At 55.0% G+C, this 121,896-nt stretch overlaps 9 protein-coding genes across 14 annotated transcripts; 2 read left to right on the forward strand and 7 right to left on the reverse strand.

Annotated features, from left to right (window-relative positions):
• Positions 1-16,188: 16,188 nt before the first annotated feature.
• Positions 16,189-17,618, reverse strand: LOC309388125 (avidin-like). Its single transcript, XM_081945162.1, has 3 exons — positions 17,429-17,618; positions 17,033-17,153; positions 16,189-16,296 (listed from the first exon to the last, which is right to left on the reverse strand). Exons 1-3 carry the CDS (start codon positions 17,595-17,597, stop codon positions 16,263-16,265), a joined length of 324 nt encoding a protein of 107 aa, XP_081801288.1. The 5' UTR covers positions 17,598-17,618; the 3' UTR covers positions 16,189-16,262.
• A 4,130-nt stretch (positions 17,619-21,748) lies between these two features.
• Positions 21,749-30,566, reverse strand: GBA2 (glucosylceramidase beta 2; the record flags this gene model as incomplete). Its single annotated transcript, XM_081941625.1, has 17 exons — positions 21,749-22,264; positions 22,349-22,540; positions 22,613-22,728; positions 22,802-22,944; positions 24,121-24,227; positions 24,309-24,460; positions 24,901-25,008; positions 25,214-25,318; positions 25,408-25,583; positions 25,950-26,075; positions 26,493-26,646; positions 26,719-26,821; positions 27,183-27,422; positions 29,633-29,851; positions 29,959-30,074; positions 30,154-30,245; positions 30,337-30,566. The coding sequence occupies 17 exons, from the start codon at positions 30,564-30,566 to the stop codon at positions 22,043-22,045; spliced, it is 2,601 nt and encodes an 866-aa protein (XP_081797751.1). The 3' UTR covers positions 21,749-22,042.
• Positions 30,567-30,654: 88 nt separating this feature from the next.
• Positions 30,655-43,615, forward strand: RGP1 (RGP1 homolog, RAB6A GEF complex partner 1; the record flags this gene model as incomplete). Of its 3 annotated transcripts, XM_081941627.1 has the most annotated exons (8): positions 30,661-30,841; positions 37,975-38,111; positions 40,730-40,813; positions 40,983-41,132; positions 41,212-41,361; positions 41,641-41,768; positions 41,850-42,027; positions 42,141-42,499. In XM_081941627.1, the coding sequence occupies 8 exons, from the start codon at positions 30,687-30,689 to the stop codon at positions 42,362-42,364; spliced, it is 1,206 nt and encodes a 401-aa protein (XP_081797753.1). In that variant the 3' UTR covers positions 42,365-42,499. The 3 variants fall into 3 exon arrangements, with proteins under 3 accessions (XP_081797752.1, XP_081797753.1, XP_081797754.1); XM_081941626.1 differs by lacking the exon at positions 41,850-42,027 and having other exon boundaries at positions 30,655-30,841; positions 42,141-43,615; XM_081941628.1 differs by lacking the exon at positions 41,850-42,027 and having other exon boundaries at positions 30,687-30,841; positions 41,617-41,768; positions 42,141-43,615.
• Positions 43,616-44,229: 614 nt separating this feature from the next.
• Positions 44,230-54,529, reverse strand: LOC309385747 (uncharacterized protein; the record flags this gene model as incomplete). Its single annotated transcript, XM_081940451.1, has 5 exons — positions 44,230-49,145; positions 50,800-50,945; positions 50,977-52,819; positions 52,991-53,245; positions 54,501-54,529. The coding sequence occupies 5 exons, from the start codon at positions 54,527-54,529 to the stop codon at positions 48,917-48,919; spliced, it is 2,502 nt and encodes an 833-aa protein (XP_081796577.1). The 3' UTR covers positions 44,230-48,916.
• Positions 51,578-79,484, forward strand: NPR2 (natriuretic peptide receptor 2). 2 transcript variants are annotated; one of them, XM_081941332.1, is made up of 22 exons: positions 51,603-52,462; positions 66,342-66,544; positions 67,732-67,845; positions 72,071-72,206; positions 72,427-72,521; positions 72,676-72,802; positions 73,060-73,144; positions 73,356-73,476; positions 73,624-73,698; positions 73,785-73,862; positions 73,975-74,079; positions 74,176-74,247; positions 74,481-74,640; positions 74,729-74,890; positions 75,688-75,856; positions 76,294-76,440; positions 76,535-76,658; positions 77,749-77,817; positions 77,920-78,094; positions 78,184-78,282; positions 78,654-78,745; positions 78,850-79,484. In XM_081941332.1, exons 1-22 carry the CDS (start codon positions 51,700-51,702, stop codon positions 78,907-78,909), a joined length of 3,231 nt encoding a protein of 1,076 aa, XP_081797458.1. In that variant the 5' UTR covers positions 51,603-51,699; the 3' UTR covers positions 78,910-79,484. The 2 variants fall into 2 exon arrangements, with proteins under 2 accessions (XP_081797459.1, XP_081797458.1); XM_081941333.1 differs by lacking the exons at positions 76,535-76,658; positions 77,749-77,817; positions 77,920-78,094; ... (1 more) ...; positions 78,654-78,745; positions 78,850-79,484 and having other exon boundaries at positions 51,578-52,462; positions 75,522-75,856; positions 76,294-76,430.
• SPAG8 (sperm associated antigen 8) lies at positions 79,485-84,977 on the reverse strand. 2 transcript variants are annotated; one of them, XM_081941334.1, is made up of 7 exons: positions 84,855-84,977; positions 84,402-84,651; positions 84,032-84,206; positions 82,243-82,288; positions 80,092-80,209; positions 79,951-80,013; positions 79,485-79,708 (listed from the first exon to the last, which is right to left on the reverse strand). In XM_081941334.1, the coding sequence occupies exons 1-7, from the start codon at positions 84,866-84,868 to the stop codon at positions 79,586-79,588; spliced, it is 789 nt and encodes a 262-aa protein (XP_081797460.1). In that variant the 5' UTR covers positions 84,869-84,977; the 3' UTR covers positions 79,485-79,585. The 2 variants fall into 2 exon arrangements, with proteins under 2 accessions (XP_081797460.1, XP_081797461.1); XM_081941335.1 differs by lacking the exon at positions 80,092-80,209.
• A 22,707-nt stretch (positions 84,978-107,684) lies between these two features.
• On the reverse strand, positions 107,685-108,856 carry HINT2 (histidine triad nucleotide binding protein 2). The gene is made up of 5 exons (XM_081942324.1): positions 108,728-108,856; positions 108,436-108,570; positions 108,244-108,348; positions 107,997-108,069; positions 107,685-107,844 (listed from the first exon to the last, which is right to left on the reverse strand). The coding sequence occupies exons 1-5, from the start codon at positions 108,818-108,820 to the stop codon at positions 107,753-107,755; spliced, it is 498 nt and encodes a 165-aa protein (XP_081798450.1). The 5' UTR covers positions 108,821-108,856; the 3' UTR covers positions 107,685-107,752.
• Positions 108,857-108,927: 71 nt separating this feature from the next.
• TAF1C (TATA-box binding protein associated factor, RNA polymerase I subunit C) lies at positions 108,928-113,190 on the reverse strand. Of its 2 annotated transcripts, none has more exons than XM_081942320.1 (11): positions 113,040-113,190; positions 112,588-112,658; positions 112,180-112,415; positions 111,962-112,090; positions 111,751-111,868; positions 111,548-111,619; positions 111,161-111,296; positions 110,871-110,999; positions 110,497-110,674; positions 110,234-110,371; positions 108,928-109,967 (listed from the first exon to the last, which is right to left on the reverse strand). In XM_081942320.1, exons 1-11 carry the CDS (start codon positions 113,178-113,180, stop codon positions 108,979-108,981), a joined length of 2,337 nt encoding a protein of 778 aa, XP_081798446.1. In that variant the 5' UTR covers positions 113,181-113,190; the 3' UTR covers positions 108,928-108,978. The 2 variants fall into 2 exon arrangements, with proteins under 2 accessions (XP_081798446.1, XP_081798445.1); XM_081942319.1 differs by having other exon boundaries at positions 112,761-113,190.
• Positions 113,191-115,538: 2,348 nt separating this feature from the next.
• On the reverse strand, positions 115,539-120,966 carry FAM221B (family with sequence similarity 221 member B). Its single transcript, XM_081942323.1, has 7 exons — positions 120,899-120,966; positions 120,092-120,552; positions 119,650-119,793; positions 119,164-119,274; positions 117,386-117,589; positions 116,653-116,772; positions 115,539-116,000 (listed from the first exon to the last, which is right to left on the reverse strand). The coding sequence occupies exons 2-7, from the start codon at positions 120,543-120,545 to the stop codon at positions 115,801-115,803; spliced, it is 1,233 nt and encodes a 410-aa protein (XP_081798449.1). The 5' UTR covers positions 120,546-120,552; positions 120,899-120,966; the 3' UTR covers positions 115,539-115,800.
• Between the last annotated feature and the right edge of the window lie 930 nt (positions 120,967-121,896).

The raw sequence follows: 121,896 nt of genomic DNA on the forward strand, positions 1-121,896 counted from the left end.
ATATGGCAGGGGGGAAAAGCAAGAATAAAACGTAAATTGTTACAAGATGCTAAATCAAGAGGAGGGTGGGGCCTACCCGACTGGGAGTTATATTATCAGGCAGCTAGCCTGGTGTGGATCAAGGAATGGATAATGCTAAGAAATGTTAGGCTTTTGAATCTAGAGGGTCACGACCTGTTGTTGGGATGGCATGCATATTTATGGTATAAGGGAACTAAAGCACAGGGTTATTTCAGAAGACATTATATAAGAGAGGCTCTGTTATTAAATTGGGAGAAGGTTAAGAGGTTGCACTACTTGAAAATTCCAGTCTGGATATCAACCATTGAAGCTTTTTCATATTCAATAATATATATAAAAGAACAAACCGTTAGATATGTTGAATTATTGAATACAGAGAGTGAACTCAAATCTATACAACACCTTCGCTAACGCTAATAAACCTGGTAGGTGGTTAGCATATACTTTGAGAAGGAATATGAATGACAGAATAATTGATAAAATTGAGTTTCGAGGGAAGATGGTATATCAACAAGAGTTGATTAAAAAATCATTTGTGGACTATTACACTAAGCTATATGTACAGGATAATATACAGAACAAGTTAATAGATGATTTTTTGGAAGGAAAAAGGGTTGCTAAAATTTCTGTGCTTCAAAAAGCAAATTTGGAACGTCTTATAACTGCTGATGAGATCACTTTAGTTATATATCAACTTAAACTAGCTAAGGCTCCAGGGACTGATGGTTTGACTGCAATGTATTATAAAACTTTACAACTGGAAATGATTGAATATCTTACACAACTATTTTGTAATATACAACAAGGAGGTAAAATACCTCTCTCATGGAAAGCGGCTTTTATCTCATTGATACCTAAAGATAAAGAGGGCCCTAAGAAACCAGAGGATTACAGGCCGATATCTCTTCTGAACACAGATTATAAAATATTTGCTAAGGTACTAGCCAACAGATTGATGCCGGTTATTCAAGAGATTATTCATCATGATCAAGCAGGATTTATTGAAGGCAGACATATGAAGGAGAATGTAAGGCAACTCATAGATTTAATTGACTATCTTGATAAGAATAAGCAGATCTCTGCAGTGCTGGTTTTCTTGGATGCAGAGAAGGCCTTCGATCAAGTGAATTGGAACTTTCTAACCAAGACTTTGGAAAAGATGGATATGGGACCACGATTGCGGCAGGCGATTGGAGTAATTTATCAGCAACAAAATGCACAACTTATTATTAATGGAAATTTGTCAACAACTTTCAAGATACAAAAAGGCACAAGACAAGGTTGCCCATTATCCCCATTGTTATTTATTTTAACTTTGGAAGTCTTGTTGAACGCAATTCGGGACTCAAAATCCTTAGATGGCATAGCTATCAGGCAAAAGGAATACAGAACTAGAGCATTCGCCGATGATCTGGTTGTTACCCTTTCACATCCTTTGAAATCAATAATCCAGATGAAAAATATCATAGTAGAATTTGGCATGGTGTCTGGGTTTAGACTAAATCAAAACAAAACGAAAATGATGATTAAAAACATGACAGAGACTCAAAGAAAGAGACTTGTAAGTTTAGCAGGTTTTGAAATAGTTTCTAAAGTTAAATATTTAGGAATACAAATTTCAGAATCAAATACAAAACTTTTCTTAAATAACTATGAAGTGTTGTGGCAAAAGATACAGAAAGATCTTGAAGCATGGAAAAAGTTACAATTGTCTTTGCTTGGAAGGATCTCAGCAATTAAAATGAACATTTTACCTAGATTTAGCTTTCTATTCCAGATGATTCCGGTGCTTAAATCAGATAAAACCTTGTTAAATTGGCAAACAACATTAAATAAATTTGTTTGGAAGGAGAAAAAACCGAGAGTAAAGATGAAGATTATGCAAGATACACGTGAAAGAGGCGGCCTCAGACTCCCAAACCTTCGATTGTATATGAAGCTGCGGTACTAACGCATCTAGCAGATTGGTCTGGGAAAACAAAAATGGAATTGCTGAATATAGAAGGCCATGATCTTGTTCTGGGATGGCATGCATATCTTTTTTACGAAGACAGGGTGGATAAAGTGTTTAACAACCATGTTCTCCGAAGTGCCTTGATGAGAATATGGAAGAAGCACCGGCCCAATTGGGATTATAAAATACCGCTTTGATTGGATCTTGCAGACGCCATGGGGATTATGAATATTAAGTCACTCGGGGGTTGTTTATATAAAGATGTGCTTATCGCTGATGGGGGCGAATGGAAGTTAAAAACTTTGGAACAGCTGTTGGAAGAAGGAATTACTTTAAATTGGTTACATTACATACAGCTACAGAAGAGATGGGAAGAAGATCGCAGGGTCGGTTTTATGGATAAAGAAGTGGAACTGATTAAGCAGATAAAAGAGATTGGCCCAAAACAAGTTAAAAGAATATATAATGTACTGTTAGAAAGAGACTCAGAAAGTGAATTGGTTAAGGATTGTATGATTAAATGGGCTCAGAATTTTGGTGAAGTGGTTATGTTAGAAACGTGGGAAAAAATATGGGTTCAGAATGTTAAATTTACACAGTCACAGAATTTAAGGGAGAATTTTTACAAAATGTTTTACAGATGGTATTTAGATCCTAAAAAATTATCATGCATGTACCCAAATATTCAACCAAAATGTTGGAGATGCGGGTGTCTAGATGCTACCTTTTTTCATGTATGGTGGACTTGTAACAAGGTTAAAGCTTTTTGGATAAAAATATGGTGGGTTATGCAGAATGTGTTTAAGAAAAGAATACAATTCACTCCGCAAATGTTTTTATTGGGTATAGCTAAGGATTTTACCAAAGGGGAAACAAAATTGGCCTTGTATATGGTCACAGCAGCTAGGTTGTTGATTGCGCAACATTGGAAAAAAGATTTTTTACCGACAATTGATCAATGGATTCAGAAGGTGGCGGGGTTCGCCGAAATGGCAAAAATTTCAGCTTTCTTAAAAGCTCAGAAACAGGAGGATTACACACAGGAATGGGCAAAATGGATTGATTATATACAGAATAAATACCAGACTAGGAGTTATTATGTAGCCTTTAGGTAAGAATGTTTAGACTGATAGATGATCAGAGTAAATAATATATGGGATGTTTGGAATTGTTAGAGTGGTATACAGCGGAAGTCAGGGGGGTGGGTTTGTGTGGGAGGTGGGGGAGGGTTAGGGTGGAGGGCGGGGCAATATATATGTATGAATAAATTAGAAGATGGGATTAACGAAACATTGTTATTCTAGGAGAAATTTATATTAAGAGTTATAGATGTTAAATTAGCTTAGAAAATGGGATCAATGTGTTATTATTAATCTAAGAGAAATTTATATTGTGTCTGTTGGGAGGAGAGGGGTTACGAGTAATTTACTTTAAGACGGGGGGAGGGGAGGGGGCAAAGTATTTGGTATAATATTTGAATGTGAATTTTTGCGGGGGGGTTGGGGGGGTATAGCATTTGTATGAGATTTACATTGTATGGCGGGGGTGTGTGAAAAGGGGGAAAATCTGTTTGCACAAAACTCTTTTAATAATAATAAAAAAAAAGAATTGAAACAGGAAGGTATTGAAGTCGATTGGTATTCATATGTGCAAATACATTCTAGATACAATGAAGATTGAAAAAATGAGGGCTTTTATGAAAAATTACTGAATTAGATAAAATCTTAACAGGTAACGATGAAAAAGTAATCCAAAAATTTTATGCCTACCTATTAGAGGTGAAATTACATGAAGAACAAGTCAAAGAAGCTATGTTAGCTTGGGGGAAAACTTTGGGCATGGGATTGATTTAGAAAAATGGCAAAAACTGTGGACTCAAAACTATAAAATGACAATGTCAACTGCATATAAAGAGAATTTGTATAAGATGTTTTACAGGTGGCACTTATCCCCATCGAGAATAGCAAGAATGTCTAAGAATAAATCCGAAAAATGCTGGAAATGTCATCAGACACCGGGCACATTTTACCACATGTGGTGGACTTGTTCTGAAGCTAAAAGATACTGGACTAAAATACACATGTGATTGGAGAAAATGATACATAAACATATAGACTTAAAACCAGAACTCTTTTTATTGGGAATAATACCAGAAACACACAACAAGGACTTGAAATATTTGATTATAAATGTATTAACAGCTGCTAGAATTGTATTTGTCAAAAATTGGAAAAATGAGAAATTACCAACAGAGGAAGAAATCATTCGGAAAATAATGGACTGTGCTGAAATGAGCAAATTTACATATGAAATTAGAGAACTAGAGGATGAGCAATTTTATAGAGTATGGGATTTGTTTTACCAATGGTTAGATAAAAAACCTGGAAATGAAATTGCTTTTTTTATTTTATTTTTTATGCAATAATAGAAAGTTATACTTAATACTGTGAAAGTTTTTTCTCTATCTTTTATATATTCATTTTTTATTATGAAATAGAGTAATTACTTATACGATATATGAAGAACAATAATGCACATAATGTATAAGAGTGGGATGATTTAAACAGTTAGGTACAATTGTAGGTAGTGATTATTTTATAACATAAAGATGTCTGCTATACTAAATGGACTAATGATGATGTAATGAACAATGGATACACATATGAATTGAAATATTTAATGACTATATGGATTGATAATTAACAATGGAAAATTATATTTGGAGTTGTGGATGATTGAAAATATGGTTAACTGAAAGTATAAATGTGTAATATGAATTAATGGGAATCTTTTGATTTAATCCTTGTTCTTATTTCTTAGAGATAGGTGATAATATAATTCTATAAAGACTTACTGTTACCTAATAGATAATCATGGATTTAAGGAAATAAGGGCTGTCACCAATGAAAGAATACTAATGGTAATTTGAACACACAATGCTCAATGAAATATTTAGTTATGTTTAATGGATAACCAGTGATTTTATTCTTAACTGTAAAAACCACTGCACAAAAACTTGTAACCAAACGACATGCTTGATGAAATCAAGGAAAGTTGTTTTTTTTTCCTTGCTCTTGTTCTGTATGTGTTGTCCTTTTTAAAGAAAAATAAATAAATAATTCAAAAAAAAAAAAAAGAATCGCCTGAATCCATGGGATGGGTGGCAAATAAATTGGGTAAATAAATAAAAATTGCCCCCAACCATGGAACAAACAGGACCCTTCCCTTCTCTGTTCTGCTCCCCCCCCTAGCCCCACACAAGGGCAGTCCCCCCCCAGCGAGCCTCCTCTTCATGAGAGCTGGGCCCCTTCTGGCTTCTGAGGGCCGCTGGGCAGGTGAGCTGTGGTTGGGCCCATCCATCTCCTTGAGGAGGAGGGGGGGCTTCCCATGACCTTGGGGGAGATGATCACGCGTGCCCTTCTTTCGTCATTCTTTCATTGAAGTTTCTTGTAGCATAAAATAAGGAAAGGGGGTGCAGAATGAAAGCAGCAGCCAATCAAAAGAGCCATGACTTCTGACACTCTCCAGCGCTAGCAACAGTTACAGCCTCATCTTTCTGCATTACATTTTGTTACTGCAGGCCATTTCTATCCCTGTGCAATTATCCAGTTTTCAGACTAAGGTCTAAGTTGAAACCCCCATGGAGATGCGTCCAGCTGGATTTAGGGCGTGGCGCTTGTCCTCCTTGTCCGAGCGTCCTTTGTGCAACCAAGCTGGTCTCTATCCTTTTTCCTTCTCTGTGGTGTTGCTTTTGGAGGTCTTTGGTTTTTCAGACCATCCCTGTGCTGTTTTTCCTTCTAGGGTTTCCATCCATGGAATCCTTCCTAATCTCTCCGTTTGTTGAAGTCGGCTTTTTTAAAGTCTAAAATACTGGTCTGACTTGGTTCAGTCACCTTTGCAGAGGTGGGTTGCTCCCAGTTCAGCCTGGTTTGGCCAAACTGGTAGTGGAATTCAGAAAACTGAACTGGCAGCGACCCTGGCCTGCCACGCCCCCAAACCCGGCTCCCTCACCCCCCGCTGGGCCGCCACCATTCTAGTTGTTAGTGACTGCGCATGCCCAGTGCACTGTAAATTGTTCTGCGCATGCACAAAGAACAATTTACTTTGAACAGTACAATTCTAGTTTGAGATGACCATTTTCCATCAAAGTTCCCGTAACTTCCAGTCCCTCAACCATTTCATCCCTTTTGGTGAGAATGAAGCCCCTCCAGTTCCCTCCTCCACCTTTTCCTGGACAAAGTTGTCAGCCAGGCAAGTCAGGAGCCTGTTTGATCTTCCCTCTGCCTGCCGAGTTAGTTTCCCAATTGACTTCAGGGTAGTTAAAATCTCCCATTACTACAATGTTGTGTTTCCTGCACACCTCAACAAACTGATTGGCAAAGTCCACCTATTCCTTCTTCTTGGCTGAGTTCCAATGGCAATGCCATTTCTTTTTCTTTGAAATCCAAATACTTTCAAGAAGGCCCTCGTCCCTACCGCTGTGTACTTCTGTGGAAAGGTAGTAATTGTTTACATTCTTTCTTCTATCATTCATCCCAACATGAAAGAGGAGAAAGGGGGGGGGGGTTGTCTAGACTAGTGAGGAGCAGGAATACGGGGGGGGGGACATGGGAGCAGTCTTCCACTATTGGAGGTGCTGCCACAAAGAAGGGGGAGTCAAGCTATTCTCCAAGGCACCTAAAGGCAGGGCAAAAAGCAATGGATGAAAACTAATCAAGGAGAAAGCCAGCCTAGAATTAAGGAATTAAGAAAAAACTTCCTGGCAATGAGGACATTTAACCAGTGGAACGGGTTGTCCCTGGAAACTGTGAATTCTCCAACACTGGAACACTCTTTTTAAAAAGAGATTGGGCAGAGCCATTTGCCTGAAGTGATGCAGGGCAGTGCTTGCTAGCCTTTTTGTCGTGCCGAAAGCGCACGCACCTGCACCCATAATGCAATGCGTGCGTGACCACCCAGGCTTGCACGCCCCCCCCCACCCATCTTTGGCTTCCAGGTTTCTGCAAGAGGCTTTCCAGGCCCAAAATGGGGCCCTAAAATACATGCATGCACCCTGCCGCCCTCCGCACATGCATGCACGCACCCCTGCATGCTCCCTGCCCTGAGACCCGAAGACCAGCTGGCCCGCAGGAGGCACGGGCGACGGCTGCTGTGCCCGCAGAGAGGGCTCTGTGTGCCACCTGTGGCACGTGTACCATAGATTTGCCATCACAGAGATCAAATAGTTTCCTGTTTGAGCAAGTGGTTGGACTAGAAGACCTCCAAGATTCCTTCCAACTTTGTTATTCAGTTGATTAGGTAACCAGAATATGGAAAATAATCAGTCATCTTGATTGTTTTAGTAAGCCTCTCTGTCGCTTCTTAAATCTTTAAACACGGGTGGCAACAAAGCATCCTGGAAAAATTGCCTAATCTAGAAATCAATGACTGTTTTAACAGTAAAAGTAAGTCTTAGCTCCTGATAAAAGCAGTCTTCTGTTGAAAAGTAGTATTTCGCTCACAAAAAGTTAAATAAAAGTAAATCTGAGGTCCTGTAAATAGGATTCCTGTAAATAGGATGCTTTGTGAGCGATTGGTCAGCAGCCTTAAGGAAAAGTAAAGCTGAACTCCCTTAGTCTCCGGATACAAATTAAGTATTTTGCTCCCTCTTGTGGTTAGTGTTGAAATAACCCCCAGGAATAACGAAACAAGGCAAATATGTGATCGTTTCAACCAATGGTATCACGCCTTTGTCTAAAACTTTCTAAACGTTTATAAGACAGAAATAAACAAAAAAACCATTAAAAGGGGAAAAAACAAAAACCACAAAGAAGGATATCATCCAACTCACAGGAGTGGTGGCTCTCTTTCTCCTGCTTCTACATTCACCGCGCTGCCGTTCATCAACCTTCCTCCTCCTCCTCCCCCTCCCTCCTTAAGTCAAGCGGGAGAAAGATCCTTCTCATCGGAGCAGCTTAATGATTTACCGGCAGAATTCCGTGGCTGATTAATTGCATCACTGGGAGCGAAAGACACCCCACAGGAAGCAGCCACGAGCAGCCCCCACCCCACCTGCCCTGGGGACCATCTGTGCAGAGTCAGAACGGAACAGAAGGTCAATCTGGGCGAGGGTCCTCCTACCCACGGCTGCCAACGCTTACCCCGGGAGGAGTCCCCTCCTCATTGAACTCCAGCCCTGTGGAGGAATGCTTTAAGGATAACAAGATTCTCCAGATTTAGGGGAGACCCAAACGCCCAGAGCCCCTCTGTCTTGCTAGGGTTGAGTCCCTGCCAACCCTGTCCCCAGCCTCCGGGCAATGGAGAAGCACCTGAGCAACACCGCCTGTGGCATCCTAGGGCAGAGATGGCCAACCAAAACAAGCCAAGGGATCGCATCCTGCCCCATACATCCCTGCGACCAATCCGCTCGCACAGAGAGGGACTCCTCCAGGTGCCGTCCACTAAACAGTGTCGGGGGGCGACACCTAGGAGCAGAGCCTTCTCTGTGATGGGCCCAGCCCTGTGGAATGACCTCCCCCCTGACATCAGGATTACCTCCGATCTCCGCTCCTTCCGTGTAAAGCTCGACCCACCTTTTCCAATTAGCTGGCCTGGCTCAACCATAGTTTTATCCCATTGCTCCTGACAATCTTTTTAAATTTGTAATTTTAACTGAGGGTATTTTAATTGTTAATTTTAATTCTATTATTACTATTGTATGCTTTTAACGAGTGTTACCTCCTCCGGATACATGTATGTGTTTGTATTGCTCTTTTAAACTTAATTTTATAGGATATTGGGGTTTTAAATGTTGTACATTTTAAATTATTTACTTAGCAGTACAGTTCTGTATATCTTTTTATCCTCCTCTTATTTATGTATTTATAATAATAATAATAATAATAATAATAATAAATTTGAATTTATTAGCCGCTCCCTCTCCAGACAGGACTCGGGGCGGCGTACAATAAAACATATAAAACATAAAACATATGTGCAAACACATAAACATCCAAATACACACATATACAAAGACATACATGCACGGAGGAGGTAACAAATTACATCACATTTAGACAGCTAAAAATCACCATTAAAATACCCCACTAGTAATAACACAATTTAAAAATTTAAAAGGACTGTCAGGAGGAATGAGAAAAAATATTTACGGTTGAGCCAGGCCAGATAATTGAAAGAGGTGTGTCTTCAGCTGTACACGGAAGGAGCGGAGATCGGAAGTAATCCTGATGTCACGGGGGAGGTCATTCCACAGGGCTGGGCCCATCACAGAGAAGGCTCTGCTCCTGGGTGTCGCCCCCCGACACTGTTTAGCGGACGGCACCCGAAGAAGTCCCTCTCTGTGTGAGCGGATTGGTCGTAGGGATGTATGGGGCAGGATGCGATCCTGCATGTAACTAGGTCTTGTGCCATGAAGCGCTTTAAAGATCATAATCAAAACCTTGAAACGCACTCGGTAGACTACAGGAAGCCAGTGCAGCTCGCGCAGGAGAGGTGTTACAGGGGAGTATCTAGTCCTCCCCATAATCACCCGCGCGGCCGCGTTCTGGACCAACTGCAGTCTCCGAGTGCATCTCAAGGGAAGCCCCATGTAGAGAGCATTGCAGTAGTCCAGGCGAGACGTCACCAGCGCATGGGTGACTGTGCATAGGGCATCCCGGTCCAATAAGGGGCACAATTGGCGCATCAGGCGAACCTGATGGAACGCCCCCCTTGCCACGGCTGTTACATGGTCATCCATGGACAGCCGGGCATCCAGGAGGACGCCCAAATTGCGCACCCGTTCCATGGGGGCCAGTTGCTCGCCCCCAATGGCCAGAGATGGAAGCAACTGGTTGAACTGGGAGGCCGGAAGCCACAGCCACTCCGTCTTGGAAGGGTTGAGTTTTAGTCAGTTGCCATCCATCCAGACCCGTACGGCCTCCAAACACCGGGACATCATTTCAACGGCCTCGTTGGGGTGGTTCGGGGTGGAAATGTATAGCTGAGTATCATCAGCATACAGATGATATCCTACCCCGAAACCACGGATGATCTCGCCCAGCGGTTTCATGTATGTGTTGAACAGGAGAGGCGAGAGCACCGACCCCTGTGGTACCCCACATGTGAGGGGGCTCCGGGTCGATCTCTGCTCCCCTGCCAACACACGTTGCATCCGGCCAGAGAGGTAGGAGCCAAACCACCGTAAAACGGTGCCCCTGACTCCCAGCCCCTCTAGCTGGTGCAACAGGATACCATGGTCGATGGTATCGAACGCTGCCGAGAGATCTAATAGGACCAGGATAGAGGAACAACCCCTATCTCTGGCCCTCCAGAGATCATCAACCAACGCGACCAAGGCCGTCTCCGTGCTGTGCCCGGGTCGGAAGCCGGACTGGCGCGGGTCTAGATAATCATTCTCCTCCAGGTGACGTGGAAACTGTTGTGCCACCACACTCTCTACAACCTTCGCTAAAAAGGGAAGGTTGGAGACTGGACGATAATTGACTAGATCCGTTGGGTCCAGGGAAGGCTTCTTGAGCAGGGGCCTCACAACCGCCTCTTTCAAGGCGGCCGGCAGAAACCCCTCGCCCAACGAAGCGTTCACTAGGCCCAGGAGCCAGTCGCGCGTAACCTCCCAGGATGCCAGTACAAGCCAGGAGGGACACGGGTCCAATAAACATGTGGTAGGTCGCAGACGTCCACGCAACCTGTCCAAATCCTCGATGGCAACCGAGTCAAACTCCTCCCAGAATGGTCCCTCAAGACTCGCCTCGGGCGCCTCCACTGGACCACTGAAAGGGGCCCATCCCATCCGGATTTGAGCGACTTTGTCCTGTAGATATTTCCCAAACTCCTCTGCTCTGCCCTGTAAAGGGGCTCCCCGCGGTCTCTCAAACAAGAGAGAGCGAGTCACCCGAAACAGGGCGGCAGGGCGGTTATCTGCGGACGCAATAAGAGCCGCACAATGTTGACGTTTGGCCGCTCTTAATGCCACAAGGTACGTCCTCAAATAGGCTCGTGCCTGTGCTCGGTCAAATTCGGAACGGGAGGATCTCCAACGACTCTCTAGGCGTCTCTTGTGGCGTTTCATCACCCTTAGCTCCTCGGTAAACCAAGGGGCCAGGGTGGTTCGTCGCCGCAGGAGAGGCCGCAAAGGCGCCACCCGGTCTAGGGCCCCGGTAGTCGCACTATTCCATGCGTCTACCAGGTCCTCCACCCGGGGGCGGGTCAGGTCCACAGGAGGTGGCCCAAGCTCCGTCTGGAACCTATCTGGTTCCATCAGGCGCTTGGGGCGGAACCATCTAATACCTTCCGGTTCCGCCTCCCCGCAGCGGAGGGTAGCACCGGGGAAGTCAAGTCGGAGGAGTGAGTGATCTGACCATGACAGGGGAATAATAGTTGAATCCCCTATTCCCAGATCACTCGTCCACTGGCCAGAGACAAAGACAAGGTCCAGCGTGTGGCCTCCCTCGTGAGTAGGGCCCTGAATTAATTGGGTCAGGTCCATGGCTGTCATGGAAGCCATGAACTCCCGAACCCCCTCAGACGCTTCTCCCATCGACGGCAGGTTAAAATCCCCCATCACTAAAAGTTTGGGGGTCTCAACCGCCACCGATGAGATCAGCTCGAGGAGTTCAGGCAGGGCCGCTGATGTATAGCGAGGAGCCAGGTATACTATCAGCAGGCCCAACTGCCTCCCTGGGCCCCATCTCACGACAAGGGACTCACACCCGGATGTCTGCGGCACAGTGAACTCTCTCGGCTCCAAGTCTTCCCGGATAATCACTGCTACCCCACCACCCCTTCCCTGGGCCCGAGGCTGGTGAAATGCTCGATAACCTGGCGGGCACATTTCCACGAGGGGTAAGCCTCCCTCGTGGCCCAACCAGGTCTCAGTTATTCCTGCGAGGTCCGGCTCCCCCTCCAAAATTAGATCGTGGATGAGGGGGGCCTTATTGACAACGGACCTCGCATTGCATAACAGCAGTCTCAGGCCTTGGGTCTGTAGATCCTGACCACCTAGTATGCAGGGGTTGGTACAAATGACCGGGTATGACCAAAAACCCCGGTCTCCCAACCGACTACGCGCTCTTGATCTGTCCTCGCACCTGCCCCTCCCCACGACCGTTGGTATCAAAGAGCCCTGCACAGGAATGCTATCTTCCCTCTCCTCCCCCACTCGGCTCCCTCCTCCTTCGACCACACCTAGATGCCTGGCTCTACCATCCCTCCTGACCTGTTCCCCCCCCCATCCCTGGAACCCCTTACAATTTTTAAAAAACAATTAGTTAAAAAACCCCTCAATGTGCGCTTCCTCCACCTCTCTGGGTTAATGAACCCGTCCTCAAGGTGGGCCCTTGAAAGGGCAGGAGGCCATAACTGCGACAGGGGGGACTCTTGTAGCTGTAGCAGGTCTAGCCTCGTATATAACATATTGGACAGGGCCAAGTTCATCAAGTGGGAGTTGTCGATGTTAATATGCATTAGCAGCCGCAATTCCCACTAAGGGGATAGTACTGGCAAGGGGATAGGCTGATGAAGATAGTCCACATCTAGATGGAAATGATGGGCTGATGGAAATAAAATAGCCAGCTGGTGGATAAAAGGCTGCAGCTAAGGGGTAGTTCGTAATAGGCAGTAGGGCGGATAGCCCATAATAAGTAGGTGGTAAATGAGTGGGGGGGGGGGTAGTAGTGAGCACAGCAAAGTACCGGGTCTGACCTTCTGCATGGGCCTCTGATGTTCCAAAGCCTCCGTTCCATGGCCTGCCATAGTTATAAATAGTCCTCCGTCCATTTGGCCACCCATAGTCGTTGTTATTGGGCCCGGGGGGGCTGCATCCGCCTCCCTGCGGCCTCCCTGCAGCCCTTCTGCCGATCTTTCCACTCTCCACTTCCTCCGGCGCCTCAGGCCTCAGGCCTCACTCTCCTTCCCTTCTTCCCTCCGGCGCCTCGGGTCTCTCGGGCCTCCCTCGGGCCTCGCTCTCCTTCCCACAGCCCTCTCGCCGGTCTAGAATCACAATCGCCGGCCAGTTTGGAGCTCAGAGTCCCCTAGATCGCAATTCGGGGCGCTCGGCTCTCCTGGGTTGCCACCATCTCACTGAATGCCTCCAGTCAAACAGACCAGTCAAACAGATCCCCGCCGCCGTCCTCCAGCCTCCTCCAGCCTTCTCCGCCCCCTCCGCTCAGGCCTTTACCGCGTCCGCTGCTCCACTGGCGCTGGCGTTCCGCCGCTCCGCCGCTCCGCCGCTCCGGCTCAAAAACGCCAGCCGCCATGCCGGCTTAAAAACGCCAGCCACCATGCCGTGCCGACCGGCGTGCTATCCTCCTCCTGCCCGGCTGCCCGGCCGACCCAACGGGCCAGCTTGGAGCCGGGCAGGGTGCCAGTATGTTCGGCGCCAGAAATCCCGACCCTCGAGCTGGAAATGAGGGTCGGCAGCATCCCGCCCGTCAAAGAGCCCTCCGCATTTAGCGGAGCTCAGAGGCAGTCCTCCATTCCCTCCGGAAGCTTCTCCTCCTTCTCCACTTAATATTTTAATTGTTTAAATTCTATAGTCATTTATGATGTATTTTGATATGGACTGTACACCGCCCCGAGTCCCTTTCGGGAGAGGGGGCGGTCTATAAGCACTAAGAAATAAATAAAATAAATAAATGTATGTGTATATGTATTGTATGTATTTGTATATATGTATGGGTTTTTTATTGTACGCCGCCCCGAGTCCTTTTGGAGAGGGAGCGGCTAACAAATTAAATTTATTCTATTCTATTCTATTCTATTCAAGAGCCCCATGCTGTCCAGTCACTTAACCAGGAGCCTTGTGTGGGTGTGGAACAGCAGAGGTGAGAGACCCAGGCCCTGCATAAAAGGGGCCTAGGGCTGGATGAGGTGCCCCCCCCACTCCCACCCCCCAGGGTCAGTCCAGTAGGACAGCGTGGCTAATGGTATGAAAAAACCTCAGGGAGAAAAAACCTCATTAGCGTGGCTAATGGTATGAAAAAACCTCAGGCAGGGGGCTGGAACGATGCAGCCCCCTCGATTTGAGCTCTCTGTGTGCTTCGCTTGGTCTTGAGGGAAGCCAAATATCAAGCAGGGAGTCACTATTCAAATTGGGCATCCTCAGAAAAGCTGGAGCAATCAGACCACGAGGCAGAGCCCCCAAGCAGGTTGGGTGTGTAGAGAAGAGAGGCCCTAGAGGCTCCGTGAGGCTCCTGGCCCAGGAAGGAAGGAAGGAAGGAAGGAAGGAAGGAAGGAAGGAAGGAAGGAAGGAAGGAAGGAAGGAAGGAAGGAAGGAAGGAAGGAAGGAAGGAAGGAAGGAAGTCCTTTAATTAAAGCCAACTAGCTGCAGCCTGGTTTAGCCAGCAGTCCTGATCCATGGTTCTCTCTCTGCAGGGAAATAACAGTTGGCTCCCACTTCTTGTCCCTGTGCCGTCTGGTCATGTAAGACACCTGGAATTCTGGCTTTGGGTCAGGCGGATGAAGCTGGCTTGGCTCTCCAAACTTTGGACTAGGCTTTAACTTCTCTGTGTTCCTTTTGGAAGCAAAACTCAAGAGGCAGGCTTTCCTTCCAAGACGATCTGGTCTTATGTTCCTTTTCTCATCTGTTATTTAACTGTTCAGCTTTGAGAAACTTGCTATTATCTCATAGTCACTCTGAGTGTGTGTGAGAGTTTGAGATTTAAACAGTGCACTCAGCACAGACAAGCATGACCGAGCCCCCCCCCCTCTGTCCTGTCCTGTGTCCTGCTGCTCTTTTCTTGCTCCTCAGAAGGAGAGTCAACCTGGAAAGAGGGGTGAATTTCCTGGCTGAGGGATCCGTCAATGGAACTGCTTGCCTCCTGGAGCTGTAGAGGAAGCTCCATTGCAGGAGGACTTCAAGACTAGGTTGGACAACCACTTGTCCCTGCACATCACGGGTGACAGGTTGTGATGACTCGCCCCCCCCCCTCACAGCTTCCCCTGATACCCCTTGGAGGAGGGTGAACTGGTCCCAGGCAGGGCTGGAGGGGAGTTGGCCAAGGGAGTTGGCTGAAGGGCAGCCCTCAGGACAGGTGGGGAAAGCCGGCAGCTGTAGCCAGTCAGGGATGAGGAAGAGGGACTCTGCCTTCTTCACCTGATCCAAGGACATCGTGCTTTCTTTTCGGGCCTCCTGAGTCCTCTTGTGTTGGAGATTTGATATTGCCTGGTGGGTTTATCTCATTTGGGAAACTTTTTTTTTTTAGAAAAAAAACCCCTTTATTAGAAATTTAAAACATTAAAATACAAATACCTTTAAAAATAATTTTGCATAAGTTACGATCCTTTTTTACAATACTAACATAACCATTTGTCATTCAAATAGATTTTTGTACATTCCTAAGTTTGGGAAACTTTCAAGTGCCTTGTGGACTCCTTGGCCATTGCTCTGTGGACTAGCATTGGTCTGCTTTTGGCTGAATTGGGACCGTTCTTGGATTTTAGTGAAGGCAGATGCTGGTGAATATTAATAATCCACTGGTTCACTTATGCAGACGTTGAAGAGGGCCAGGTCCAAGAGCGAACCTTGTCGTGCCCCATTGCATGCCTGCCTTAAAGTTTCTCTTGGATCCAATCAGAGCAACCTGCTCAGCCTCAGTTCCACACTTCCAACCTCACCCAGGGTCATCCTTCTGCCTTCCCTTTCATCCCCCACCCTGAGGGTGCCGCTCTGTCTAAGCTTGTCCAATGGCAGAGATGGTTGGGGGCAAAGGGCTTAATCGGTGACCTCCCCCCCCCAGCAGCTTGTCCTGCACAGAGACCCACTGAGAACCAGCTCAGTTCACAAAGTAGCCAGGTGCCCCGGCCCTACCAGGACAGATCTATAACTCCTGGGGAGAGGGTGCTTCCCACTGCTGCCCTATGGATCAGCTGCAGGTTCCCAACCGTCTTCCAGGACAACAGCTGTGTGGTCATAGAGACAAGAGGGGTCCAAAGCAGGAGTGACCACAAGAACAACTTTCCTTAAGCCCCCACCTCCTGAAGGCTTCTCAAATCAAGCCTGTCTGCATAGAGGAAGCCCCCTCTCCGCAGGACCAAGCCAAGGCAAAATAAGGGGGGGAAGTACTAGAAAAGGGCCCTTGAACCCCAGAGTTGGCTTTGGGGGTCCTACCCAGGGTCTCCGGGAAGCCTGCAGACTGGCACCCTGGGAGCTTCTGAAAGACCACAGAGGCTGATGCTGCTCAGGAAAACATTTTATTGGAGAAGAGTGGCTGATGGGTGAGGTAGGAAGGCTCACCCTTCCCCCATCCCCCCAGGCAGAAACCACGGGAGCCTGGCTCTCTTCACCCTCTCACTTGGTGCGGTAGAAAGTGTCCGTGCCAACCCTACAATGAAGCAGGAGGGAGGAAAATGTCAAAATTCGTGGTGGCATGACTGCTGTCCCCCCAGACTGAGCAACCCACCCACCCACACCCACCCCATTCCCTCCTTCCACCCACTCAGGTGACCATGGAAAAGAGGGGGAAATGGATGTTGCTGCTTCTGGGGTCGGTAGGGTCCTCAGCCACCCATTGCAGGCCCCATCTGAGGAGGGGAACGGCCCAGACCCCAGGAAGGCTGGTTGAAATTTCCAATGTCTTTGGTGGGCCTCCTTTGAAGAGACTCTGGAGGGTCCCGAGAAGATGGCCTCTTTGGAGGTGCAGGCCGTGTGCCTGGGGAAGCACCCTGGTTGCCTCTTAGCCGCATACAAATATAGGGGCTGTGCTGGCTCCTTCTCTCCAACTTGAGTAGAGCAATTAATGCCAGCTCTCCACGTGTTGCCAGCTGTGGGCCCACCCAACTGTGATGCCACCCAAACCACACTTCAACAGCTTGTCACTGAACCACCTCAAAAGCTTGAGGGGCTTCTTTGTGGGGGAAGTGGCAGAAACGTGATGTGCTGCTGCCAGCCTCTCCTGCTGGAGCTGCTCGGGGAGCTGAAATGACCCCGAGAGACACAAACCATTGGTGCCCCCTTTAAAGAGCCACTTGGGGAGGGGGAAGGAAAGAGAGAAGAAGAAGGGGGGTCCCAGGGACCTTCCAGTTAGGGGGCAAAGCAGTTCAGCCCCTGCTTTTCCTTACCGGGTTGCCCCCCAGTCCTCTGCCACAGACCCCACCTCCACACGCAGCAGCCAGGTGGTCTTCAGCTGCTCCTCTCCATCCTCGTCCAGGAAACACTGGCCCACAAAGACAGCAGTGGACTCTGAGGGAGGAATCGGCCAGAGACTCACTAGTAGGAAACTGGGTTATAGCACTGGGTGTGTGTGTGTGTATGTTCCATAGATCAACCCACCCAAATGATTTACTCCATGCTGGTGGCACCTAGAGGAGTCTTTGGGCAGCTCCAGCTATTGGGGGGGGGGGGCATTCAGTGAAAAAAAATCTGGAAGAGGCAGATCTAAGGAATGGGAGATCCACTAGATTCCCTCCCCCCTCCCCATTCTATTTGCTTCCACCCCAAATAGCGAGTGGCTCTACCAGAGAAGTTCCAGTTGACAGTGAAGCCGAAGGTGGGCTGGGCCCGCTGGTCTGCCTGGTGCTGGACGCCGTGCAGAGGGGAAGCCCGGATGGTGGTGTCGGTGGCAGCCATGGCCGTCAGGTAGGAGCCGCTGAACACCCCGGAATTGTTGCTGTCGGAGATGACCATCCTGGAGCCCTGGTCACTCACCCAGTTGCCACTCAGGACGCACTAAAGGAGGGCAGGAAAGCCGATCACGGGGCTGGCCGAGCTCGGCTGTCCAACAGGTAGGGAGGCTGGCAGCGCTGACTCTTTTTTCTCCGGGGAGCTCCCACGTGCCCGATCCCCCGGGCTGCCCACGCCGGGAGGGGGTGGCAGAGGCGGCCCATCCCAAAGCCCCGTCGGCCGAGGCGCCTGTCAGACTGCGCCCGCATCGCTCTGCCCTTTGCCCAGCGAGCGAGAGCGGCAGCCCCGGCGGCAACCTGCCGAAGTGGCGGCAGAGGAGCAAGCGCTCGTCCGTCCGTCCGTCCGTCGGGGACTCGGAGCCCCTGGCGCTCAGCGCGGCGGGACTGGGTGCGGCCAACCCCGAGGAAGCGGCCCCCTCTGCGCAGAGCCTGGGAGCGGGAGCTTTAGACGAGGGAGGCCGGGACCCTCTGCCCACAACTCCGCATCTCACCTTCCGCACGGCGAAGCGCCCCGAGTTTTGAGCTTCTGCAGAGGTGCAGGAGCAGCCGATCAGGAGAGCGAGGAGCCCCAGCGCTGCTGTGCCTATCGCCATGGTGCCCTCCAGGACTCGAGACTTGCCAGCCCCGGCGGGACGGCCCCTTATAAAGCCCCGCTTGGGCTAGCGCTGGCTACACCCCACCCCCCATGCAGCTGCCGCCTCCCCACACCCCTCGCGGCAGGGAGGTGCAGGATCCCCCCCCCCAGGAGACGGGCGCTTCTGGGAAATGGCTGGCGAGTGCTGGCCGTGACTTTGGCAGGCGAGGGCGGGGGGGGGGGGGCAGACCGCGAAGGCCATCGCGGGGCTCCCCATTTTTTCTTGGTCTGCTCTTCTGCCCGGAAAATGTGTCTGTTTCTGGCGAAAACTGCCGCTCTGCGGGGCGAAGGGTCGGGCTGCTTCGCTCAGCGATTGATCTCCGGGGGAAGCGGACCCTTCGGTGCCCGTGGTAGCCCAATCCTGGCTCCCCTAACTAACATCGCCAAGTCACTCGGGGAGGGGGGTGCAGCAGGTGGCCTTACATGCAGACTAGCAACAAAGGAGGCTATAGGGGAGCCCCAGGGGGGCTTGGATGCTTTGCTGGGCGGCCATTCACACACTCCCTTTGCCCCCCCCCCCCCAGGCGTTGCTTCCATTTCCAGAAGGGGGGAGCCAAGGGCAGATTGCAAGATTCGGAAGAAGCCTATCTGTGTGACCTTACTTATTATCCTTCATCTCTTCCCACTAGGCCAGCCTGCAGAGCGACCATCCTTGAGATCTGCGGGGCGAACAGCAACGTTTTGGCTTTCTGGCCCAGAAGTTCCTGGCTGAGACGCCTCCTTGTCGCCACTGGGGGCGGGGGGGGGGGAGGCTTCGGCTTGCTCTGAAGGTCGGCTCCTCACAAGGGCACTTTAAGCAGCTCCTATGGTTTGGCAGGCGGGAGGAGCCTCTGAGGGGCTTTTCTTGAATGCATGTGGGGGGGGGGGGAAGAAAATTTATCACCACCTTCCCCATTTCTCTCCCTCCTCCTTCAGATTCAGGACATGGCAAAAGTTTCCAGACAGAGAAGCAACCCAAAGGGCTCCACTGCAGGAGAGTCTTTGCAGCCCAGGGTTGACATGAGGGGTCCTTGGGGGTCTTGGAGCTTGGTTGTTTCCTTGCAGACGTCTCATGACCCAACTAGGTAATTTCATCAGGGCTAGGAAGGAATGGGGTTTCTCTCTCTTTACATTGCAGGGTCTTGCCCTGTCAGTCTTGGTTATTTGGGGATGGTCTTGGAGGCTCTTTGGAAACACCTGCAAGGAAATCGCCAAGCCCAGAGACCCCCAAGCAACCGAAAGGGGCTGCGAGGAGAATTGTGTGAAGCAAAGTCCCGGCTTGTTCGCAGACAGCAGCCACATTGACTGTAAAGCATTAAGCTGATCAGGGGGGTGGAGGGGAATCCGTAATTCACTTTTATTATTCTTTACTTTTAGTATCAGGGAGATGATGGGAAGAAGGAACATTATGGAGCACCTGGAGAGGCATTCTGCAGGCTCCCCATGGACTCTGGCCACAGTCTTCTCCAGTGACATCAGTGCCTCGGCTGCCATTTAAGCAAGGCCTGACATCAAAGAGGGCCACTCCTGGGCTGGGACCCTGGGGGAAATTGCCATACGGGGGGGGGGGGGGGAGTGGTGGCCCAACTTTGCTTCACCTAAAGCAGGGGGGTCAAAGTCACGATGACATATCACAACTTCCCCCCTTCACTAAAACGGGTGGGTGTGGGCAGGGCATGTCACATCTGGCCTGCAGGCCACGAGTTTGACACCAAATCAACCAATGTGACTGAATTATGTTGGTGATGCAACAGAAGTTTCTTTCATTCCCCCCACAGCAATGCCCTCCCCCCACTTTCTCCCACCAACGGAGAGCCTCCAGGTGGTGGCCTTCCCCTTCTTTTCCTTCCTCTAAAGCACCTGAATGGCACGGCCCCCAATCCTCCTCCCCTTTGCTCCAAGCGGCCCTCCAAAGCCGTTTGGGGGGGGGGGAGAGAAGGGTCTTGGCTGCTGCTCGTGGTGCTTCTGCAGCCCCCCTTTTCCTCTTCCAGGCATTGGTTTCAGAAGGGGAGAGCCAATGTCTCCCCCTCCCCCTGGGCCTGCCAAGGGCTGCCTAGACAGCTGCAGGACACCCCTGGGACCCTTTTGCGCTCTGGACAGGGAACTTGTGCACCGCCACATTGAAGAGGCGCCTTTGAAGTGCTTGGAAAGCAGCCGCGGAGCGACCCTCCTGCACCAGGCTTTCTCTCCGGCTCAGTTCCTTTGCCAGAAACGCACTTGGCTCTGCCCAAGACCCCCCAGGCCCAGGCAATCCCTCCAGTTGACCAGGTAGCCACGGGGGCCGCCAGCAAGAACCTAATTTCCCTTAATTATTGAGGGCATCTCCTCTTGGGGGGGGGTGGAGGGCTCATCAGCACTGGAGCTCTTCCTCCTTCAGCGTGGAAAGCAGTAAGAGCACCCAGCCTTCCCCCCTCCCCCCAGGGCTCCTCAGCAGCAGCCACAGCTGCAGGTGGTCTTGGCAAGGCCCTTTCCATTGGCAGTGTAGAAATGGCTGCTGCCCCAGCAGTCTTCCCGTCCAGTGCTGGGATTCCTGGCTGGGTGCAGGTGAGGTGGCGTCTTGCATCAGAGGTGGCCTTTGGGCAACGGTGGGGTCTGTGTGTCACATTTGGCCGCTCCCCTTGGTTCACGCTGTTGCCAGAAGAGGGTGTTCCAGACCCCACAGAGGCTTTCCACACCGTGTGGCGCAGAATGAAGATTGGCTGCATGGGGTCTCAGCTCAGCCTCCAGAGGGTGCTGCTCACTGGGCCTTTTCCCTCTGCATGGGATGCTGTGCCCCAAGAGCCACTCTTTGGGGTACATGGACTCCCACAAGAGGTGACCTCCCCTCCCCTCTATGGGGAAGCAGAGGCTTTCTCTGACCTTCCAGGAGGGCGGGGCTGAAGGCGAGCGGCTGCCAGGAAGCCCTCAGGGTGCCCAACCTGCTGCCAAGCTTTCCAGGAGGCTTCCAGCAACTCCTCCCCTCCCAACTAGACCCCCTCTAGAGCCACTCACATGGCCCGGCCTCCCCAGGTCCCAGCTGCCCCATCTCAGCCACGTCTGAACTATAATGGGCAGGCCAGTCCAGGGCAGGGCAGAGGTGCCCATTTCACAGGGCAAGATTGAGATGGAGTCTCACCTTCTGCGTTCGTGTGAACAAAGACAGGGGAAAGATGGAAGTGCACGGGGCCACTGAAGCCCACCCTTCACACAGGACTGGCCAAACTTCAAAGGTTTTCAGAAGGCGGTTTGCAGGCCACTCCCCCCCCTTGCCAAAGCCCATCTGCCCAGCTAGACGCTGCCCCCTCCCAGAGGACGGAACACCCGTCCCCCCGTCCCCAGAGGTCCCGGGAGAGTTTGGACAGGCTGGCAGAGAGAGCCTGGCAGCACGGCTGCAGCAAAGCCCCCGCCCTGGAAGATGCAGAGAAGCCCCCCCCCCCCCCCCCCGCAACAGCCTGGTCTGCAGGAAGGAGATCCATCTCTGGCAGACCAGGGGCACCCAGGCAACGGCCCCCTCCTGCCTCTGTATGCCACGGCCATCATTAAGGGTTCTGCAAAGCCCTCTTTCCAAGTTCAATTTATTTATTTAAATTAAAATTATTCAGCCTCTAAAAATAACTTCAGATTATACAGAACGTGATTGTGTGCAAATCAAAGGGTGTGTGTGTGGTGGTGGTGGTGGGAGTGTTGAAGATTGAAGAATGCCAAGACCTCTAAGCTGCCCCCTTGCCCAACAGCTCCGCTCTGGCCTCTGTCGGGGGGAGGGGCTTCCTTCATTCCGGGTGCACCCGTGGGCCTGCTCCTGCTCAGGGGGGCCAGGCGGAAGCGACAGCCTGCCCGCCTCCCCTGGCGCACAGGCCCTAGGATTTGGCCGCAGGTGGGGCTGGGAAGGGCTGCCCTTGTGCCGCCCGCCGCTCCAAGGCCAGCTGCATGCTCCAGATGCTCAGGGGGCGCATGTAGGCCAGCGAACGGAAGACCCTCCTCTCACAGTAGGCCTCGGGGGTCTGGAATGCCATGCCCAGCCGCTCCCAGACCGTCCGGTAGCAGCCCTCGGCGGTGCAGAAGCCCTCCTGCACCAGGCCCTGTGCCAGGCGAGAGGAAACCCAGTCAGCCAGGCTGGCACCCCGCCCCTCCCCGCCTCCCCCGTTCCCCCCCCCGTCACCCACCTCCTGGATCATGGTGGCAGCCAGTGCGTAGACCACACCGACCCACACCTCGTCCGACTGCAGGCTGGAGGTGTCCGGCGACCCTGAGGGACGCATGCCGTTCACCGCCCCCATGGTCCCTCCCGAAAAGCCCATCACGTTCAGCTCAAAGATGGTCTTCAAGGCACTGAGCACGTGGCTGCGAGGGAAAACCTGTGGACCAGAGGGGGCTTGTGGAGCCCTCCCCCGCTCACAACTCCCAAGGCTCCTGGCCCCCCTCCTCACCTCGGACTGCCCCTCGCCCAGCCCACACGCCCGTAGGAACCACTGCCCGGCCAGCTGGTCTGCCATGATGCTGTCCGAAGACGGGCCACGGCCACTGTCGTAGTTGTAGTACTTCCCTGCGAGGGAGAAAGCAGGTGGCTGGAGGCTCTTTCCGGCCCTGCTGACCCGCCCGGCTCGGCCCAGACCTACCGTTCCAGAGCAGTCGCTCAAATGCTGCCGTGCCCTTAGCCAGGATGCCCGAGTACCTCTCCTGGGCCGGCCCGTCTGCCAAGGCCTCCGCCATTCTGCACATCACACAAACGGACGCCAGCCAAAGGCCGCCACAGTAGGCACTGGCCAAGCAAAGGAGAGGAGGGGGTTGCCCAAAGGGAGGGTGAGAGAGGTGACCAGGCAGTCGGAGCTGCCCTCTTCCCTGGCATCAGGAGGGCAGGCAGCTTGGCCCAGGAATATGCTGCTGCCAGCAGCGCTCCCTGGGCTGGTGAGGAGGGTTGGGCAGGGGGCCACGGAAGAAAGAGCGTGGAGGGGGGGAAGCCCCTCGGGAGCAGCTCAGCCAGGTTGCTGTTGCCGACTGCCGGGGGCGGAAGGTGGCTCAATCCCCAGAGCCCGTCTCCTTAAAAGGAGAGCTCCACCCTCTTCCGACCTTATCCGCCTCGCAGGGCTGGCATTGACTGGCAGCGGAATCCCACAAGGCTGAGCTTGCTTTACTCCCCCCTCCCCCTCCCCCCACCAGCCCAAGGACCCTGTGCCTAGTGGTACCTCCTTCATTCATCCAGCCCTTCTTACGCCTCCGGCTACTTCCCACCAACCCATCCCCTCCCTCCCCCATGCGACAGGCGCAGAGGCCATGGAAGGAGCCGTGGATCAAGGCCACGTGACTTGTTGCCGTGGTGGTCCCCCCTTTAGTTTTGCCAGCTCTGCAGAGCAGGGCACCCGCCTCTCTCCTCCTCCTCGGCCTCATCCAGGCAGGGCACCAGAATACCCAGCCCCCTCAGCGGGGCAGCCTTCCCCCCCATGGAAGTGTGATCTCAGGACACCCAGCCAGCAGAGTCCAGCAGGAGCCCCAGGGACGCTGTGCAGGGGGAGGCAGGCGGGGGTCTTTGCAACTGCCTCAGCCGGTGGAGGCAGCAGGGCCCCCAAGGGGCTCAGCTGCCAAGGGACCCTTCCTCGGGGGGGGGGGCACAGGGGGACGACGACTCAAGCAGGAATTAGCCTTGAATGGTTGGAGAGCCGCCAGAGAACCAGGACTGACTCCCCCGGGTGGTCTTTTCCCCTGGGCACTGTGGGGGGAGGGTCTCAGGATCGTTGTTCCAAAGCCCTCGAGAGAGACCACCACCTACTGCTACTGAGGGGGAATAAGAACAGGCAGCAAGAAACGGCTGCAGGGCCAAAGAGCCCCGGGCCCCAAAAAAGCCCCGTGAGGCTGGAGGGGTGCTCCCTCCAAGAGGCTTTTCTGGGTGGGGTCCTAGGATTGGGGGGGGGGGGTGCAGGGCTCCTGGCCCGTCACCCACCTGGCTCCGGTGGCCACCCAGGCGTCGTAGGTTTGGTCAGCAAAGCCCGAGTTCTCAATGAGGCCGTCTCCGTCGGTGTCGAACCGCAGTTCTGAGTCCACCACCGCCTGAGGGAGGCAAAATGGTCTGAGGAGGGGTCCGTGGGGCCCCCGTGGGGCTGGAAGCCCCTGCCCTCCCCTGCACTGCACCTGGCAGACGGGCCACATGTCCCGCAAGAAGGCCCCGTCCTGCATGAGGAAGTAATCCCGGTAGACCTGCAGGACGAACTTCAGGTTGAGGTCCTTCCAGGTGGCCGTGTCGTGGATCAGGTAGGCGTTGATCCGCTGCCAGGGCTCGTCATCTGCCCAAGAGAGCGGGAGACGGTGTGGCTTTCCTCCCCCCTCCCCCTCCCCCAGCACTCCAAGCAGGGGCCCCAGGGGATTCCCCCCAAAGGCCACGACCCCTCGACCTCTCAGCTGCTGACAGCCTCTCGGGGGCTTTTGCTTCCTGTCGCCCACGCAGGCAGAAAAAGCGGAGGCCGCACAATCTACACCCCCCCCCCCCAACAGCCCCGCTTCCCCCAAGAGCGGCCCCAGGGGAAGCTGCCTTGGGGGTGCATTCGGGCAAATTGGAGACATCCCGCCTTGCAGAGGGGCAGCCCTCAGGAAGGCCCACCCCCTCCCCATGCAGCCAGGCCCCAAGCCGAGCGTGGGCAGCTGATGCGGTCCGTGCCGAGGGTTCTCTGGGAGCCCCTCAGAGCACAGCGAGGCCTGACCTGCATCCAGACACGAGGGGCTTTACCTGGCTCTCCGATGTCGTGAGGAACGACGTTGCGCAGCTTCACTGGGGCCGTCTGTCCACTCATGAGGTACTGCCGAGGGCGAGCGTCCTCATTCAGCACCGCAGCAGCTGGGGTAGGGCAGGGAAGCGCCATCAGCAGCTGTCCAAATGGCCGCCAGCCAAGCGCAGGCCAGGCCCTCGGGAGCATTCGACACGGCTCAAGGAGGCGCGTTCCCTCCCGCCCCTACCAGGGGCATCCCTCGACCCAGACCGCCTGCAGTGATGGCCGAGGAAGGCCTCCCGACACTCGGAGCCCAAGGGGGAGGGCACCCACCCATGTCGTACTGCAGGCTGAGCTCCAGCTTGGGCCACAGCATGGCAAGCGCAAAGGAGGCGTAGAAGTGGACATCGTAAGTGTTGTACATCCGATACTCCTGGCCTGGAAGGAGGAAGCGGCAGCGGCTGCACATCACACTGGATTCCCCCTCCCCAGCATCCCCCCCCCCCGGGGCCCAAAGCGAAGCTCACCTTCCAGATAGGCAAACCTGCCGTACTCTTGCAAGACTGGGAGCAGCTGGGAGAGGCCCCGGGTATCCCGCAGGGCCTCCCTGTCCTCGGGCAGCAGCTCCAGCCAGAGGGTGCCTCCGTCGGCCAGGAAGTAGAGCTCATTGAAGAGGGCCGACTTGTACCAGGGGGGCAGGTCGCTGCGAGAGGCACACAGGGGTCCTTCAATGGGTCCTCCTCTGAGGGGTGGACTCAGTCTGCCCAGAGACCCCCGGCAGGCCTGCCCACCTGGCCAGGGGCCCAGGAAGAGTGGGGACACAGCCACCCCTTCAGCAGAAACAACGCAGAGCTGAGGGGGGAGGCAGCCCCCACCATGCTCACAGAGCCTGGACAACCGGGGACCAGGGGTGGGGGGCAACCAGGGGTGTGGGTGGAGGAGACAGCCTGGAAGCAGCCTAGTTTGGCCAGAGTGGACTATGGTGGCTCCTCAGCAGAGGGAGAGCAGGAAATCTCTGGCCCTGGGCCCCTTCCTGCCCCTCAGAAGCCCCCCACCCACAGGGCGCTACCTGTTTGCCAAAATGGGCCCCTGCCAGGTCTCAATCCTCTCCTCCCAGGCCTCGTAGCGGCTCAGCAGATGGTGGGAGAGGGCTGGGCAGGCGTTCCCGTCGCTGCCAAAGAAGCGGGTGTACCACCTGCGGGCACAGAGGAAGACGGATGCTCAGCCAGCCAGAGCCTCGGTTGGGAAGCAAAGCCAGCCCGGCCCAGAGGTGCTCTCCCGGCCGCACACAGACCTGGGGACGGGGGTGTGGGGGGGAGAGCCGTTTTCCCAAGCGGTGCCTGGGAAACTGGGACTGTTGTGGGGCTGCTGCCATGGCTTTTGCCCCGGCTCCACAGGCCGGACAGCAGAGACAGCCAAAGGGTTGGATAGGCCCACAGGTCGTAGGATGCCCCCCCTGCAGTCTGGTCCTGAGACAGCCCTGTTTTCTGGATCAGGTGAGGATCAGCTGCATGCTGGCAGAGCTGTGTGGGTCACCCAAGTGGGCCCAACCCCAAAGCACAGAGACACCCCCCCTGCCCCCGGGAGCCAGCCCTCCCCAGGAAGCACTCACCGGCGATGCTCCTTCTCCGCCGATCCAAAGCGAATGCGAGGCATGTCCCAGGCCAGGCCCAGCTCCAGCCTCCCGTGACCCTGACCGGCCACCACACACGTGGCACACACGGCTGCTGCACAGACCTCCCCCTTCTCCGTGGGGGGGCTCTGACCTGCAGGAAAGCCCGAGCGTCAGGGCCCTGGCCTCCTGCCTGCCTCCGCCCACCCTACAGCCCAGGACTCACCCTGAGGGGATGCCAACCGGCCATCCGCCAAGAGATCCTGCCAGACCTCCTGGCCGGTGCCAGCAGGGTTGAAGGCCGTGAGGTGGGTGACAGCAACACCTGCCTGGGGGGGGGGGGGAGAAGGGAAGGACAGAGGGGAATGAAGAGCCAATCCCCTCCCTCCCTAGAGACAGGGGCAAAGATAGGCGGGGAGGAGCAAGAGGGCAGGGCAGCCCCAGAACAGGCTGCGGGGAGGGGGCTGGGGTACTAGCGAGGGGGCCTTCTACAACGCAGAGGCACCAGAGGTGGGGAAGGCAGCCACCACCACCCCCCTCGGGGCCTTGGAAGCAGAGGTGTGGCAAAGAAGCCACAATGGGGCTCTCTACCAGCCTGCAAGAGGCAGCTCCGAAGGGCACACCAGGCTGCTGTCCCAGCTGCTCCCATGGACCATCCCTAAGCCTTGCGGGGCCTCCGGGGGGGCCTACCTTCTCCCGGGCAGAGATGGCCAGGGTGTAGGGGTTTGCAGGGGTCACGTGGTGCAGCATCACCCCACGGACGCAGCTGCCCCCCTTCTCCACGCTGAAGGGCTCGTTCCAGTGGCCACCCCGGTGGTCCTCCTTGGTCTCCGTGCCATTTTGAAAGGTGAACATGATGGAGACCTCCACCTCCTCTGCCCCCTCATTCTCCACCTCCCAGACGAAAGCGCCCACGGGGAGGCTGGAGTCCTAAGGACGCAAGACGGGCGGCTCGTCTGGGCTCAGTCCAGCCCCCTCCGCCCCCCCTTCCCTGCAGAAGCACCTGAGGGCCACCAGATTAAGAAGCGACACCCCCCCACACGCGCGCGCGCGCGCACACACACACACACACACACTATCCAGAAGGAAAACCTAGTCCTGGCTAGGCAGCCTTGACCATCCCGTGGAGAGCCAGTCCTCAAGCTGCAACCATCTGTTCAGTGGCCAAAGTTACAATGGCGTTGAAAGAAACGACCTGTAACTGGTAATTCTCGCCTGCAACGGTCCCAGCATTCCCACGGCCAGGTCACCCGGATTCCGGCACCCGGATTCACGTCTTTACAACGGCAGCAGCCTCCTGGGGCCACGTGGTGCCCTTCTGCGACTTTGCCAGCCAGCTCCAGACATGGGGGAGACCAGGTCCACTTAAGATTGGTATGATTCACTTAACAACAACTGCCGTGACTCACTTAACCACGATGGCAGAGAGATCGTAAAGTCGGATGAAACTCACTTAACCACCACCTTGGTCAGCAATGGAAATTCTGCTCTCGGCTGTGGTCGTAGGTTGAGGACTACATAGGCAGCTTTTCATCTCCTCCTTCCCGGACGGCCTCCCCCAGCCCCAGATTCTGGATGAGCCCACTCCCCTTCCTTCCATTCCATCGAGCCCCAGCCCCTCCAGTGTTCCCCCCTGCTGGCCCCCTGGCTCAGGGAGCCCAGAGACCGGTTCCTGCGGCATGCCGATCACCAGGCCCGGGATGAGGGGCCCCGCCCCAGAGACCTCGACCCATGGCAGCTTTTGCCAAAGGGATGGCTGGCTTCCCGGGGACAGAGGTACCTCACGGACAGGCCCCCGTTGTGCTTGTGGGTGGCCTCTGGGGAGCTACCAATGACAATGCTGCCTTCATCCTGGCCCCCCTGCCCACTCCCCGAGGCTTTGGTGGGCTGGCTGCGGGGGAAGGGAATGGGGGTGTCCCTTGTTGAGACCCTCTACCTTCTCCTCCTTGCCTGGAATCAGTTGGGGAGGGGGTGTGCAAAGGCCAAGCCCTAGGCCCGTTTGTGTGTGCGTGTTTGTGCATTTGGGGTCTCTCAGCTCTCCTTCACACCTACAAGCACCCCTAGGGGAGGTCATTCAACAGCATGGGGATCTTTTAATACGGCAATGAGACCCTCAATTTTGCATGCCTACCCGGGCATCTTCAGGGGCATCTCCAGCGCCCGGAGGCCGGGATGGTTGGGGTGGGGGGATTGGCAGGGATTCAACCCTAGCAAGACAAGGCGCTCTGGGCTTTTGGGTCTCCCCAGAATCTGTAGAGTTGTTACCCTTAACTCTTGATGGGAAAGCACCGGAGGTCCGGCTGCTGCTGGGGGAAGGAATGGCAGACGTGGTAAGCAGGACCTTTGTCCAGGACTATCTTCCACTCTGCTTGCACCCATTCCTGTACCGGGAGGCCACGCTCGGGCTTCTCCACGCCCCAGTTGCTTCCCTTTGGATTCCCGCAATATTCTGCGCATAAGACGACCCTCAAAACTCCCCCCAGAAATTTCAACCAGCCGAGAACATGGCAGTGCATGTAATTTGTGTTTTCCTGTGCAACATGGCTGCTGTGCTTTCCCAGGGCAATGCAAAACGCTAATGATCAGCTTCAAAGGCAGAGGGGCACAGCCGCTGGTTATCGGACTGCCTCTCCTGGAGGGTACATGGACGAAGAGCCAGGGCCAGCCTCCCTCCTGCCCAGGCAACGCCGCCCTTTCTGGCTGAGCCCTTCCCTCCCCGTGGCTTCCCTTGGCCCCCGACCTCCGGTGCCTGGGAAAGGGGTTGCGGGGGAGCCCAGCCATCCACTCTACTCCCTCCATCAGCTCCTTTGCAATTGCAACCTCCCCCCTGAAGTTACACTTGAGACATCACTCAGCCGTCAGGCAGATTTGCCATGCAGATTATGAATTGCATAGCCCAGGGAAGTTCTGCCTGAGCAACAGGATGAGGCAATTTGCCAGAGCAATTAATTGCAGCAGGTGTGTGGTTGGGAAGCCAAGGCGGGAGGGGAAGGAGGCAGCGGTGCCACAGCCGGCCCAAGGAAGAGAGCCCTGGCTAAGGGAGGCCCACCCTACCACACACATGAGAAGCCCCAAGCCCGAGGCTCCAGCCACTGCCGGCCCGGCCTTCCCCGCCCCCTCGGCTCCCCCGGGAGGCTCACCTGGTAGTCGTGCGGGATGACGGGCGTGATCTGCCGGCAGGTCAGCACCACCTCCTGCCCAGGCAGCTGGTAGACGGTCCAGGCCCGCGGGTAGAGCGCGTGGTAGAAGGCGTAGTGGCCGCAGAAGCCCCAGTTCCAGTCCTGCAGCCGGCTGGGCCGCTCGGGGGAGAGCACCTGCTGGTAGACCGTCCGGCCCTTCCGCCGCAGGCAGACCGTGAACTGGGCGGGGAGGGAGGGATGGAAGGAGGGAGGCCGCCGGTCAGGGCGCCGCACGGAGGCCGCACGGGGAAGCCCAGGACGCCCCTCTCCTCCCCCGCCTGACCCACCTGGTCCGCCGCCACGGCCCGGTGCTGGTACAAGCCCGGCGAGAGTTGCCACCTGCAGAAGTCCCCGCGCCAGCCACGCGTGACAGTGCCGCCGCCCAGGCCCCCCAGCGGGCAGCCTGCGGAGAACGGAGGGAGGGACGGTTGGACGGCGCCCACCGGCCCCGGCGCGGCCCCCGCCCCTCGGGCGGCCCCTACCGTAGATGGGGCGCAGCGGCTGCGGCTGCAGCAGGTCGATGAAGGGCAGCCGCTTCTCCACGCGCGTCTTCCGGTACCACCAGCCCAGGTACCTGCGGGGGGAGGGGAGGGTCAGCCGGGGGAGGGGAGGGGGGTCCCCGGTCTCCCTCAACCCCCCCTCTCGGCCGTGGAAGGGGCCCCCACCTGAAGGCCAGCCCCAGGTGCCGCAGGGCGTGGGCGGGGGAGACGTCGCCGGCCTGCAGGGGCTTCCTGCGCTCGCCGAAGCGGTGGGCCAGGCACAGCCGCCACCCGAACCGTGGCACCCCGCGCCCCGCCGCCCGGCCCTCGTAGCGGCTCATCAGCTCCGCCGCCGCCGCCTCCCCGTCCCCGCGCGCGCCCCGCCCGCAGCCCGCGCAACCCCCAAAGGCAGCCATGGCGGGAGCGGCAGGTGCGGAGCAGTGGACTCTCCGGCGGCGCCAAGCCGGAAAGCGGAGAGGGCGGGGGCAGGTCCGGCGGCCCCTCCCACTCTTCGCCCCGCCCCTGAGGGAGTGCGCATGCGTGTGTCCACGTGGCCGGCCCCGCCCTCCGCGGCCATGATCGAGGTCTCGGCGTCGCTTCTGCGGGGCGCCGTTTTCCTGGCCGGGGAGGCGCTGGAGTGCCTGGTGACGCTGCGCAACCCGCTCCCGCCCGACGCCACCTCCGCCTCCAGGTAGGCCCCGGGAGTGGGGGGGGCGCCCCTTCCTTCCCCCCGTCCCTCCCTCCCTCCGGCCGCTCCCGGCTCGGGCCTTTCCCCGCCCTTCCCTAGACTCCGCCCCCCCGGCCAACGAGGGGCCCCGGAGGTCCTCTAGTCCACCCCTGTCCCCAGGCAGCAGCCCCCACGCGCTTCCGGCCTCTTCCGGAAACCCTCCCGGGATGGAGAAGCCGCCCCTTCCGATGCCCCCCCCCTTTGGCCGATTGTCCCGGGTGCCAGAAAATCCCCCCCCTTCGCTCCAGCTGGCTCCTCCCCTGGGTGGGCTTCCCCCTCCCCCCGTCGTTCCTTCTCCTGCTCCCCCCCGGTCCTTTGGGGGAGAGGTCAGACCCCCCCTCCCGTCCTCCTCTGGGGAAGCCCCTGAAACACTGGGAGACCCCCTCCCTCCCCCCCGTCCTCCTCTTCAGTCCCCCAGATTCAGCCCCCCCTCCCTCCTCCTCTGGAGAAGCCCCTGAAACACTGGGAGACGCCTCCCCTCCCCCCCGTCCTCTTCAGTCCCCCAGATTCAGCCCCCCTCCCCTCCTCTGGAGAAGCCCCTGAAACACTGGGAGACCCCCTCCCTCCCCCCGTCCTCCTCTTCAGTCCCCCAGATGCAGCCCCCCGCCCCTCTGGAGAAGCCCCTGAAACACTGGGAGACCCCCTCCCTCCCCCCCGTCCTCCTCTTCAGTCCCCCAGATTCAGCCCCCCCTCCCTCCTCCTCTGGAGAAGCCCCTGAAACACTGGGAGACGCCTCCCCTCCCCCCCGTCCTCTTCAGTCCCCCAGATTCAGCCCCCCTCCCGTCCTCCTCTTCAGTCCCCCAGATGCAGCCCCCCGCCCCTCCTCTGGAGAAGCCCCTGAAACACTAGGAGACCCCCTCCCTCCCCCCCCGTCCTCCTCTTCAGTCCCCCAGATGCAGCCCTCCTGAGCCTCCTGGTTGCCCCCTCTGGGCTCCTCCCAGGGTCTCTGCGCCTTCCCTCCCTTGGGGTGACCAGAGGCCGATACTCCACACAAGGCTCTTCTAACCCTCCAGCGGTCTCTGATCCTCCTCCTATTCCCCTCCGTTAAGGCCGCCTTGGGGCTCTGCTGCAGCTGCTGCTGTGCTTGAGCCAGGTTTGCGGTGGGCGTCTCTTGCCTCAGGGCGACCTCTTCTCTCTCGGCTGAATTCCCCTTGGCTAGATGGGGCTCAGGGGTCAAGTCTGCCTGGACCCCTCTGGAGAGAGCCTCTGCGGGGGTGGGGTCGGGGGTGTTAGTTGAGGGCCGAAAGCCGCCAAAGCCTGGCCCTTGAGAGGCTGCCGGTAGCTGCCTCGTGGGTGGAATGATGGGCCCTCTTGGCTGCATTCAGAGAGTTAAAGAAGAAGGCAGAGGCCAGACAGGATCCCGTTTCATCTCCCTGTTTATTTCTATTCATTAGGTTCCTATGCCACCCGTCTCCCCTACTGCAGGTCGCTTATAAATGGTAGAAGCAAGTGAAATATGGCTAAAGGATTAAAAGGAACTGGCATTAAAATGTTATTAAAAACTGTGCTATAACCATTCCTACAAGAGGCGTTCGGGGTGGGAATGAGGACTTTTTACTGCCCCCCCACCCCCTCGGGGCCCCGGGCCAGCGGGTAAAGTTCCGATTCCCTCCCAGTGGTATCTCACCTCTGGGGCGAGGGTGGGCCAGGGCAGGAAAGGCACTCTCTCCTCCTCGACCTGCCTGCTTCTGTTCCTGAGCATAGGGGGTCCCTAGCGGGCCTCTTCCACTGCTGTGAGAGGTTTGGGCTGGTCCCCTCCTCGGATACCCTCCCTGGGCTTCAAAGGTAACGCCCAACACCCTGAATTTGATCCAGAAGCAAACCGGCAACCAGGGCAGCCCAAGGGCCCCCCCAGACTCTGGCCCACACTGCCTTCTGCACCAGCTGCAGCTTCCGAATAGGCTTCACGGGGAGCCCCACGCAGAGCGCATTGTTCGCTTGCTTGTTAAATTATGATCCCTAGACTGAGATGGGGGAGCATATAAATAGTTTAAATGAATTATACAAAGTGTTGGATGGGGTCATACTATCCCAAATAGTCCTGTCCCAGGACTCCTGGAGCAGACGGCCTCTGCGCAGCTTCCTCTGCCTCCTGCCTTGGTCACCTCCGCACTGCCCTGGAGGAGCCTCCAAAGAGGCTTTGCCTGCTGCACACGGTGCACTGGCATGGGCACTCAGGGATGTTCCTGGGCGGGCATGTGCTCTTCCTCTGTGCCGTGAGCTTCCTCGCCTGCCAGTTTGCCTCTGGGTGCAGTCCCAGGGCCTTCCTCTGCCAGCAGAGCATGTCTCAGCTAACCCTCTCAGAATCCATTTTTACTTAGGATCATCTGATTGCTTTGATTGGATCTTATATTGGTTGGTTTTATTGCACGCTGTGCAAAGATCCCTTGTGTGAAATGGGAAGCCATATAAATTTGATAGCTAAAAATAAATAAATTGCCTAGATGAGAGAATAGAAGGGAGGCTCTTCAAATTTGCAGGCAAGGCTTGGAATTGGGAGGGGGGGGAGCATAGTTGGTAACTAAAAAGGCAGGATCAGACCTGACGTAAACCTGGGAGGGGGGGGATTGCTAACACTTTAGAAGATAGACTCGAGAGGCCTCCGGAGGATCCTGACAGACCTGCGCATAGGGCCCCATCCCACAAGATGCAGTTCAGTGGTGGGAAAAGGAATGTCCTGCAGTTAGGCAGGAGAAACCAGGTGCACCGGGGCAAGGGAGGCGGTGCCTACTGGCTTCCTGCAGTGGTGAGAGGGATCTAGTGGGCAATTGCTTCCTGCAGCTGCCAAACACACCAGTGTAGTTCTAGGCGGCATCAGCACAGGGGCAGCAGCATCAGAATCCCTTTATACTGCGCTAAGCGAGATCACCCCGGGAATTCCCCATTCAGTTCTGGTCCCAGTAATAATACAGAAATGATGGTGAGACCCTGGAAACAGTACAGAGAAGAGCAACAAAGATAATCTTGGCTTGGTTTTAGCACAGTTTTTAATCATACTTTAAGGTCGGTTTGTTTTAATCTTTCAATTATTTTTCACTTGTTTCCATAATTTATAAGAGGCTAAATTACAATGAGCAGCTAAAGGAACGTTGGGTAGCTAAGGGTAGCTTAATGAAGGGAAGGCTTAGGAGAGACACCTGATAGCTGCCTCCCAATACGTGAAGGGGTGCCAGAGGGAAGAGGTCCATGGACGGAAGCTCCTCCGAGGGAAATGGAATCTGGAAATCCGGAGGAATTTCAGTGGGAAGGATTAATTAGTGGAATAGCTTGCCTCCTGGAATTATGGTTACTGGAGTTTTTTTTTTTTTTTTTATTAAAAGAGTTTTGTACAAACAAATTTTCCCCCTTTTCACCCCCCCTCCACACAATATAAATCTCATACAAATGCTATACCCCCCCAACCCCCCCGCAAAAATTCACATTCAGATATTATACCACTTTACCCCCTCCTCTCCCCCCATCTTAAAATAGATTACTCATAACCCCTCTCCTCCCAACAAAAACTATATAAATTACTCTTAAATTAATAATAACACATTGATCATTTTCTAAGCTAATTTAACATCTATAACTCTTAATATAAATTTCTCCTAGCCTAACAATGTTTCATTAGTCCCATCTTCTAATTTATTCATACATATATATTGCCCCACCCTCCACCCTAACCCTCCCCCACCTCCCACACAAACCCACCCCCCTGACTTCCGCTGTACCACTCTAACAATTCCAAACATCCCATATACTATTTACTCAGATCATCTATCGGTCTAAACATTCTTACCTAAAGGCTAGGTAATAACTCCTAGTCTGGTATTTATTCTGTATATAATCAATCCATTTTGCCCATTCCTGTGTGTAATCCTCCTGTTTCTGAGCTTTTAAGAAAGCTGAAATTTTTGCCATTTCAGCGAACCCCGCCACCTTCTGAATCCATTGATCAATTGTCGGCAAAAAATCTTTTTTCCAATGTTGCGCAATCAACAACCTAGCTGCTGTAACCATATACAAGGCCAATTTTGTTTCCCCTTTGGTAAAATCCTTAACTATACCCAATAAAAACATTTGTGGAGTGAATTGTATTCTTTTCTTAAATACATTCTGCATAACCCACCATATTTTTATCCAAAAAGCTTTAACCTTGTTACAAGTCCACCATACATGAAAAAAGGTAGCATCTAGACACCCGCATCTCCAACATTTTGGTTGAACATTTGGGTACATGCATGATAATTTTTTAGGATCTAAATACCATCTGTAAAACATTTTATAAAAATTCTCCCTTAAATTCTGTGACTGTGTAAATTTAACATTCTGAACCCATATTTTTTCCCACGTTTCCAACATAACCACTTCACCAAAATTCTGAGCCCATTTAATCATACAATCCTTAACCAATTCACTTTCTGAGTCTCTTTCTAACAGTACATTATATATTCTTTTAACTTGTTTTGGACCAGTCTCTTTTATCTGCTTAATCAGTTCCACTTCTTTATCCATAAAGCCGACCCTGCGATCTTCTTCCCATCTCTTCTGAAGCTGTATGTAATGTAACCAATTTAAAGTAATTCCTTCTTCCAACAGCTGTTCCAAAGTTTTTAACTTCCATTCGCCCCCATCAGCAATAAGCACATCTTTATATAAACACCCCCCGAGTGACTTAATATTCATAATCCCCATGGTGTCTGCAAGATCCAACCAAAGCGGTATTTTATAATCCCAATTGGGCCGGTGCTTCTTCCATATTCTCATCAAGGCACTACGGAGAACATGGTTGTTGAACACTTTATCCACCCTGTCTTCATAAAAAAGATATGCATGCCATCCCAGAACAAGATCATGGCCTTCTATATTGAGCAATTCCATTTTTGTTTTCCCGAACCAATCTGCTACATGCGTTAATACCGCAGCTTCATAATACAATCGAAGGTTTGGGAGTCTAAGGCCGCCTCTTTCACGTGTATCTTGCATAATCTTCATCTTTACTCTCGGTTTTTTCTCCTTCCAAACAAATTTATTTAATGTTGTTTGCCAATTTAACAAGGTTTTATCTGACTTGAGCACCGGAATCATCTGGAATAGAAAGATAAATCGAGGTAGAATGTTCATTTTAATTGCTGAGATCCTTCCAAGCAAAGACAATTGTAACTTTTTCCACGCTTCAAGATCTTTCTGTATCTTTTGCCACAACACTTCATAGTTATTTGAGAAAAGTTTTGTGTTTGATTCTGAAATTTGTATTCCTAAATATTTAACTTTAGAAACTATTTCAAAACCTGCTAAACTTACAAGTCTCTTTCTTTGAGTCTCTGTCATGTTTTTAACCATCATTTTCGTTTTGTTTTGATTTAGTCTAAACCCAGACACCATGCCAAATTCTACTATGATATTTTTCATCTGGATTATTGATTTCAAAGGATGTGAAAGGGTAACAACCAGATCATCGGCGAATGCTCTAGTTCTGTATTCCTTTTGCCTGATAGCTATGCCATCTAAGGATTTTGAGTCCCGAATTGCGTTCAACAAGACTTCCAAAGTTAAAATAAATAACAATGGGGATAATGGGCAACCTTGTCTTGTACCTTTTTGTATCTCGAAAGTTGTTGACAAATTTCCATTAATAATAATGTGTGCATTTTGTTGCTGATAAATTGCTCCAATCGCCTGCCAAAATCGTGGTCCCATATCCATCTTTTCCAAAGTCTTGGTTAGAAAGTTCCAATTCACTCGATCGAAGGCCTTCTCTGCATCCAAGAAAACCAGCACTGCAGAGATCTGCTTATTCTTATCAAGATAGTCAATTAAATCTATGAGTTGCCTTACATTCTCCTTCATATGTCTGCCTTCAATAAATCCTGCTTGATCATGATGAATAATCTCTTGAATAACCGGCATCAATCTGTTGGCTAGTACCTTAGCAAATATTTTATAATCTGTGTTCAGAAGAGATATCGGCCTGTAATCCTCTGGTTTCTTAGGGCCCTCTTTATCTTTAGGTATCAATGAGATAAAAGCCGCTTTCCATGAGGGAGGTATTTTACCTCCTTGTTACTGGAGTTTTCTAAAGAAAAGATTGGACAATCATTTCTCCTGGATGGTATAAGGACTTCTGCCTCAGGAAGGGGGTTAAACTAGAACAGGTATCGGTAACCTGCGGTTCTTTCGTCCCTCTATCTCTGTCGCTCCGTTATGGCAGAGGGATGAAAGAGCTGTCGTCCTGCCACGGTGCTGGTGATGGCCGGAGCCTTCATGTGGGAGGGAAGCGCCCCTGCACTTGCCTTTGCACGAAATGGGGTTCCGCCTTTGACACGGTACATTTGCTGTTGCTGCCTCCATGGCCCGCCCGCTGCCCTCTCTCTTGAGCGGCTGAGAGACAGTCCTCGGACGATCGGACAAGGAATAGGAATGACAACCGGCTGCAAAACCAAACGTTTTTCAGGAAGCAAAACCTTTGAAATAAATGTGTTGCCTGCTGATGAAGCAAGCAGAAGCCGGGCCAAAAGCCCCCCCCCCCTCCCCTTTCCGAGGGCTTCTTCTGCTTTCCTGAGCAGTTTGACTGGCATCCTGAGCTCAGACGGCAGCCAGGGCCTCTTTTCGGGGGTCCTGACTGACCCAGGGTTCAAGCTGCAGGGAAGGCAGGCTCCCAAGGGAGCCCGGGAGGAGCTCACCAGCGGAGCCACAGGCCCCAGACCCTCCTGGCTAGATGGGGCCACTGCAGCATCAGAGTTATAGCAGAGAATAAATCCACAAGGTTTGGGGGTATCGTCAGCGCAAAAGGTACCTGCTGATTATAGAGGGCTTTGTGAATTGAATGCCCCCCCCCCCCAATGCCCACTTCCCTCCTGGCACCCTGGGAGCCTCCAAAGCTGTCTCAGAAATCCAAAGGGGGGTTGCTGCAAGGGTAGAGCAGAGTATGGGCACTGTAGTCCCAGAGGAGGAGGAGAAGGAGGAGGAGATGTAGAAGGTGGCATTTCCTTTCAGAAAGGGCTCCTTGCCCTCGGGGGGGGGGGGGGTTCTTTTCACTGGACTCCAGCGGGTGACCCTCCGAGTGGCCTGGCCCTGGCATTCGCTTGCATTCCTCTCCTCTTCCTCTTTTCCAGTGAGATTCTGGCCTGGGCCAGTGCTCAGATCCACTGCCAGTTACACACCAGTGAGAGCCGGGTTGCTCTGCCACCTTCACAGGATACTAGCTATGATGCCCAGGCAGAAAACGAGACTGTCTTTGTGCCCAACAGAGGTGAGTTGCATCTCGGGGATGGAGCCTCCTGGGGAGCGGGGGTCCCTGCCGGGGCTGGTGCCCATTGCCTGACGTCAAGAGGGTCAGAGGGGGACCCCTGGGGCTGGGAGAGGGAACGATGCCCTTGCCGGTATTCCAAGACAGGTCTGGCGCCACTCTGAAGGCCACTCTGGTAGCGCAGCCCACAAGTGTGGGACGTGAGGCCCGGAAGCAGTGAGTGGACCCCTGTTTCCTTGGAGCCTCCCTGACAAAAGAGAGGGGGAGGGGGATCACCGCCTGTGCAGGGGCTCCGGGTGACAGCTCCTCACTAGGAGGCTGCAGGAGGGGTGGCTCTCTGGGGCTTTTGAGTGCCAAGAGACAAAGGGAGCAGCCCTCTTGCTCACGGCCTCCTTGGAGGCTTTGAAAGGACACGGAGTTTGCCCAACTTCACCTGCTAATTACTTTTGGAAATTGTTCATTAAGCTCCTCATAAGCTATTTAAAGGCTTTTGCACCTTCAGTTTTCCTTCAATCAATAAAGAAAAATACTTTAGGGGGGGCTGGGGGGAGGGGAGGGGTATAGTATCTGTATGGGATTTATACTGTATGGTGGGGGGCTTAAAGGGGGAAAATATGTTTGAATAAAACTTTTTCAATAAAAAAAAAATAAAGAAAAATGCTCATAAGGTTAAGAATGTAAAGAATGTGAAATAAAGAGCAAAATAAAGATTTTTAGGTTAGTAATAACCTTAATAAAGGTTATACACGGACTAAGGATCTAGAACAGTGGTTCTCAACCTGTGGGTCGGGATCCCTTTCACAGGGGTCGCCTGAAACCATCGGAAAACACATGTTTTCAATGGTCTTAGGAACAGAGAGAGAGCAATTTTATGGCTGGGGGTCACCACAACACGAGGAAGTGTATTAAAGGGTCTGGGGCATTGGGAGGGTTGAGAACCACTGATCTAGAAAAACTTGGAACATTGAAACTTCTACAGTTAAATTCTTCAAGTAATTTTAAAGAACAGTTTTTACTTGTGGGAAATTGATTGTTACAAGACAAAACAAAATAATGTCATCATTTTAAAGGAAGAGAAGTGTGATATTGTGGCAGTATTTGAATGAATGAAAGGTTAAAACAGTTAAAAGTAAAAGAGAGAAATATAAATATAATTTGATCAAGGTTACAAAAGAATAGAGGTAGTCCTCCACTTATGACCATTAGTTCCAGGGACTGGTCATAATTACAACAGTGCTGAAAAAAGAGACGTGGCCCTGTGGCCACAGGGGCTGAATTTGGGTGCTTGGCAACCCCCCCACCCCCCTCCCTCCCTTCTCCTGGCTGCCCCCAATCTCTGCCTTTTGGGCCTACCTGTAAGAGGCGGTGTGTGTGTGTGTGGCCCCAGACCCTCCCCCCCTTTACCCTGAGCCCCAGTTGCCCTGCGCCCCACAGGACCTGCCGCCTTCCTGTTGTGTCTCTTCCCCCCTCCCCCCCGCTGCTCTCAGGCTGCCTTTCGGGGGGGCACCTGAGGCAGGAGCTGGAGAAGGAGGAGCCCCTTCTCACGCTCCGTGGGATGCCCCGATCCCCCTGCTCCCTCCGGGCCACGCGATGGGGCTTCCCAAGGATTGGAAGAACCGGATCCCACATAGAGGACGGACTGAGGAGGCCTCAGGAGGAAAGCCTCATGGAGCCAGGCGCTCCCTCGCACAGGCCGGGGGTGCCTGAGAGCGGGAGAAGCCCCGCAGGGGGAGAGACGCGGACCCTAGAGGCTTTGGAGCGCAGGACAGTGGAGGCCGGTTGCTGGCTGTGGGTCTTGAGGGGGCATTTCTCGGGGACAGGACTGTGGGGCTGGAGGCAAAGCCTGGGGCAGCTGGGTGCTGAAGACGCCTGGCTTCTGCTTCGACACACGCCCCCCCCCTCGCAGCTTTGCCACCGAGTGCCCATCCACAGGGCAGCCCAAAGGGCAGAGGAAGGCAGGTGGGTGGGGGCAGCTACAGGTCGCACATGTGTGCTAGGCGGGGGTGGGGGGTGAGTCTTGCAGGGGCAGCTACGGCTTTGCATTGCAGCCCCCCTCCATTCCCCCCCCCCCAGGGTTGTGCACACAGCCTGTTGCCACCCCCCTCCCCCAGTCCTTACCTGGGATCCCACCCTCTTAACAGACCACAAGTCTTGCACAACCACAATGGGAAGAGCCAAGATTGCGGTTGTTGAGCAAAGTGGCCACGTGGCATCTTGCTTAATGACTGCTTTGTTCAACGACAGAGATCACAGTCCGATTTGGGCTCATATGTTAAGGTTACTTGTAGGCTGTTACTTCTGATAATCCTTCGTGGGCTTCTTGGTGGCCCCCAGACCCGAGGAAGAGGAGGAGGATGTCGTTTGTAAGGGGGGGGGGGTCAGAGGTCGATGTTAGTGGCCTTCAAGGGGGGGGTGACTAAATTGCTTTATGCTTGTGACGAAGATTGGAAGCCATTTCATTTTTTTTCCTATTCTTATTTTTTTCCTTGTATTTTTTTTCCTTTGAGTCCAGTTTGCATTAGATTTCACTATTAAAATGAAATTTCTTAAGAGTTACATTTTTTTAAAAAAAAGGAAGGGGAAGGCCTTGCTGAGGGCTAGTGACATGTGTTGCCTTGCAGGGGAGCGGGGTCAGTGCATCCTGTCAACACCCCCAAAGATCCTCTTCTGTGACTTGAGGCTGGATCCTGGCGAGTCCAAGAGTTGTGAGCGCTGCCCTCCCTTCCCCCGTGGGTTGCGCAGAGGGGTGAGGGGGTGGGCGGTGTCACCCAGGAGCTGCAGGAGGGGCTGAGAGCGGAACGGGACCCGTCGTGCTCTCCCCGCCTGCCCCCCTCTCAGCTGGCCTGGGTCAGCAGCCCCTCCCTCTGCCCCCAGACTCCTACTGCGAGATGCTGCCGGTGGACGGGCCGCCCTCCTTCCGTGGCCAGACAGTGAAGTACGTTTACAAGCTGACCATCGGCTGCCAGCGGGTGAACTCGGCCATCAAGCTGCTTCGTGTCCCCTTCCGAGTGATGGTGCTGCAGGGTAAGCCCCCCGGCCCCAGCCCCTGCCTGCCTGGGACTCCAGCTTCCCGGCCTCTGACTTGGTTTCCTTCTCTCCCCAGGGCTGAGAGACTACCCCTTCCCCCAGGACGAGGCCGTGGCCCCCTCCAACCCCTTCCTGGAGGAGGAAGAGGGCGGCCTGAAGAAGTCCTCCCGCCTGGCGGACCTGGCCACGGAGCTCCTGACGGTCGTGACTTCGCGGCGGAGTTTGCGTGAGTCTCCCCTCCATCTGGAAGATCCTCCCTTACAGCCCCCCTCCAAAACCCACCGTGGCCTCGGCAGTCGTGGACCCCTCCACCTGGGCCCCCCTCTCAGGGGCTCCTTTGGAAGGAGGCCTCCACCCCTCCTCCAACCGTCCACGCTGGGGGCCTCCCTCAGCCTCGGGAGGCAGCCCAGGCAGCTCCCCCCTCCCTATAAGCTCCTGCCGGGTCATTTGGGGGCCGTGCTGGGTCACAATCTCAGGGCAGCTCCCTCCGTCCGTCCGTCCTCAGACTTGTTCAACATCAGCAGTGCCCAGGGCCGAGTGGCCACCTTCTGCATCTTCAAGACCGTCTACAAGATTGGGGAGGATGTGGTGGGCACCTTCAGCTTCTCCGAGGGGGACGCGCCCTGCCTGCAGGTGAGGGGGCCCAGAAGCCTCCCGGGGGGCTGCCAGGGTGGGAGGGGGGCACCGTTGCTGACAGGCTGCTGTCCCCACCAGTACCTGGTGAGCCTGCAGACTGAGGAGCGGGTCCAGGAGGCCTTCCAACGCCACAGGGGCCAGGCTGCCTCCTACAGCACCCACGCCCGGCACCAGGAGTCCTGCCTGCACACGGCCCGCACCAGCTTCAGCCTGCCCATCCCGCTCAGCTCAGCCCCGGGATTCAGCACCAACGTTGGTGAGCCTGTGGGGTCAGAGCTCCCGAGGCAGCCCTCCCAGAGCCCCCCTTCCCCTCTGTCAGACCTGCCTGGCTCCCCTTGCCCTGAGCCCCTCCCTCCCTCTCTTCCACAGTGTCCCTCCAGTGGAGGCTCCACTTTGAGTTTGTCACTCTGCGGGACGTGGCCGAGTTGCCCCTGGCTCCCAAGGACCCGTCGGAAGCCGCCAGCTGGACAGGAGTGGAGCAGATGGATGTGGACACTTTCAGCTGGGACTTGCCCATCAAGGTGCTGCCCACCAGCCCCCTGCTGGCCACCTCCGTCTCCCAGCTGCCCAGCTGCAGCGCTCTCTCCATCTGAGCAGGAGAGGCTGGCGGGAGAGGAGCTGGGGGCCCTGGAAGACTCCTCAGGACACTGCCTGGAGCCCGAGGACTCTCACCTCCAGAGTGCCAGCCTGTGGGCAGGCCATGGATGGCAAGACCCGGCCCGTCCTGGCTGGAGCGTTTCCCCTCCCCAAGGAGACCCAGTGAAGCCCCCTCCCTCCCTCCCTCCCTCCGTGCCTTATGAAACAGCGCCAAGGCTGAAAGGGGGGGGTGGCTTTTTGGCTCTTTCGCCCTACCCAGAGGCCTGTTTTGTGCCTGTCACCAACTCCTGGCCCCTCTGTGTACCCATGGCGATGCCCCCACTGCCCAAGGATGCAGGGGAGTAGGCAGGAGGCCCGCCCTCTTTGCAGGCGTGCCTGGAGGAGGAGCCCTGCCCTTCCACCCCAAAGCCCCACTCCCGGAGCAGGAGCCCTGGGCAGTCCCTGGCCGCCCTCCTCTCCTGCCACCCACCTGGGAACTGGGACTGAGGAGCAGTGCTGGAGGGCGACCCCCCGCGATGCCCAGTAGTGCAGGGAAGGAGAGCTGCAGGGTAGACGTGGGGGAGGGGAAGAGTGCAGGGGACGGGATAGAAAGGGCCCATTCACTAGGGCAGGCCCCGGAGCCCCGTGGGGCTGTGGTGGGCTCCATTCCTCCCTTGGGGGCTTCAGCTGGTAGATGAGTCCCAGTTCCTGCTACTCTGGAGGCTTCTTTGGCATTTGGGGATGGGGTGGGGTGGGGGGTCTGCTTGGTTCATTGTGGGGGTCTCAAAGGAAAGCAGTTCAGTCAGGCCACTGCCCCTCCCGGACCCTTCCCCACTCGGCTGCTTCCAGGCTCCTGCAGCAACTCAGCCTCAGAGGTTACTAATAATGCCTCTCCATCCCCCCCACCCCCACCCATCTGAAAACAAAGGCCCACTGGGGGGGAGGCAAGGCCCCTCCCCACCCCCCGGATGGCCGTGTGGGCTGTGCTTCATTGAGTAGCCCTGGCAGGAGGGCCCTGGGGGACAGGTTTGGGGGGCCCCCTCTGCCTTGTGGTGAGCCCCGAGTGCTTCTCCCAGGACAGCTCCTGCTGCCCTTCACACCTCCTGCCCAGATCTCCTCTGGATCAGTAAAGAGTTTGGCTTTTCAATTACTCCACAGGCGCCGTTACGTCTTCATGTTACCTTTTTAGGAAAGAAACCTGAGTACAAGTGTGACTTTTGCTTGTGTATTTAATTGAACAATCACTCAATAAACGGAAGGGACCCCTGTGGAGTCGTGTCTTGCTGGCCTCTCGCCACCAGGCTCTGTGGAGGCGGCCGAAGGTGCCCAGTGCCTGTTTGGGGAATGAGGATGGTGGCATTTCTTGGCTTGCTTTGATTTCCACAGACGCCCACAAACTCTGACTTTTCCCTGCTTGCTTTTGGGGCAGGAAGAAGGGATGAGATGCCCTCCCTGCAAGAGGCTCCCCATAGGCGGCCCCTCTTCCTTTCCTTCCTTCCGTCTCTCAACCTCCCCGGGAGAGGAAAGGAGAGGCAGGGACACGAGTGGGCGGCAGCAGCAGCGCCACCACCTTCCTGGACAAGATGCTCCTCCTCCCCACGCTGGGCTTGGAGCAAGGAAGCAGGACCACTTCCGCTCTTCTGCCTCCCCCCTGCAGGGGCTGATGGGAGGTGTGGGGGGGGGGCTTGGGGGGGGGGCTTGGGCAGAGGAAGGAAAAAGGGAAAGGTGGAAGCCAGTGTGAAGGGAGGGGGTGCAGCTTCCCTTCCTCTACTGGGGAGCCGGTCCCGAGTGAGAGGGCTGTAGAGAGGGGAGGCCAAGAAGGACTGGATGAAGGGAGGGGAGGGGGAGTCGCTCCCTCAGAACAATGGGGAGGGGAGCCCAAACAAGCAGGAAGGCATCAGCAAACATCTGGGAAAGAGGCTGCCCTGCTCCAGAGGAGAAGAAGGGCGGAGGAGGGGAAGGAGAGTCAAACTTGCAAGGTCCTGCCAATCTTTTTTTCTTTTTAAGTACCTTTAATACGGAGCCTGGCCTAAGCCTTTGGGCTGACCCAGCTACCCCATGTGGCGGCAGTGAGCCCCTGAGAGATCCAAGAGGGCCAGGATGGTCATGGGCCCTTCAGAGATCATCCATAAAGGCCGCCAAGGCTTTCTCCATAACCCCAACCAAAAAGTATCCCGATCACCCACTGCATCTGGGGCTTCTGTGCCCGTTATCTCCTGTTGTCAGTCTGTTCTCTCAGCATCTGGAAGGGATGCCATTCAGAGGCAACCTTTTCAGTGCAGCTGGGGAGTCCCTCCTCTCCTTGGGGTGGCTGCATGTCAGGGAGTCTCCTCCCACTGCAGGCCAGAGCCAAGAGACATCAACGCTGGACCCTCACTCTCTTCCTGCAACGGCCCTTGACAGATGAGGTGGCCCTTCCATCTTCTCCATCTCCCGGCGAGGCTTCTGGCGGAGGAGAGATGGTGAGGGCTGCACAGAAAAGCCCCCCCCCCCCCGGCTTCCTCTCAGCAACCCTCTCTGGTCAGCCCTGATTTACTTCCTCCGGAATTCTTCTCTGGTGCTTACAACCTAAACCCAACCCCAGAATCCCACAGTCCTTCCCCGGCAATCCCTTGCAAGGAAAAGCCCGGAGGGGTTGGGAGGGGGGAGTTAAGGGGGCCGGCAAAGTGAGTGAGGGAAGAAGAGGTGGGGAGGTTAGGGGCTGGTTTCCGAACCTTCCGTTACCAGGCTAGGCAAGGCCTTCAGCAGCGTTTAGGGAAGAAGCCCCAGTGCCTGTAGCCTTGCCTTGCCTCTTGGTTACCTGGAAGAGGTTGCTTATGCAACTTAAGGAGGCCTGAGTCTTCTCACTGGCCTCCTCCTGGGACTTTGGCCAATGGCTGGTAGTTCTTCTCAGTCATTGCTTCCAGAAGAGGGAAAGGCTAAGCCACGTCCTCTCAGGCACCCCTTTTGCCTTCCCAGAAGTAGTCCAAGAGGGGGGGGGCAGGGGAGGAGGAATGACTTTTAAGGTGAATGGGGCCGTTTCAGATAAATGGGGAGGGAGGAATGCGGCCTTGCAACCTTCCAACTCACAGCGGCCCATTGTGTGTTTTTAATAAGGTCTTTCCCCTTGCAGCCCCTGAAACTCCAGGTGCAAATATTTCTCCTAGCTCAAAGGATTGTTCTCTGTAGATAGGAGGGCAGGGAGCGAGCAGAGGCCCCTGCAGCCTTTATCAGGCCCTCCCTGCAGAGAGAGAGAGAGGGGGGCACCCGGATTGATACAGGAGAAAATGAAGCCGAGGAAGGGGGGGCGGAAAGAGAGGAGACCCCTTCCAGTAGGAAAGGCCTTCAGCCAACACCGCAGGGAGCCTTGGCTGCTGGCTTGGGATCCTGCCTTTGGATTCCACAATAGAAAAAATGTCATTTATAATAAGAGGATGTTAAAGCATCTGCTCCAAGCTTTTTCTTTTTGATCTTTTTCACAGCTTCACAAACTTACCTTCTTTATGGAAAATTCATTAACTGATTCTATTTTTTTACTTTTTTGTTTGTTTTTATGCTGCCTATATAAGGCAACTGTTATGATAAATTTTGTTTCTTTAATTATTCATCAACCTTTGCCAGAGAAGCTTCTCTTTTGTGTCATTTACGGTAATATTGATAAAATATTATTTGCAACATAAATTATTATATTTTCTTCTTGTAATTGTAACAATATTTGTTCTGTTTTCTTTCTTCAGTTTATATGCTACCATTTCCCTGGCTTATTTGCAAACCCAAAATTATTTCATTTTCCATAGTTCATATTTACACCTCACATTTCCCTTCATGTTAACTTGGACAATTGCTACTGAAGTGAAATAATTTGTTGTGAAATAATTATCTTTACTGGGGATGTCTTTAATTTTTCTTTCATTTTTATCTCACCTAAAATTATTCGTGTTTTCTCTTGTTCTGGGGTATGTTTTTTGAGTTTGCTACAATAGAACATAACATAAATAGGGACAGAGTTCCACAAACATATTATTACTAAAATTTGATAAATGCAATTTAATATGAAATTGGATAAAATACAATTTAAAATGAAATTGGAATAAGATACAGTCTAAAATGAAATTGGAATAAAATACAGTAATTTGAGATATAAATAAAATATATGATAAAATTATATTTCAGTTTCACCCCTGCAATCTACCCCAATCAGTCCCACATAACACCAATCTCAACCGAACCATTTTGCTTAAGGACTGTGCTGTGTTAAATGCTATTTTCGGGTTCTGGCCGCACAGAAGGTAAATTGCTTTGATGTGGGGATCCCAATGGGTCCCTCGTTTGGTATATGGACCGAGGTACCTGTCTCTCACCCCCTTATACAAAAGCAACATTCCAATAGGATGTGAGCCAGGCCTTCTCCCTCTGCCGCTCCACAAATGCAGAGGCGTCCATTGTAGGGTAGAGAATGGAATCTCCCATCTCTGACTATTGTGTCAAGCTGTTTGAATCTCACTCGCGTAAATATCTCCCTAAGATGTTTTGGCAGTTGTAACTTCAAATAGCTATTTGAAAAGTATGTTTGTATTTGCTCAGCCATTTCAAGTTACCCACCTTACTAAGGATAGCTATATCATTTTGTATTTCTATATCCATAATTCTTGGGGAAGCTCTTTTTTTAAAAAAAAAACGTTCTCCTGTTACGCAAGATACAGGAAGGCCACAGCTTCTTACAAAATTTGTTAGTTTGATGATCCAGGAGATTTGTGATTGTGGTTTTATTTTCTCTATTAGACATACCTTGGGGAATTTATCAGTCTCCATTTTATTGACTTTGCGCCGGTAGTTACATGCTCTAATTTTGGATAGTACATGAATTGTATGAATTCCCAATTCATCTCTTAACTGCTGCAAAGATGCTTCTTAGATCGACACTCAACATACATCTCAAATGTTGGGACCATGTTTGTTCTACTGCTGTGGTTGAGTATAGAGGAAATAAATAATATAATATATAATGTAATGTAATATATTTATGTATTATATGGTATATTATTCTCCAAAGCACCTGAAGGCAGGACAAGAAGCAATGGATCCAACCTAGAAATAAAGAGAGGTTTCCTGGCAGTGAGAACAATTAACCAGTGGAACGGATCGCTTCCAGAGGTTGTGTGGGTGCTCTATCATTGGAGGTTTTCAAGAAGAAACTGGGCAGCCATTTGTCTAGAACGGCAGAGTCTTTCCTGCATTGAGCAGGGGTTCAAGCAGGGAGGGGTGGGCAGGGCAGCAGAGAGGCGGGGAGGGCAAAGAGCAGGGGAACAGGAGCAAGGGAGCCCAGATTAGGATAGACAAGAAAAGGGGCTACTTAAACCAAATCCAATCAATCAGAATAGAGGTGGAAGGGACCTTGGAGGTCTTATAGTCCACCTTCTGCTCAAGAAGGAGACCCTATACCATTTCAGACAAATGACTGTCCAGTCTCTTAAAAATCTCCAGTGATGAAGCACCTACAACTTCTGATGGCCAACTGTTCCATTGCTTAATTGTCCTCACTGGACACCTAATTGTTCTCCTTACAAATAGTTTCAAGTTGCTTCTCTCCTTGATGAGTTTCCATCCATTTGTTTCTTGTTCTGCCTACAAATAAGTTGACCCCCTCCTCTTTGTGGCAACCTCTCAAATACTGGAAGACTGCTATCATGTCCCCACTAGTCTTTCTTTTCTCTAGACTAGCCAAACCCAAATCCTGCAGCCCTTCTTCGTGTTTTAATCTCCAGGCCTTTAATCATCTTAGTTGCTCTTCTCTGCACTTTTTCCAAAATCTCAATATTTTTTCTGTAATGTGGTGACCAAAACTAGATGCAGTATTCCAGGTGTGGCCTTAGGAAGGATTTCTAAAGCGGTACTAATACTTCACGGGATGTTGATTCTGTGCCTCTGTTTATACAACCGAGTATTGTATTAGCTTTTTTGGTTGCTACTGCACACTGCCGGATCATATTTGCAAATTTGATGAGTTCCCCTTTTATTCCCTCATCTGAGTCATTTATGAAGATATTGAAGAGTACTGGGCCTAAGACGGAACCTTGTCCCACTGCTTACTTCCCTCCATGTGGATGTAGTACCATTAAGGACTACTCATTGAGTACGGTTTGTCAGCCAGTTAGAAATCCATCTGTTGGTGATACTCTCTATTCCACATTTTTTTAGCTTACCAAGAAGTAGGTTGTCAAATGCCTTGCTGAAGTCAAACTATACTATGTCCAGAGCATTTCACTGATCTACTAATTTAGTCACTTTATCAAAGAATGAAATAAGATCAGTTTGTCGTGATCTGTTTTTAACAAACCTCTGCTGGCTACTAGTTATAACTTTATTTCCTTCTCGATGTTCACAGATTGTTTTCTGATGATCTTTTCCAGTATCTTCCCAGGTATTGATCCATTACATTTCAGGATACTGAAGAAAGTAGCAGAGATGGTTGCATAGCCACTCTCCCTGATCCCAAGGACTCCTAGAGGCCCCAGAACCTGGAGGAGAGCCAATGCCATCCCCATGTTCAAAAGGGTGAGGATTAGAATGCAGCATTGTCTGCTTGACATCTATACCGAGCATGGTCCTGCCACTGACCATCGAGCAGTCTGGTTGTAAGCAAAGTTCCATGTTTGCAGAAGTGGGGATGTGTAGATTGCAAAGAACTCAGGCCTGGCTGGCCTTCTCTTGTTTAAAAGCGTTTCTAGACCAGTAGGCAGCCCTGGGGTGTGTCTGCTTTCAACAGAGCAGTTCCCCTCGGAATGGTGGAGACTCTGCTGAGCTCCGGCCGTCTCAAGTCTAAAAGGAAGGAGAGAACTTGGGGTGAGTTCAGTAGGAGAAGCTGAGCCAAATGATGAAGAGTTCAAGGGCCTGGATATGGTCGGCCTGCAGGTGAGATGATTCTCTCTTGGCCCAGAGAGCAGGACCAGACCCTCAACTTCAAACCTAAGGAAGGAGGTTCAGGCTAAACACCAGGAGGAGGAGGAGCTTATTTATTTATTAGCATTTATAGAAGATATTTATGAGGCTCCCTGACTCCAGGTGACCGAGGAAGAGTAGAAATGAACACAAGAAAGGAAAACCAGTCACTCAGCAAAGGGGGTGCTTAATTCAGAAGGAAAATTGCACATTCTCTACCACCACTATATCCTGCCACAGCTGCTCCCTGTCCTAGCCCAAAGCTTGGGGAGAAAAACGGAACTTAAGGGCTTCTCTAGAGAAGAGGGGGGTTGGAACCATTTGAGAGTGGCAGGAAAAGCCCCTTCCTGGATCCCAGCAATGGCCGCTTTATGGATGGGACCGGTAGCGTCCCAGTCCCACCTAACGACCCAGGCAGTCCCTTCTGTAGGAGCCAGGCGGGGCCTGTGCCAGGGCTCTAGAAAGGGCAATCGGCGCCTGAACCCTTCTGACCGTATTGGAAGACAGCAGCAGAGGCTGCCACCCGAGGCAGTGCACCCTGCTTGCTTAGAGATCTCCAAAGAGAGGCTGGGTGGCCCTCTACAGGGATGAATGAGAGGGCCTCTGAGGTCCATCCCAACTCTATGATTCGCATTTCTCCTCTATCCAAACTATTCTGGGCACCATTGGCATTTTAGGAAGAACGCTGGCAAGGTGGGGCAAGAAGCAGGACTCAAGAGAAAGCTGTGGAAAAGACCCCCCTAGCAGCCAAGAGAGGATCCGTCCTGGAGATGTTGAGGTGGAGCCATTACTGCGCTGGGCAGGTGGTTGGACTGGAGGGTCTCCAAGACCCCCTTTGTCATACCCAGAGGACTAGGGAAAGTCTACCTTGCCCAAATGGAGTGGATTGATCCCAAGGCCTTCAGGGCAGGATCGGAATGGGCCGGGTCCAGGGGTGGGAGACACAAAAGACTGCCCAGGTCTTTCTGTGCTCCCAACAGCAAAGTCGTCCTGGGGGCTGGACACCTGATGGCTGCCAGCCGATTGATTCAACAACCATCCTTTGCCCAATCTGCTTATTCTGGGAGGCCAGCTACTACCATCTGCCTGGAGCCCAGGCAGCCAATGCTGAGTCAGTGAACTGGGTGCTGCTTCCTCTCTGCCAGTGGGTCAGCGGTTGCCAGCTTCCTTCAAGACCTATGAAACAATGGAAGCTGGGACCTCTCAGTCCTTCCCCTGTCTCTAATGGGGGCGGTGTGTGTGTGTGCTCTGGAGTGTAGAATGCACTCATTTGCCTACTCAGCTTTTCCCTGGTCCCATGAGCCGCAGCTCTGGGTCTGAGGTACCTTCCCACAGAGGGCTTATGTCCCAACAAGAGACTGGCTGGGGGATGTCCACATTCTGGGACTCTCCCAGATCTGCTGTTTCTCCAGGTGCCCAAATGGCTGCCTTGGGGTGGCCGGCTGGGTAAGATAGGTGGCAGAGCCTACAGCCAGGTGCCAGCCAACTCCAAGCTGAGCCGGGCCTTTAGGCTAGGGGAGTTTGGAAGGCTAACCTCATAGGAAGCTGTTTCAGAGGCTTGGGGTGTGGGCGTCTACATGTTGTCTGTCTCTTCTCCGGTGAAAACCCCACCGTGGCATCTGCTCCCCTGCTCCAGAAAATCTCCCCAGGGTTCTTTAGGCCAATTTTCCTCCACCGGAGCTCTCCAGGGCTTTGCACCCAATCTTCCCACGGCTGGGAATAGGACGGGCGCCTGGTAGAAGGAGTGCCGGCTCCCTCCGAGACCGACTCCCGATGGCCCGCAGCCTCCGGACTCTGACGGGGAGCGCCGTTTCCCCCCCACGGCCCCTCTTGGCACCTTCCGGGAGGGTCCGCCTTCCCCCCCTGGCGGGACGGGAGTTGCTTGCACACTTTCCTCCGCTCCGCCGAGGCCTCCAGCGGCCGGCCTCTGACCCCGCTCGCGGCGCTGCGGTGGGACGCTCGCTGCCCTCCTTCCCCAGCCGGCGGGGGCGGCGACCGCCCTGCAGTGGGGCCGAATCTGAGCGGGGAGCCTCTGTCTTTCTGCGGCCGAAAAGACGCGGGGTAGCGAGGGGGCGAAAGGATCCACTGCCGGCCCCGCCGCGAGTGTGGCCGAAGCCCCAGGACCTTCCCTGAAGTGCGGCGCCGCCGTCCGGCTCGGCTCTGCGGAACCGAGGGCGGCCGAAGTACAGCAACGGCGCCACGGACGGCCCACCTCGCCCGGGCTGCTGGTGCCCGAGGAAGTCAAGGGAGGCGCCAGGGGGCGCTGCCCGCCCATCTCTTCTCCTGGCGTGGCCAACGCATCCGGAGGGTGGGCGGCTGGGGCGGCCCCTCCGGGGGGAACGCGGCACAGACCGCCCCGCAGAGGATTCCGGCGGCGGCGGTGGAGGCGAGTCGAGCCGAGCGGGCGACCGAGCGCATTCCTTCCGCCGCCCCTATGGCCTCGCCGCCCCCGTTGCTGCCGCTGTTGCTGCTGCTGCTGCCGCTGGCCGCCTGGGCGCCTCTCGCGGCCGGCGCCTCCCCGGCGCCCGTGGGCAACGGTAGCGCGCCGGCGGCGACCGTCCTGACGGTGGCCATGGTGCTGCCCAAGGACAACCCCAGCTACCCGTGGGCGCTGCCGCGCGTTGGGCCCGCCGTGGACCTGGCCCTGGAGGCGCTGGAGCCGGCGCTGCGGAACGCCGGGCTGGTGGTGCGGAAGGTGATCGCCACGTCCGAGCTGAACGGCGCCTGCTCCGAGTCGGTGGCGCCGCTGAAGGCCGTGGACCTGAAGCTTTACCACAACCCGGACGTGCTGCTGGGGCCCGGCTGCGTGTACCCGGCGGCCGCCGTGGGCCGCTTCGCCTCGCACTGGAGCCTGCCGCTGATCACCGCCGGCGCCGTGGCCGCCGACTTCAGCCGCAAGCAGGAGCACTTCAGCACCATGGTGCGCGTCGGCCCCTCCGCCCCCAAGCTGGGCGCCTTCGTGGCCCACCTGCACGGGCACTTCAACTGGAGTTCGCGCGCCGCTCTGCTCTACGTGGACCGCAAGACCGACGACCGACCGTTCTACTTCACCATCGAGGGCGTCTACGAGGAGCTGCGCCGCGCCAGCCTGGTCGTCGGCTACCACATCTACGCGCCCCGCGACAACGGCAGTGCCGCCGGCGACGAAGCGGGGGGCCCGGACGCCGCTGTCCAGTTCATCCGAGCCAACGGGCGAGGTGAGAGCCGGGACGGGAGGGGGGCGGCACCGGCGGTGATGACTCGCCCAGCCCCGCGCCCGGAGCGCAGCGCGATCGCGGGCGGGGCTCGCCCTTTCTCCTCCAGCGGAGAGCTTGACCTCCGTGCCAGCCGCAGGGCTCACTGGGGCGGGCGCGAGTCCTCCTGCCCGGGGCCCGGATCTTCCTTCGACGGGGCGCGGGCGTTCCGGGGGCGAGGCCGGGCGCAGGGAGGGGCCGAGCAGCCAACAGCCGGACGGCGCCAGCTCTTGTCGCCGCCCGGCCCCGGAGGCACCGATCGATCGGTCGGCCTGCTGCAGCTGCGCCCCTCCATCTTGGCGGCCGCGGCCGCTGGAGCTGCTTTGTCATTGGGGCGGGCAGGGAGCCGCCGGGGAAGGCCCGGGGGGAAATCTGGCAGTCGCCACGGCCTGCCTGCCTGCGCCACCGACTCCATCTTTCCGGCGGCGGATTTAGAGGCCAGCTCGGCGGGCCAGCGGGACGGCACGGCCCAGAGGCTCCGGGCCGGCTGACGGTCGGGTCCGTAGACGCTGCAGACTGGCGAGGCCCCCGGCGGACGTCGGGGTTATAATGCCCCCGAAAGGCTGGGGAGGGGGAGCAGGGAGGCGCGGTTGGTGGCCCCTGCGGCTCCGGAGGGCTGGGGCGGCTCTCAGACTGTTCCATAGGCGCCGCTTTCCATCAGAAATAGAAATCTTCCACAAGGTGGATCTGCGTACAAGGGACCGGCAGAGTCCGGAGCCGCCGAGAGGTGCTGTCAGCAGAAGCCATCTGCAGGAAGGACCAGGGAACTGGTGGTTTTAATCCCGGCTTCATTGTTTTTAGGAATAACTCAAAATGGTGAAGATATCGGACACACCTTACCCTTCCCATTTCCCCACACAACAACCCTGTGGTGTGGGTTGTCCAGAGACAGGAAGGGGCTTTAGTGGAATATGGGAAGAAGGAGGCTAGATTGCAATGCTGCAATTATGGAGATCGTTTTACAGAAAACTCACAAGGTTAATTTAGCCACCTAATCTCCTCCTTCCCATTTCCCACCACCACAACTTTGTTACCCTGCAACTGGGGCCTTTCCATTCTAACCCAGCAACCGAACATCCAACTTCCCTCTCGTCCTGTTGGGAGAGTCCACCCAGCAATAGTTTTCCTTCTGGCAGCTGTTCCAGCGGTTTCTCAAGAACCTCTGGTTGCCCTTCACTACCTCACTAATCTCCCAGCCTTTGGTCAAAAACTGCCAAATCTGTTGTGCTTCCAGATATTTATTTGCTTGGTGGCCCTGTTCGCAGCCAGGCGGCTGTGCTTTCCTACCTGAAACAGAGACTTTGCGGCCCCTGCCCTCCTCTCGCCCGCTCTTGTACCCTTGGCTCCCACCCCCACCCACTCCAGCCCTCTTGGAGAAAAATTCTTTCAGATTAACTCAGGATGTTACTCAATTTTCCCCCAAATTAATTTCACGTTCTTCTGTGATCAGCATTAACTGAAGCATAACTCTAACTCTAATTCAAGGACATTATGTGTGTTGTGGGCGAGTATGAAAATAGACACATGTGCACTCACAACATACCGTACATAACCTCACTTCCTCCTTTCCGACACGTTCAGCCCTTCTGGTCTAAATGCCCTGCATCTCTTCATTGCTTCATAAGGTCGCATCGACGTCTTTTGGCTGCCCTGAACCCTCGTCCCCCTTTTCCTCCCCATTTCACAGACCCACATTCCTTTCTTTTCCTTCACCATTCACCCCCCCCCCCTTACATCCCAAGTCTTCCAAGGGATTCTTCCAATGGGCCATCAATGTTGGCTTCTGTTGCCCACTGTGGCTTCAGTCAAGCGAGGCTTTCCATGGCCCTGGTGAGAAACATACAGGAAGCATAGACTAGGTGACCAGCCTTAGTGGCATCCAGGTCACAGGCCCAAATTGAGTCCATTGTCGCATGTGCACCCAAGCCCACTTTTACTCCAAACATGCTCATGTTATCCTAGGCAACCCAAGGTCTGTAACAAACCAAGATATGTTACCTACATCTTAGCAGCTTGGAGGAAAGTGCCCATGCCGACAGTGGTGTACCTGAAGTGAGCTGATATGAATTTCTTCACACATTTAAAGGGTCGCATCACGGGTCATCGGTATTTGCAGAACATACTGACCCTGCGGACTGAACTAAAGTGACCAATAGAAAATGTACAAATTAAGGAGATCCAGGAAACAAGTCAATCAGCCCCTGGAGTCTCTGTTCAGAAAGGCAGGTGCTGGGAAGCATCCAGGAGAGAACAAAGGAGAGTGTGGGAGAAGACGGGGGGGGGGGGGCGCATGACTTTCCACAGTGGGTGTTTCAGCTGGTTTCTGAATTGTCTTGTCGTCATCTGTGGCGGCACAAGACTTTGGGCCATAAACCACTGAGGCTGGGCTCATGCGCCACTTCATCCAGGACTCAAGGAGAGAAGGCGGCTGGCTGAGCACAGCACACAAAGGCAGCTGCTTAGAGGTTCACTGACGGGGAAAGGAGGCTGGGATTTTCTCCCTGTGGCTTCAGGCTTTCCTTGACTTGGTTGGATGGGGGGGGGGGGCTCTCCTCCCCAGGCCCCCTTATGTCAACAGCTGGGCCTCTCAGGGACTGCATGAATCCTGGGGACCTTAAACAGCAAGCAGGGAACTGAACCGATTGGCAGCCCCAAATTATTTAGGGAGGACCAACCAAACGAGGGGGGGGGGAGAGTGGGCCCCGACTGTCCAGGAGAGACCTTTTGGAATTGGAGTGGAGCTTCATGGAAACAGTGACCCAGTGTGTGGCTGAGGCAAAGAGACAACACTGCCAACATCACAGTGTGCTTTTATACAGCGTGTGGGGTGTGGGGCGCCCTTAGAAGGTTGTGTACACTTCTATCCACACAGCTGGAGAAATGAAGGAAGGCAAGGCAGGAGGATCTTAAGGCTGGGGATGCCCTGGGGGCTTAGAGAGAGGCCGAGAACAGGATCCTGCCAACTTCCACACAAGGGGAATAAGCAGCTTGTATTGCAGCTCAAAATGTTACAATTTTGTGTGAGGGGGGCTAATAGCAAAGATGGGGGGGGAGGTCTGTGGAAGATGCCTTTGAAATGGCTTTCTAATGGGGTTGGGTGATGTCATGGCCCTCCAGGGTTCCTGGGAGCAGCTGCTGATCCCTTCCCCCTCTGCTGACCCAGCCTTTCCCTGCCTATCTCACAAAGGGACCTGGGGGCTTCTGGGATGTCTTCTCCCTTGAGGCCTCGGAGGGCTCCTGGCTGGCAAGTGCCGAACACCAAGGCGATTGCAAGAACTGCCACTCTCCCTGCCCATCCCTCTGTCTGCCAAATGGAGCCGGGGAGGAAGAGAAGAATATGTCCTGGCAGCATCTCAAGCCCCTTTTCTGGACTCTGCAGGCAGCATCCAGGCTGAGGGCTACAAGTGGGGGACATTCCCAGCCCCCAAGATGAGGAAGGAGGGCAGAGCCTCGTCTTTCGGCTCCAGGGGCTCCCCTTTCCTGCCTTGACTGAAGCATGGCTGGGCAGAAGGGAGGTGGCCAACGGGAGCACCTGCAGGGAGGACTTACAAGGCGGCCCAGCAACCAAAGCCAAAGAGGAAGGCTTTAGCTCGCAGAAGAAAGGGCTGGAGGCATCTGGAGTTCTTCTCTCTTGCCCAGAGGCTGGAAGCCTGGAGTTAAGACTGCAAGGAAGAGAGTTGAAGCTAAGCATCAGGAGGAGCCTAGGAAGGGTTGGTAGCCAGGGTTGGTAACCAGATGGCCACAGGCCGACGGGTGAGCTCTTCCTTAGGGAGCTTCCAACAGACGCTGGGGGGGGGGCACATCAGTCAGGCCTCCCAATCTGGGCAGAACTTGGATTCTATGATGGTGCTTACAGGGAGATTCCTGAACTCCCGAGTTCCTTCAAGTAGCTGAGCCTGGCCTCCCCAGAAGCCCATTCATGCCCTGGATCCGAACCTTGGACCTGAGAAGCCATTCACAGGACAATGGCGGAGCTTCCTGCGGGTCACCTGGGTGCCTCCCTCCCCTGGCACAGGAGGCAGAGCAGGGGACAGAGAGGGCTGAGCTCAGGAAAAGATGGAGAGTCCCCTGCCCTCTGAACCTAAGAGGTGGCCCAGAAGAGGGCCTTTCTGTGGGGAAGACCCAGGACCCAGGCAGGGAGCAGCAGCAGGAACCCTCGATCCCAAGGAAGGGCAAATAACCAACCAAAGCCGTAGAGAGCTTTGAGGCTGTTCGTTGATTTGTAACTATGCCAATGTGCTCTTAAAGGAGAAGACAAACCTTTACAGCCGAGGGAGCAATTTATTAAGTTGGCTTCCACGGATTCCATCGTCTTTTCCTGAACAAAGAAGGGTCGCTTCAGGAGAAGAGCCAAGTCCTCCCTTGAACACCCATCATTGTGTCCAGCTTGCTTCTTTCTCTGGGGATTTGCACAGGGCCGTTTCTTCCAGCCCTTGTAGTGCTGGTGCTCCTTATTGTGGTGCCCTCTCTGCTCTCCAGAAGCCTCCAGCTGATTCTGCTATTCCTCACTTCGGCTAATGACTCCTGATTTGCGGGCAGAGGGTCTTTCACAGAGGCCAGCCTGGTTCAGTCCATCCCACAGATGCGCCCGGGTCAGCTCGGCCCAGTCACCGGAGCTTTTCCTGAATGTGCGATCTCCCCAAGGGAACAAAGGAGGCCTAGCAAAGATGGAGTCCCCAGCCTTTCGTCCTGGCAGGAACTCCCGTGCTGACTGAAGCCGGCTCGCTTCACACATTTAGGATGTTGGCTTAGAGATCCAAGATGGCTCCCTCTGGAGCAGCCGGTCAAAAGTCCCTGGCTTGAGTCCAGACCCCCCCCCGGGGGCTCAATGGCTCAGACTTGACCTCACACCCTTCCCCCTGACAGCCAGTTGACTCTTCGGCTCCTCTGGCAGACGCTTGGCTTTCTTTTTCTAAAATCTCTCCCATTATGAGGGAGGCCGGCTGGCTCTCAGCCTGCTGGGCTCGCTTGACTAAGATAGCCGTGCTCCCTTGCTGTGCACCGTGGAGTCTGCGTGCACCCGGCTCCAAGGAAGTCCAGAGCGGAAGCTGGATCCAGCCAGAGGCCCTTCCCTCACCCGCTGCATGAAATCACTATGCGAGCGGCTTGCCACAGGCTTCCTTTATTGTGAGAATGCAGTCACACTTTGCAAGCTGTGGTTTTGAAGTATAAACTAGAAAATGAGGTTGTTCAGATAACCATGTTTAACAAAAACTGGAGCTTAGTGCATGCCAAGTGCTTGCTCTTTCTCTTCTTATTTCAGCCACAACTGTCCAGGAGGCTGTTTCATGCATGCTACTTCAGCACATTCAGATCTACTAAAGTGGGTGGTAAATTTGCCCGCACATCCTAGGGTGCCCATTTCCTGGCAGGACTTTTCCCATTTCTACAGATGCAACTCAAGAGCTGGCATTTCTCTCCCTGCACTTCCAGAACAGTCCAGGTGCAGAGGATTTAGTCTCAGGTGCAGCTCAGCTAATGCCCAGCCCCACCTTCTCTCCTAATACCTGCCGCTCTGGCACAGAGCCTGGCCCACCTCTGCCCTCCATGGAGAAGGGCAGAGCGACCTTGGGGGCAGGACATCTTGGCTAGACCCTGACCTGTCCAGTCCCACCACTGCAAGGAGGAAAGGAGGCTGAAAACAATCCCCCCTTGGCTGGAATTCCCACCCCTCCCTAGGTGGAGTTTATGCCAGGCACCAGAGAGAACCTTTGCAGCTGAGGGTTGAGATGGGGTGCCCCCTGAGCTTCTTTCCTTGGACCTTGCATTCTTAGAAAAGCAGAGACCCAGGCCCATCCCGCCCCCACTGCCTCCTGAGACCATACTACAGATCACATCCTCACAACCAGGCTGGCTCGGCCGAGTGCTTGAGGGGGAAATGCTGCTGGGAGCCCCAGCTCTGGGCCTAAAGTAAAATGAGGAGCCAGATTGTTGGGGGCAAAAAGCTGACTCTCTAAACCGCTTAGAGAGGGCTAGAGAGCCCGTGAAGCGGTATATAAGTATATGTGCTCTTGCTATTTGCAGAAGAGACTTAAAACCTCATTGCTGAATAATGTAGTAGCCAACCGAGGTTAAAACTAACCAAGCTTAGTATGTCTTTTGGGCTTTCCTGGGCTGGTTGAGCATACAGTGGGACCTTGGGTGCCGACTGTAATCCATTCCAGGACTTCGGTCGGCACCCGATTTGGTTGTTACCAGAAGCAAGACTGCGCATACTCGCACACACACAAAATGGTGCGGAAGGGCAAATCGCTGTGGCTGTGTTTATTCGGCACCCGAGGATGTGTTCGTGATGTGAGTGAAACATTTAGCAGATTTTTCGGTCGGCACCCGAATTGTTTGTGGTCTGAGCCATTCGGGAGCCGAGGTCCCACTGTATAGTGTGAATGTGGTCCATATGGCTGGGTTATTTGAGGGAGCATTTCTCCCCAGTTAATCTGCTCACCCCTTCAGATCTGGCAGGGGGTTCCCGTCTTGCAGGGCACTAGGCAGGACAAGGAGGCACCCTTCTCTGCCATGTGCCCACCTTATGTGGAATCGCGCCCCCGGAGGTCAGCTCCATCCCTTATTTCCCAGAGATCCCTCAAGACCTGGCTTTGTCATCCAGTCTGGGGGCCTTGGGGGACTGGTCAGATTTTGGGGTGCCCCTCTTGTGTGTGTGCTTTTTTTTTAAAGAAACATTTTTAATCTAACTATGTTAGACCTGTTTACTGTTTTACATGTTTTTCCTGTATGCTGCTCTGGATGCTTCTTGTGTGATGGGCAGCCATATAAATTGATCGATGGATGGATGGATGGATGGATGGATGGATGGATGGAAGGAAGGAAGGAGGGCAGACATCTAGACTTTGCAAGTGGCAAAGTGGCACACTTCCCTGGAGATCCTATCCTCTTTCACGGATGATTGCCTTTGTGTGTGCTCATGACTCCATTAGGCCGTGTGACGTGTTCCCTGCATATCCTAGGAATCACATTTGCCCTCCAGAGCCCTCTAGAGCCAGGTTCTGCTCCTTGGACCCAGCAGAGCAGGATTATGCCAGCTTTCCCTTTCACACCCGGTGCAAAAGCTGAGTCTTCCGGAGTGCTTTGGGGTTCAGGGGTGCAACCTGTCAGAAGAGGCCTCCAGACGGAGGCCCAGGCAGGGCGCAGGCAGGGGAGCCTTCTAACTGCAATGGGGGGCAGAGGATGCAGGGTGGGGGCGGTGGAGGGGAAGCCCAGCCCAGCAGACCCCAGCCTGGTGAAATGGGATCCTTATTGCCCCAGAAGGCAGGAAAAGAAGCAAGAGTGGTTCAAGAGAGCTCCAGCTTACAAATGAGGAGACATTTCTGGACAGGGAGAACAATCAATCAGGGCTTCCCTCCCAGTCGTGGGGGGGGGGGGGATACATCACTGAAGGTTCTCAGAAATAGGCTGGACAACCCTTTAACCAGGATCACATCTAAGGCCTCCTGCCTTGACCAGAGGCTGGACTAGAAAACCTCCAAGGTCCCTTCCAGCCCAAGGTTTTCTCTTCTATAGCCCGGCTCCGGCCGTGGGAAGGCGCCGGGCCGAGCCGGGCCGAGCGGCGGTCTCTGCCCCATGAGCCACTCCTCCACCGAGCGGGGCGACGTCCTGGCGCTGGAAGGAAAAGGCTTTGCCGCTTCCGCGGAGGGGCGCGGCGCGGCTCCCTCCTGCCGGACATCGCCGGCTGCCTTGGCGTTAGCTGCGCTGCTTCCAGGGCGGCGGCTGGGACGGGGAAACCCCTTCGCGGGGTCCGAGCTCCGCTCTTTCCGCCTCCTGGACGGGCCGGCCAGGCCTCCCGCGCGGGGCCGGGTCTGCGGCGCGCTCCCTCGCTCGGCGGCTTCTCCGTCTGGGCGCGGCCGTCGCGGAGCTCAGCCCCTGCGCTGCGCCGGCCAGGGCGGCCTTTGCCCGACGCGTTCCGCAGGGCCGGCCAAGTGGGCGCTCTTGGCTGAGGAGGGGGCTCGCCGGCGGCCGTGGAGCTCTTTCCAGCTGCGCAGCCTCCAGCCCCCCAAGCAGGGTCTCGCCGGCACCCATCTCTCCTCCCCACCCCACCCCAACTGGCTTTTCTCCAGCCTTCCGCGAAAGTGCCCTCTTTGCCTTGCGCCAGAGAAAGCGGGGGAGTGGCCTTGGGGCAAGGAGACCCGGCTGCGCCCATCCAGCTTTGTGCAGCGGTTGCTAAAATAAACTCTCCTGCGACGAGGGGGTGGCGCTGCGTTCCCCTCCCCAGCAGCTTCGGGTGTTTTGAAGTAACAACTGTTAACCTGTAAACATTAAGGCGCCAGCTCTGTTTGCACACCTTTGTGTTTCACGTGAACCGCTAATGGGCCAAGCTTCAACCTTGGCCATATTTTGTTTGGTAGCTTCGTCTGGGAATCCCCCTCCCCTCCTCTTTGGCCCCCAGAATCTTGGATGGTAGCTGGTTCCGTTTAGCAAATTAAGGAGGTTCCCTAAAATGTGGTCTAAAATGCCATGCATGGCGTGTGTGTTTGTGTGTGTCTACAGAGGATGAATTGCCTGAGGCCCTCAGTTTTGCCACTCCAACCCAGAGGGGAGCTGAGAGAGGGCAGAACAGCTTTGATGGGTGGGCAGCAGAGAGACTCCTAGAGCAACTGACTGAACAAGGCTGGCCTATCCACCTCCTATTTTGCACCCTTGCCCCATGGCCACAGAGGAGCTGGTGCAGGGCGGCCTCACTCTGAATTCCAGCCAGTTGAGGTGAAAAAGCGTTAAAAGCAGAAAAAGCCAGTGGGCACTTACCAGGGTGCCCGTAAGGGACTTCCTCAGCCATACAGCCACATCTTCCTGTGTTTGGCAGCTGGGTGGGTGGGTGGGGGTCTTAAGGAAATGGAGGAGCCTTCCATAGAGCCAGGATGGGCTGCCTTTTCTCCCCTGCCCTGGGAGTTGAGTCCCTCCGCCTAGAACAGGAGGCCTGCTAGGCTCGCCTTTTAGACCTTCCAGGCTTTGGATGGAGACCATGCCAGTCTGCCAGTGTATTGGCTCTCTTACCAGAGGGACTGGGGATTGGCACCCATGGCTGTGCTAAGCTTGCTTGCTTGCCTGGACTGAATCTCGGGGACGGTTCTGAGGTTCTTCTTTTGAGGAGAGGCTGGCTGCGTAGGGCAGGTCCAACCCATTGGATAGGTTTTGGGTGTGGCACACGAGTACAACACGATTGCCAAATTACTGCAATGACTAAGGATTGTGTGAACTGCTGTGGCTACCAGAGCTAAAAAGAGGAAGCAGAAAAACGGCAGGAAAGGGGATTGACTGTGTGGAGAAAAAGGCCTCCTGGGGAGAGCAGGGCAAAAGCAGGTGGGAGAAACTGGAAGGGAACCCATTTTGCCCTGCCTTTACTGATAGGCCCCCTGCTTGTCCCATGATGCCAATGGAAAAGGAAGGGCAGCCTCTGTTCCGTTGCACGGGGTCCATCTGTGGAATCCGCCCCCACAGGAAGTAATAACCACCACCAGCTGGGTAGCTGGTGAGATGGCCTTTAGCAGGGACCTTCTGTGTCTCCAAAGAGTTTGAGGTTTGTCCTGCTGGGTCAGGTGGAGGCCCAGCAGCTGGTTTTCCAGGGTGAACTCCAGAGGCTTCTGGTGGTTCATACACAGACCAAAGCGCAGCTCCTTCTCCCTATTGGCCCTGGAGGTGAACATTCTTCCACCCCCTTGAAACTCTTGGGGTTTTGCAGGAAGAGACAAGCCACTTGGATGGCAGAGCCAGCGGGCCCAGGCGATGCAGCAAGCGAGACGGAGCACAAGGCAGTTTCTGCAGGGCCCACTGAAACAAGAGCGTGACCAATTGCCTAGGAAACCCAGGTCCTTTCTGGGTTGTTAAGGCTGCCTGGGAGGTGACTTGTAGTTGGGGTCATCTAGGCTCTCCTTTCAGAGAGCGGCCCCTCAGACTTAGGGCAGGCGGTGGTGCAGCCCCTCCTTTGAGGAGCTGACAATGCTGGAGAACTAACCGAAACCTGACAGTTCTTTAGAACCACCACCCTGTCTCTGACCATCCCCCAAGCACCAGGAGGTTGACAGCATTCCTTGGCCTGGAGTAGACATGGATAAATAAACAGACACTCCATGCCAGTGACTTTGCCTATGGGCATCACGTAGTAGATGCTAAGGAGGCGTTGAGAAGGCATAGAGCGCTGGGAGGCTTGGGCTGGATCCCCCCCTCTTCCTAAACACCAACCGGCTCCAGAGGGGGAAGGAGAGCCACCGCAAGGCCACTCTTCCCCAGATCTCAGCTGGTTCAGAAGGATACCAGGATCACTAGAGCTGAAGGCTGTGGAGAGATCCAGGAGAACCACCCATCCACATTCTTCTCCCGCCAGAGGTCACCTACAGTACAAGCAGGATTAGTTCCGTCTCAGTGCTGCAGCCTGAAACTGAAAGGGGTCCACAGAGTCCATTTGCTCCAGAGCTCTCTGAAGCAGCAGCCCTAACAGCTTCACCAGAGCCTCCTGGGAGAAGGAAGGGGTGGAGACAAGACAAAAGTCTGATACCTTTGGATCCGGTGAGCGCCTTTTGTGTGGATGGACTTCTCCCTCAATCAAGGATGAAGTCCAAGCCCCTGGTGTTGCCCCACAGGGCAGATCCGGTCAGGAAATGGGCCACAGAAGCTGCACCCCATCTCTGCTTACGTGGGCTATAATAACTACATCTCGGAGCCCTTGAGATTCTCTCCCACCCTCCACCCACCCCTGGCCCTTATATTAAAGAGAGTCTAGCGGAGGCATCTTTTAATTTCTGTCCTCCTGAGCTTAACTGATATTTTTGTAACAGCTGCTGCATAATTTGATCAAGGCTATCTCTGTACCTGGGCCCATGCACGCACCGTCTCCCAGGAGGCCTTAGCTGGAATATTGATCTGATGCCCAATTGGTGGGCAAGGTCACGTCCTGTGGGGGCTGTGCCTGCTTCCTCAGGACTGATAGGCCCAAACTCCTCCCAGATAACCACGCCAGGCAACGCCTCGGGGAGCCCTGCAGGGCCCACATAGCCAATCTCCTCTTGGAGCCAGTTCTAAGAGAGGCCTGGCCTGCTCCCCACAGCAGCCCTGCAGATGGTCCTTCCCACTTCCCAGGAGGCACCCGGTCCCTTGGAACAGGTCCGCCGGCAGGCTCTCTGCAGCCGAGATGGTTCCCTTGGCTGCTCTTCTCAGCCGATCCTTAATCAAAGGCTCGGTAGATTCATTCTCTGTCCTGGGGGGATTCATCCAGTCTCCTCACTCAGAGCTGCTCCAAAATCCAGCGGAAGCCACGGAGACCCCAGTCAGAGGCTGCCCATGTCAGGTTGTCCCTCGTTCCCAGCGGTGGCTGAGCACCGCCAGCTCCTCCCGAAGCCCAGGAGCCCCCCCCCCCCAGGTGCTCCTTCCTTGCAGAGGCGGAGAGGAGCCCCGGAGCACTCCAGAGCGATGGGAAGGGAGACCAGGGGGTGATGAGGACAGCCTCCCCCACATCCAGATCACATTTGCCATTCCCGTAAGGCAAGGAATGGCTCTGGAGTGGTGCCACCTCCACCATCTGTTGGGGCTGCGGTGCCCAGAATGGGGCCTTTTCCCCCCCTTGAAGTGAATTGCTGGGTGGCTGAATTGCTCTAGTGTCCCATGATTCCCCTGCTTGCAGTAAATTGCTTCTGCTAAGATGAAGTTGTGCATCTCGTAAACTGCACAGTAAGTTCTCCACATTTGCCTGTGGAAGCCTAGCTGGCAATTTCTCACAGCTGGTCCAGCCTTAACCTTCTTGTTGTGTCTCTGGGGCCTCTGCTTCCTCAAACCTTACTGCTCACACAAACACTGACGGGGGTTTCCTAGCTCGGGTAATCAACCACCTGCAAGGAAACAACCAATCAGGGAGCACCCAAGATTCCTCTCCTTTCTCTGGGGATCTGCACTGGGTAGGCAGATATCCAACGGGTTTTCTCCTTCTCAAGAACCTGGGTGGTCTTAACAGAATCACAGAGCTGGAAGGAACCCTGGAGGTCTTCTAGTCCAGCCCCCTGCTCAAGCAGGAGACCCTTGACCCTTCCAGACAGATGTCTGTCCAGTCCCTTCTTTAAAATGTCCAATGATGGAGCAAAAGTTCTAAAGGCAAAGCCGTTCCACTGGTTGGTTGTCCTGGCTGTCAGGAAATTCCTCCTCAGTTGCTAGTTGCTTCTCTCCGAGGCTCCTTAACCGGCCTTTGATTGCTGGCCTTGTTCCTCCTTTGCTCATCGCTGGTGCTCCTGTTCTTGCCAGCTCCTTTCAGCTGCCCCTCCAGCTGTGATATGCCCCTCCCCGCTTCTTCTTCCCCTGGATTACCCCAGCTGCAGGTGTGCATGTGTGTGTGTGTGTGTGTGTGTGTGTAAGCGATCAAGTTCACCTTCTCTGTTGTCTTACCTGGTTTTCAGGGCTGCTCATCCAAACAGGTGATGCACCTCTGTCATTTTCCATCTGAAACTGATCCGAGGCGAGTGCAAATGGGACAACCCCCTCCCCCCCCAGTATACTGGCCCTTGGGGCAAGAGGAGAGGCAGGAGAAGGGCCCAGGTGGAATGAGGGCTTCCTGGAAGCCCCCAAAGCGCCATTGCAGAAACCAAACCCGGAGGGAGCTGTGGGAAAGGGGGAATCCCTGGGCCAGAGGGGGAAGGTCTGCAGGGAAAAGTCATCTGTGGGGGAGTTCCCTTCCCCTGCACATCCCCGGGGCTCTTCCTGCATGGAAGGCAGGGGCTGGAGAGGGCTCTCATTCCTGGAGAGCTCGGGGTGGCCCCTGCTAACCGCATGTGGCCGCCCATCCCCCTCTTGGGAGGATTGTGATGGTACCATGTGGGGGGAAACTCAGATTCTGGGGGGCAGGGTCTGCGCAAGGGCCTGTCTCTCTGGTGAAGCCCCTCAAAGGTTTGAGGCCTGGAAGAACAAGTCTCCCCCCACCCCACTGCGCCCAGCAGCCGTGACCTTTGGCAAAAGGTTTGTTTGCACAAGTTCCTCTGTCCGAGGGTCCATCTGGGAAGAGGCCCACCTGGGGCTTCTAGGTGGTGGTTTTAGAAAACGGGGAGTTCCTTGCTCTGAAAAAGGCTTTGGCCTCTTTCAAGATTCGGAAGCTCCATGGTTACATGGAGGGTGAAAGCATTTTGTGTAGGCCTTGTGTGCATCTCTCTGTCTCGATTTTTTACAATGTTATACAATATCAGGTTCTTTCATTTTAAAAAAAGTTTCTTATTTGTATTGATTGAGCATTGGATGTGGATCAAATTTCTTTGCTAGAGGCTGAATGATAAATGACTCAGTGAAATGTCTCCAGCTCCAGATGCACCAGTGGGGCCAGGTGGGGCTCAGCCCTCATATCTTCCTGGGGAACACGGTTGGGGGTTTCGCCATAGTACCCAACTCCCCTTTCTGGGGGAGGGGGCAAAGGCCCAGCTGCGGAGGGAGGCTGGTGGGGGCAACCACAGACAAGTCCCTGATTTCTGCAGGGGGCTCCGGGGGGGGGGCTCCGTGTGTGAGGGTTGCAGTCACGGCCTTCCTTCTGCTGCCCAGGAGCGCACCGTCTTAGCTGGCTGGGGGCTGCACGGGGCCTTTGAGGGCAAACAAGGCAGTTGGGGACAAAGCAATCCATTTGTTTGATTTGATTGAAATGGAAGCGATATTTCGCATTCACTAAATACAATGACATCTGATGCTTGCCACGGAGTACGAGGCCTCCCTGTTTCCAACCAGAAGCATGACGACATGGGGGTCATTTCCAGAGACCTCCGGGAGCCCCACAGGCACTCCACTGCCAGCTATGGGGGAGGGGGGTTCTGGGAGATGGACAGGGAAAGCGGCTGACCAGACGGGGTCCCTCCTGCCCTTCTTCTCTTGCCAGTCATCTACATCTGTGGCCCCCTGGAGATGCTGCACCAAGTCATGCGTCGAGCCCAGTCAGAGGGCATGACCCAAGGCGACTACGTCTTCTTCTACGTGGATGTCTTTGGAGAGAGCCTGCAAGGGGACGGGCACCAGGGGGCTGCCAAGCCCTGGCAGAGCAAGGAGGCCCAGGACTCGGGCATCTTGCGGGAGGCCTTCCAGGTCAGTCCAGAAGTTGGTGAAGGGAGCTGGCACCCTTGGACACCCAGGCGTGGGAGGCGGCAGGGATGCCGAGGCTGCCATCTCGGAAGGAAGGGCCTCCCCAGGCCTTTCTTGGAAGGACCCGGGCTGGGCAGAGGGTAGCCCCACCGGCTCTCTTCTGGAAGGCTGGCTCTACCCTCAAGGATGGGTCAGAGTGTGGGTGCGTGTGGGTGAGTCCATTGGTGACCAGGGTGAAGCCTCCCCCCCCTGCTCTACTCTGGGGGCCTCTCCCTGGGCTTCTTTTGCTCAGAGGGGAAGGACCTGTGGGTCTCAGACCTCTAAGGAGAAAGCTGCGCGTGTCTCTTTCTGCCCAGGGCCTGGCAGGAACTCAACGGCTAGAAGAGCTGAGGTGTGGAGTGCCAGGGGGGATGCGTCAGGGGGTCAACCACTTGCTACCCAGTCAGTGCCTAAACCCCGGGGAAGCCCCTTCCCGTGCCCCCTCCCTCTGCTGGCTGCAAAGGAGAAGGGAGAGTCCCAGGTCTCTTCCGCAGGAGGAGCTGAGAGGGGCAAAAATTCAACCCCTTGCTGAGGGGGAGGCCAGCCTGGCCCTGCTGTGGACAAAGCAGAGCAGAAACCCCTGGAGAGCAGCCAGCCTCACACCTGGACTGCCTGGGTGCTTTTACTCCCTGGGTGCCCCTGGCCCTGACAGACAGCCACGCCAACTCTACCTGGCCAACATCTGCTTGCCTCCAAATCTGTGTGTGTCTGTGTGTGTGTGGGGGGGTGTTTTGCGATGAAGCCAAACCTTGCTGGAAGTGCAGACTGGCTTCCTTGCCCCTTCCTCTCAGCCCCGCCTCCCAAATGCACGTATTGAGCATGGCAACAGCCTTTGCCCCTCCCCCCCAAAGAGGCTCAGGCTTTGCAGAAATGCTCAGGAGGAGCAGATGGGGAGGGGGAGAGGCAGGGTGGGCAAGGCGCAGGAGGCTGGTGCCTGAGGCAAGGGGAGGCCACAAGCAGCCCCCAGAGGTTGCAAAGCCCCCACCCGCTGCCCCCTCTGGCGAGGGCAGATGGGAGAGACATTTGGCAGCCTGGTGTGAGATTTCCAGAGAGCTACGTGCAGGGAGCATGGTGCGTGTGTGTGAGAGAGAGAGATTGCAGGAGGGGCACATGGGCTCCCGTGTCCCTCAGCCAATGGCTTTTTTTTGCAGACGGTGCTGCTGATCACCTATCACGAGCCCCAGACTTCGGAGTACCGAAACTTCCAGAACCAGGTGATCCTGCGGGCTCGGCAGGAGTATCAGGTGGAGCTCAGTGGTTCACTGGTAAGCCCCCCCCCCCCTCCACCCCTCTGGCAGCCCTTCCCCCGCCCAGAGCTCTTAGCAGGGCCAGAGGAGCCTCTGACAGACGGAGAGGAAGGGAGGCTGCCTGAATGCCGTCCAGGCCAAAGCTCTCCGCACCTGCAGAGCCTCGGGCAGGGAGAGCCAGGTGGGGGCTGGGCCAGCACAGGCGGCCTTTGCCCAGAGCGACTGGCCACGCGCGGCTTCACAGAGCCAAAGCCGATGGGACGGGTCCCAGGCTGCTCGGGGAGGCGGCCTGTGGCAGGGCTGGCCTCCGCCTCTGCCGCTTTGGGAGAAGCCCCCTCTGTCTCTCGGGGCCAGCCGGCCAGCTGTGGCTTTGCACCCAGTGAGCAGCAGCTCCTTGTGGTACTGAGGGCTGGAGGTCAGCTCAGGTCATTCCAGGGCTTCCCGAGTGTGGATTGAGGCCCTGACAGCGAAAGGGCCCAGCTCCCTTTCCTGGTCCTGGCAGAAGGAGGCAGAGAAACACCTGGCTCTGGAGCTCCTTCCTTGATGCGTCAAGGCAGCCGCCTCCTTCCTCCCTTGGTTTGGGGCAGCTGCTTTGAGGGCCTCTGCGAATCCTGGGCCCCATTTTTGCTCTTGCTGTCCCTGGGGGCCCCAGCTGAAGCAGCTGCAGCAACCCTGGAGAGGAACTTGGCTGCATTGGGAACATGGCACCGACACTCCCTGGCTGGACAGGAGCTCCCTGGAGGGAGCGCAGGGGATCCGAAGGCAGGGAGGTTCAAATGAGGGAGCACACGCACACACATGCGGGGGGGGGGGGAGAATCCCCTCTGCAAAGCTGTCCCATCCTGTCCCAGCCCTTCAGCAGCCGGTGCCTTTCCAGCCGTTTGTGCCGGATTCCCCCAGCCTCTTTCTCCCATCTTCCTCTCCCGAGGATTCTCTAAAGGTTTCTCTCCTTCTCACCCCCTGGGCTGGGATGGGTCTGCTGCTGGGCTCAGTGGGGAGCAGACGGGTTGTATGTTATATGGCCCTCCAACGTTGCACTCGAGAGCTTTCCAGACGGTGCAGTCAGACCCCCCTCCCCCATCTGTGAGCATAAAGTCCCAGAGAACGAACGGGACCCTTCCCCACCCAAGGTGCCCCTTGGCGGGGGTCTCCAGAGGGGGATCCAGAGAGTTTCAATGCCCTCTTTGAGGGGGACACTCAGCTGGCAAGGGAAGCCCTGCATGCGGGGTTGGGAGGGTCTTTCTTGGCCTCTGCTTGCAGTGAGCTTTACAGATTCAGATTCACAGAGTTGGAAGGGATCTTGTAGGTCATCTACTCCAACCCCCCCCCCCAAAGCAGGAGACCTTACACCATTTCTGACCAATGGCAGTCCAGTCTCTTCTTGAAAGCCTCCAGTGATGAAGCTCCCACAAATTCCGAGTACAGGACTTTGAAAGCCCCCTCTCTGGGGGGGACCCCACAAGCTCTGGGCTGCCTAGAGGAGAGAGGCCACAGGGGAAACTCTTCGGCACCCCTGCAGCCAGCCAAGGCCAACTCTGAGGGCCTGGGGAGGGGACCCGGTTGGTCCAGGCAGCCAGCAGCCTGAGGGGCTGGGCAGAAGAGGGAGGGGTATATGTGTGTCACCCCCATCCTCCAAGGCTGAGGGCAGGAGTCTCCGCCAGAGGTGGGTTGCTCCCTGTTTTACTACCAGTTCACTTCGCTCACGCTTTGTGTACGTGCGCAGTTCAATGTAAAACGTTCTTCACGCATGCACAGAAGAATTTACAGTGAACTACGCACGCACACGCACTACTAAACAACATGCCGGCGACAGCAGCGGCGACCACGGAACCGGTTTGGGGCGTGCCAGCCTGGGTCGCCAAATACCTCCACCGGTTCAGTCGAACCGGGAGCCACCCACCTCTGATCTCTGCCCAAACTTCTCCCTGGCGATGGCCCAGGAATGACATCAGCCATGTGTGGATAAGAGGGGCACACGGCTACCCTGGTTCAAAGCAGGTCTGGGTGCGGGTTCTTCTCCGAGGGCTGTTCCTTACAGGATAAGCCTCAGGATAAGCTTCACCAGGTTGGCCGAGGGGGGCGGGGGGGGGTAGGGGGAGTGTTCCTCCCGAAAGAGCACCAGCCCTGCCTTCTTCAGCTACTTGCAGGGAGGAGCAGCCTGCCTCCCCCCCCTCCGCACTGCTCAGGTGAATGGCACCTCTCAGGGTGGGGTGTTTGGCCTGGAAGCCCTTTGGAAGAGCAGATGCCCCCTCCTGGGCCAGCACTGGGGCGGAGGAAGTTGGGGCAGTGCTGCTTGCCTTGCTGAACTGATGCCCTTGAACCCGGGGCAGGGAGGTCCCATTGGATCTCCCAGCACTGGGGAGGGGGGGGTTGTTTTTGTGCATTCCCCTTTTGCAAGAGGTGAGTGTGAGTAATTAACCTTTTCCTTCCCATGGGGGTGGGGAAGCATCAGGGGCCCCTTTCACCAGGCTGTGGAAGCGACTCTGGGTGCAGACAGGAAACAGTGGCCACCTCCCACACACATCCTGCCCCCTCCCCATGGGGCTGCTCCTATTTTTAGGCTCCCCTCCCTCTGGGCCATTTCCCAGGAACCCACAGACAGGCAGAAAGAGGCTTTAAGGAGAGAGGGGGGGGCTGCATTCACACCTCTCCCTTCATAGTTCACTGAGCAAATCTGTTTCCTGATTGGCTGTTCACCTGCTGACCAATCCGTTGGCTGAATAACCAGGACTGTTCATTTGCGGTCCCCAAGCACAGAGAAGTCCGCAGGACAAGCGGCTGCATTCAGTCCCCCAAGGGCCTGACAGCAATGCCCCCCCCCTCACCCTGCTGCCTTCTGGCCCTTCTGCAGCCAGAGCCTTGGAGCAGATTAACAGAATTGAATAGATTAATGGAAGGGACCTTGTAGGCCATCTAGTCCAACCCCCCCCCCCCACTGAAGCAGGAGACCTTGCCGCACTACTGACCGATGGCAGTCCAGTCTCTTCTTGAAAGCCTCCAGTGATGAAGTTCACACAACTTCCGAGTGCAACTTCTGTTCCATGGGTTGATTGTTCTCACTTTCAGGAAAGTCCTCCTTAATTCCAGGTTGAATCTCTCCTTGTTCAGTTTCCATCCATTACTCCTTCTCTGGCCTTCAAAGGTTCTTTGGAAAATAGCTTGACCCCCTTCCTCCTCTCTGTGGCAGCCCCTCAAATATCAGAACACTGCTCTCCTGTCTCCCCTGGTCCTTCTCTTCCCTAGACCAGCCACGCCTGGTTCCTGCAACCGTTCTTCATATCTTTTAGCCTCCAGTCCCCTCATCATCCTGGTTGCTCCTCTCTGCACTCTTTCCAGAGTCTCAACATCTTTTTTATGGTGTGGTTGCAGGATTCCAGGGGTGGCCTCGGTAGGGCTTTATAGAGTGGTGTCAGTACCTCACTTGGGGCAAGAAAGGAGCCTCCCCTGATTGCCTCCCAGCATTCAGGCATAAAGATAACAATGCCCCAAATATCCCTTTCCCAGAGGCAGCAGCCCCCTCGGTGCTAACACCTGCCATACGCTACATAAATAAAAAGTACCTCTCTTGCTCTTGATTGTGTTCCTCGGATAATGCAATTTAGGATCGCAGGAGCCCCCGGTGCCCATTTAGCCGAGTTCGGCCTCTTGTGTGAACCCGGCTGGGGAGGGACACTGGCGACTGGATCCTCCCTCAGACAGCCTGGTGGGGCACGGGAGGCAACGGGCTGAAGGCAATCTGGGTTGTCGGCAAAAGCTGAGCTGGCAACCCGCAGCTGTTCCTGGTCTCCTTTGGGGCAGCCGAGAGATTTTGTTCCCCGTTTCCGAAATAGCCGCATCCATGTTTCCTGCCTTTAAATAAGAGTAAACCCTCCCTAGTTTCAGACTCCGGATCGAAGGGCCATCAGGGGTGCAGTGGTGGAGGGGCCCCTCTGCCTTGGATGCAAGTGGGGCCAGCTATATCCCAGCAGAGAAGACCTCCTGAGTCCTGCTCTTTAGACGCCTTTACTTATGGGAATTTGGGGTATCCGAAGTTACCGCATATCTGAGGCCAGGTTAAATTAACGGGGCAGGAACCCCATATTCCTGCTGCCACTCTAGACGGGGGGGTGGGGGTGGGGGGGGAGGGTCTGGGCTCTTCGACTGCTTGGCTTCCCTGGTCACTGGACCTGCCAGCAGGAGGAGCCTCGGAGGGCACCGAGCAATCCCTCCCTCTCCCTCTTTGGCTCCTCCCGCCCAACAACAGAAGAACCTGGTGGCCGGATGCTTCCACGATGGGCTGCTCCTCTACGCCTTGGCCCTGAACGAGACCCTCCGCGAGGGCGACACCCTGCTCAATAACAGCCGCATCCTGGAGAAGATGAAGGGGCGCAGGTTCCAGGGTACGGGGGCTGCAAGGAGGCCGGTCCCAGACTCAGAAGAGACCTGATTAGGTGGAGGGGGGGGGCTGGAGGGGAGGTCTGGGTCTCAGGTCCAGGCAGGGCCTCCTGGGTGAGATGCCCTGGGGAGTGACTTGTCCCCAGCCATGAGGATGACGGCGCTGCTGGCCCCAAGTGATCCCAGGGACCTGATCCAAATATGTGGCCGCTTTTGCTCCTCCAGGGATCACTGGCACCGTGAGCATGGATCAGAACAACGACCGCGACACAGACTTCAACCTGTGGGCCATGATGGAGGGGGAGAGTGGCGAGTACCAGGTAGGCTGGAGGCCCTCAGCAGCCCCACCCCCCAGCATCCTGGTCCTCCCTGGCCCTTCTTTCTCCTGGAGGGCAAAAGTCTGGGGCAGTCACCCCTCATTCTCCGGGGGAATGGGGGGGGGGAGAACAGCAACATCTGGCCTCATGCCCACAGGTGGTTGGACACTACGTGGGATCGGAGAAGCAGCTGAAGTGGCTGGGCCCCATCCACTGGGTCAAGGGGCAGCCGCCTCTCGATAACCCCCCTTGTTTTGACATGGATGACCCTTCCTGTGACAAAGGTGGGTGTAGGGGGAGAGACAGGACTCCCTTCAATCTAGGAGAGCTTTGGAGGACCCCTGACCCCCCCCCCTTTATCCTCCCTCCTTTGGATGGGCTGCCTGCTGTGGGTAGCTGGTTCTCTCCCTCCCAGTGGACCTATCCCTCCCTCCCTACCCAGAGAGACCCACCAGTGACACCCAGCCTGTGCCTTTCAGGGTGCCTCTCTGGGGGTGGCTGGCAGGCGGGGGACCCTCCCTGATTTGCTGTGTCCTTGCAGGCACGCTCAGCACCCTGGCTATCCTGGCACTGGGGGCCGGACTCACCTTCATCATGTTTGGGGTTTCCAGCTTCCTGATCTTCAGGTGCCTGGGCAAACTCTTCGGGGCCACTGGAATTCAGTGGGGGGGAAGAGGGTGCCCTGGCCAAAAACCGGGGGAGGGGCATGGATGTAGTGGCCACCTCTTCTGGCTCTTGTGCTGCAGGCTCAGCCCTGAGCCCAGGCTGGGTCCAGTGGCAGGGGGCTTGGGGAGGGGCCATGGCTGGGTCAGGGAGCTCAGCTGTGGCTCTTGGCAGGAAGCTGATGTTGGAGAAGGAGCTGGCTAGCATGCTGTGGCGGATACGCTGGGAGGACCTGCAGTTTGGGGGCTCGGAGCGCTACCACAAGGGGGCGGGCAGCCGACTCACCCTCTCGCTGGTAGGTACTATGGGGCACCCACGGGGTGTTCCTCCAAGACCCAGACCCCCACCTGTTCCCCAGCCCCCCAGCTTTTATGGAGTACTTCCCCCCTCCTGCCCACTCGCCCTCGGTTGCCTGTGACTCTCTGCCGTGGCTTCTCTCCAGCGTGGCTCCAGTTATGGCTCCCTCATGACAGCACACGGCAAGTACCAGATCTTTGCCAACACAGGACTCTTCAAGGTGAGACCCTCTGCCCCCCACTCCACCCCAGCCGCCTTGGAGGCCAGGCCGGCTCAACTCCCCTTCGCTCGTCTCTTGCCCTCCAGGGAAACGTGGTGGCCATTAAACACGTCAACAAGAAGCGGATTGAGCTCACGCGGCAGGTGCTGTTCGAGCTCAAACACGTATGTACGGGGGGGGGGCTGACTACTCTGCGGGTCTTGTGGGGGTGGCAGCCTCTGCTGCAGGGAGGGAGACACTGGCAGTGGCCCCCGCTCCATACTCACTGCCCCACAGATGCGGGATATCCAGTTCAACCACCTGACCCGGTTCATCGGGGCCTGCATTGATCCCCCCAACATCTGCATCGTGACTGAGTACTGTCCTCGTGGCAGTCTGCAGGTGAGGCGGCTGTCCAGGATGGGGGAGGGGGAGGCAGGATTCCCCCTGCTGGGCTGTGGCCAAAGCTGACCTCTGCCCCCCCCATGGCCTGCCCAGGACATTCTGGAGAACGAGAGCATCAACCTGGACTGGATGTTCCGCTACGCCCTCATCAATGACATTGTCAAGGTGAGGAGAGGGGCTTCTGGCAACCGAGAGGGGGGATTGCGCGAGACACCCGGCCATTTCCCTCACCCCGGAGGTCCTCCTGGAGGAGGCTCTGCTAGCTTCTCCAGGCTTCTGAGTGTGCATCCGTAAACCTTCCCCAATCTACCCCCCTCATCGGATGGGGCTCAGCCTCCCTTCCTCCTTCTCCCCTCGGCAGCTGCTTTGTCCCTCCCCCCCCCTCCCGCTCCACACAGGGCATGGCCTTCCTGCACAACAGCATCATTGGCTACCATGGCAGCCTCAAGTCCTGCAACTGCGTGGTGGACAGTCGCTTCGTGCTCAAGATCACGGATTATGGCCTGGCCAGCTTCCGCCAGGGCCACGAGAGTGAGGGCAACCATGCGCTCTATGCCAGTGAGTGCCCGGCAAGCGCCCCTGTGGCCCCTGGGGAAGCCCAAGCCCTACACCCCCCTGACCGCAGACTCTCTGGCTCCTGCTCCAGAGAAGCTGTGGACAGCCCCGGAGCTGCTGCAGAAGGGGACGCTGCTCCCGCCCCCGCCGGCCATGCAGAAGGCGGACGTCTACAGCTTTGGGATCATCCTGCAGGAGGTCGCCCTGCGCAGCGGTGCCTTCTACGTGGAGGGCCTAGAGCTCAGCCCCAAGGGTGAGGAGGGGCCGGGGGTCCGAGCGGAAGCCCAGAGCCTGGTAGCTTTCCCTGGCAAATGCCGGCCCTCTGGCCTCCAGCCTGCGCTGATCAGGAAGTGGGGTGCTGCTTGACCAATCTGCCTCCGCTCGGAGAATCAGGAAAGGTCAGCAGTGGAGGCAGCCGGGTCCCTCCTTTCCTCCCACCATGCCCTGCGCTGACCTCTTGCAGCCAAGGAGTCCTCCGGCCTGGATTGATCCAGCAGAGGGACCGGCCATCTGAGGGGCGCTGCTGAAGAGGCGGGGAAGTAATGCCTCTGGGCTCCTGGGAGATGCACGCCTGGAGCCCCTCTGGGGTGGGGGGATGCTTGGACTGCACTTACGTCTTCTGGGCCTCCCCAGAGAGCAGGCAAGGGCTTCTCACCTGGGGAGAAGGATCCCCATCCCCATCCAGCCTCTTCCACCAGCTCACCGGGGCTCTGGCTGCCACAGCCGCACCTGAGGTGGAGGGAGAGGATGGCACTGCCTGAATTCAAGATGGGGGCTTCCAGCCCAGAGAATGGCAAAAGGGGTAGTGGTGCTGGCTGTGCCGTTGGCTGGATTCTGCTACTTGTGACCACCCAGGTTTGACCCTGTGACCTCTGTCTTTCCAGTGTCCCCCCCTCGTCCTCCACCCGCACCCCCAGGATTGCCATGTTCACTTCTCTCTCCTCATTGTCCCAGCAGCCAGTCACCCCCTCCCCCCACAAGTCAGCTGTGCCTCCATCCCATTGCCCCCACATTCACTCCTGTGCATCCCGCCCCACTCCTCCCCCCCAGAGGTTGTGCAGAAGGTGTGCAACGGTCAGCCGCCCTACTTCCGGCCCACCACCGACACCCGCCTGCACAGCGAGGAGCTGGCTGTCCTGATGGAGCGCTGCTGGGCTCAGCAGCCAGCAGAGCGCCCGGATTTCACCCAGATTAAAGCCTTCATCCGGCGGTTCAACAGGTAAGGCCTCCTCCTCCCATCCTGGAGGATTGGTGTGTGTGTGTGTGTGTGTGTGTGTGTGTGTGAGAGAGAGAGAGAGAGAGAGAGAGAGAGAGAGAGAGTTTTTCCTGCTTCAGCTTCTGACCCTCTGAGCGAGAAAGGGCAGAAGGTCTCCTCCCCACACGGCCCTGGAGAAGCCGCTCAGGAGGGCAGGCAGGGCACCTGGAGGAGAAGTCAGGGCTGGGGGTGTATGTGGAAACTGAGGCTACTCCAGCAGGGCAGATTCTCCCACAGTCCCCAACCTACAACAGTGTTGCCTCTCACCCAAAGTCTTCCGAGGGAGGGGTTCAGGGGTGGGGAATGTAATGGCATGGCACCTGCCATGCCCAGTCCTGGCCGCTTTCCCTTCCCCCACCCTGCTGCCACACTATGGACCCTGCCCTCTACCTCTGACTCAGGGAAGGAAGTACCAGCATCCTGGACAACTTGTTGTCACGCATGGAGCAGTACGCCAATAACCTGGAGAAACTGGTGGAAGAGCGCACGCAAGCCTACCTGGAGGAGAAGCGCAAGGCGGAGAATCTGCTCTACCAGATCCTGCCCCAGTGAGTCCAACTTCCGCCTCCCTCCCTCCCTCCGGGACTCCGTGGCCTGAGGCCGCTCGGAAGGTCAGCAGCTCCTCTCCTTCCTACCCCTCAGTTCGGTGGCTGAGCAGCTGAAGCGGGGCGAGACGGTGCAGGCCGAAGCCTTTGACTGTGTCACCATCTACTTCAGTGACATTGTAGGGTTCACCTCCTTGTCAGCAGAGAGCACCCCCATGCAGGTAGGCTGCAGCACAGGTGGGTAGGTAGTCCCTTGCATGTCTGAAATGGATGTGGCTGATTCCTTGGTTTGGGCTTGGAGAAGTCTCCCCCCCCGCCCACCCTCTGGCTGGAGCAGGTCCAAGGACAGATTCCCGCCAGACAGTTACCCTTGAATGTCAGGAGCTCCCAGGTTCCTCCACTGAAGAGTTGGGGTAAGGTCTGTTTTCCTCACTCAGTGTAGATGGGGAGCCCTGCATGCAGTGCTGCCACCAATAAATATGGCTGGCCCAAAGCAGAAGGCCGGGACTTACATAGGTACCAATTGTTGGGAAAAGTGGAATGGCTGTGTTAAAGTGGTCTATTGCAGTAATGGTAAACCTATGGACTCTCTGTCACAGGGGACACGCCACGCCATTTGCGGTGGTATGCCAGGCCTCCGGACACTCTGGAAGTTGACCATTCTCTGAGGGTCCTGGAGTGTAGTCCAGAGGGGAGGGGAGTGGGGAGGTCTGGAGAGGCCTCTTTTGACCAAGGTGAATTGGAGGGGGTGTTACATGCCACAGAATCAAGGTGGGCCTTTTCTGAATTTTTGACATGTTGACCCCAAAGGATTCACCGTCCCTGGTCGATGGTGTTGACCATAGCCCATCAAACTCAGTGCCACGTTCTTACTAAGTCCCTTGGGGGGTTTGGAATGATCGTGAATCGGGCTACTACATTCCAGTCCTCCAGTGGTTCGGTGTCACATATTATATGAACACAGCAATCGGGTTTTGGTGCTGGCTTAGGGAGTTGTCTGAACGCAGCCGTTGGGAAGCAGAGGAAATGCAAAAGTTGCTGTTCATCCCCCTCCCAATGGTCCCTTATGCCTCCTGCAGGGCTGGGTGTCTGGGGCCCCAGTCTGGTCCTTCTCATTCAACTCTGTCAATTGGTCTCTTCTCGCTTTCCCAAAAATGTTGATCCCTCCACCCGGGGCATCAGCAGGAACTGCGGTACCGGAAGGTCCCAGCCTCATTCGGTCTTGGCCCCGGATGGCCACCTGCTCTTGCTCGATTAGACTCCCCTCACCTGCCCAGCCAGCTCACCTGTCTCTCTCCCACCCACCATCAGGTGGTGACGCTCCTCAATGACCTCTACACTTGCTTTGATGCCATCATTGACAATTTTGACGTCTACAAGGTGAGCCTGGCTGGGATGGGGGGAGGGGCTCTTCCTCTACAGCAGCCCTGCAGGGAGCCCTCCCCCTCCCCGTCTGACCCTGCTCCTTGGCCCTGGCCGTAGGTGGAGACCATTGGGGATGCCTACATGGTGGTGTCTGGTCTGCCTGTCCAAAACGGCAAGCTCCACGCCCATGAGATCGTCCGCATGGCCCTGGCGCTCCTGGAGGCTGTGAAGACCTTCCGTATCCGGCACCGGCCCAGTGAGCAGCTGCGCCTGCGCATCGGGGTCCACTCGGGTGAGTCTCAAGCGGGTGAGTGCAGCCCACCCCACCCGAGCATGCACAGAGCACCAGCGGTTCAGCCGCCCTCCTCTGCCTCCCTGCAGGGCCAGTGTGTGCAGGAGTGGTGGGCCTCAAGATGCCACGCTACTGCCTCTTTGGAGACACAGTCAACACGGCTTCACGCATGGAGTCCAATGGCGAGGGTGAGACCCCCCGCAATGCTCTGTCTGCAGGGTCTGTGCATCCTCACCACCCACTCCCCTGGAGCCTGCTACTGGTGCTTCTGCCCCCCTCCACCTTCTTTCCAGCCCCCCCCCCCAGCTTCCTTGTGGATCTCCTCTCGTCTTCAGCAGAGGCTCCATTGGGATGCAATGGTAGCCTCATTCCCCAGAGGCCGAGACCTCCTTAAGGGCGAGGGGGCCCCAACAGGAACAGCTAAAGCCTCCCTAGTTTAGACTAATCAACTTTATTGCGGTCTCTGTCACTGCTGTGGGCCCCAAGACCCCGCCGCTGCTGGGCTCCTTGGGCAGAGGACCCTGGGGGGCATTCACTCTCCTGCCCCCCTCCCTTCCAGCCTTGAAGATCCACATCTCGGCAGCCACCAAGGAGATCCTGGATGAGTTTGGCTGCTTTCTGCTGGAGCTCCGGGGGGACGTGGAGATGAAGGTGGGTGTGGGGAGGGGGATACCCTTTCCCTGCTCTGAGGGGTGGGCTGCATTGCAAGAAAGGGAGCAGGGGCCCCTCACCAGCTGGCGTCTGCTTTCCCGCAGGGCAAAGGGAAGATGAGGACCTACTGGCTGCTGGGCGAAGAGAAGACGGCTGTCATCTGAGGGGGCCCTCCCTCTGTGGGGACCCAGCAGGAGCAGCTGCTCCCACAAACGAACAGATGGACGGACGGACGGGTGGTGGGTCTGCCCTGCCTTGGAGCAGCGAGGGAGGGCATCAGGCAGCCAGCCTGCAGGACAGGAGGGCTTTGCGCCGGGAGAGGCAGCGCTATGCCTGGAGCAGGCAGGGGGGGCTCTTGCTGCCCTGGACACCAAGGGGTCTTCCCCGCCTGGCCTGTGACAGCTGGGCAGCAGGAACACACCTGCTGACCCAACTGCCGATGCCCTTTGCCCGCTGGGGCTCCTGGCCTCATTCGATGCCCCGCACCCCGGCTAAGCCAGCCTTTTCAGCCCTGCTGCTCATTTCCCCCCTTTGGTTGCAAATTCAGGAACCAGGCAAGCGGTTTTGTCCGAATTGAAAGAGGGAGAACAGCCTCTTCCTCCTCCTCCATTTAGCAGGAGAAGGGATGGCAAAGGCTCTGTCCAGCCACGGATGCTTTGGTGGTGGTGGTGATGGTGGGGCCGCAAGGGAACTTCCTGGAAACGGCTTTGGGGGTTGGGCCTTCAGCTCTTGCAGGAATTTCACAGGGAAACCAACACTTTGAGGAAGGGTCTCTCCATCCCCCTCCGCCTGCATGAGCTTGGTGCTTTCCCAATGGGCCAGGGGGCGGCAAGGAAGTGTTCACAGGTTGGGGCAGTTTTCTGGGCTGTGCAGCGACGGCTGGTCGAGGCATTCTGGGAGGGGGGTGGTGAACGTTGCACACTTCCTGAAAGGGGTGTCGCCAGTCCGTATGCTGGAGGTGCCCTGTGCAGAGGAGTAAAAAGGCTGGAGAGCAGCCGGGTGGGCGAAGCTTCCCTCCTGGCATGCGTCACCCGCCCTCGTGGCTGGGTTCGAGCCGCCTGGCCAGGACAAACCCTCCCTGCTGGAACAACAGGTGCCCGGGCTGCCCGCCCGCATGCCGTGTCCTTCACAGCCTCTCAAGGACAAGCCTAATGGGAGGGGGCAGAAAGGCATGGCAACAACAGGTTGGAGAGGGTGGCACTCACCGGCACCTGCTGGGCATGTTCAAGCCAGAAGGTCTGTGGTTGTTCCAGCCGGTAGTCGTGGGGCTGCAAAGGGAGAGGAAGTCATGAGGAAGCACAGGAGGGAAGGGGGTGGCTGCTATTCTGGCCAGCAGGGGCCCTTACCTGGGTGGGGGGCAGGGGGGCAGAATGGAAGCCCTCCTGCTTGTAGTCCCAGTGGGTGATGGAGAGGGACTCCATGGGCTCAGGCGGAGGGTGGGTGTCGCCCGCCAAGAGGCTGGTGCTGCAAACCAACGGTGACAACAGCAGCTGAGTCAGGAGCTGCACTGGCAGAAAGGGGGGGGGAGGGCTGGTTGCAGATGGCTCTCTTGCCCCCTCCCCCCCAGGGGGCAGAAGACACCTCAGGGACCAGAGGGTTTCCCTTGTCAAGCCAGGTGTGGGACCTCCAGCTCCATCAACGGCACTGAACCCAGGGAATTTTGGGGGGTCACCAGCAGTTGGGGGAAGGAAGGCTGGTGGGGGTCACTGCAGCCCCCAGCCCCGTAGAAACCTCCTCCTGGAAAGATTTTATACGTTCATTTTCTAGACGGAGGGCAGAAAGGCGAGGATCATTTTTCAAGCTGAACCAAGTCTTTTATGAATAAAAGAAATCACCCAACACCTGCAGGGTCCTTTCATTGGTTTCCCCAAGAAAGTGGGCTTTGGCACTGCCGGAGCATTCCTTGCAGGGCTCCTGTGTGCCAGTCTCAAAGGAGGCCACTCCTGGTGGGTAAAAGGTTGGGAGCAACACGGCAAACGCTTATCGGGCTCTTTGTCAAGGTTCTAACTCGGCCGCTATCCAGTCACCACGACTGAGGGAGGGGCGGGATCTCCTCCCAGGCGCAGGGAAAGGGCTGGCACAGCTCTGGTGGCTTCATGCCACCGTGCCCATCCCTGCCAGCTGGTCGGGCTAGAAGGGCAAGTAAAAGTCCCGAGATCAGCAGCAGCAGCAGCGCTAAAGGGAGCTTCCGCCAGCCCCAGGATCCCCTCCACCCCCATGTCACGGTTGAATGAGCAGGCCCTGTGTCCCTCCGCATGTGAATCCCTTGTTCACAGCAGGGAAGGCCACAGTGGGGAGGCTCCAGGGCTTCTTGGCAAATGAGGAGGGAAGGGGGAGTGAATTCCTTTGCAGGGCTCCACCTGCCAACCTGCTCTGCAGTCTGGACATCGGCTGCCCCCCTGCAACTGCAGGGGCCCCTGGGAGTGTCCTTGCATGTCTGCTGGCCACAGTGGACGTCTGCAGCCATCGGCCTGCTGGAGTTCTTTCAACCCAAGGAAACCCTAATTGAGTGGTGCGGGGGGTGGGGGTGGGTGGGACAGCCCACCTCCCTTTCCCTAGCACTTCTGTGGAAATGCGCAGGCCTCCTGCTGCTGCTGCCACTTGCCTTGCAGATTCTTCTCTCTGGCCTGGTCCCCCTGTGCAGCTGCTGCTGCCACTCTCTGCCTGGCCAATCTTCGCTGTCCGGTGCCCCACATCCCACCCTGGCCTTTCCTGCCTGGTTCTCTTTCGTCGCTCTTTCAGCTTCCAGGGTTGGGCAACGTGGCCTCCCACCGGTGCTTGGGCAAGACTGGAGAGCCTTCCATGATTGGTGCTGTGGCTCAGCTCCCTGGCAAAAGGCCCCTGGAAGACCTGGGCTCTTCCCTTCTGCAAGGGAAGAAAGGCCCGGGTAGTCCCACCCTCTGCTCCCAGTCCTCGCATCAACCACTTCATGCTGGCCCCTGCCCACTCGCTCCTCAGCTTCCCCTTTCGGAGGCTCTCTTAAGCAGGCTCCAGGACACTCTCTTAGGCAGCTGAAGGTGAAGAATGATTGCAAGAATTGGGTAGGTTTACCTTAATGGACCAGGGTGGATATGATAGCAGCCTTCCAATGTCTGTGAGGCTGCCTCAGGGACAAGGGGGTCAACCTGCTCCCCAAACCACCTGAAGGCAGGACAAGAAGCAACAGATGGAAACTGATCAAGGGGGGAAGCAACCTAGAACTAAGGAGAAACCTCCTAACAGAACAATTGACCAGTGGAAGGGCTTCCCTCCAGAGGTTTTGGGTGCTTCTTGACTGGAGGTTCCTAAGAAGAGAGACTGGACAGCTACTTGTCTGAAAGGGAGTAAGATCTCCTGCTTGAGTAGGGGGTTGGACTAGAAGATCCCTTTCAACTCTTATTCACTATCCAGACCAGTTGGAGGAAAGAGGCCGTCCTTTGGCCTTGACAGGCCCACAGCAATGCCTGGGTGCCAAGTGGCCGGGGGGGGGGGAGGGGGGAGAAGCTCATGCTCTTCACCTGTGTTTCTGGTACAGGAGATGCTCCATCATGGCCTCTCGTTTCCCTGGGGATAGAAGGAGGAGAGAGACAAGTGGGGTGGGGGCTTCCATGGGGAGGCTGGAGAAGGACCTTGCCCAGGAACGGAGACAGGAAGGTGGGGCCCAGGCTTCCGTAGGGGGGGAGGAGATGGGAGAAAGCCATCCCCACCAACACCCCCTGGTGCCCCCAATTGAGACAACCGGCCCCCAACCCTCTTTCATTCAAGGCAGAACCAGAAGGCCAGCTGGAGGCTCCAGCAGGCTCTGTTTCCCATTATGGAGGCAGGATTAGGTGGCTGCCCAGATGGCTTGGGGATCTCGCACAGCCCCTTCGAAGAGGCTCTGGGTGATTCCTACCTGTCTAAAAACAAGGACAGCCTGCAGCCACCCTCCCTCCCTCCCTCCCTCCCTCACTCCCTCACTCCCTCCCTCACTCCCCATTTTAAAAAAAAGGAGCACATTCACAGCCACAGTCCGGAAGGATCTGCCACCAGGCGCCTCCAGGACTCACTGCAGGGCTCCCTGCTCCAGCCCCGGAGACACCCTCTAGCTGATCTGCAGGCCAACTGATTCTTAGCCCCTCCCCCCTCCCGCCCTGGATTTTCAAGTGAGCAGGGTGGCCTTTTCCCCTCCATGAGCTGTGGGGGCCTGGCATGACCCATTTTTGGGAAACTGAAGGCCTTCCTAGAAGCTGCTTCTTCTCTCTGCTCGGCCACCCGAAGGAGTCAGGCAGAAGGCAAAATCTACCTTTGCGAGGAAGGAGAGCAGCGCATCGTGGGTCGCAACCTGTCCCTCTACAGTTTTACAGTACAGGTAGTCCTCGACTTATGGCCACCCTTGGACGTGGAAAATCCACCCTCAAGAGAGCAGTGACATGATTGTGACTTTCCCACTGACTTCACTTGCCGGACACTGTCTGGGGACGTTGCAAAGGGCAGTCCCAGGGCACCAAGGGCCCTTCAGCAGTTCTAAGGTGAGCACCGGCTGTCAGTCACTTTTTAAGGTGCTATTGTAACTTTGAGCAGTCATTAAACAAGCGGTTGTAAGTTGAGCACTACCCATCATTTCAAAAATAAACCCTAGATGCTTTAGAGGGGAAAGGGGTCTGTGTGGAATTGAAGCCAAAGCGTCTCTTTGAAGCATCTTCGGAAGGACTTCCTGTTGACCAGAGAAGCTGCCCAGGAGGCTGACCAAAGGCTCTTTCTCAAAAGGTAACTGGGTATTTGTTTTTGTTTTCCCTTGGAGGTTAACTGGGTCTTCCAAGTAGCCTCAAGGACTCTCAGAAAGAGGACTAACGACCAGAGGACTGCAAGGAATATAAAACCTTCCGTTCTCCACCATTCACTCAGCACTGAAGAAGCTTCTTGGATGAGAAGCAAAATGTCTTCAAAGGAAAACCAAGAAAGTCCAGTTGCCTTTTGAAAAAACCCTTGTGGGACTTGATGGATGACGGAGAACTTCCGGGGGCTGTTTTGGGGGAAAGGCCAAGAAGAGTTGCAAGGTTGCACATCAGGGTTGTCTGTATCCTGATCGGAAGCCACAACAGGCCCAAAGGGAGCAGCCAAACTCCCCGTCCCTTGGTTACCCGATTGGGGCTGCCTGGCTTTCTAGTGAGGGGGAAACAAGTGGCCTCCAGGGTGGGGAGAATGAACTCCTCCACCTGGCTAATCCTCCGGAGCAGCATGGCAGCCAACCCCGAGAGAACCCCTTCCTCTCCCTGCACAGGCGTCGGGAGCCTCTCCTGGGCCCCCTCCTGTCCTGTTGCCCACCTCGCACAGGGAGCCCCGTCTTCACTGGGCGAGGATAGGAGTCCTTCATCGTGGTGGTCGTGGGGGTGCCGGCCAGGAAGTCAAGGGTGAGGAGGCCAGGATGCCCATGCCGGTAGAAAAAGCCCTCGGTTCCATACTCGGGTCTCGGCACATGGTCCAGATCATTGGTGGCTCTCTGGGAGAAGCAAACATGGAATCAAAGAATGCTCCACCCCCCACAGGGCCAGCCCCCCCCCCCAGTTACTCCCCCCAGCTTGGTCCCACCTGCCCCGCTGGCTCTACAGCGCAGGAGGGGAAGGGTCGCTCGGAAGCCCCTCCCACGCGGGCCAGGCAGGGACTGCGCTGGGGATGCGGAGGCCGCTGCCCTGACCTCTTCCTGCCAGTTGTGCATTAGGCACTGGCCGCGGGCGGGCGGCTCCCTCGGCGCCTCCGGGACGCAGGGCGGGGGCTGCTCCAGATCGGCGGCCGGCAGCTCCCCCAGGTACGGCCCGGACACGCCGTGGCAGGGCGGCAGCTCCAGCGGGTGCGTCTCTGCGGCCTGCAGGTGTGCCTCGGGCTCCGGCGGCCTCTCCGCAGGACAGGGGGCCGTCTCCGCCGGGCTCCCGCGGGGCTCCTCCTCGCTGGTCGGGGAAGAGACGGGAGAGCGGCGGGTGGCGGTCGGTGGGGCGCTGGGAGGCGGGAAGAGGCCCCGGCTGCTCCGGCCACCCACCGCCCTGCCGAGAACGCCCAGGGCACCGAGGACCCCCCCGCCCCGCTCCCGAGGCCGGAAGCCGCGGGCGAGCAGGGTCGGTGGGGGTGGCGGCTCCATCGCGGTCCAGCTCACCTGTCCGCCTCCATCGCGGCCAACGCTTGGCTGGTCTCCACGGAGACGCGGAAGCCGGCGCGGCCGGCCGTTGGTTGTCAGAGGGCGAGGAGGAGGAGGGGAGCGGTGGGCGGGGTCCGTTCTCCCCCCACCCCCCACCCCGGCCGGCGCAAATGAGCGAGCGAGCGCGCGACTGTGGCGGGGAGGCAGCCCAGGGCGCAGCTGCCTTTCGTGCGCGGCCCAAGGCTGCCCCGAGAGTCCCCGAAGGAGGCGAGGTCACAGCCCCACTCCCTGCCCGACAGCAGATGGGACATGGCCCCTCCCCGGTCAGGCTGGCCAGGGCTGCCCGGCCAGCGACCTCCGAGAAGTAGCGGAGGCCCTGCGGCTGTCTTGGGAGGTGCTTTCCCTAGCTCTGTCTTCGCTTGTGCTGTGCCTTGGGCGGGGGTCGTGGCTACCCTTGTCTTCAAAAAAGGCAAGATGGCAGTTGGATTAAAAGTCCACCCGGTCCAGGTCCCTGGAGAGAGGTTGTCCGCCAAGGTGGCCCAAACGGCTCCATCCCAGCCTCTGCTCAGTTTGGGCAGCTGCAACTCCAGAGGGTTGTGTGAAGGCCAAAGCAGGATGCCCGGGGAGGACACAGACATTGCCCAGGGCCACTAGACCTACCCCCTCTTTGCCCCATGCCCACACGGGGTCTTGGTCCAGCAGCCTGGATGCCCAGCCCCCACAACTGGTGCCTGAGCGGAGAGCGACTCTGCAGGCCAAAAAGCCATGTTGGGTCTGGGGGGGGGGGTAGAGTGTGGACGCCCTTCGGACAGCCGCCTGCAGAATGTGTGACTCTCTGTCCTAGCTGCCCTCAGACCCAGCTCTCCACACCGCCACTGCAACAGGTGCTTCCCAGGCAGGGTTTCAGCTCAGGAGCCTGGAAGAGAGGCAGGAAAATGCCCCGTGGCTGTCCCCTGACTCTGTGTGCGCGCACATGCATGCACCAGGGGGGGAAGATGTCGCTTCTATTCAATAGGAAGAAGGGCTGAAACTGTGTTTTTGTGGGGGGGGGGTGTCTTTGTGCATGCTGTCCTGGGGGGCCAAGGAGGGTCCTTGCTCACCCTTTCCTTCTCCTGAAGGAAGAGATTCTGGATCCCGACACTGGTGCCAGCGCTAGTGTTAGGTACTGGTGCGATTAAGCACTAGCAATGAACCCCAGGTTGAGGTTATAACAGAGCAACCCTGTAAAGTATACGCAACGTGCGATAGATAAAGCAACCACACTGAATAATGGATAGTAAAGTAACAAAATAAACTTTACTTTTTGAAGAATATAGCAAAATCCATAAACACAGCCAAAAAGTCATACACAGAAAAAACAGTCCAATACTACCAAGATAACTTGGATACAAGTAGCAAATAACTTTCACACAGTAAGTAGTAGCAACAGTAGTAACAGTTAGACAGCAGTTATCATACATCAATCAAGAGAGAGAAAGAGAGAGAACATCAGCTGCAATTTATATGCTGTAATCTACTAATTAGCAGATCTCCTCTCTTAAAGATACATAACATACCTTGTGCAATATATTGTCTACCCAACTTGTTGGTTACACCCTAACATTCTCCCCTTTGGGTAGATCAATATATCCACTCACAATGTAAGATGATAACCTTCACATGATGAGGTATATTTCACTGAACTTTGTGCCTTAGTGAAGTTGTCTGCTAAATTGTCTTCAGTTGAACAATATTCCAACTTTATCAGGCCATCCTTAATGCTTTGTCGAACATTAAGATACCTCAAATCAGTATACTTCGATCTCGTCTTAATAGCTAAACTAGTCGCCATTTTTATTGCTGCCTGATTATCTTCATAAACAGTAAAAGGTTCATTGATACTTAATCCCATATCTATAAGCAACTGCTTATAATATATCAGCTCAGTACATGTCAACGACAAACATGAAAACTCAGCTTCCATTGTGGATAAGCTTATGTGTTTCTGTCGTATCGACCTCCATCCAATCAGTACACCACCTAGCATAAAGGCTATGCCGGAAGTTGACTTCCTATTATCTATAGCAGCTGCAAAATTCGCATCAGCATAAACAGTCAAAACTAAATCCCTATTCGGTTCTAAATATAATGCATAGTGGATAGTTTTCTTCAAATAACGCAGCACACGCTTTGCTGCTTGCCAATGCCTCTCTGAAGGACTATCATTGAATCTAGCCAGTTGGTTCACACTAAATGATATATCTGGTCTAGACCAATTACTTAGGTACATTAGGCTACCTATCAAAGATTGATAGATTCCCTTATCAAAACCAGTACCCTCAGTAACCTCAGGTTTAAACTCCAATGCCATTGGTGTCTTTGCAGTCTTACATAGCTCCATGCTATATTTCTTAAGCAAATGATTAATTTTACCAGCCTGTGACAGCTTAAAACCTTTACTGGTTCTAACCACGTCTAAGCCCAGATAATGCTTAATTTCACCCAAATTCCGGATTTTAAATTTACTCTCTAATTGTGAAACAATGTCAATAGCTTCCTGCTCAGACCTAGTAATAATAGCTATATCGTCCGTGAACAAAAGCAACAACGAGATCAAACCATTTTTCACCCGTCTAAACAAACAAGGATCAGCCAAACCTGGAATAAATCCCATAGCTTTTAGTTCATTTACTATGCATCTGTTCCACTCAAAACCGGACTGTTTTAAACCATAAAGGCTCTTTTTAAGTCTCCAACAACCAGTCTGGCCATTAGAATCCATACCTGGTGGCATCTTCATATAAATGGTATGCTGCAATGGAGCATGCAGATACGCTGTTTCAACATCAATATGGGTAACATTACACTGATACTTAGCAGCCCACACCAATGATGCCCTCAACGTAGAGGCTTTCAAGCTCGGAGCAAAAACCTCATCGTAATCCCTCTCAGTTTGGGAAAACCCTTGAGCAACTAAACGAGCCTTATAAATAGCATTGCCAGCAGCATCGTTTTTAATTTTAAACACCCATCTACAGCCAATTGCACTCTCCCCTGAAGGGAGCCTAGCTTCTTCATAAACTTTCAATTCCTGTAAGGATTTCAATTCCTTCTCCATAGCTGTCTTCCACAATTTCTTTTCCTTTTCAGGATACAGCCTTAACTCTGCAAAACTAGAAGGTTCTATGCTAACTTGCAATACTACACTGGCTTGGTATCTGTCGGGTGGATGCCTGTCCCTAGTAGACCTCCTAGGCAATACAGGACTTGCAGAATCATCCTGTTCCACCTCACGAGTAGATTCTACATCTACATCTTCCTCCCCTTTCAGAGTAATAGATGGACTATCCTGATTCTCTAACTGCTCATTTGGTGTATCATGATTAACCAAACGATCAACATCTATATCATCACAAACCTTGTGAAACTCTTGTTCTAGCTTCTCCCAACCAACATGTTCTGAAAATTTAGCACTAGCACTGTGCATAATTCTCCGAGTTCCAGGTTCCCAGAACCTAAACGATCTATGATTGGAATTGTACCCAACAAAAACCATTTTCCTAGCTCTGCTTTGATCCTTCCGTCTAGTCTGTGAGGGAATATGCACCCAAGCAGGGACACCAAATGTGTGTAAATAACTCAAATCAGGCTTCCTACCATGCCAAAGAGTATAAGGAATCTTACCAGTAGTTGAGTTAACTACTATGTTCAGAATATGGTTTGCACACATTATAGCCTCACCCCAAAGCTTTTCTGACAAACCAGAATCAACTAGCATAGTTCTGGTCATTGCCTGCAATGATTGACCACGTCTTTCAATAAATGAATTATGTTCTGGCCTGTAGGGGGCAGAACGCCTATGTTCTATACCAGCATTCTCCAACATTGATGTAAACCTATGATTAGTGAATTCAGACCCATTATCAGTGACTAGGCAAAGTACTTTTTTATCCATCTTACGTTCAACAAACTTTAACCATTTAGTAAAATGTTGGAAAGTTTCTGCCTTTGATTTCATTACATAACAGAAACCATACCTAGAATAATGGTCCATAATGCTGAGTATATAGCAGGCACCTCCTAAGCTAGGTTTCTTAGGGCCAATTAGGTCTGCAAACACTACATCCAGTGGTTTAGATGTCTTGAATCCTTGAAACCGGTTTGCAGGGGTAACCTTACTTTTAGCCTGGTTACAGGCATTACAGTTAAGATATTTTGAACAAGGTTTCAAATTGATTCCATTAGATAGAATAACAGTTTGACGTACCATTTTAAAATTTACATGGCCTAAACGTCTATGAAGTAGATGTATACAGTTATCATGGGGCTGTTTATTCTTATAACCAGGTTCAGAACTCGCAATATTTAAAGAGTTCTCATGTAGAATAAATAAATTATTCTCCAAATTGGCAATAACACTATTACCTTCCTTTTCAATAATGCATCTATCATTCTTAAATGTTACTGTAAACCCACATTTCACAAGGTCTTTTACAGATAATAGGTTAAATTTCATTTTAGGTACATATAACATTTCCAATTTTTCATTAATACATGGAAAATAAGCTGTACCTTCACCTGAAGCCTTGATTTTCCAACCATTTGCTAAGGAAATGTGCTGTTTGCTAGCCTTCATAGTAACAAACCTTTCTTTAACCTTAGTTATAGAATGGGATGCGCCACTGTCAACCACCCAGAAACTATGGTTTACAGCCTTATCTACCTTAGCTACAGTTACAGTAACATTGTTGCTTTTTCTTTTACTATTAGCAACACCCCTTTTCTTGCTATTTTTACAGTTCTTAGCAATATGCCCCTTACCACCACAAGAATAACATTTCTTAACAAAATTTACAGTTGAAAACTGTGTTTCTTCTTGTGATTGATTGTCTCTGAACTGAACTCTATCCTCTCTTCGTCTGGACTCTTCAAGCAATCTCCCGGTAACCTCAGATAATGTCAGTTCATCACGTGAAAGAACTTCCAATGAGGAAACAAAAGAGTCGTAGCTTTCATCAAGCGATGATAGCATAATATACACCTGTTGAAGCTCAGAAAAAATTAACTCTTTTTCTTGCAAATCCTGCAAAGTTTTCTTCATGAAGTCTAAATGAGCCAACATATCACCACCTTTTTGCAAACAGGCTCTAAACAGTTTCCGTGTGAGATGAATATGAGCACCCACACTGTCCCGAACATAAATTCTCCGCAATGTGTTCCAACACCTAGCAGCAGACTCTTCGCCACGAATATGGACCAGTTGCTGGTCATTCAGTGTTAGTCCAATAATGCAGAGAGCTCTCTCATTGTCCCTGTTAAACTGCGCAATCTTCGCATCCTCATTATCAGCAGGATCCCAATCTGTAACATCTGGTGGGTTCTGAACCACAAACCACAGTCCTTCTCTACGCAGAAGTAAGGAACACTTCAAGGACCAGGAAACATAGTTGGTTCCATCAAACCGGGTAATCATGGAGAGTGCAGCAGACTGTTCTTGTGCCATATTCACAAAAATAAACTATCCAAAAAGTGGTGCTTAAAAAAAAAATTATGGTTAAGGCAGGGCGTCTGGGCCCATAACCAATGTTAGTTACTGGTGCGATTAAGCACTAGCAATGAACCCCAGGTTGAGGTTATAACAGAGCAACCCTGTAAAGTATACGCAACGTGCGATAGATAAAGCAACCACACTGAATAATGGATAGTAAAGTAACAAAATAAACTTTACTTTTTGAAGAATATAGCAAAATCCATAAACACAGCCAAAAAGTCATACACAGAAAAAACAGTCCAATACTACCAAGATAACTTGGATACAAGTAGCAAATAACTTTCACACAGTAAGTAGTAGCAACAGTAGTAACAGTTAGACAGCAGTTATCATACATCAATCAAGAGAGAGAAAGAGAGAGAACATCAGCTGCAATTTATATGCTGTAATCTACTAATTAGCAGATCTCCTCTCTTAAAGATACATAACATACCTTGTGCAATATATTGTCTACCCAACTTGTTGGTTACACCCTAACAGCTAGTACCAGCCAGCACCTCTTTGGCCCAAAATTGGCCTCTCGCTGGCTTCCCTAAATGGCCTGCAGTTCCCCGAGGATGGCTGGCCCTTCTAAAAGTAGCATATAGACCACAGCCAGCCTGGCAGGGGTCTGGTGAGGGGGCCCCTCCAGAGGGGGAGGACTTTATTTTATTTTATTTATTTATCTTAGTTTGTCAAACGTGCAAAAAAAACCATAAATATGAACACAATAAACAGGTATGAATAAATGGAGACAGGACAGGGATGGTAAGAACGCTGGTGCGCTTATGCACGCCCCTTAAAGACCTCTTAGGAATGGGATGAGGTCAACAGTACACAATCTTAGGTTAAAATTATGGGGGTTTGGGGATGTAACAACAGTCAGGTAGTGCATTCCAGGCATTGACCACTGTTGCTGAAGTTGTATTTTCTGCAATCGAGTTTGTAGCGATGTACTTTGAGTTTGTATTGATTGTGTGCTGGTGTATTATTGTGATTGAAACTGAAGTAGTCATTCACAGGTAAGACGTTGTGGCGGGTAATTTTGTGTACTGCGCTTAGGTCAGACCGTAGGTGGCATAGTTCTAGGTTTCCCAAGCCCAAAATTTCAAGCCTGGTGGCATATGGGAGTCTGTTGCAAGCAGGAGTGGAGGACTCTTTTCATGAAATATCCCTGGACTCTCTCAATTGTATTAATATCTCATATACAGTGCTTAACTAAATTAAATTAAATTAATGTTGCTCTGTTCGGTGGCCACTTTAGGAATAATTATTGTTATGTATGTGTTCATTTCTTTGTGGTAATAGTACCAGAGCTTTTCTTTCCAATGCCTTTGCAATGAAAACCAACAGGATTTGGTAAGCTTTGGTGGTGTACAAACTAATACCTATTTAGATAGAGACTATTGCAAAACCAGCAGATAAATAAATGGCCATCAGCCATCTCATGAAGGGCCACATCACCTGTTCACCTGGTGGCTCACAGGCGATCTTGGAAAAAGTCTGGAAGGTCAGTTAGATTGAAGGAATCAGGATCCATCCACAGCCCTTCAAGTACCGGACAATGGCTGTCACAGCTCCCCGCAGCCTTCTCTTCTTCAGGCTAAACCTGAAGGATTTAGCCCCGAAGGCCCTGGCCATTTCTGCTGCTTTCCTCTGGACTCCTTCCTGTTCTTCAGCATCCCTCCAGTACTGTGGCTGGAGAGCTGCAGAGAGGACAACCTGAAAGAGCAGCAGAAAGCAGGACTCACTTCTGGTGACTTCAGCATGATGCCTCCGTTGGTGCAGCTGAAGAGCTGCTGCAACACAGTGCTGGCTCCTGCATAGTTTATGGTCTCCTCCCAAGGGCTCCTCTTCAGCCAGGCACTGCCAGTCTTCTTCACTCTGACTTCTGAGCTGCTGCTAGAAGCTCCCAGACCACGTTATCCGTTATTTTCTACCAAGCCAATTCGGGGTGGGGTATACTTCATGTGAAGGAGACCGGGGTGGGGGAGTGGTCAAGGGTAGCCAGGAAGCACAGACCATCTTTGCATTCTCAATGAACCTCAAGCTCCCTTTTTGGCTTAGTGTCTTCTTGTCACTCCGTCTAGCTGCTAGTCCTGCTTCCACCCAGCTGACAGAGACCCCCGAGGCAACTGGGGCCATCCCTTGCCAGCAGTGAGCTCATTTTGTCCAGCAGTCAGTCCTCACTGCACAAGGAAGCCCTCTGATCTCCCAGCAGAGGCCTCCAGAGGCAGCCCCACGGCCACCGAGGCCAGGAGCCGCCCATTCACAGGACTTCCATTCAATTGGGCCAAGCAGCGCAGGAAGCCAGTCAAGCTGCCAGCCAGCCCCCTGCGCCACAGTAGGCCATTCCACAGTGTGTGCACTACCTTTAAAAAAACCTTCTTCTTCAGGGACTGATGGCTTGACTGCAATGTACTATAAAACTTTAAAACTGGAAATGATTGAATATCTTACACAACTATTTTGTAATATACAGCAAGGAGGTAAAATACCCTCCTCATGGAAAGCGGCTTTTATCTCATTGATACCTAAAGATAAAGAGGGCCCTAAGAAACCAGAGGATTACAGGCCGATATCTCTTCTGAACACAGATTATAAAATATTTGCTAAGGTACTAGCCAACAGATTGATGCCGGTTATCCAAGAGATTATTCATCATGATCAAGCAGGATTTATTGAAGGCAGACATATGAAGGAGAATGTAAGGCAACTCATAGATTTAATTGACTATCTTGATAAGAATAAGCAGATCTCTGCAGTGCTGGTCTTCTTGGATGCAGAGAAGGCCTTCGATCGAGTGAATTGGAATTTTCTAACCAAGACTTTGGAAAAGATGGATATGGGACCACGATTTCGGCAGGCGATTGGAGCAATTTATCAGCAACAAAATGCACAACTTATTATTAATGGAAATCTGTCAACAACTTTCGAGATACAAAAAGGTACAAGACAAGGTTGCCCATTATCTCCATTGTTATTTATTTTAACTTTGGAAGTCTTGTTGAACGCAATTCGGGACTCAAAATCCTTAGATGGCATAGCTAACAGGCAAAAGGAATACAGAGCATTTGCCGATGATCTGGTTGTTACCCTCTCACATCCTTTGAACTCAATAATTCCGATGAAAAATATCATAGCAGAATTTGGCATGGTGTCCGGGTTTAGACTAAATCAAAACAAAACAAAAATGATGGTTAAAAACATGACAGAGATTCAAAGAAAGAGACTTGTAAGTTTAGCAGGTTTTGAAATAGTCTCCAAGGTCAAATATTTAGGAATACAAATCGCAGAATCAAATACAAAACTTTTCCTAAATAATTATGAAGTGTTGTGGCAAAAGATACAGAAAGATCTTCAAGTGTGGAAAAAGTTACAATTATCTTTGCTTGGAAGGATTTCAGCATTTAAAATGAACATTCTACCTAGATTCATCTTTTTATTCCAGATGATACCGGTGCTTAAATCAGATAAAACTTTGTTAAAATGGCAAGCAACGTTAAATAAATTTGTTTGGAAGGAGAAAAAACCGAGAGTAAAGATGAAGATTATGCAAGATACTCGTGAAAGAGGTGGCCTTAGACTCCCAAACCTCTGATTGTATTATGAAGCTGCGGTATTGACGCATGTAGCAGATTGGTTTGGAAAAATAAAAACGGAACTGTTGAACATAGAAGGTCATGATCTTGTTAATAATAATAATAATAATAAATTTGGATTTATTAGCCGCTCCCTTTCCAAGTAGGACTCGGGGCGGCGTACAATGGAGCATATAACATGAAACATATATAACAACACCAAACGTACATACATACACAACACACATACATACACGGAGGAGGAAGCAAATTACATCAATAGACAGTTAAAAATCTGCTTTAAAATACCCCAATTGTAAAAACCCAATAAAATTAATATTTAAGAACAATTTAAAAACAGTTTGGAGGAATGGGAAAATTACGATTGCGATTGAGCCAGGCCGGATAATTGAAAGAGGTGGGTCTTCAGCTGTACACGGAAGGAGCGGAGATCGGAAATCATCCTGATGTCACGGGGGAGGTCATTCCATAGGGCTGGGCCCATCACAGAGAAGGCTCTGCTCCTGGGTGTCGCCCCCCGGCACTGTTTGGCGGACGGCACCCGGAGAAGTCCCTCTCTGTGTGAGCGAATTGGTCGTAGGGATGTGTGGGGCAGGATGCGATCCTGCATATAACTAGGCCCTGTGCCATGGAGCGCTTTAAAGATCATAATCAAAACCTTGAAACGCACTCGGTAGACCACAGGCAGCCAGTGCAGCTCGCGCAGGAGAGGTGTTACAGGGGAGTATCTAGTCCTCCCCATAATCACCCGCGCGGCCGCGTTCTGGACCAATTGTAGTCTCCGAGTGCATCTCAAGGGAAGCCCCATGTAGAGAGCATTGCAGTAATCCAGGCGAGACGTCACTAGCGCATGGGTGACTGTGCATAGGGCATCCCGGTCCAATAAGGGGCGCAATTGGCGCATCAGGCGAACCTGATGGAACGCCCCCCTTGCCACGGCTGTTACATGGTTATCCATGGACAGCCGGGTATCCAGGAGGACGCCCAAATTGCGCACCTGTTCCATGGGGGCTAGTTGGACGCCCCCGATGGCCAGAGATGGAAGCACCTGGTTGAACCGGGAGGCCGGAAGCCACAGCCACTCCGTCTTGGAAGGGTTGAGTTTTAGTCGGTTGCCATCCATCCAGACCCGTACGGCCTCCAGACACCGGGACATCATTTCGACGGCCTCATTGGGGTGGTTCGGAGTGGAAATGTATAGCTGAGTATCATCAGCATACAGATGATATCCCACTCCAAAACCACGGATGATCTCGCCCAGCGGTTTCATATATGTGTTGAACAGGAGAGGCGAGAGCACCGATCCCTGTGGCACTCCACATGTGAGTGGCCTCCGGGTCGAACTCTGCTCCCCTGTCAACACACGTTGCGTCCGACCAGAGAGGTAGGAGCCAAACCACCGTAAAACGGTGCCTCTGACTCCCAGCCCCTCTAGCCGGTGCAACAGGATACCATGGTCGATGGTATCGAACGCCGCCGAGAGATCTAATAGGACCAGGATAGAGGAACAACCCCTATCTCTGGCCCTCCAGAGATCATCAACCAATGCGACCAAGGCCGTCTCCGTGCTGTGCCCGGGTCGGAAGCCGGACTGGCGCGGGTCTAGATAATCATTTTCCTCCAGGTGACGTGGGAACTGCTGTGCTACCACACTCTCTACAACCTTCGCTAAAAAAGGAAGGTTGGAGACTGGACGATAATTGACTAGGTCCGTTGGGTCCAGGGAAGGCTTCTTGAGCAGGGGCCTCACCACCGCCTCTTTCAAGGCGGCCGGTAGAGACCCCTCACCCAACGAGGCGTTCACCAGGCCCAGGAGCCAGTCACGCGTGACCTCCCAGGATGCCAGTACAAGCCAGGAGGGACACGGGTCCAATAAACATGTGGTGGGTCGCAGACGTCCACGCAACCTGTCCAAATCCTCGATGGCAACCGAGTCAAACTCCTCCCAAAGCGGTCCCTCAAGACTCGCAACGGGCGTCTCTACTGAACCACTGAAAGGGGTCCATCCCATCCGGATTTGAGCGACTTTGTCCTGTAGATAATTCCCAAACTCCTCTGCTCTGCCCTGTAAAGGGGCTTCCCGTGGTCTCTCAAACAAGAGGGAACGGGTCACCCGAAACAGGGCGGCAGGGCGGTTATCTGCAGACGCAATAAGAGCAGCGCAATGTTGACGTTTGGCCGCTCTTAGTGCCACAAGGTACGTCTTCAAATAGGCTCGTGCCTGTGCTCGGTCAAATTCGGAACGGGAGGATCTCCAACGACTCTCTAGGCGTCTCTTGTGGCGTTTCATAACCCTTAGCTCCTCGGTGAACCAAGGTGCCAGGGTGGTTCTTCGCCGCAGGAGAGGCCGCAAAGGCGCCACCCGGTCTAGGGCCCCGGTAGCCGCACTATTCCATGCGACTACCAGGTCCTCTACTCGGGGGCGGGTCAGGTCCACAGGAGGTGGCCCAAGTTCCGTCTGGAACCTATCCGGTTCCATCAGGCGCTTGGGGCGGAACCATCTAATACCTTCCAGTTCCGCCTCCTCGCGGCGGGGGGTAGCACCAGGGAAGTCCAGCCGGAGAAGTGAGTGATCCGACCATGACAGGGGAATAGTGTCTAGATCCCCTATTCCCAGATCACTCGTCCACTGGCCAGAGACAAAAACAAGGTCCAGGGTGTGGCCTCCCTCGTGAGTAGGGCCCTGAATTAACTGGGTCAGGTCCATGGCTGTCATGGAAGCCATGAACTCCCGAACCCCCTCAGACGCTTCTCCCATCGACGGCAGATTAAAATCCCCCATCACTAAAAGTTTGGGGGTCTCAACCGCCACCGATGAGATCAGCTCAAGGAGTTCGGGCAGGGCCGCTGAAGTATAGCGAGGAGCCAGGTATACTATCAGCAGGCCCAACTGCCTCCCTGGGCCCCATCTCACGACGAGGGACTCACACCCGGATGTCTGCGGCACAGTGAACTCTCTCGGCTCTAAGTCTTCCCGGATAATCACTGCTACCCCACCGCCCCTTCCCTGGGCCCGAGGCTGGTGAAATGCTCGATAACCTGGAGGGCACATTTCCACAAGGGGTAGACCTCCCTCATGGCCCAACCAGGTCTCGGTTATTCCGGCGAGGTCCGGGTCCCCCTCCAAAATTAGATCGTGGATGAGGGGGGCCTTATTAACAACGGACCTTGTTCTGGGATGGCATGCATATCTTTTTTATGAAGACAGGGTGGATAAAGTGTTTAACAACCATGTTCTCCGAAGTGCCTTGATGAGAATATGGAAGAAGCACCGGCCCAATTGGGATTATAAAATACCGCTTTGGTTGGATCTTGCAGACACCATGGGTATTATGAATATTAAGTCACTCGGGGGTTGTTTATACAAAGACATGCTTATTGCTGATGGGGACGAATGGAAGTTAAAAACTTTGGAACAACTGTTGGAAGAAGGAATTACTTTAAATTGGTTACATTATATACAATTACAGAAGAGATGGGAAGAAGATCGTAGGGTCGGTTTTATGGATAAAGAAGTGGAACTGATTAAGCAGATAAAAGAGACTGGCCCAAAACAGGTTAAAAGAATATATAATGTACTGTTAGAAAGAGATTCAGAAAGTGAATTGGTTAAGGATTGTATGATTAAATGGGCTCAGAATTTTGGTGAATCGGTTATGTTGGACACGTGGGAAAAAATATGGGTTCAGAATGTTAAATTTATGCAGTCGCAGAATTTAAGGGAGAACTTTTATAAAATGTTTTACAGATGGTATTTAGATCCTAAAAAATTATCATGTATGTACCCAAATGTTCAACCAAAATGTTGGAGATGCGGGTGCCTAGATGCTACCTTTTTTCATGTATGGTAGACCTGCAACAAGGTTAAAGCTTTTTGGATAAAAATATGGTGGGTTATGCAAAATGTATTTAAGAAAAGAATACAATTCACTCCGCAAATGTTTTTATTGGGTATAGCTAAGGATTTCACCAAAGGGGAAACAAAATTGGTCTTGCATATGGTCACAGCAGCTAGGTTGTTGATTGCGCAACATTGGAAAAAATATTTTTTACCGACAATTGATCAATGGATTCAGAAGGTGGCGGGGTTCGCTGAAATGGCAAAAATTTCAGCTTTCCTAAAAGCTCAGAAGCAGGAGAATTATACACAGGAATGGGTAAAATGGATTGATTACATACAGAATAAATACCAGACTAGGAAGTACTATGTAGCCTTTAGGTAAGAATGTTTAGACTGATAGATGATCAGAGTAAATAATACATGGGATGCTTGGAATTGTTAGAGTGGTGTATAGCGGAAGTCAGGGGGGTGGGTTTGAGTGGGAGGTGGGGGAGGGTTAGGGTGGAGGGTGGGGTAATATATATGCATAATTAACCTAGAAGATGGGATTAATGAAATATTGTTACTTTAAGAGAAATTTATATCATGATTTATATATGTTTAATTAACTTAGAAGATGGGATTAATGGGCTATTGCTACTTTAAGAGAAACTTATATTTGATTGTTGGGAGGTGAGGGGGTACAATATGTGAATGAGTAATCTACCTTAAGACGGGGGGAGGGGAGGGGGTGCAGTATTTGGTACAATATTTGAATGAGAAATTTTTTTAAGTTGGGGGGAGGGGAGGGGGCATAGTATTTGTATGTGATTTACATTATATGGTGGGGGGATAAAAAGGGGGAACATTTGTTTGTATAAAACTTTTTCAATTAAAAAAAAAAACCTTATTCTTCCTGTGTCCTGGTTCTTCCAGGATTGCATTCCGTGGGTGGCCTCTGGCTCTAGCATCTTGGAAGGGGAAAATAGTTCATCTTTCTCCCCCCTGCTTCTATCCTGTCCCCTTCTTCCCAGAGCCCAAAGCCCCTGACGTCCCCCCCTTTCCTCCAAGCAAGCTGTTCCAGTCCCCCATCTCTTTAACACCCCCCCTGCAAAGAATCTTCTCCAGCTCCACAATGTTCCTTCTGAGGTGGGGCCCTGGAGCTGTGCAGGTTTCCAGATGTGGTCACACCACTGGTTTATACAAGGCACATCCTCATGTTGACCCCTCTGGCCTTTTTCACCCTGTAGACACCCTTGAACGGTTCCCCTTTACTCCAGGTTCTCTTTCCTCATCTGTCCCATTCCTCTGCATTTGGGGCTCTGGACACATGTGCCTCATCCCATGGAGGGGAGAACCAGACCCCCTATGAAGCAGCCCGTCCCCAGAATGAAAGGCCCCGGGTTTAAGGGGCCCAGAAATAAAGCAGCTCACAAAGGGCCCACCGCCTTCAATTCAGGTGCTCCGATGCAGGCCTCCAAAACCAGGAACCTGGAAACCCCTTTTCCGCCTTTCCTTGGGACCGAAGCGCGTTCAGCCGCCTGCGGCCGGACCGGTGATGGGGCCTGGTTGCTCGGCACTTCTGCCAGCCGCTCCCGGAGAATTGGAGCAGCCCGGCGGAGCCTGCCCTGAGCCGGAGCTGCTCGGCCGCTTCGGCCTTAGTTCGGTGACGCGAGGCGGAGTGGCGGAGGGGGCTTGACCGTCAGCGCAGACGAGGCTATTCTTAGCCGGGCGGGCGCAGCAGGCGGGCGGGCGGCCCCTAATTGGCAGCCAACAGGCGCCCCTGCCGTTGCAGCCTGCACGTCCGCAGCGCCCCCGGCGCCCCTCCCGGAGCCTCTGCTTTCCTCGGGGCTGGGGAAGTGCGCCCCCCCCCGCAAGGGCCTTCTGGCATCTGGCTGCATCTGCCACCTGGCTCCATCTTATCCACGGGTCGCGGGGCCTGCACGGTGCCGTCGGTTCAAGTGAGAGGCCGTTGACGAGGAGCCCGAGAGGGAAGGGCTGGCGTGGCCTCCCGGGTCGCCCGAAAGGGAGTCCTTGCGCCCTCCGACGGCCAGGCCCACCCAAGCCAGAAGCTTCGTGTGTGTGTGTGTGTGTGTGTGTGTGTGTGTGTGTGTCTGTGTGTGTCTGTGTCTGTGTCTGTGTGAAGCTCTAGAGAGGCCGCTGGAAAGGAGCCTCCAGGCCTGCTTCTTTCCCTCCACCCGAGGTCCCGATCCCAAAGCCACGCTCCGGCCCGACCCGGGCTCTCTATGGGCGATCGGTCACGGAGGACCCGTGTGGCACCTCCGACGTCTCTCCACCCGCATCACTCCTGGCTCCTTATTTCCAGGGTGGCCGCCGAAAGTGCAGCGGCGCCGGAGATGTGCACCTCAGCTGAGCCCCTGGCGCGGAGGGGAAGGGGGGGGAGAACCGCCCTCCCCTGGGGAGCCGGCCGCGCTCGTTCTGCTTTCCCTGCAGCGCAGCAGCGCCATCTGGCGGCCGCTCCGTGCACGGTCTGCCCCACGAGAACAAGAAGGGCTTTCATCCAGCGCTGCCCGAGCCTCGCCCGCCCCGCCGGCCTTCCTCCCGCGGCGGAGTCTCGAGCCACGCAGCTAAATTTAGACGGGGGCTGGGGCGGAGCAAGGGGATCCCGGTGGGCTGCTTAGGGAAAATTAGCCGAGTGACGACAGGCACAGGAGGAGACCCTGACATAGTCCAGCCCAGGACGGGGAGGTGGGCTCCCCATGCAGCCGCGGGACTCCATCCCGCCCCTCTCCCCACAGAGCAACACACAAACCGGATCCTTCAATTCACTTGTTTACTGGATTCCAGCCAGGAGTTTCACCGTACATTGCAGTTGCTTTTTCTTTTTTTTTTCTTTTTCTTTTATTAAAAGAGTTTTATACAAACAGATTTTCCTCCTTTTCACACACACAACCCGCCATACAATGTAAATCTCATACAAATGCTATGCCCCCCCAACCCCCCCGCAAAAATTCACATTCAAATATTATACCAAATACTTTGCCCCCTCCCCTCCCCCCGTCTTAAAGTAAATTACTCGTTCACATATTGTACCCCCTCTCCTCCCAACAAACACAATATAAATTTCTCTTAGATTAATAATAGCACATTGATCCCATCTTCTAAGCTAATTTAACATATATAACTCTTAATATAAATTTCTCCTAAAATAACAGTGTTTCGTTAATCCCATCTTCTAATTTATTCATACATATATATTGTCCCTCCCTCCACCCTAACCCTCCCCCACCTCCCACACAAACCCACCCCCCTGACTTCCGCTGTATACCACTCTAACAATTCCAAGCATCCCATATATTATTTACTCTGATCATCTATCAATCTAAACATTCTTACCTAAAGGCTATATAGTACTTCCTAGTCTGGTATTTATTCTGTATGTAATCAATCCATTTTGCCCATTCCTGTGTATAATTCTCCTGCTTCTGATCTTTTAAAAAAGCTGAAATTTTTGCCATTTCGGCGAACCCCGCCACTTTCTGAGTCCATTGACCAATTGTCGGTAAAAAATCTTTCTTCCAATGTTGCGCAATCAGCAGCCTAGCTGCTGTGACCATATACAGAACCAATTTTGTTTCCCCCTTAGTAAGATCCTTAGCTATACCCAGTAAAAACATTTGCGGAGTAAATTGTATTCTTTTTTTCAGTACATTTTGCATGACCCACCATATTTTTATCCAAAAAGCCTTAACCTTATTGCAGGTCCACCATACATGAAAAAAGGTAGCATCTAGGCACCCGCATCTCCAACATTTTGGTTGAATATTTGGGTACATGCATGATAATTTTTTAGGATCTAAATACCACCTGTAAAACATTTTATAAAAGTTCTCCCTTAAATTCTGTGACTGTGTAAATTTAACATTCTGAACCCATATTCTTTCCCACGTTTCCAACATAACCACTTCACCAAAATTCTGAGCCCATTTAATCATACAATCCTTAACCAATTCACTTTCTGAATCTCTTTCTAACAGTACATTATATATTCTTTTAACCTGTTTTGGGCCAGTCTCTTTTATCTGCTTAATCAGATCCACTTCTTTGTCCATAAAACCAACCCTTCGATCTTCTTCCCATCTCTTCTGTAGCTGTATATAATGTAACCAATTTAAAACAATTCCTTCTTCCAACAGTTGTTCCAAAGTTTTTAACTTCCATTCATCCCCATCAGCGATAAGCACATCTTTGTATAAACAACCCCCGAGTGACTTAATCATAATCCCCATGGTGTCTGCAAGATCCAACCAAAGCGGTATTTTATAATCCCAATTGGGCCGGTGCTTCTTCCATACTCTCATCAGGGCACTTCGGAGAACGTGATTGTTGAACACTTTGTCCACCCTGTCTTCATAAAAAAGATATGCATGCCATCCCAGAACAAGATCATGGCCTTCTATATTGAGCAATTCCATTTTTGTTTTCCCGAACCAATCTGCTACATGCGTCAATACCGCAGCTTCATAATACAATCAGAGGTTTGGGAGTCTAAGGCCGCCTCTTTCACGAGTATCTTGCATAATCTTCATCTTTACTCTCGGTTTTTTCTCCTTCCAAACAAATTTATTTAATGTTGCTTGCCAATTTAACAAAGTTTTATCTGTTTTAAGCACCGGTATCATCTGGAATAAAAAGATAAATCTAGGTAGAATGTTCATTTTAATTGCTGAGATCCTTCCAAGCAAAGACAATTGTAGCTTTTTCCATACTTCAAGGTCTTTCTGGATCTTTTGCCACAACACTTCATAATTATTTGAGAAAAGTTTTGTGTTTGATTCTGCAATTTGTATTCCTAAATACTTGACCTTGGAGACTATTTCAAAGCCTGCTAGACTTTCAAGTCTCTTTCTTTGAGACTGCCTTCAATAAATCCTGCTTGATCATGATGAATAATCTCTTGAATAACCGGCATCAATCTGTTGGCTAGTACCTTAGCAAATATTTTATAATCTGTGTTCAGAAGAGATATCGGCCTGTAATCCTCTGGTTTCTTAGGGCCCTCTTTATCTTTAGGTATCAATGAGATGAAAGCCGCTTTCCATGAGGGAGGTATTTTACCTCCTTGTTGTATATTACAAAATAGTTGTGTAAGATACTCAATCATTTCCAGTTGTAAAGTTTTATAATACATTGCAGTCAAAGTGATAGTCTATCTTGATGACATCCTTATTTACACGGAAACACGTGACGAACACGTGACATTGGTGTGTTCAGTTCTCAAAAAACTCAGTGCGGCGGAGCTTTACGCCAAACTGTCTAAATGTGAATTTCATCAGGAAAAAATTGACTACCTTGGTTATCGCATCTCCCACAATGGCATCGAGATAGACCCAGCTAAAGTCCAAGCCGTTACCAAATGGGCACCGCCCTGCACCCACAAACAATTGCAGAGTTTCTTGGGATTTGCGAATTTTTATCGTCAATTTATTCCATCCTTTGCCAGCATTGCGCTACCCATTCAAAATCTCCTTAAGTCAAAAGGAGAGGCCAAACCCAAACCGGGGAAGCCACTAAAACGGACTATGGAATGTCAGGCCGCATTCGAAAAACTAAAGCGACTCTTTGCAGCTGAACCCGCTTTGAAACACCCAGACATGGATGCACCTTTTATCGCTCAAACTGACGCTAGTGATGTGGCGGTGGGGGCAGTATTACTTCAAGCAAACACTGACAGGCACCTGCAACTTTGCACTTACACCTCCCGAAAACTGACAGAGACGGAAAGGCGATGGGCCATATGGAAAAAGGAAGTTTTTGCAGTCGGGTGGGCTTTGGTGACCTGGCGACATTTCCTTGAGGGAGCTAAACACCCTTTTGAGACGTGGACTGATCACAAAAATTTGGAAGTATTAAAGACCCCTCAAAAACTTTCTCTTAAAGAAATGCGCTGGGCGCAACATTTAAACTGGTTCAATTTCACCCTAAAGTACATCCCTGGAGGGAAGAATTTTATGGCGGATGCGTTATCCAGACTCCCACAATACAACAGTTCCAAGTTGAGCGTGGTACTTCCCATCATCCCAGCGAAAAGTCTTGCTGCTCCAATGGTTACCAGAAGCCAAAGCGACCCTAAGTTGGAGGTCACAATGGACCTCATCTGCAAGTTCAAGGAAAGGCTTGAGTCCGACTCCTGGTTTAAGGAACATTCAAATGAATGCACCACGAAAGATGGACTGGCCTGGATAGGCGCTAAATTGTATGTTCCTGCAAGCATGAAGCCTTTGGTGCTACAACGAGCTCATGATTCCCGCATGGCAGGCCATTTTGGGTTTGTGAAAACTCTGCATCTCATCAAAAGACAATTTTGGTGGTCCTCTTTGAAAAAAGACATTGAATCATATGTGGCCACTTGCCTTGTATGTGCTGCTGCTAAGCGACCTCCAGGGAAGCCCCAAGGCCTGCTTCAAGGTGTAGCCTGTCTTGAATCGCCGTGGAAGGAAATAGCAATGGATTTCATTGTCAAATTACCTGAGAATCAGGAAAATACTGTGATCTAGGTAGCCACGGATTTGTTCTCTAAACAGGTTCATTTTGTGCCTTGTTCCAAGATCCCTTCAGCTAAGCTAAATTGTTTATTACACATGTATACCGTTTGCATGGAGTGCCGGAGCGCATAATATCAGATAGAGGGGTACAGTTCACCTCCCTCTTCTGGAAGGAATTTTTGAAGTTGATTGGCTCCGCCCAGGGGTTAAGCTCCACCCACCATCCTCAGACTAATGGGGCTTGTGAAAGGACTAATTCTGTTTTGGAGCAATACCTCCAGTGTTTTATCAATGATCAGCAAGATAATTGGACTGAACTGTTACCACATGCTGAAGTAGCGTACAACAACTCTGTGCACAGCAGCACCAGTTTCACCCCGTTTAGACTTGTCTTTGGGCAGGACTTTGTGCCAATCCCAGAATTGCCCCGTGAAAAACCACAAGTCTTGACCCTCTCAGAGTGGAGTGACCAGCTCCAAAAGGTTTGGCCCATAGCCCCAAAAACGTTGGAGGCTGCTCATCAAGCACACAAGAAACAGGCTGACAAAAAGAGGGTGAAAGAAAGGGAGTACAAGATTGGAGATCAAGTTTTTCTGCCTACCAAATTTCTCCAAATTACCCAAAAGTCAAAGAAATTAGGGCCTAAGTATGTTGGTCCGTTTCCTATTGTGAAGATCATCAATCCTGTTTCTGTACGGTTGGAATTGCCAAAGTATCTCAACCGCATTTACCCCGTGTTTCATGTTAACCTTTTGAAACCCTGTTTTGTTAGAAGCTGATCTGTGTATTTTGAGGTATTGTGGTTTGCTACTGTTTAGCTATACTTTGTGTGCTAGACTGACTATTTTGATAACAGAACTGTGTATGACTTGGACTGTTAACCAGACTCTGAATACCTCTATATTTCTACATAGTAAACTACTATATTTTTATACTATTCAGTCTCTCTGTATGCTGGTTTGTGCGTGTTATTCCATATCACTCTCATTACGCTTCTCTGCATACTCGCTCTTCTAACGGGGAGCTTACCGTAATTACTTAAGACTTGGCTTGCCCCCCCCCCCAGCTTCCAGGTCCACCTTGTACCGGAACCCATGCCTGGGTGGGTGGGAGGGAGGTGAGCTCACACCCTTGGCTGATTTTGGTTCTCAAGGAGGTTGTGGTAAAATCTATGGCTGGAACAACACCTCTGCTTTGACACGGCCAGATTCCCGAGGCTGTTTGGCTTGCTGGTGCCCGTTCCCGTTGGACCAGTTGCTTGGCAGGAGCCCAGAGGCTTTCAGAGAGCACTTGGTGGCACCTAAAAGGTGGGCAGTTGCCACCTGGCATCAACAGGCAAGAAGGGCCTGCCTGGGATTGAACGGCTCCCTGCAGCTTTTCATGGATGGTTGTTGCGGGGGGGGGGGGGCTCCCTGCTCTTCCCAAGAGGCTCAGGGGAAGCAGCAGGAGAGACACCTAGAGGACCTTGGGGGGGGGGGGAATGCCAAGCCCAACCAGAGATGCGGGAGAGCCATGTTAACCACGTGAGGTTGTCGGTATCGAAACGCACCAATTTTTCCATCTCATACCTGTGCAGCCAACCAGCAACCCTTTGGGGGAGGAAGAGCCTCAAGCGTGCCATCTCAGCTGCCTGAGGATTTCCAAGTGGCTTGGATTCAGCCGGGCTCAGCTGACCCACCTGCAGTCTCAGAGGCTGCCTTGCCTGCTCATCTGGGATGGTGGCCTGCTTGGGGTTGGGTGGGTGGGTGGGATGTGCTGGGCCTGGAGAGGACAGCACCTCTTCCCCATCACAGACCCTTCCCTGCAGCCAGCGGCCTCTTATGGTGGAGGGCTGCAGAGGTGGTGGTGGGGGGGTTGGGCTAGTTGCAGGGCCTCCCCAGAAAGGATGGGTTAGGGAGACTCTTTCCAGGCAGGAGCATTGCTACATTTGATCAATGAAATAAGAAATGGGGTGGGGGTGGAAGGAGGGCATTGGGGGGATTCTCCTTCCTCCAGAACTGGCAAGAGGCAGCCTTGGTTGAGGCTCTGAGCGCCTTTGCTTCATTCCTACGTGAGGTCTCTGTGTCAGGGTACCTGTCCATCCGAGGTCAGGCGTCCTTAATCTGACCCGCCCGGAGTTTGGCACAAATGCGCCCTTAGAAAATTCATCTTCTGCTTCTCTTCTGCCAAGGCAGTCAGTCAGTGGTGCTCAGCAGTGCATCTTGAACCCGGGATCAGCCAAGCGATGCTGTTGAAGGGCATCCCAGGATTTTGCGAGGTTTTGCTTGGGGAGGGGGGGACACAAACTCAGGCACAACCCTAGCAAGATTGAGTAGAGGTGTTGACTCTCCCCACTGTTGGGGATCCTCCTCTTTGGCTCTGAATGTGACCACATTATGCAGTTTGGGGCCACCATCTGGTGTGTGTGTGTGTTTCCTTCCAGGCTCACAGCTGGAGAAGGAAAAGGAGGAGAAGGCAGCCCCGGCCAAGAAGGCTTGGCACCCTTATCTTGTGTGCCAGTGGCAGCCTTTCCTGGACCAAGGCATCTTGTATCCCCCCTACCTTGGTCAGTTTGCAAATGGATTGTTATAATGTGCTCTACCAGGGCTGCCCTTGGAGACTATTTAGAAATTGCGGCCGGCCCCGAATGCAGTGGCAAGAACAGGGGACTCCAACTCTGTGGCCCAGAGCCCAGCTGTCTGAGCAGCCATCGGCCTCCCCTGGATTGTCTCCACCCTTCACAATCTAACAAAGCTGCTCTCCCACCGACAAAATAATGCGATCTGGAACTTCAGCCCCTCCCGAGAAAACAGCTCCCCCCACCCCCATTTGAGACAAGACTCCCCAACCTGTGGGCGTGAGGGGTTTGCAACCGGGCCGTGGAAATGGCCAGCAAGCACCGCTGCATCCTCACTCGTGCGAGCAGGGGGTGAGTATGCATTCCATTTAAGTGAGTGGCAGGCACGTGTGCAGAGTGCGTCTGCAAACGGAGCTATGTGCTTGGTGGCCGCTCATGTCCCCTTCCTACCCCCCACCCCCAAGACAGAAAGAGCAACCCAGGTGCTGCTCATGCAGGCCTGCTTCTGCTCCACCTGTTGGGCTTCATTTCTTGATTTTACGGTTCTTCTATGCCAAGCCATCCAGAGCCGACCAGGCCAGAGATCTGATTAATAACTAAACCATCCCCATTGTCGACTTCAGAATCCAGCCCCAGTTGTGAGTCCCGGAAGGTTGGGGAGTGGGTGGGTGGGTGGGAGTGACTGCCAGCTGGCCTCCTGGGCACTTTGTGTTATTTGATGAGGTTTCCTTGCCTGATTTTTCAACTCCCGACCTGATCCAGGCCCTGAGGCCTCTCCGAGGTGGGTCCCCATCAGCCGCACTCAGCCAGGGGCTGCAAAGCAACCCTTGGGAAGAAAGAGGCCCACGCAGAGCCCAGGCTCCCTGCCGCCCGCCCAGTGCAGGCCTTTATTGAGAGCAGCCCCTGTACAGCACAGGTTGGTTCAGCCGGGCGGCCAGCCCATCTGGCGCCCCCCCAGCACATGGAGGTGGAGATGGTAGACGGACTGCGCCCCCTGCTGGCCCTCGTTGATGACTGCAGGAGGAGAGAGAAAGGGTTGGAGGGGGCACCGGGCAAGTGCCAGCACCCTTGGCAGGAGGAGGGAGAAGCAACCCTCCTCCCCCACCCCCAGGACAACAGTGCCCCTGTTCCCCATCACGCCCAAACGGCTGCCGCCTTCTACTCACCCACTCGGTAGCCCTCGGATAGGCCTTCCGCCTTGGCCGTCTGGCTGGCCACCACCAGTAAGTGTCCCAGGAGCTGGGCAGGGAGGGAAGGAGTGGGGATCGCAGAGCCCGTTCCTCGCCAGGCTCCAGACCCGAGGAGAAAATCCAGCCCCCCAAGCGGGAGGCAGGGAAGCCCGGATCCTTCACCAGGCTCGTGGGGGGTCACCCCCTGCCCGCCCTTCACCCTCTGGCCAGGCCGGCCGCTCACCTGAGCGTCGCTCTCGGAGACACGGCTGAGGCGCGTCAGGGGCCGACGCGGGATCACCAGGAAGTGCACCGGAGCCTGCGGCGCTGCGTCCCGAAAGGCCAGGCACTGCGGGCGCCCGAGAGGAGCGAGAGGGCGGTGAGCCTCCTGTACCCCCCTCCGCCTTCCCCGACCCAGACCCCCGCCGGCGCCCACCTGGTCGTCCTCGTGGAGCACGTGCGCCGGGATGGAGCCGTCGAGGATCCGGCTGAAGACGGTGGGACCGGGCTGCTCGGCCGCGCCCTGCGCCCGTTCCACCTCCTCGCTCGACCCGCCCGCACTCAGGCCCCTCTGCCAGACAGACGGAACCGGTCACCCCGCTGCGACCCCCCACCCCCGCCTGCAAGGGGGGCCTCGGAGCCCCTCGGAAAGACTCCGGAAGAGGCGCCTCGAAGCTGCTACACCCCCCCCCCCGTTCCGCCCCTGCACGCCGCCACCCCCCCCCTACCTGTCCCGGACCGCCCCAGGCGCGAGCCAGGAGCCGCCTCCCCAGCCTCGCCGCCGCCATGCCTACGAGCACCGCCCCCTTTGCCAAGCGCATGCGCTCCTGCCCCTGCCCCTAGCGGTGGGGCAAGGGATTGCAGGACGCACTCCCCACACACGTTAAGACCCTCCCCCTCCCGCCAACAGCAAGCGAAACAGTCCGGCTAAGAAAGCGACTCCTTTATTCATCCGGCCAGAAGGAAGTGCATCTCCCCCTCAGAAGCCCATGCGGGCCCGCTTCGGCTGGGGCCCCTGGTAAGAGGAGGGGCCCCGCTGGCTGCTGCCCACCGAAGTCTGGCTGGCAGGCACGGGGTCCTCGGGGGGCTCTGGGGGCTGGTCCAGCACAGCCAGGTACCTGCGCAGGGTCTGGCGGCGTTCGTGGGGGATGCCCCGGGCGCTCAGGCTCTGCGAGGACAGGAGCTCCTGGGAGTCCCCCTGGGAACCGGCTGGCAAAGTGGGGGGAGCCTGGGCAGGGGCCTCTGCGGGTAGGGTGGGAGGGGGCCTGGGAGCCCTGCCGTCCCCTGACCAGTCACTGAGCTCCGACTGGTAGCTGGTGGAGGAGGTGAAGCTGCCCGAGAGGCTCCGTGTCCCCTTGCGCCGCTTGGCTCGCCTCCGCTGCTCCCTCAGGGCCTGCTGTCGCCGGGCCTTGGTGGCACCCAGCCTCTCCAGCCACCAGGCCGCCCAGTCACCCGTCCAGGAAGCCTCCAGTCGCTGGCTGAGCTCCCCCGGGGGCCCCTGTGGGGCAGGGGGCACAGGGACCGCACTCACGACCCCCCAGGAGCAGAAGAGCTGTTCTTCCCGCATGGCCATGCGCAGGCGGCAGGAAGCCTCCAGAGAGGACGGGGAACCCCCCTCCGTGTCCCTCGGCTCTCGATGGGCGAAGAGGCAGCCCTGGTTGAGCGTGGCCGGAGGGCACTGCCAGTCCAGGGTTGGCAGGGCAGCCCGCTTCCAGGACCTCAGCCAACGCCGGTAGAGGGCTGCAGCTGCCGGGGTACAAGTGGTCTTGGCTCCATCTGGAGAAATGGGGTCCTGGCAGGGTCTGCCCACCACAGGACCTGCAACACTGGTCTCTGGCTCCGAGTTGGTGGGAGCCTCCCCACTGGCCTGGGGGAGCAGCGGCTGGTAAAAGAGGTCCCCGGCCTGGGAAAGCTGGAAGACCAGCAGTGTCTGGATGCCCTTCAGCTGGCCCAGGGCTGCTGCAATACCTGGATGGGGGGGGGAGGAGAGGAGGGATGAGATTGGGAGAGGGGGGGACCAATTCCTGAAGCCCTGCTGCGCCAGGTTCTGCCCTGCTATTGGCAAGGAGGCTAGTCCGGTTCTTGGATCTGGCTGGTGTGTGTGTGTGAGAGTGATAGCAGCTTCTCCTCTGGAGGTGCAGGGAGGTACCCAGAACTCCCCTGCTACCGCCTCCTTGGAGTGCAAAGCCCGTTTCCCTTCATCTGGCACCCCTCCCAACCCCCCCCCCCCCTACCTGCTGTGGGGACGGAGAGCCGCTGGCTGAGGGCGCTCTGCCTCACAGGGACCTGCATGGGAAAGTGGGGCAGGCATTCCTTGATGGAGGGCAGCTTCTGGGGCGCACCTTGGAGCTGGCAAGGGAGACTGTGCCCACCTGTGGAGACAGCCCAGCAACCTCAGAGTCCTGCAGCACCCAGGCTGCCCCCGCCTCCCGCCACTGGGCATGTCTGCCTCGGTGCCAGGAGCCACAAAGGATGCAGGGCCTCTTCTGGTGCCCACCTGAGTACTGTAGCAGTAGCATCTCCTGAGAGTGGTGGGCGCCCAGGAGCACCTTGTGGCAGTGCTGCCCAGGCCCGGCAGGTGTGTGGTGGGCATAGATGGGTGGCCGCTGCATCATGTGCTCCCAGCGCAGGACAGGCACCAGGGGGAAGCGTTCGTCCAGCACAAAGACCGAAAACTGCGGGTGAACGGATGTTAACGTGTGTGTGTGTTTCTAGGCACAGTGACCCTCAGCCAAGGAACCAGCCCCCTGCTTCTGCCAAGCCATGGGGGCAACCAGGGAAGGCAACCTAGCAGCCTGCACAGGAGGCTGAGGCCCCTGGTCCAGACAAAGTCTGCCCCCAACAGCCCCCAAACAAACCCACCCAGGTTACCTGCGTGGCCACTAAGTGGTGGAAGGGCTCCGAAGGGCCCAGGTACTTGGAGAGGACCAGGCGTTCCCCACGCTGGCAATCCGCTTCAGCCCCCACCTTGAAGAGCTCGAAGTGGCCCCGGGAGGACACCTGGGGGCAGAGCAGGAAGGTCAGCAGCTGGGTGCCACTGCCCTCCCCCCGCCCAGGGGCCTTTCTCAGCAGCCCCTCCCTCATAGGCAGGGGGATCGGCAGCTGGCAGCCCTGTTCAGCCCCCCCGCACACACAGTCCCTCCCCCCCGCTTAAGCCTCACCCTCTGGTCGAGACCCTTCAGGCCAGTGTGGTCGGCAAAAGTCAGCACTTGTGGGTGGGCAGAAAACTCGCTCCAGCGCCAAGGGGAAGGGTCCCGGAAGAAGAGGCTGTCGCGGTCCTGGTGCAACCGTCGGAGCCTGTTGGGAAAGGGGTCAGTCCTGCCCTCTCGCAGCCAAAAGCTGGTCTGCTGGCAAGAGGGCAACACCCGGACTTCCAGAGGCAGCAGTGGCAAAGGATCCCCCCCACCCAGGCACTCAGGAGACCCATTGGCTATTCCCCCCCCACCTCCCCCAGCAGAAGAGGTAAGCAACACATTCCCCTCCATGCCTCCCCTGAAGGCCTCCAGTGTGGGCCCCACTCAAGGCGGCAGTCAGCCCCACTTGCTCACCCCGTCTCCACGTTCCAGAGGTACAGCTCCCCTTCCAGGGTGCACAAGGACAGCTCGCCGGGTAGGTGGGGGCTGCAAGGAGACAGCGGAGCTGGGGAAGGGCAGAGGTCCCTTGCCTCTTCACCCCAAGCAGGAGGGCAGCCCCTCCTGTCCCACTGGCAGAAAACCCCCAGCCCCATCCATTTGGAGAAGAGGCCCCTTACCTGACTGCGATGGAAGAACAAGGGGCTTCTGTGCAAACCACCTGCAGAGGGCTGGGTGCCTTTCCAGGCTGCTTCCTCCAGGCCCCACAGAAATGGTCGGAGCGCACCCCTAGGAAGTCTGGGAGGGAGGAAACAGAAAAGGACCCTTCAAGAGGGGAAGAGTGGGGGGCAACAGAAGGCCAGTACCATCCCCGGGACCTGCCGCACCCACCGCTGCCCTCCAGATGCGCTGCTGCCACTTGCTGGACGGCCCCATTGAGTTCGAACTGGACGGGGAAGCCGCGGAGTTCGGGTCTTACGGCGCCACTGGCCGCTGGCCTCAAGGCCGCCTCCTGGAAGCCTGCAGGGGCCGCTAAGGAAAAGACGCGCGGCGAAGGGGCGCCTGTCCCGCCGCCCAGGACTGCCCCGACCCCTCACCCCGCAGGATACAGAGCCGGTCCGCCGCTTCTCCGGCCGGGAACACCAGGCAGCCCCGGCGGGGAGGTTCACCGTGAGCGCCGCCGGGCAGCCAGGCCAAGGCTCCGCCGGTGGGGCTCTCGTCGAAGGTCAGGCGCCGTCGCCGCTCGGCCAGATCCTCGTGGAGCCACTCGGTCACCACCTTGAGGGGCAGCTCCGACAGCCAGTCGCGGCATAGCGAGGCCACCCCGGAGAGAGGTCGCCCGCCGCTGAAACGGCACGACGAAACAGCGCCCGCTCACACACCGCCCGCCCGCCGCAACGGTTAGGCCCGCCGCCCCCTCCTCCTCCCATCCCGAGGGCGGCTCGGGGAAGCAGCCTCGCTGGCCGAGCGCAGGTCCCGAGCTCTCCCCCGCCGCTCGCCCCGCCAAGGGCACTTGCCTGCCGCCTCGCGTCTGGCCTTCCAGGGCTCGAAGGAGGCGGGTCATCCCGCAGACGCCTCCGGCTCTCCTCTGCGGAAGAGAGCGGGCGGCAGGTAAGGCGGGGCCGGCGGAGCCCGCCTTCCCTCCCCGCAGGGCTCCAGGGAACTGCCGCCGCCTCCCGCCCGCGCTGACCCAGTCTGTGGAGTCCCCCAGGTAGACGTGCTCGTGCAGCAGCCGCGCCGTGGCCCCGAAGGCCGCCTCCGGCTGGTCCAGGAACAGCCGGCCCAGCTGCGGGCCCAGCGCGCTCAGGGCCGGGGCGGCGGAGGCGCCGTCGTTGGGGGCCGCCGCCTCCGGGGGCTTCAGCGGCAACGGAGCGGGCTCGACGGGCAGCCAGCTCTCCCGAGGCTTCCGGCGGCGGCGGGGAACGAACAGCGGCGGGGCTCCCGGCCCACCTGGAGCCGCCACGCCCACCTGCCCGCACTGACCCCAGCCGCCCGTCCGCAGCCCGGCCCCGTCGCGCCTGGGCGGCCCCGCGCGAAAAAGTCCCGGCAGCAGCGCCGTGGGGAAGGCCGCCATGGGCGCGCGCACGTGCGGGACATCCCAGCTGCGCATGCTCGGAGCCGCCCCGCCCGCTGCTCCGGCCTGCGCCCCCTAGCGGCCCGAGGGGGGCGATCTCCGAGCGAGGGGCGGGGCCAGTTGCCCCGCTCTCCGCCTACAAAGCCCCGGATCCCCCCCCCCCCCCCGCCGCTGCTTTTGGCGATTCTCCGCTGAAGGCGGCTGGGGATGGAGAGAAGGAGGGAGGGCCAGGCAGGTGGGCGGAAGAGAAGGCTTCCTAGCATAGAATTTATTGGCCAAATGTGATTGGACACACAAGGAATTTGTCTTTGGTGCAGATGCTCTCAGTGTACATAAAAAGAAAAAAAAATACATTCATCAAGAATCATAAGGTACAACACTCAGTGATAGTCAGAGGTTACTCATAAGCAATGAAACAAATAGAACAATATAATTCTTAAAGATACAAGCAAGATGGTTATAGTTATAAGTGGGAGGAGACAGGTAATAGGAAGGGTGAGAAGAATTGAACAATAGGAATACAATAGAAAAAACTGCGCCTGGAGGAAAAGTGGCCAAGGGGTTCTTTAAAACCTCAAGGCGCAGGAAAGCTTGCAGGGAAAGGGGCTCAACCAAGAGAAGCCTTCAAAAGTTGCCCTGCTCCCTTTCTCCTTCGCCCGTCTCCCAAGAGGAAAGTGCTCCACTCGGCTACTTCACCAGCTCCACGAAGGGAAACATCACAGTGTGCATTTCCAGCCAGCCGAAGCAAACAGAACAGAACAGAGCATCCCCCCCCTAAATAAGCACTGTACTCCAGAGGTAAGTTGGGGGTTAGAAAGGGGCCCAGAGTGTCAGGGCAGCCTCCATCAGTAACCAAGAAAGAAACCACTCAAGTCCATATTTCAGAATTAAGAGTACTTTTACTGGTTATGAATAGATAGCAGCTAGCAAAGCAAGATCTGAGGCAAAAGCGCGCACAATCATAGGTATCAATATGTGACCCAGCCCCCTCCCCCTAGTGATCCCAACCCCCAGTCCAATCCCCACACCCCACAGGTGTCATGTGGGCTGCAGTTTCAATGTGCAGTAAATGGTGAGAAAACGACTCCCTTCTTCATTCACTCCTGTGCTCAGGCTTCCCCTCCCAAATACCATTTATCTCCCCCCCTCCCCGTTTCAATGGCAGCCGAAAGCGAGCAGCAAAGCAGAGGCTGACACAGAGCCCCTCTTCTCCCCTCATGGCTCAGCCCCCTCGCCCCATCCAAATCAAAGTAATGCTGACCAGTTTGGGGGAAGGGAAGCAGCAGCTCAACCCACAAGCCAGGCCACCCAGTGCTCAGAACCATCAGAATGGAATTTCTCTCTCAGCCAAGCGAAGCCCCCCCCCCCAAGTACTTTCTTCCATGCCTGAAGACAATTCCCAAAGCCAAGCGCAGCCGGCAGCAGGAGCCCAGGATGGAAGGCTGAGCCCCTCTTGAGGCTTCCCTGGCCGCCCCTCTCCTGCTTTTGGGGAGCAACTTGGACCTTCTGGTCCTCTCCAGGCACCCCAATCTTCCAGGCAGTTCCTGAACTGGTTCCCCCCCCCCCGCCAGGGCCTGTGCACGGGCGAGGGTCTGTGCTCACACAGCCCAAAGGGTCTTTCTGGGATGAAAAGGCTAAAAGCAAAAGCAGAACCAAAGGAAGGGCTGCCTCTGAGGAGAAGCCTCCATGCAGCTCCTGCTTCCTCCTGTTTTTGGCCGAAGGAAGGAGAGGAAAAGGGGTGGAGCTCAGGTGGAGGCCCTTCATTCAAAGGAGACTCAAAGGAAGCCACCCAGCCCAGGAAAGTCAACTGCCACCCTTTGGGTGGGAATGACCCAATGACCAGGGCCTGGATTGTGCCCACCCCAACTTGGTGGTCAATGAAAGGCTTCGCCAGGGCAGTGCCAGCCAAGGAGAAGAGCTGCCAGGCAGCGCCAGGCTTCCCTTTGGCAAATCAGGATTTGTTCTGTATTATTTTGCTGCTCAGGAGGATGGACGACACCTCCCCATCTCCAGCTCCCTTACCCAAATGGGGGAGGGCAGGAGCCACTCTTTTGCCTAAGCTGAGAGCCAAATGCTGCACACATCCCTCTGCTAGAGAAGGGCCTTTCCAGCCCAGCTGGTTCTGGCAGGCTTGGGCGCCCTCTTAGAGGGAGGCGAAGGCCCATCACACTCCTGCAGTCACCAGTGGCCAGAGGGCAGCAGCTCCACAGTTGCATGTGCTGTAGCCTCTCTGGAGCAGGACAAAGGCAGAGGGGCCAGACTCCAGCCCCTGAGTCCTCTGAGCAGGGGGCTCCTTCGCCCTGACTCTGGAAGGTGGATGCGGCCCCAGGGGAGTGCAGGGCCCACCCCCAGTGGGCATGACAGAGCAGTCCCAGAGGCTGGGGCTGCTTTCTCAAGGGGAGGGCCGTCTCTTTTCCCTCCAACGTCCCTGCAGAGCTGGCTGTGAGAGCAGGGGATGTCCACATTCCGCTGGGCATAGGAGGAGACCCTGCCAGCCCCCTCCCGGGGGAGCAGAATCCCACCCTCAGCCTGGCATCCCCGCTGAGCCTGCTCCCTCTCTCGGGGCTCCAAAGTCACGGCCACAAAGACCCCTGCAGAGCCATCTCTCTTTATTGTGCCTCCCTTGCGCAGCAGGAAGTGGGGCGGGGAAGGTGCCTCAAGCCTTCTTGTCATCCTTCTGCAGGAACCGCCGGGGGCCTGAGGGGGGAAGAGGCAGAGCCCTTGAGCCGGAGGGGGGCGGCAGGGCCTGAGAGGCCTGGCCCTGCAGAGCCCTGGAGGCGGAAGGGTCCTCAGAGCGCCCCGTCAGCACGGCCCCACGCAGCTCAGGCAGCTCGGCAAAGGGCAGATAAGCTTCTCCTGGGGAGAGAGAGGCCACAGGTGTTGGGGGGCCCCTGGACAGCTGTGGGGACACGGGACCCCAGGTAACAGCCTGCGTGAGAGTAAGAATGGGGCAGCCCCTGACCTGGCTCCCACATAGCCCTACCTGTGGCTCAGGGAGTTTCTGCTTCGGCTCATAAGCAAGCCTCCCACCCAGCTGTGGCTCACTCCGCCCCCCCTGACTTGGGGTGAGGCGGCTTCTCCCCTGTGGGTGGTCTCTGTTCTTGAGTGCAGTTGAGCTAAGTGCAGCTCTGGGGTCTGCAAAAAGGCCCCCCATCCCTCTGGGGCCCACAATGCCAGGGCATGGCTGCCCCTGGACAGTTTGGGATCCCTCCACAAAGATGACAAGCAGGGAGCAGACCTCGTGGCTAGAGCCCCACAACGGGCTCTCCCTGGGAGAGCCCTGGGTGATGGTCCTACTGAAGGGGGGAGGAGGAAGGAGCAGGCCAGGGGAGCGCCAGAGGTCCACGGGGAGAGGAAGGAGCTGCGCTGCCTGACACCCACAGTCCCAAAGGCCTTGGCATGAGTGGCTGCTAAGATGCTGGGCAGGTCCTTGCCAAGGCCTGAGGGACAGACGCCCCCCCAGCTGGAGGTGGGGAGACACCGTAACCCTCCCTGCCATCCCCCATACCGTAAGGCCGACCACCTCTGCGCCGCGTCTCCTCTGACTCAAAGAAGGTTTCGTGCTCCTCCCAGCGTCGGTCGCAGGCCGCGCACAGGAAGCTGGAGGTGAAGGCCATGCAGGAGCAGCCTGGCAGGACAGGAGGGGCACAGGTCAGGGCCAGCACAGCCGGGCATAGGGGGAGACACGGGCATAGGGGGAGACATAGGGGGTTGGAGCGGACAGCCTCAGCCTCTGGTAGCGGGGGAAGGGGCTCCTTAGCCGTGCAGCTGGGGGAGATGGTGCCGCTTTAGCATTGGCAGGCAGAACACAAAGATCATTCATGCCTGCCCATTGGGGAGGGGGCTGTGCAGTGCCGGTGGCTGGAGGAGGCTCAGATTTGCCCGTGGACTTGCTGGAGAGATGGGGGTCATGATGAGGAAACCCTGGAAGAAGGCCAGATGGGGCTGGAAGTAGAGGAGCCGGGTGTGTTGCTTTGATAAGACAGCAGAGGTGGAAGGAGTAGAGAGGGAGGGCTTGGCAGGCAGACTAAGACACGGGTACTCTGTAGGGCCGAGAGCTGCTCTTATTAGGACAGCCGTAGCCACCGGGGATTGGATTGCGGAGGGGCTCGGCAGCCCCAGGGCATTGGGGGCATCCTCTCTGCTCGTGGCCAGGAGCCAGCCTGCTGGCTAACAGGAGGAAGGGGCCCAGAGTGGCCAGAGAAGCCAGCAGCCTGGGTGGCGGCCAATGGGGTGCTCACCTCGGACGCAGCATCCCCGTGCTCCGATGGGAGCGTGCTCCTCGTGCGTATGCGTGCACCGGCATTTTGCTCTCCAGGCTGCCACATCAAAGCCAGTTCTTCGCCGAAGCCAGAATTCGCCCACCTCTTCCGGGCATGTAGGAACAAACAGGAACCCCTGGCACCGGCAGTCTGCCACAGTGCAGGGCACAGTGGCTCGTTTCTCTGGAACACAGAATTGGCCCTCAAAAGGGGGATTCTGGAAGGACGGGTGGGAGGTCATCCAGCAAAGCAAGCAGGGAGTCTCTGGCTCCCAAAGCCTCCTCTGGGGGGAGAGAACCCCCTGGGCAGGGAGACCCATCCGCCCAAGCAGGAAGGCAAAGGATCCTCGAGTTTTGCACATTCATTTTATTTTAGGCAAGCCGCGGTATTTGACACAGCTGCTGACCCTTGCAAGTCTTTGCAGGAGGAAGGCAGGGCTGAGAGCCAGCAGCACCCTGTGAGTAGAGTCCACAGCACTGGGCTTTCCTGCAACCCTCTCTTTAGGCCCTCAGGGCCGGTTCTCCAGGACCGCCTCCAACACATGTGGCACCTCTGGACGCCCACTTCCCTCTGCTTCTTCCACCCCCCGAGAGCTCCTCCCACAGGCTCCCCACCTGCACTTCCCTTGGCAACAGAGAGCGTCCCACCTCTCTGTCCCGCTAGTACTAAGTTCTGAAGCCCCCAGCAAGGCCCTTCCGGTCAAAAGGATTAGTCCGTGACATCACCGTTGCCCAAGGTTCTGCCTTTTGTGTCCCCGTTACCCTTCCCACCAAGGCGGAACCTTTTTATCTGCTTCCATTTGCATACTTTTGGACTGCTGGGTTGGCAGAAGCTGGGACAAATTGACAGGAGCTGCTCATTCTGTCAGGCGGCTCTCGGGTTTTGCACCACTGAGCTGTGAACCTCTCCGTGGTCTTCAGACTCAGCATCCTAGCCACGGGAGCCACCGCAGCCCCTCATCCTGCTGCTGCCTCCCCAGCTGGGTCACGCAAGCTCTCTTTGGCAAACAAGATTCCGCCACTCTGTTGCGCTCACACTGCGCACCCCAAGACTGCACCCTTGCCCGGTGCCTGGATCCCAGGCCATCGGGAGGAGTCGGTGGGGAAGGTCAGCTGCCAGCAGCGAAGGAGGCCAGGGTCAGCAGCAGAGTCAGGACAGCCAAAAGGGCAGAAGGGGGGGGGGAAGATGGACGCGGGCAGTGAAGCAAAGGCGAATGTGGCCAAACTGAACCGTGAAGTCCTGGCTGTACAATGGTGCTGTCCTGGAATCGCCATAGCTTAACAGCGTGGTTAATAGCCATTGAAGTCAAGGACTACTTGCACGGAGGAGTCCCTTTTAGACAGCAACAGCAAAAACATGGATCCTGCCAGAGGGAAGCCTCTATGTTCCTCTATGGGGGCAAAAGAGCCAGATCCTGGGAAGGGGCAGCCTGATTCTTCCCAGATTCTGCTTATTCGGTGGCTGAGGCTTCCTGGTCACAGCAAACCCAGAACATATGTCCCCGGAACTCTCCTCCATCATTTCCCCAGTCAAAAAAATGCCCTGGGAAGTGGGAGCTGTTGGGGAGGGCAAAGGGCTCTGGTAAGGAAGGAGGGCTTCTTGGCAGATGCCACAGAATGTGCCGACTCCTCTTTGCCAAGGGCAGGCTCCCCTCCCCTATCTCTGGGTATCCTGAAGGCAGCTGCCTTCTTGTGCAGGATGCCAGGCGTCACCCTCAGCCAGGCCCTCTCCAGCCCATCACCTGCTCTGCTACTCACCAACGTACACCTGATGCAGCTTCAGCAGGTGCCCACAGAAGCACCTGGACTCCTCCCCCACCCGGAAACAATCCCAAAGGTATTCAGGGCAGCGCCAGCCGATGTAGAGGCCTGAAGAGAACAGAAGGCATGCTCAGTAGGTGGGCTTGCAGAGGATGGGGGTGGGGACTGTTGGAGGGCCCTGCCCCAGGCAACCCAAATCCCACCCAGCAGCCTCAAAACTCCTTCCTCTCTCTCATGGGGGGGGGGGGGAGAGGGGGAACATCCCAGATGCCAGCAGTCTGGGAAATGGTTTGGACTCTGCCAGGGTCCCCCCCCCTTCTCCTCCTGCAGAGTATGCTGGTTGCTGCCAAGAAAGCAGCTCCTGGCTGCAATGCCCTCCTGCCCAGAATGAGGTGAAGACGGTCCCTGCTGGGGCTTGCAGCTGACATCATGGCATCGGCACCCGGGTCCTGCCCTCGGTGGGTCACTGAGGCTCCCACCCACCTGTCTGGAGGGACTTGAGGGCCGCCTCCTTTTCCAGGTGGAAGAGTTCCTTGGTGCTCTTAGCGAACTTCTCTCGGTGCATGGCCTTGGCCACCGATACCAGCTCCTCCTTCTCGGCTGGCACAATGGTCCTCACCGTGTAGGCTGTGGGGAGAACAGCCCACCTCAGAAGCTCCCCCATCCTGGCTCCCGGTTGCTTTGCCTCAGCTGCCTTGGACAGAGGCCACCGGCTTTGCCGCCTGCTTCCCCCCTCTTCCGCGGCCAGAGCCCAGCGCTGCGACCAAAGGGAAGCAGCATCTGGGCGAAGAGCTGCGGCACCGGCACTCTCTCCTCTCCTTCCCCCGCCCGCCCGCCGGCTGCCTCCTGCTCGGGGCCCGGCTGCGCTTCTGGACTGCCCGCTTGCTCGCTCTCTCGCTCGCTGCCCTGGCCGACTCCCACTGACTTGGCGCGCCCTTCTTGGCAGGCGGGCATTTCTTTTTGGCTTTCGTCCACTCGGGCTGCCCCCCGCGGCCTTCCGCCTCTTCCAGCCGCCGCTGCATCCTGTCGGAGGGCGCCTTCCAGGAGAGCGGCGAGGGCGAAGAGAAGGTGAAAGGGGAGCTCTCGAGCGGCGCAGAGGAGGGCTCGCTGGGGCTGGCGGTCTGCGGCTCCGGCCACTCGGACGAGGAGGGCAGTGAGGGGTCCGGGAGGTCGTCCTCCCCCTCCAGCGAACTCGACCGCGGCAAGACCGTGTCTTCTTCGCTCCCCAGGGAGGTGGTGGCGGGGAGGATCAGCTCTTCCTCCACCTCGGGAGCCGTGGGCGACGTGCTGCTGGGCGCTGCCTCCTCCTCCACCGCCGCCGCCTCCCAGGACACCGCCGGAGGCCGCGAGGCTGCCGCATCCGTGGGTTCCGCTTCCATGCTGGCTCTGCCGGATACAAGCACGGGAGGCGATGGGGCGGGCCGCGTGGCCCGGGCAAGTGCGCCGGGAGGGCTCGGGGGAAGGGAGCCGGGCAGAGGTCAGGGGACCCTGGGCTGCCGGCTCTCTCGCGGGCGACTCGGGGGAACCCGCTCCCCGTGGCTGCAGAGTTCACCGCGAGCCTCTCTGTCGGCCGGCGGGGTAACGGAGCTCTTTCCCGACGCCAGTGCTTTTTGCTGAAGAGGGTAGGGCGACTTGGGGGGCGGGGGGAGCAGCCGGGGGTGGAGGTTGAGCAGGAATCTCTCTCTCTCTCTCTCTCACACACACACACCCACACATCCCGCAGCGTCTCTACCTCCGTGCGAGTCCCCGTCGGGCAGAAGAGCAGCGGCGGCCTGGAAGCCTGGATTCTCCGGCCGGAGGAGGAAACGTTTCCAGGGCAACAGAAGTCTTGTTGTATTGGCATAGCAGCGGCCGGTTGGGTTCCGGCGTTGTTACTCCTCTCCTCCCGCCTCTCTTCCGTCAGCCGGGACTGGGGTTCCCCGGCTGGGCCCTCCCGAAATCAGCCCCTCCCGGGCCACAGCGCGCACCTACGGCAAGGAGGGAGGCTGGCGAGGACCCGCCCCGGGGAAAGGGAGCCAAGCCTGGGGAGGGCAGCAGAGGCCGCCCTGATTAGGTCCAGGGTGGCCAACTCGGACTGGGATTCTTGGTTAGATTGGTGGCCTGGCCTGTTGTCCAAATGTGGCCTGTTTAAATATCCCTGGTTCAAATCGGGTGCAAACCCAAAGCAGGAGTTTACTCAATCCTTCTCCTTCCCTTTGGTGGGGATCAGGCCCAGGACAGCAGCTCCTCCTGCCCTTTCTTCCACTAAAGGGAGCGGTCAGCAAGGGAGGCCTAGGATGCCAGGATAACTGCCCACCCCCATCACTCCCGAAGGATGCAGAAATGGTTTAGCCACGCCTGCTTCTCCACCAGGGTTCCTCCTCTGGGAATTCACCTCTAGCTTTTCTCCTCGGCTGACAGGCCTCCACGCATTTGCCCTGGCCTTCACCCACTTTACGACCTTTCTTGCCACTGTTGTTAAGCGAGTAGTGGCAGTTCTTAAGTAAGTCATATGGTTATTAAGTGAATCTGGCTTCCCTGTTGGTCAGGTTGCAAAAGGAGATCACGTGACTCTGGGACACAGAGACCGTCATAAGTAAGAGTCAGTTGCCAAGCATCTGAATTTGGATCACCTGACCATGGGGATGCTGCAACGGTCATTAAGTGTGAAAATTCACTTCACTGAACAGCTGTCTTGCTTTGCAACAGATATTCGAGGCTCAATGGTGGACATACAGTAAATCGAGGAGT

Source organism: Natrix helvetica (genome assembly GCF_964273705.1).
Source record: "Natrix helvetica genome assembly, chromosome: 2".
Classification (NCBI taxonomy): domain Eukaryota; kingdom Metazoa; phylum Chordata; class Lepidosauria; order Squamata; family Natricidae; genus Natrix; species Natrix helvetica.

Coding starts and splice junctions, on each gene's coding strand:
- HINT2 (XM_081942324.1), bottom strand. CDS start 108,820: ATGCGCTTGGCAAAGGGGGCGGTGCTCGTAGGCATGGCGGCGGCGAGG. Junction 108,571..108,727: donor CCTGGGGCGGTCCGGGACAG/GTAGGGGGGGGG, acceptor TCTGTCTGGCAG/AGGGGCCTGAGTGCGGGCGG. Junction 108,070..108,243: donor TCTCCGAGAGCGACGCTCAG/GTGAGCGGCCGG, acceptor CTCCCTGCCCAG/CTCCTGGGACACTTACTGGT.
- LOC309388125 (XM_081945162.1), bottom strand. CDS start 17,597: ATGGTCATCTCCGACAGCAACAATTCCGGGGTGTTCAGCGGCTCCTAC. Junction 17,154..17,428: donor TGTCAACTGGAACTTCTCTG/GTAGAGCCACTC, acceptor TTCCTCCCTCAG/AGTCCACTGCTGTCTTTGTG. Junction 16,297..17,032: donor GAGGACTGGGGGGCAACCCG/GTAAGGAAAAGC, acceptor GCTTCATTGTAG/GGTTGGCACGGACACTTTCT.
- TAF1C (XM_081942319.1), bottom strand. CDS start 113,180: ATGCGCAGCTGGGATGTCCCGCACGTGCGCGCGCCCATGGCGGCCTTC. Junction 111,297..111,547: donor CTCTGGAACGTGGAGACGGG/GTGAGCAAGTGG, acceptor CTTTCCCAACAG/GCTCCGACGGTTGCACCAGG. Junction 109,968..110,233: donor GCTCTCCGTCCCCACAGCAG/GTAGGGGGGGGG, acceptor CCCCCCATCCAG/GTATTGCAGCAGCCCTGGGC.
- FAM221B (XM_081942323.1), bottom strand. CDS start 120,545: ATGGAAGCGGAACCCACGGATGCGGCAGCCTCGCGGCCTCCGGCGGTG. Junction 119,275..119,649: donor CCTCAAGTCCCTCCAGACAG/GTGGGTGGGAGC, acceptor TGTTCTCTTCAG/GCCTCTACATCGGCTGGCGC. Junction 116,001..116,652: donor CAGAGGTGGTCGGCCTTACG/GTATGGGGGATG, acceptor CTCTCTCCCCAG/GAGAAGCTTATCTGCCCTTT.
- NPR2 (XM_081941332.1), top strand. CDS start 51,700: ATGGCCTCGCCGCCCCCGTTGCTGCCGCTGTTGCTGCTGCTGCTGCCG. Junction 73,145..73,355: donor TCCAGCTTCCTGATCTTCAG/GTGCCTGGGCAA, acceptor GGCTCTTGGCAG/GAAGCTGATGTTGGAGAAGG. Junction 73,699..73,784: donor CCAACACAGGACTCTTCAAG/GTGAGACCCTCT, acceptor CTTGCCCTCCAG/GGAAACGTGGTGGCCATTAA.
- SPAG8 (XM_081941334.1), bottom strand. Junction 82,289..84,031: donor GACGGGGCTCCCTGTGCGAG/GTGGGCAACAGG, acceptor TTCTATCCCCAG/GGAAACGAGAGGCCATGATG. Junction 80,014..80,091: donor CCCCCCTGCCCCCCACCCAG/GTAAGGGCCCCT, acceptor CTCCCTTTGCAG/CCCCACGACTACCGGCTGGA.